General features: G+C 47.6%; 3 protein-coding genes and 1 long non-coding RNA gene across 8 annotated transcripts; 2 read left to right on the top strand and 2 right to left on the bottom strand.

The window, feature by feature from the left end:
- Positions 1 to 13,491: 13,491 nt before the first annotated feature.
- On the top strand, positions 13,492 to 20,312 carry LOC120924634. Of its 4 annotated transcripts, XR_005746390.1 has the most exons (7): positions 13,492 to 13,821; positions 13,911 to 14,018; positions 14,413 to 14,570; positions 17,353 to 17,475; positions 17,925 to 17,996; positions 18,122 to 18,228; positions 19,988 to 20,312. It is a non-coding gene; the product is annotated as an uncharacterized LOC120924634 (long non-coding RNA). The 4 variants fall into 4 exon arrangements; XR_005746388.1 differs by having other exon boundaries at positions 13,492 to 14,018; XR_005746389.1 differs by lacking the exon at positions 17,925 to 17,996 and having other exon boundaries at positions 13,492 to 14,018.
- On the bottom strand, positions 16,348 to 20,770 carry LOC120924633. Its single transcript, XM_040335633.1, has 5 exons — positions 20,384 to 20,770; positions 19,982 to 20,151; positions 19,779 to 19,847; positions 18,135 to 18,194; positions 16,348 to 17,016 (listed from the first exon to the last, which is right to left on the bottom strand). The coding sequence occupies exons 1-5, from the start codon at positions 20,623 to 20,625 to the stop codon at positions 16,640 to 16,642; spliced, it is 918 nt and encodes a 305-aa protein (XP_040191567.1). The 5' UTR covers positions 20,626 to 20,770; the 3' UTR covers positions 16,348 to 16,639.
- A 6,352-nt stretch (positions 20,771 to 27,122) lies between these two features.
- Positions 27,123 to 74,578, bottom strand: GALT (galactose-1-phosphate uridylyltransferase). 2 transcript variants are annotated; one of them, XM_040335634.1, is made up of 11 exons: positions 74,473 to 74,578; positions 63,317 to 63,486; positions 62,968 to 63,043; positions 60,668 to 60,716; positions 52,174 to 52,303; positions 49,025 to 49,081; positions 48,735 to 48,857; positions 46,339 to 46,471; positions 41,981 to 42,064; positions 39,735 to 39,889; positions 27,123 to 27,572 (listed from the first exon to the last, which is right to left on the bottom strand). In XM_040335634.1, the coding sequence occupies exons 1-11, from the start codon at positions 74,510 to 74,512 to the stop codon at positions 27,492 to 27,494; spliced, it is 1,098 nt and encodes a 365-aa protein (XP_040191568.1). In that variant the 5' UTR covers positions 74,513 to 74,578; the 3' UTR covers positions 27,123 to 27,491. The 2 variants fall into 2 exon arrangements, with proteins under 2 accessions (XP_040191568.1, XP_040191569.1); XM_040335635.1 differs by lacking the exon at positions 74,473 to 74,578 and adding an exon at positions 64,911 to 64,953.
- Positions 74,579 to 82,954: 8,376 nt separating this feature from the next.
- On the top strand, positions 82,955 to 93,928 carry SIGMAR1 (sigma non-opioid intracellular receptor 1). The gene is made up of 4 exons (XM_040335636.1): positions 82,955 to 83,186; positions 85,118 to 85,318; positions 91,476 to 91,568; positions 93,267 to 93,928. Exons 1-4 carry the CDS (start codon positions 83,036 to 83,038, stop codon positions 93,494 to 93,496), a joined length of 675 nt encoding a protein of 224 aa, XP_040191570.1. The 5' UTR covers positions 82,955 to 83,035; the 3' UTR covers positions 93,497 to 93,928.
- Positions 93,929 to 144,179: the final 50,251 nt, after the last annotated feature.

The following is a 144,179-nucleotide window of genomic DNA, read 5'->3' on the forward strand; positions in this document are numbered from 1 at the left end:
TCAGTAGGGCAGAGGTTGGTGTCAGTGGGACAGAGGTTGGTGTCAGTGGGGCAGAGGTTGGTGTCAGTGGGGCAGAGGTTGGTGTCAGTAGGGCAGAGGTTGGTGACGGTGTCAGGGCAGAGGTTGGTGTCAGTAGGACAGAGGTTGGTGTCAGTGGGGCAGAGGATGGTGTCAGTGGGGCAGAGGTTGGTGTCAGTAGGGCTGAGGTTGGTGTCAGTGGGGCAGAGGTTGGTGTCAGTAGGGCTGAGGTTGGTGTCAGTTGGGCAGAGGTTGGTGTCAGTGGGGCAGAGGTTGGTGTCAGTGGGGCAGAGGTTGGTGTCAGTAGGGCAGAGGTTGGTGTTAGTGGGGCAGAGGTTGGTGTCATTGGGGCAGAGGTTGGTGTCGGTAGGGCAGATGTTGGTGTCAGTGGGGCAGAGGTTGGTGTCAGTAGGACAGAGGTTGGTGTCAGTGGGGCAGAGGTTGGTGTCAGTAGGGCAGAGGTTGGTGTCAGTAGGGCAGAGGTTGGTGTTAGTGGGGCAGAGGTTGGTGTCATTGGGGCAGAGGTTGGTGTCGGTAGGGCAGATGTTGGTGTCAGTGGGGCAGAGGTTGGTGTCAGTAGGGCAGAGGTTGGTGTCAGTGGGGCAGAGGTTGGTGTCAGTAGGGCAGATGTTGGTGTCAGTAGGGCAGATGATGGTGTCAGTGGGACAGAGGTTGGTGTCAGTGGGGCAGAGGTTGGTGTCAGCGGGGCAGAGGTTGGTGTCAGTAGGACAGAGGTTGGTGTCAGTAGGACAGAGGTTGGTGTCAGTGGGGCAGAGGTTGGTGTCAGTGGGGCAGAGGTTGGTGTCAGTAGGGCAGAGGTTGGTGTCAGTAGGGCAGAGGTTGGTGTCAGTAGGGCAGATGTTGGTGTCAGTAGGGCAGAGGTTGGTGTCAGTGGGGCAGAGGTTGGTGTCAGTAGGACAGAGGTTGGTGTCAGTGGGGCAGAGGTTGGTGTCAGTAGGGCAGAGGTTGGTGTCCGTTGGGGCAGAGGTTGGTGTCAGTAGGGCAGAGGTTGGTGTCAGTGAGGTAGAGGTTGGTGTCAGTTGGGCAGAGGTTGGTGAAAGTAGGGCAGAGGTTGCTGTCAGTGGGGCAGAGGTTGGTGTCAGTTGGGCAGAGGTTGTTGTCAGTGGGGCAGAGGTTGGTGTCAGTGGGGCAGAGGTTGGTGTCAGTAGGACAGAGGTTGGTGTCAGTGAGGCAGAGGTTGGTGTCAGTGGGGCAGAGGTTGGTGTCAGTGGGGCAGAGGATGGTGTCAGTGGGGCAGAGGATGGTGTCAGTGAGACAGAGGTTGGTGTCAGTGGGGCAGAGCTTGGTGTCAGTGGGGCAGAGGATTGTGTCAGTAGGGCAGAGGTTGCTGTCAGTGGGGCAGAGGTTGGTGTCAGTAGGGCAGAGGTTGGTGTCAGTGAGGCAGAGGTTGGTGTCAGTTGGGCAGAGGTTGGTGAAAGTAGGGCAGAGGTTGCTGTCAGTGGGGCAGAGGTTGGTGTCAGTTGGGCAGAGGTTGTTGTCAGTGGGGCAGAGGTTGGTGTCAGTGGGGCAGAGGTTGGTGTCAGTTGGGCAGAGGTTGGTGTCAGTAGGGCAGAGGTTGGTGTCAGTGGGGCAGAGGTTGGTGTCAGTAGGGCAGAGGTTGGTGTCAGTGGGACAGAGGTTGGTCTCAGTGGGGCAGAGGTTGGTGTCAGTGGGGCAGAGGTTGGTGTCAGTAGGGCAGAGGTTGGTGACGGTGTCAGGGCAGAGGTTGGTGTCAGTAGGACAGAGGTTGGTGTCAGTGGGGCAGAGGATGGTGTCAGTGGGGCAGAGGTTGGTGTCAGTAGGACAGAGGTTGGTGTCAGTGGGGAAGAGGTTGGTATCAGTAGGGCAGAGGTTGGTATCAGTAGGGCAGAGGTTGGTATCAGTAGGGCAGAGGTTGGTGTCAGTAGGACAGAGGTTGGTGTCAGTTGGGCAGAGGTTGCTGTCAGTGGGGCAGAGGTTGGTGTCAGTGGGGCAGAGGTTGGTGTCAGTAGGACAGAGGTTGGTGTCAGTGGGGCAGAGGTTGGTGTCAGTGGGGCAGAGGTTGGTGTCAGTTGGGCAGAGGTTGGTGTCAGTGGGGCAGAGGTTGGTGTCAGTGGGGCAGAGGTTGGTGTCAGTTGGGCAGAGGTTGGTGTCAGTTGGGCAGAGGTTGGTGTCAGTTGGGCAGAGGTTGGTGTCAGTGGGGCAGAGGTTGGTGTCAGTGAGGCAGAGGTTGGTGTCAGTTGGGCAGAGGTTGGTGTCAGTGGGGCAGAGGTTGGTGTCAGTTGGGCAGAGGTTGTTGTCAGTGGGGCAGAGGTTGGTGAAAGTAGGGCAGAGGTTGCTGTCAGTGGGGCAGAGGTTGGTGTCAGTTGGGCAGAGGTTGGTGTCAGTTGGGCAGAGGTTGGTGTCAGTGTGATCAGCAACTTTCAAGTCTTGCCACAGATTCTCAATGGGATTTAGGTCTGGACTTTGACTGGGCCATTCTAACACATGAATATGCTTTGATCCAAACCATTCCATTGTAGCTCTGGCTGTATGTTTAGGGCTGTTGTCCTGCTGGAAGGTGGTTGGTGTCAGTGGGGAAGAGGTTGGTGTCAGTAGGGCAGAGGATGGTGTCAGTGGGGCAGAGGTTGGTGTCAGTAGGGCAGAGGATGGTGTCAGTGGGGCAGAGGTTGGTGTCAGTAGGGCAGAGGATGGTGTCAGTGGGGCAGAGGTTGGTGTCAGTAGGGCAGAGGTTGGTGTCAGTAGGGCAGAGGTTGGTATCAGTAGGGCAGAGGTTGGTGTCAGTTGGGGCAGAGGTTGGTGTCAGTAGGGCAGAGGTTGGTGTCAGTGAGGCAGAGGTTGGTGTCAGTTGGGCAGAGGTTGGTGTCAGTGGGGCAGAGGTTGGTGTCAGTTGGGCAGAGGTTGTTGTCAGTGGGGCAGAGGTTGGTGTCAGTAGGGCAGAGGTTGGTGTCAGTGGGGCAGAGGTTGGTGTCAGTAGGGCAGAGGTTGGTGTCAGTGGGACAGAGGTTGGTGTCAGTAGGGCAGAGGTTGGTGACGGTGTCAGGGCAGAGGTTGGTGTCAGTAGGACAGAGGTTGGTGTCAGTGGGGCAGAGGATGGTGTCAGTAGGGCAGAGGTTGGTGACGGTGTCAGGGCAGAGGTTGGTGTCAGTAGGACAGAGGTTGGTGTCAGTGGGGCAGAGGTTGGTGTCAGTGGGGCAGAGGTTGGTGTCAGTAGGGCAGAGGTTGGTGACGGTGTCAGGGCAGAGGTTGGTGTCAGTAGGACAGAGGTTGGTGTCAGTGGGGCAGAGGATGGTGTCAGTAGGGCAGAGGTTGGTGACGGTGTCAGGGCAGAGGTTGGTGTCAGTAGGACAGAGGTTGGTGTCAGTGGGGCAGAGGTTGGTGTCAGTGGGGCAGAGGTTGGTGTCAGTGGGGCAGAGGTTGGTGTCAGTAGGACAGAGGTTGGTGTCAGTGGGGAAGAGGTTGGTGTCAGTAGGGCAGAGGTTGGTATCAGTAGGGCAGAGTTTGGTGTCAGTTGGGCAGAGGTTGGTGTCAGTGGGGCAGAGGTTGGTGTCAGTAGGACAGAGGTTGGTGTCAGTGGGGCAGAGGTTGGTGTCAGTGGGGCAGAGGATGGTGTCAGTGGGGCAGAGGTTGGTGTCAGTAGGGCAGAGGTTGGTGTCAGTAGGGCAGAGGTTGGTGTCAGTAGGGCAGATGTTGGTGTCAGTGGGGCAGAGGTTGGTGTCAGTAGGACAGAGGTTGGTGTCAGTGGGGCAGAGGTTGGTGTCAGTAGGGCAGAGGTTGGTGTCAGTTGGGGCAGAGGTTGGTGTCAGTAGGGCAGAGGTTGGTGTCAGTGAGGCAGAGGTTGGTGTCAGTTGGGCAGAGGTTGGTGAAAGTAGGGCAGAGGTTGGTGTCAGTGGGGCAGAGGTTGGTGTCAGTTGGGCAGAGGTTGGTGAAAGTAGGGCAGAGGTTGTTGTCAGTGGGGCAGAGGTTGGTGTCAGTGGGACAGAGGTTGGTGTCAGTGAGGCAGAGGATTGTGTCAGTAGGGCAGAGGTTGGTGTCAGTTGGGCAGAGGTTGGTGAAAGTAGGGCAGAGGTTGCTGTCAGTGGGGCAGAGGTTGGTGTCAGTTGGGCAGAGGTTGTTGTCAGTGGGGCAGAGGTTGGTGTCAGTGGGGCAGAGGTTGGTGTCAGTTGGGCAGAAGTTGGTGTCAGTAGGGCTGAGGTTGGTGTCAGTGGGGCAGAGGTTGGTGTCAGTAGGGCAGAGGTTGGTGTCAGTGGGGCAGAGGTTGGTGTCAGTAGGGCAGAGGTTGGTGTCAGTGGGACAGAGGTTGGTGTCAGTGGGGCAGAGGTTGGTGTCAGTGGGGCAGAGGTTGGTGTCAGTAGGGCAGAGGTTGGTGACGGTGTCAGGGCAGAGGTTGGTGTCAGTAGGACAGAGGTTGGTGTCAGTGGGGCAGAGGATGGTGTCAGTGGGGCAGAGGTTGGTGTCAGTGGGGCAGAGGTTGGTGTCAGTAGGGCAGAGGTTGGTGACGGTGTCAGGGCAGAGGTTGGTGTCAGTAGGACAGAGGTTGGTGTCAGTAGGACAGAGGTTGGTGTCAGTGGGGAAGAGGTTGGTATCAGTAGGGCAGAGGTTGGTATCAGTAGGGCAGAGTTTGGTGTCAGTTGGGCAGAGGTTGGTGTCAGTGGGGCAGAGGTTGGTGTCAGTGGGGCAGAGGTTGGTGTCAGTGGGGCAGAGGTTGGTGTCAGTTGGGCAGAGGTTGGTGTCAGTTGGGCAGAGGTTGGTGTCAGTGGGGCAGAGGTTGGTGTCAGTTGGGCAGAGGTTGGTGTCAGTTGGGCAGAGGTTGGTGAAAGTAGGGCAGAGGTTGGTGTCAGTTGGGCAGAGGTTGGTGTCAGTTGGGCAGAGGTTGGTGTCAGTGTGATCAGCAACTTTCAAGTCTTGCCACAGATTCTCAATGGGATTTAGGTCTGGACTGTGACTGGGCCATTCTAACACATGAATATGCTTTGATCCAAACCATTCCATTGTAGCTCTGGCTGTATGATTAGGGCTGTTGTCCTGCTGGAAGGTGAACATTAGTACCCTCGTTCTGGAGGTCCCCAGCTCATTATTACCCCTGTTCAGCAGATCCCAAGCTAATTAGTACCCCTGTTCAGCAGATCCCCAGCTAATTAGTACCCCTGTTCAGCAGATCCCCAGCTAATTAGTACCCCTGTTCAGCAGATCCCCAGCTTATTAGTACCCCTGTTCAGCAGATCCCCAGCTAATTAGTACCCCTGTTCAGCAGATTTCCAGCTTATTAGTACCCCTGTTCAGCAGATCCCAAGCTAATTATTACCCCTGTTCAGCAGATCCCCAGCTTATTATTACCCCTGTTTCACAGATCCCAAGATAATTAGTACTCCTGTCCAGCAGATCCCCATCGTATTAGTACCCCTGTTCAGCAGATCCCCATCGTATTAGTACCCCTGTTCAGCAGATCCCCATCGTATTAGTACCCCTGTTCAGCAGATCCCATGCTAATTAGTACCCCTGTTCAGTAGATCCCCAGCTTATTAGTACCCCTGTTCAGCAGATCTCCAGCTTATTAGTACCCCTGTTCAGCAGATCCCCAGCTTATTAGTACCCCTGTTCAGCAGATCCCAAGCTAATTAGTACCCCTGTTCAGCAGATCCCAAGCTAATTAGTACCCCTGTTCAGCAGATCCCAAGCTAATTAGTACCCCTGTTCAGCAGATCCCAAGCTAATTAGTACCCCTGTTTCACAGATCCCGAGCTTATTAGTACCCCTGTTCAGCAGATCTCCAGCTTTTTAGTAACCCTATTCAGCAGATCCTGAGTTTATTAGAACCCCTGTTCAGCAGATCCCCAGCTTATTAGTACCCCTGTTCAGCAGATCCCATGCTAATTAGTGCCCATTCAGCAGATCTCCAGCTTATTAGTACCCCTGTTCAGCAGATCCACAGCTTATTAGTACCCCTGTTCAGCAGATCCCCAGCTTAATAGTACCCCTGTTCAGCAGATCCCCAGCTTATTAGTACCCCTGTTCAGCAGATCCCATGCTAATTAGTACCCGTTCAGCAGATCTCCAGCTTAATAGTACCCCTGTTCAGCAGATCCCCAGCTTAAAAGTACCCCTGTTCAGCAGATCCCCAGCTTAATAGTACCCCTGTTCAGCAGATCCCAAGCTAATTAGTACCCCTGTTCAGCAGATCCCAAGCTAATTAGTACCCCTGTTCAGCAGATCCCCAGCTTAATAGTACCCCTGTTCAGCAGAACCCCAGCTTATTAGTACTCCTGTTCAGCAGATCCCCATCGTATTAGTACCCCTGTTCAGCAGATCCCAAGCTAATTAGTACCCCTGTTTCACAGATTCCGAGCTTATTAGTACTCCTGTCCAGCAGATCCCCATCGTATTAGTACCCCTGTTCAGCAGATCCCAAGCTAATTAGTACCCCTGTTTCACAGATTCCGAGCTTATTAGTACTCCTGTCCAGCAGATCCCCAGCTTATTAGTACCCCTGTTCAGCAGATCCCATGCTAATTAGTACCCTGTTCAGCAGATCTCCAGCTTATTAGTACCCCTGTTCAGCAGATCCCCAGCTTATTAGTACCCCTGTTCAGCAGATCTCCAGCTTTTTAGTAACCCTATTCAGCAGATCCTGAGTTTATTAGAACCCCTGTTCAGCAGATCCCCAGCTTATTAGTACCCCTGTTCAGCAGATCCCATGCTAATTAGTGCCCATTCAGCAGAGCTCCAGCTTATTAGTACCCCTGTTCAGCAGATCCACAGCTTATTAGTACCCCTGTTCAGCAGATCCCCAGCTTAATAGTACCCCTGTTCAGCAGATCCCCAGCTTATTAGTACCCCTGTTCAGCAGATCCCATGCTAATTAGTACCCGTTCAGCAGATCTCCAGCTTAATAGTACCCCTGTTCAGCAGATCCCCAGCTTAAAAGTACCCCTGTTCAGCAGATCCCCAGCTTAATAGTACCCCTGTTCAGCAGATCCCAAGCTAATTAGTACCCCTGTTCAGCAGATCCCAAGCTAATTAGTACCCCTGTTCAGCAGATCCCCAGCTTAATAGTACCCCTGTTCAGCAGAACCCCAGCTTATTAGTACTCCTGTTCAGCAGATCCCAAGCTAATTAGTACCCCTGTTTCACAGATCCCGAGCTTATTAGTACTCCTGTCCAGCAGATCCCCATCGTATTAGTACCCCTGTTCAGCAGATCCCAAGCTAATTAGTACCCCTGTTTCACAGATTCCGAGCTTATTAGTACTCCTGTCCAGCAGATCCCCAGCTTATTAGTACCCCTGTTCAGCAGATCCCATGCTAATTAGTACCCTGTTCAGCAGATCTCCAGCTTATTAGTACTCCTGTTCAGCAGATCCCCAGCTAATTAGTACCCCTGTTCAGCAGATCCCCAGCTAATTAGTACCCCTGTTCAGCAGATCCCAAGCTAATTAGTACCCCTGTTTCACAGATTCCGAGCTTATTAGTACTCCTGTCCAGCAGATCCCCAGCTTATTAGTACCCCTGTTCAGCAGATCCCATGCTAATTAGTACCCTGTTCAGCAGATCTCCAGCTTATTAGTACCCCTGTTCAGCAGATCCCCAGCTTATTAGTACTCCTGTTCAGCAGATCCCCAGCTAATTAGTACCCCTGTTCAGCAGATCCCAAGCTAATTAGTACCCCTGTTCAGCAGATCCCGAGTTTACTAGTACCCTCGTTCAGCAGTACACCAGCTCATTAGTACCTTCGTTCAGCGGGTCCCCAGCTCATTATTCAGGAGTTCCCCAGCTCATTGGTACCCTCTCTCAGCAGATCCCAGTAGTACCCCCAGCTCTGCTAATCCCCCATTCAGTAGTAACCCCCCAGCTCTGCTTATCCTCTTTCTCTGGCTCCCACTTACCTCCCGTTATATTGCTTCCACACTGAGCACCACATGTGACATTGCTAGTTTCTCTGGTCCCCCAGCTCTGCTGATCCTCTGCTGCTCAGTCCTCTCTCTCTCTGATCCTCGCTCACATTCCGCTATAGCGATCCCATGTTACACACCACGTGTGCGATCTGTTCATCGATCCGCTTAAGTCCGGACGCCGCTCACCTTCCTGCTACTCCTGAAGTGACGTCTGCAGCAGACACTCCCAGAATACATGCACATGAACCGGAAGTGACTGCTGACGTGCATAGGGTTCACTTGATGGTTTCCCAGTGCATCCTGTAGGGCAGAGGTTGGTGTCTGTGGGGTATTTTCGGTCGAAATCGGGGGCCACACCAAACTAGACATGTGCAGTTTTTTAAGTTACGAATACGTTTTCCGTTATTTTTCGTTATTTTCGTTGATTCGGTAACCAACGAATGAACGAACGGCTTAGCTAAAATTATAACGAATAACGATATTTCCCTAGTTAACGAATATGGAAAACAACGAATATACGAAACTGTTAAATGTAAAAAAGCAGAAACAACGAAAGAAAAAATGAACGAAAACACAGAATTAACGAAAACACCGAACACCCCCCATAAAATCATAATTACGAAAAAATAAACGAAAATGCAAACTTACTATTACTAATAGTCGAATAACGAAATGAAAACAACTAAAATGCCGAACAAAGAATAAAATACGAAAATCGAATCTAACGAAAAATAACTTACGAATCTTCGTAAAACGTAAATGAAAACAACGAATTTTAATAAATAAGGTAATTTCAGTTTCGTTTCTCCTAAAATACTTCTGGACATTGACCAATAGCCACTAAGCCCTGTCCCTTCCCCTGAAGAGGTTTGTTCCTTCCCCCAATGAGCTTCTTTCTCATTATCTAGTGGCTCCTTGACCTTGTGTCTTTTTCTAGGCTAGACTGCATTTCATTCCATCCAGAGTCCAGATAGGGTGTCTTTGGGTAGGTTGCACCGGTTTTGTGGATCTTAGAGCTAATTTGTAGTTGTTATAGAGAACTTCTTAAGCATACTCTAGATTCTCATTCCTAGATTTGTAATTGTAAATATCTCTGACATATTTTAGTTTTCTCCTACGTCAGACTGCATTCTAGACAGGGTGTGTGTGGTGTTGGATTTGTGACTCAGTGACTCACTCATTGGTGACACTTAGAAATTATACATTTATACTTATTATGCAGTGCTCACTGATTACTATTCATTTTTTCTCATATTTTCTGCAGTTATTTTTTCCCCTTTTGTGAGACAGTGTAGGACTGTGTTTTATTATCTTGCCTATATATTTTTTTTACTTTAGCATAGCCACCAGTGCCATTATAGTCTAGTACTAGGCCAGCCCAGGCAGCAGCCAGTACTCTACTAAGATATAAATGGTGGTGGTAGAAGTTGATTAGTAGAGCTTTGTTGCATTTTAATCCTGACCAATTGTGTAAGGCCTGATAAATCAACAATCATACTCCGTCCTCAATACCTTTATTTTTCAGAATACATTATCATTTGTATTTTTTTCTGAAAAAAAACACAATAATAATATTTCTAATATAAAAAATTTTTGTACTTTTCCCACTTATTCTCACATTCTCACCATGAGGAAAGCAACAGAGGAAAAAGTTGAGTGTGACACAGCAACAACAACTTCTGAATATAGGCCAACTGTAACCCCAGATGTTTTTTACAAGACATGCCGGTCACGGGCAGTTCCTGCAAAGGTTGTTGCTAGTGTCCATAATTTTAGGCAGCCAAAACTTGAAATTTTACAGCTTGAGGAGGAGCAAATTGCTCAGCCTCCAGATGTAAAAACAGCACACAATATATTGGAAACAGATAATAGCAGCATCTTTTTTCATTCTCATAGTTCAGTATCTAATCCTAATCCAAGTAGGCACCTGGCAGAACAGGATGCTGCTAAAGTAGAATTACCTGAGAGTCTGACCCTTGAAGGCCTTGACCTTGAAGGAATTGATTTAGATTTTAATATAGAGGATAATGCACAACTTGTAAACCAAATTCATGAGGATATTATATCTATGAGTCCTTACTCCTCTGCCCCTGAGTCCCCTCTGTTATTTCCCGACTCCTCACCTTCAAAAAAAAAATTGCCTGCACCATTACAAACCTCTTCAGGCTTAGTTGTTTTGCCTAAATGTCTTTCATATCCAAGTAGTGCAACTGCCACCATTGTTAGTCCACCAAATTCCTCCAAAGACACGGAAGCTGCACATACCCATCAGCCAGAGGCAATTGTAAAACAATCCTCACCGGCCACTGGGAACCGCAGATCAAAAATATGGGAACATTTTGTTACTGTTGGTGACGGGCGCATGGTGAAATGCAAATTATGTGGCAGGGAAGTGAGCCGTGGGAGAGACATAGCCCATTTAACCAATGCCGGGATGAATTACCATTTCCGTGCACACCATACACCGGTGCTGCTGAGAGAAGAAAGTGGAGTTGCAGCTCCACCTAGTAAAAAGAGAGGAAGCAGCAACACTACTGCTGCCATTAACCCCAAAAGGCTCAACAAGGGGCAGGAAGATGAAGGGACTTCTTGTGTAGTTGACACATGTCGCCCCATTCCTTTACAGCAGCCCACGCTGCAACAATTTCCCAGTTTCCAATCAAGGGGTATGTCTCGTCAACAGTCCCTTAAAATCACCCGTCTGATAGGGGAACTTATAGCAGTTGGGGGAGCACCCTTTAATATAGTTGAAGGACATACATTTAAAAACCTCATGAAGGTGGTTGCACCTCACTATGTTCTCCCCTGCCGTACTACCTTTAGTAGGAAAATTGTACCCTCTTTATATAATTCCTGTGTTGGATTACTGAAAGAGGAGCTGGGCAGAGCAGCTGGCCAGTCTGTCCATTTTACTACAGACTTGTGGAGCGCTCCCAGTGGGCAACATGCCTTTTTGTCATTGACGGCTCACTGGTGGCAGCCCAAGGAGTCACAACCAAACAAACCAAAAGCAGGAATGAGAAGCACAGGTGCTAAGGCAGCAGAACCTCCTGAGCATGGGCAACGCACATTCTTGTTGCATGCTGAAGTCATGGACGACCAGCACACTGCTGTAAATATTTTACGTGCACTTCAGAAAATGGTGGCGCAGTGGCTTGGGGAGGAGTCAGGCACACGGGCAAAGATGGGCTTTATAGTCACTGATGCTGCAGCAAACATGCTCAAGGCAGTGCGAGATGGCAGATTTGTTGGCATTCGTTGCTCTGCACACGCCCTGCATCTCGTTGTGAAGTCTGCTTTGGACGATGAAAGTGAAACATCAAAATTGTCTGCTATCTTAGACAGTTGTAGAAAAATAGCAGCCCATTTTCATCGTAGTGTGAAAGACAGTCACATACTCAGACTTGAGCAGAGTAAGGCTTGCGTTCCACAGCACCGCTTGAAGGTAGATGTAGCCACCCGTTGGAACTCCACTTTGGAGATGCTCGAACGTATCATGGAACAGCAAAAGCCAATACACGCCATGTCAAATGAACATGTTATTGGTGTAGCAAGGCCAATAAGCAGGGAGGAGTGGAAAATAATTAGTCAGGTGGTGGCTGTGCTTAGCCACTTCCGAGATGTAACAGAAAAATTGAGCCTAGAGAATGCAAGTCTGGCTCAAGTAATCCCTCTCTACATCTATCTTATCACTAAGATGGATGGCTTTCTAAACAAAAGCGAGCCCTTGCCTGGCGGCATAGTTCAAGATGTAGCTGCAATTATAAAGAGACTGAGGGGACAATTGAATAGAAGGATGAACGAGCTCATAGAGGCATGCCCTGAGCTAATGCTTGCCTCTATGTGCGATCCACGCATTAAAGGAAAAATGGCAATAATTCAGAGTTCCCTTACCACCTATAGGGATCTATTAATTCAGAGGGTTTTTGACAGTCACCGAAAATTGTTTAGGCCGGCAGAGGGTGAAGAGGAAGAAGATCAGGAGGAGCCTGATAGTGACATTGTGCCACCATCACCTACTGTTATTAGTACAACCACTGCTGAGCATTCCACTAGAAGACCTGACGTTTGGAGTTTGGCATTACATACTTTAGTTGGACCCACAAAAATGCCCACCATGAAAAGAAGCATTGTGTCAGATCATGTTAAATTATACTTGTCTGAACCCCATTTGGCCTCCACTACAGATCCATTAGAGTATTGGGATGAGAAAAGGGGTATTTGGCCTGCTCTTTCTGTGGTGGCACAAGAGCTACTTTCTTGCCCCCCGACCTCTGTGCAAAGTGAGCGTGTATTTTCTATCACAGGAAATATTCTGTGCCCACAGAGGTCCCAGCTGGCCCCACAGCTGATGGAGCAGATGGCATTTCTGAAAGTCAATCTTCCAAAGCTGGGCTACCCAGAACTAAGCTTTACAACAGAATAATTCTAATTATACTACTTCTTAAGTTCTTATGTTTATCAAATCGATAAAGATATTGTTAATAATTTACCTGTTCCAAGTATAGATGGCGATGCCAAAAAATAAATACAACAAAACCAAATATAGTGCATGTCATGATATACTGTATGTACCAAAAGTAATGTTACATGAATACAATATACGATAAAGTATCAATCACAATGTAGATACAGCAAGCATGAGAAGCTGTGATCAGCCACAGTCTATATAATTCAAAGATTTATTTTTTGTTGGGTGGGCAACATTGATTACCTCAACATTTTATTTACTATTTTTTTTTATAATTTCCTGACCCCAGGCCCCCCCCCCAAATAATTCAGAGGTTGTAAACATGAAAAAAGAGTTTATACTGTAAGGGTGATCCTAGCTTGTTAGGCTCTCAATCTCTAACTTTGAGATTTTAGCTTTTGAAATACAAATATTTAATAATGTGGTTGCAAGCCCACTTTAAATAAAATACAAAAATAAAATACGTGCAAGACAAAGGCAAATACCTGCATACTATATCATAATGAGCTAGTATGCATAGCATACTAGCTCATTATGTAATACCACTGATCGGCGAAAACCTCGCTGCGGTGGCCGACACAACGGCTGGCGACATGTAATCCCGCTGTTAAACGTGCAGGTTTAGCGTCTCTGGGCAATCACAGCGCAAAACCCCGAAGTAACTCCGGGCCTACATGCTGCTGCCCGATGATGTGTCGGCCACTGCAGCGGGGGCTTTGATCGCAGGTGAGTATTACATAATCAGCTTCTATGCTATGCACGCAGGTCTGCCAGTCCTGGCATGACCACCTTAAGAAAATGCACGATCGTTCTAAATTATCCCCTAAACCATGAATGGAGGTATTTCAAGCACCTACATACAGGTAAGCATTAATATAGTCTTCCAGGTAGCTAAAAGTACTATATATTTATTCATTTCTGTTGATATATCTATTTTGAATCCTGACATGCACTATGTTTGTTTTTGTTGATTTTATTATTTCCCATCACATCTTACAACTTGCAAACGTTTGAATTGAAGTAGATCTATGCATAAGGGTAATAATAATAATAATAATAATAATAATAATAATAATAATAATTAATAAATAATAATAGTTTTTGTTTACATTCACAAATCCAATATCTACTACCACCGTTTGCAAGAATTTTATCAACCCAAGCTGGGGTTAGTTTGTTTATTTTTCATTCGTTTTTGGAGTAATGTTTTGACTCCTTGGCTCTGAAATTAAGCCACAAAAAAAAAAAGCTACCATTCCATAAAGAAACCTACTCCACAATTCCACGGCTCGCAATACTCCCACAAACACTGGGGCTCTCCTCCTACTGTGCTCTTGCTGCAGTGCAGACTGCTGCCACCTGCCCTCAAAGAAGAAATATTACAGTTCACGTTTGGAAGACATCTCACCACACTATGGATTTAATCCTGGTTAAGTATGTTGCCTGTGGCACCCTTAAACACGTGAGTGGCTTATCAATTTTCCCCTACTCACCTTCCATCATTCCATTAATTATTTCTTCTAATTTATATCCCTCTCTCTTTTTTTGCAGTTGCAATTTACTGACGTCATGTCTCACATGCATGCCTAACATTGGACCTGGATGTGGATGAGGAGGAAGCAAATAGAAAAACACATGAGGTTTTTTCAGCACTTCATAGTAAGTATTAAGACTAAGAGTAAACCCCACTTAGGATGTTATAATGATATACTTGTATGACTTTTTTTTTTAAATAAATCACATTTATTTGTCATTGTGTGTGAGTGAGTATGGGGTTAGTCTGTGTGTTTAAGGGTCAATGTGAGTATGTCTGTGTTTTTCTGTGATTAAGTGTCTGGGTCAGTCTGGCTTTGTTTACAAGGCACTTCATTTATTGGCCAGTGTGTCTGTCAGTTAAAGTGTGTGTCGTCTTTATGGGTCAGTGTGTGTCACTGTGTATATGTATATTTTAAGTGGGTGTGAGTAAGTATATTGGTGTGTGTCATGGAATGCATAATGTGCAAAAATGTTATTTTGATGTATATATGGAATACAGTTGTGTTACTTATTTTAGGTTTTTTGACATCGAAATAATTTCTTCTATGCCATTGTCAGTGTATCACCTCCACACTTCCCAGAGCTACAAATCTAAACTCATGCTTTATCTTGGCCCTGGTATTTTGATTCCATTCTGACCACCAGGGATCTGAATGCTGCTCAGCTCCATGCAAGGTAAGAACAGGGAGACTGGGAACTGTATTATCTTTTGGAATAGTGATTAAAATTCCATTGCAGCGAAAGCAGATATTTTCTCATTAGTTTACCGATCGGCAGGGATGGACTGGCCATTGGGACTACAGGGAGTTTCCCGGTGGACCGATGGCTCAGTGGGCCGGCTTCAGTGACAGCAGACCGCCGCCCCCCTCAGCTCCTCTGTCTCTCCCTACCCACAGCGCTCACCTGGGGGGGAACAAAGAAGCAGAGGGAGGACCAGAGGAGCAAGGGGGGACGACAGAGGAGCATGGGGGAGGGGACGGACAGCTGATTTAACAGCTATGGCCTGGGAGTTTCTCACTTCTGCCTAATCTTGTCCCATAAGGGGGGGGGCACCAAACTGATTCTTTGCCCCGGGTGAAATAATGTCTAGCTTCCCCAGTGGTACTGCCTAATAAAGTAGAACGGCTAGGGGCTAGTGAAGGGGGAGAGGGGGCTTGGGTGGCCGGGGGGGGGGGGTTGCGGGAGTTGTCCTGTCAAAGTGGGCCAGTCTGGATGAAGTCCAGGGCCAAATTTTTGTCCCAGTCCATCCCTGCCGATCGGGTACATTCTCTGCCTAACTCAGCTCTGCTGCATACCATTTGAAGATACAAAATTGCAAAATGCCTCCACGTGTCTTTACAAGATGTGATAGTGGGATACATGTTTTTCCCTAATGTCTACTTATATTGTCCTCCGCTACCTCCCTAGCCCCTCGGTCTATAATTTTTCACCCTGGCTATCTTATTCCAGTATCCACACTCCCACTGCTGTTAGTATCCCCCCCCCCCCTGCTTCCTGTGTTGTTTTACTGTCCAGTGTCCACTAACAGTGGGGAAACATTAAAATATAAATGAATAGTTTAAGGTAGACTGTGTGGGCCAGATTCACATAGAAGAGCGGCGGCGTAACGTATCATCTACGTTACACCGCCGCAATTTTTCATCGCAAGTACTTGCACTTGCGATGCAAACCTACGCCGGCGGCCTCCGGCGCAAGGCGGGACAATTTAAATGGGCGTGTGCCATTTAAATTAGGCGCGCTCCCGCGCCGGACCTACCGCGCATGCTCCGTTTCCGAACTCCCGTCGTGCATTGCGCGCCGTGACGTAATTTTTTCGAACGGCGACGCGCGTAGCGTAATTCCGTATTACTGGACGGCTTACGCAAACGACGTTATTTTTAAAATTTCAACTCGGGAACGACGGCCATACTTTTAGACAGCAATACGCTTGCTGACTAAAGTTAGGGCACCAAAAAAAAAAGACTAACTTTGCGACGTGAAACTGTGGGAATGGAGTTGGGTGTATAGGATTTTACTGTGTTTTTTATTTTTGTTTTTTTATTTTTTGTGGTTGAACTGGATGGACTTGTGTCTTTTTTCAACCTGACTAACTATGTAACTATGTAACTATGTAACGCGAAAAACCGCCGTCGATCGCCGTAACTCCTAATTTGCATACCCGGCGCTGGTTTACGACGCAAACTCCCCCCCAGCGGCGGCCGCGGTATTGCATCTTAAGATCCGACAGTGTAAAACAATTACAGCTGTCGGATCTTATGGCTATCTATAGCATAGATAGAACAACAGATACAACGGCGAATCAGCAGATACGCCGTCGTATCTACTCTGTGAATCTGGCCCTTAGAGTTTGAAGTTCGGAATAAAATACTATTGTGTGTGGGAAATGAATACATAATAATTTAGCAGATAATGTGATGATGTATATAAATAAATAATAATAATAATAATAATATTAGACCAAAAATAGTTTTATATTCACAAAAAAAAAAATATTTTCATAGAAATTACAAACACACATGCTGGGTAGGTGTAACTTGGCAGCATAAGAAAACGTTTCTACCAAAATCAAGGAACAGTAAAAAGATCGATTCTGCATAATAATTTGCGATGAGATGGGCAGAGGAAGGTCTAGCCTTCATTTTTCAAAACGTCTTTGTTGGTTATATGTTCATCGTAGCTCCCAGGCATTGGAGCAATGTGTCTGGAAATATCTTCAAGTAAACAAAATATACTCTGTCCAATGCCTAATTGTGTTGTTGGCTTGCCCGGGCCAAAATTATTTCAAAACTCTCAGTTTGCTGCCTGCTCAACTGATGGGTAAGCCGGGTAAGCCTTTTGACCTTTCGTTGTAGTTTTCGGTTGTCACACCTTAATTCTATAAGCTCCCTCAGAATGATCTCCTGCACAGTTGGGAAAGGCGGTACAGCAGTAGGTGGCATCAGGGCATGGGGTGGCTGAATGAATGAACCTTGTCCTCTGTGCTCCTCCTCTGGGCCGGGGGAGAAATCAGGAGTCTGGGGAATGATAGGGGTAATCTCTGGCTGAATCTCCAGCCTCTCCAAAAGAAGAACAGGAGAGTGCGGGCTGCACTGTACTCTCCTCTCAGGGTGGTATTGCTGATCTGAAATAGATAAGATAGGCAAAGTTTGATGAATGATGAAAGCGTTCATAGTAATGAATTTATTCAGATTAGACTTTTATGTAGTAGTAATATTGAATAATGGAGCAAATGAAAGATTGAGTTGGGGAGGGGGGATAAGTTGTATTAATGATTGAGAGAAAACAAAAAATCAATTTAAACTTATTTAGGTAAATCTACACATTGCATTTATATCCTAAAGTTAAAAAAATTTAAAAGGTTATTTAATAAAATAACCTTTATAGAAGTAAATAAATACAATATAAAAATTGCAGAAACAGAAAATGCCTTAAACAGAAAATCTTTTTTCTTTATTAGATAACATATTTATCAGCATATGACACGCACATTTAACTCCTGAAAAGCTTTCTGTTAAAGACGGAAGAAAGAGTGAAGATAATGTTGAAGATAAAGTTCTTAAAGGGTCCCAGTAGGTTGCAGGTAAAAAGGGCATATGTCTTCTAAATTTATTATCGTAGTATTTTTGATATCCTACTGCAAAAACCTTTGTAGCGCTTTTATACCCACTAAAAGATAAAAAAATACCTGTAAAGCAAAGGCATAATGAGCTAGTATGCACAGCATACTAGCTCATTATGAGCTAATAACCTTGTAAGTAATTTAGTGTGCCGTGCTAGGTTTGCAGGGCGAATATCTTCTAAACCATACAGGTTATAGAGATATTATGTATAGATATTATAGGCTTAACGGTAGTTTAAAAAAAAAGCGCAAAAGAGCTGTTGAACACCTTTCAATAAGGGCTACTAAATTCAAAATCATTAAAAGAACCAAAGGCAGAAAAAAAATTTCAACACGGTGGAGTTCAGCAAAAAATCTTTGTGATAGGAATGAATCTCTGACATCACAGCCACTCTCATTTATTTCCACAGTTTGCGCAATCCTCCTTGATATATCAATCCCCCTTCAAATCACAGTGTCCCTTTCACTTTCACGTTCTAAAGGTATGAGGTGTCATTTTTGTACGAATTTTTAAATTGAACTTTTAGGTGTATTACATGAAAATGCCTATGTGTAAATAGGGTACATGATGATAATGGAGTTAGTGCTGTGTCCTGTTTCTTCCCAGATCATGCACTTACCCTGAGGAGGAGCAATGGTCCTGCCAGAAGCCGATGCTGGAGGGTCTTGAATGCAGCTTTCTGTTAAAGACGGAAGAAAGAGTGAAGAGTCAAGGTAATGTTCATGAAAAAGTCAACAGCTGTATTTACAATTTTTGCCTGAGATATGTCGTATAACTACAATATTTTCTACTATGAAATCAAATATTCAACCAAAAATGGACTGAGGAAATGTAAAATATAATCAGAAGTTGCTGATGTGTTAAAACAGATGTTACATTTCTGGCAATTTTTAAGATTAACAAAATATATGTAAAATATGCTATCAAGTATCTACATATCATTTACTACAACCCCCATATACATAGTACCAGGGCTAAATTAGCTACTAGCCAGGCCTCAAGGGTTACTAGCCAACAGTTAGTTGCCACACCCAACCCTTAGCTTGCCCCACCCCTAATTCAACCCCTAAACACGCCCTCATAAATTATCTCATTAAATGACACAAAATTGTTTTATGCAGAATAAAATATTAAAAAAAAATATTAACACCAACTTTATCCAAAACCACCAATGAAGCCTGCCTGTGCCCACCTATGTAGCCTGTGCCCACCAATGCACCCTGTGCCCACCATGCAGCCTACATGTGCTGCAGGTAAAGAGCGATAAACGCTTTCATTTCAATTGATGTTTTCCCGCTACTAAACAGCCCTGCCCCATGGCCAGGAAACTTTAATTTACAGATCGCCCGTCCTGGGATTGGACAGGATAAAAGTCCCGGAGGAGGGGATGTATGTGGCAGCAAGCGGCGGGGAACACGGCAATGTCAAATCAAAGCTGTTATCGATGTGTTCTCCTCTCTCTTCCCCCCCTGTGATCGATGAGAGAAGGACTCCCTTTCAAACTATGCTGTTGGCGGAGCTCTCACCCCTTTCTCGGCATCCCTCAAAATCTAGTCACAAAATGAAAGCAGGCAAGTTTGAATTTGGAAGGGTGCATACATACTACTACTATACCCACCTTTTGATTTAAAAATCACATTTCTTACATCAGCTTCCTCAGAAGCTGATGTAACCTTCAGAACCTTCAGAACCTGATCAGAACCTTCACATGACAGTTTCCCCTTCACAATTATGTTCTGATCTGAACCCCCTTCACAGTGGTAAATTTCACCCACCTTCACAGCACATGTGAACAGCTGTGTTCTCTGTCCCACCCTGCAACTTGACCCACCTTCACCTAACAGCCCCACGCAGCTCTGCCCCCGTCACAATTCAGCATCCACAGCTCTGACCTTGCTACCTTGCTTGGGCACACAGAACCGTAGACACAATAAATACTATAGTGGGTGGAGCAGAAGTTGCTGAAGTTATCCAGCATAATGTTGTTTGTTAGGGCCGCATAGCAACCAACCAATCACCTGCTGGTTAATTTTAAAAAGTTCTCTTCAGCTGCTCTATTGCTGCCCACTATTTTGCATTGCTATTTTTTCGGCTCACTGTGCATAACGAGCCTTCTGCTCTCGACTGTGATAGTGAAAGCTGAGTAGCCAGGGAGACAGAAACGGCACCTAATTGTCTCAACTGTGACGGTCTGCATGGCACAGTGACTTGGTCCAAGTAGTAAATAGCAGTTCATTAGATATCCTTTGTGTTGGGTACTCACCACCAGAATGTTGTTGATAGGATGTACTTGGAGTTGGAGCTGATCCTTCCAAGGATGATGTTTCTTGATCTGGAAAACATGAATGTAAAAAAATAAAAATAAAAGTCATACATGTGTAGTCATCATAAACAATAAGATAGCTTTACAAATATATTATAACTGCAATATATATAAATTATAATGATATATTTAATTTTCCTCACCACCAGCTCTATGATTTTGACCCCTGCTGCTGAATCCAGGGACATCCTCTGCCAGAAGGACATCTCTTAGCTCCGCCTCCCACTCTCGCAACTTGATAGGCTTTCCTCGGTTTTGTCCTAGTCGAAGCCTCTGCATCTTCTTTGTAACCGTTGCCCGACAATCATAGAACCTGCAAATGTACATAAACATTACAATTACATTAATAAAAAAACAAATACTTAGATTAATGTTTTTTGAAAACCACATTTCTTTTCACATTGTGATGGTTATATGTATACTGTTCAGCATGTGGCTGTGACAAATAAATTTTTTGGTTACGTTGAACTGTTACTTTTTTGTTATTGACTACAAAACTGTGTATTTTTTACACAAGAGTGAAAGAATATTTTAATATTAATTACCTGTGTCTGACGCCATTGGTGGGCCTGTGAAACTTGGAGACCGCATTCACGGAGTCCCGGACTCGTTCCCAGGCTGCTGACTTCTCAGATGCTGGCACGGATTGGCAGAAGAGTGTCACTTTTTCTTTTGATACTGCAGCAACCAATGCAGCATTCTCCTCTTTGGTATATATGGGTCCCCTTGATTTCTGTCTCTTGGTTCGCTTGTTCTGCTGCACATCTGAGTCCGCACTATCTGACATAGGAGGGGCCACATGTCTCCTTTCTTTGCCATGCTCCCGCTCCACTACACCTCCACATTCCCTTCCATGCCTCGGCTTCACTCCACACCAATCCTCCCCTCCCCGCCTCCTCTCCCCTCCATGCCTTTCCTCCACTACCCTCCTCTCCTCCCTTTCACGCCTCTTCTCTCCTCCACGCCTTTCCTCCACTACCCTCCTCTCCTCCCTTTCACGCCTCCTCTCTCCTCCACGCCTTTCCTCCACTACGCTCCTCTCCTCCACTCCACTACTCTCCTCCACGCCACTCCTCTCTTCCCCTCCATGCCTCCTCTTCTCTCCATGCCTCCTCTTCTCTCCATGCCTCCTCTTCCCTCCATGCCTACTCTCCCCTCCATGCCTCTCCTCGACTCTACTCCTCTCCTCTCCTCCACACCTGTCCTCCACTCCACTCCTCTCTTCCCCTCCACGCCTCCTCTTCCCTCCATGCCTCTTCTCCCCTCCATGCCTCTCCTCCACCACACTCATCTCATCTGCTCCACACCTCTCCTCCACTTCACTCTCAGTCACACCAACAAGTCTCACATCAACACACTGACTAACACCAACATTCTCACTCTCAGTCTCAACACTCACATGTCCATTCTCACTCCTATACATGATTTTAATTGCCCAAAAGATAGCAAACCAGTGAAACCACCACACAAAAACAAGTCGAAATTCGACAAGCCCACCTCTGCCCTGCTCTCTGTTCCTCCCTCGCCAAACCACGCACTCATACACCGTCTCAAAATGGAGTCCAGGGGCGGAGGCTATAAGCCGCGCATCGAAAACGAAAGTAAAGTATGACATTTTCGAATGGTTAAGATTTGCTGCGATGTACTTACGAAAGTACGAATGATTTACAACACACATTAGCAGCGTTAGCGGAGCAATTCTGACACATTGCGTAAAATAACGAATTAAGGCCCGATTACAAATTTACTCAAACAATCTTACGAAAGTAATAATCAGTCAGTATCAGTAAGACCGTCAAGTAGTCTATCGCAGCCAAGTTAGATTTACAAAATTACAATGAGTAGTGTGTTGAATCAACGTAAAATGTATTTTAACTGAATTACGAATGCACTAAGATCTACTAAAGCACGTTTTTACAATCGAATGAAACAAGACACGAAAATACGAATGATGATAAAACAACGAAGATCTATTTCCTACGAAAATACGAATGCGGCACGATGGTAAATATAATGTAAATACGAATCTAAAAAAACGAAAAATATACCAACGTAAAAACGAATAAACAAATAAATTCATTCAAAAAATACGAACGAAGCAGAATACAAAACATAACGAAAATACGAATCTCGATTCAACGAAAAATAAACTAACAAAAAAAAACGGAAACGGAAAAAAGAGTGTTACGAAAATACTAAAGAGTACGAATACGATAACTAACGTCTTACGAAATTACGACTCGTTACGAATCACGATAAACGAACAGAAACGAAACAGAAATAAACGAAAATTTTTGCTGTGCACATGTCTACACCAAACCATCCACTGGCAGCAACAATTTAGTCTCTGCTTGAAAAAATGTAAATTGGAATACTGCACCATTTATCTTATGCTGAATATAGATTCTCCTATATAAATACCCCTGACGAAGGGCTTGAACCAGTGGCGGAATTATCGGGGTCGCCACAGTCGCACTTGCGACTGGGCCCTGCAGATCCGCTTCTTTAGGGGGGGCCCCGCCGCCGCCACCACCCGTGTGCCAGTGTGAGGGGCCGTCATTATAGCCGTGCTGACTACCGGGAGGCCCGTCGCAGCCGTGCCGCCTGGCCGTTCGTTCCGCCGCTGGGAGGGGGACTTTCGCCCGCTAAGGGGAGAGAACACTGGCTGAGAGAGACTCTGCACCACCCCCACACCACCGCTGCCACCCCCCCATGTACCGCCGCTGCCCCCCCACGTACTACCGCTGCCATCCCCCCACGTACCACCGCTGCTCCCCCCACGTACCACCGCTGCCATTCCCCCAAGTACCACTGCTGCCTTCCCCTCAATTACCACCGCTGCCACCACCTCAACATCACCACTGCCACCCCCCCCATGTACCACCGCTGCCATACCCCCCACGTACCACCGCTGCCCCCCCCACGTACCACTGTTCCCACCCCCCCAAGTACCACTGCTGCCTTCCCCTCAACATCACTGCTGCCATCCCCCTCAATTACCACCGCTGCCACCACCTCAACATCACCACTGCCACCCCCCCTCAAGTACCACCGCTACCACATCCCCCTCAATTACCACCGCTGCCACCACCTCAACATCACCACTGCCAACCCCCCTCAAGTACCACCGCTACCACATCCCCCTCAATTACCACCGCTGCCACCACCTCAACATCACCACTGCCACCCCCCTCAAGTACCTCCGCTACCACATCCCCCTCAATTACCACCGCTGCCACCACCTTAACATCACCACTGCCACCAACCCTCAAGTACCACCGCTACCACATCCCCCTCAATTACCACCGCTGCCACCACCTCAACATCACCACTGCCACCCCCCCTCAAGTACCACCGCTACCACATCCCCCTCAATTACCACCGCTGCCACCACCTCAACATCACCACTGCCACCCCCCCTCAAGTACCACCGCTACCACATCCCCCTCAATTACCACCGCTGCCACCACCTCAGCATCACCACTGCCACCCCCTCAACTAACGCTGTTGCCGCCCCCCTAAAAAAAAAAAAAAGTATCATAATCATGATTTTTTTTTTGGGGGGGGGGGGGTGCCTTCGTGATTTCTTGCACCGACACCCTGAACTTTCAGGTTACGCCTCTGATTTGAACCTGAAACGCGTTGGGAACCAAAGATTGTTCTCGGACATTGGAGAGTAACCACTAATATGTACAACATTTATTCATGAGTGCAAGAATTTTTTTTCTTTTGTTTTTGTTTTTTGTCATTGTTTTAACAATTATCACATGTGTGATTAAGTTTCATACAATTTTCAATAAATGCTTTTATTCAACCCTTTGTAGTAGTGTTGCCATTTAACCACTTGCCAACCAGGCCAATTCTGAAATTTTTGTGCAGGTTTGTGCAAAATTTATAGCGTTTACAAAATAGGGGATCGTTTTATTATTTTATTTTTTTTTACTACTAATGGCAGCGATCAGCGATTTTTTTCGTGACTGCGACATTATGGCGGACACTTCGGACAATTTTGACACATTTTTGGGACCATTGTCATTTTCACAGCAAAAAATGCCTTTAAATTGCATTGTTTATTGTGAAAATGACAGTTGCAGTTTGGGAGGTAACCACAGGGGGCGCTGTAGGAGTTAGGGTTCACCTAGTGTGTGTTTACAACTGTAGGGGGGTGTGGCTGTAGGTCTGACGTCATCGATCGAGTCTCCCTATAAAAGGGATCACTCGATCGATGCAACCGCCACAGTGAAGCACGGGGAAGCCGTGTTTACATACGGCTCTCCCCGTTCTTCAGCTCCGGGGAGTGATCGCGACGGAGCGGCTAGAAACGAATAGCCGCACCGTCGTCCCGGATCGCTCCTGAAGCCACGGGAACCGCCGCATGTACCGGGGGGGGGGGGTCCTGATCAGACCCCTGACCCACGTCTAGGCAGGGACGTACATGTACGCCAATGTGCCTGTCCGTGCCATTCTGCCGACGTAAATGTACATGCGGCGGTCCGGAAGTGGTTAAAAAAAATAATAAATTTGATCACTTTTATTTCTATTGCAACGAATGTAAACATCCCTTGTAATAGGAATATGACATGACAGGTCCTCTTTACAGTGAGATATTGGGATCAATAAGACCCCACATCTCACCTCTAGGCTGGGAAGCCTGAAATAAAAAAAAAAAAAAAAACGATCACCGCTTCCCAGCTGAGACGGCGCCGGTTTTTTTTAATGCAGAGGCCGGGCGTGACGTAATGACATCACGCCCGGCCTCCAACGATCATAGAGACTCCAGCGACTATCTGGTCCGCTGGAAATCTCTATGGTGAACAAACCCGGGGCCAGCGGGTCCGTTCTCCGACTCACCGATCTCAGTGGTTAGTCGGTAGAAGCACCGGAGGGCGGCGGGGGGATGTCCCCTCTCGCCGCCCGTAAGAACGATCAAGCGGCTGACCAGCCACTATGATTGTTCCTATGGTGAAGGGAATCGCCGGGTGAAAACAATATCTGAATGATGCCTGTAGCTGCACCCATCATTCAGATATCCCCCCACAAAGCCCAGGACGCCCTCCCCCACACCCCCGTGAGCTCCGTGAGTGTGACTACGGGACTCACGGATTCGATGTTCGCCGGTGTCCCGCGATCCTGTCACGGAGCTGCAGAACGGGGGGATGCCTGTGTAAACAAGGCATTTCCCTGTTCTGCCTAGTGACAGGACACTGATCTTCTGTTCCCTGTGATCGGGAGCGGCGATCACTGTCGTGTCACTGGTAGCCACGCCCCCACACAGTAATGCCCTGTACACATGATCGGATTTCTGATGGAGTAAAATCCAATGGATTTTTTTGTCGGAATTACGATGAAGCCGACTTTCATCAGTCTTGCCTACACACAATTCCGACCGTGCCAAAACGCGGTGACATAAAACACTACGACGAGCCGAAAAAAATTGAAGTTCGATTCTTCCGAGCATGTGTCGACTTGATTCTGAGCATGCGTGGATTTTTCTCCGATGGAGTTCCACACAGACGATCGGAATTTCCTATCGTTTTTTTTTTTTATCAATAGGAAAAACTTAAAACATGTTTCTATTTTTTTACACCGATGTAAAAAAGACCGATAGGGCGCACACACGATCAGTTTGCTCGATGAAAACAGTCCATCGGACAAACTGATCGTGTGTACACGGCTTTAGAATCACTCCCTAGGACACACTTAACCCCTTCATCGCCCCCTAATGGTTAAACCCTTCCCTGCCAGTGTCATTTATACAGTAATCAGCGCATTTTTCTAGCATTGATCACTGTATCAATGACAATAGTCCCAAAATAGTGTCAAAAGTGTCTGATGTGTCCGCCATAATGTCAGTCATGATAAAAAAAAAATAAAAAAAAATGATCGCCACTGTTAGTAGTAAAAAAAAATAAAAAATATTAATAAAAATGCCATAAAACTATCCCCTATTTTGTAGACACAAGGGCCCAGATTCACAGAGAGCAAGGCGCACATTACGCCGCCGTAGAGCACACACCGTATGCCACACCAACGCAGCGCGGAGAGGCAAGCATTGCCTTCAGCAAGCCAGTGCTCCCAACGCTGCGCCAGCATGGCGTGGGTTTCGAAGGCGCACGTCGGCGTAGGTGGAAGTGGGCGTGACCCCATGCAAATGATGGGCCGAGCGCCAGACAGGTACGTATCACGAACTGCGCATGCGCCGTGACATGTACGCAAGCACAGCACCCTCCTGCGCCTGCTCACAACCAAGCCAGGACATCTGCCTAAGCTACGTCGGATCACCGCGTACGCCGTAACACAACGTACGCCAAGCCAGACACACGTCCAACGCACAATATGCCGGCTTGTGTATCCTGGTGCAGACCTTTGCATGTCTGTTGCCGGGTTGCACCTCCTTTATGGGGAATAACTTTTTGCCGGACGTACAACTTACGCGCACCTCGCGTAGCATGCGCCGGGCACACGCACGTTCGTGAATCAGCGTATTTCCCTCATTTGCATGTTTGAATGGCTAATCAATGGGAGCGGCACCATGCGTCCAGCCCATATTTGCGCCCACCCTACGCCGGCGTGTGCAAGCTACGTCGGCGGGGTGTAGCCTGTTTTTAGGCGCATGTTGGTTCGTGGTTCTGCTGCACACATACGCAGGCGCACATTGGCACTTACGTCGGCGTACCTTGTTATACGTCGGCGTAAGTGCTTTGTGAATCTGGGCCTATAACTTCTGCGCAAAAATATATAGAAAAATACATATCGGCCTAAACTGAGGAAAAAGAAAAAATGTATACATTTTTTGGAGATATTTATTTATTATAGCAAAAAGTAAAAAATATTGAATTTTTTTCAAAGTTTTCGCTTTATTTTTGTTTATAGCGCAAAAAAAAAAACGCAGAGGTGATCAAATACCACCAAAAGAAAGCTCTATTTGTGGGGAAAAAAAAGGACGCCAATTTTGTTTGGGAGCCACATCGCACGACCGCGCAATTGTCAGTTAAAGCGACGCAGTGCCGAATCGCAAAAAGCGGCCCGGTCATTGGGCAGCCAAATCCTCCGTGGGTGAAGTGGTTAAAAAAAAAAAAAAGCGTCTCCAATGCCGCATTTTGAAGCAAGTGTAAAGGAGCCCATAGAGTGTTGTCCCATGAGCTGGACGATCTCTGCGCAGCATGAAGAGGAGAATACCGTCATCACAAGGGCTGTAACCAAAAGTAGATGGTGAATCCATGATCCATGATTTCAGGACACATATAACCCTCTTCCAAAAATTCGGGTCATTAAAAAATTTAAAAAACTACCACCACAGCCCCCTAGTGATCACAAAATCAGCCAAAAATCTCTTACAAACCCCCATCTGTCCATCAGAGGGACTGTCAATGATTAGGATACCTTTGAAAACTCACATTTATAAAATATAAAGTTTCTTTAAAATATAGTATTTTTCTTTAATATCCCTTGAATACAATTCCTATAGATCAGTTCAGTGTGACCCGGAGATGACTGTCCGCGCCGCTACGTCTGGTCCAGGGTGCAGACGTTGTATCCCGCTGCGTTTGGAAACGCACATCCTCAGCAGGTAGAATTCCACGTCCGGCCGGAAAATAAATTTATCTGGATATTTCCACCTCTACCATCTTCAGTTTCGAATCGGGAGTACTACTACTCTGTATCTTCACCCCTCGGCTCCGTCTGTCTCAACTTGTAATGCTCCTCTGGTAAATTCCGAAGGCGTTCAGCCGCCTGGGAGGAAATAAAAATAAAAAACAGAGGAAAATATGAAATACCTGGTAAGTTATAATTGTACAAAATGGGGGAGATTTACTGAAACTGGAGCACTCAGAATCTGGTGCAGCTGTGCATGGTAGCCAGGTGCGGCCACTCATACGGGGCGCAGGGGCACCGGACGCATGGAAGAATGACACAGGCAGGCTAAATGGTAACACTTCTCCTCACGGGCCACCAACAGTCTCCTCAGCACTCCATCTTCCACTAAACTCCCTACCAGCTTGGCTCATCCATATTTAAGGGCTGGCTTAGCCTCCATGCCAATCCCACTGCCTGGAGATTGGCCTCCGCCCCCCCCCCCCAGTTTCCAGAAGGTTCTCCAACCTTCTAGAAACCTGAGGAGGCACCAGAGTCCTGCCTGCATGAGTCATCCAGCCCTGAACTGTGGTAAACTTTTGACCCAGATTCAAAGACTCGTTTTACCATGAGCCAAAACATAAATTTGCCTGCACTCACACTAGAGGGTGCTACACTTACATTGGTGATCAGTGAGAAGAATGTTCCTTACATTGGTGATCAGTGAGAAGAATGTCCCTTACATTGGTGATCAGTGAGAAGAATGTTCCTTACATTGGTGATCAGTGAGAAGAATGTCCCTTACATTGGTGATCAGTGGGAAGAATGTCCCTTACATTGGTGATCAGTGAGAAGAATGTTCCTTACATTGGTGATCAGTGAGAAGAATGTTCCTTACATTGGTGATCAGTGAGAAGAATGCTCCTTACATTGGTGATCAGTGAGAAGAATGTTCCTTACATTGGTGATCAGTGAGAAGAATACTCCTTACATTGGTGATCAGCGGGAAGAATGTCCCTTACATTGGTGATCAGTGGGAAGAATGTCCCTTACATTGGTGATCAGTGGGAAGAATGTCCCTTACATTGGTGATCAGTGGGAAGAATGTTCCTTACATTGGTGATCAGTGGGAAGAATGTTCCTTACATTGGTGATCAGTGGGAAGAATGTCCCTTACATTGGTGATCAGTGAGAAGAATGTCCCTTACATTGGTGATCAGTGAGAAGAATGTCCCTTACATTGGTGATCAGTGAGAAGAATGTTCCTTACATTGGTGATCAGTGGGAAGAATGTCCCTTACATTGGTGATCAGTGGGAAGAAAGTTCCTTACATTGGTGATCAGTGGGAAGAATGTCCCTTACATTGGTGATCAGTGGGAAGAAAGAATGTCCCTTACATTGGTGATCAGTGAGAAGAATGTCCCTTACATTGGTGATCAGTGGGAAGAATGCTCCTTACATTGGTGATCAGTGAGAAGAATGTTCCTTACATTGGTGATCAGTAGGAAGAATGTTCCTTACATTGGTGATCAGTGAGAAGAATGTCCCTTACATTGGTGATCAGTGAGAAGAATGTCCCTTACATTGGTGATCAGTGGGAAGAATGTTCCTTACATTGGTGATCAGTGGGAAGAATGTCCCTTACATTGGTGATCAGTGAGAAGAATGTTCCTTACATTGGTGATCAGTGGGAAGAAGGAGGAGGACACACCCAAGGAGCTCTCTGAGAGAACCAACCTTTTTCAAGCCTGGGCCTTGCCTGCTAGCTTGGCCCAGGAATAATGCCTGATCCTGGGGGAGGCCCCGGGATGGATCCCCCTGATGATACGGGGCCTAGTGAGGAGGAGGTGGAGGATCTGTCTGTAGGTCCAGGCCCTGCTGTGGATGCGAATGTCTTCAGTCAGAAGAGCATTGATCGTTTTAGGGCGATTGGAAGAGCTGAAGAAAAACTTAAAATTTTGAAGGCTGAACACAAATCCTTCAAAATCAAGTATTTCCAGGCCTGGAGTAAAAATCGTTTGGCCATGAAGCCTGAGTTGCAGGAATTGGAGGAAAAGGTAAAGGAGCAATCTTTATTATTGGAAAAGCTGAAAGATAAAAGTGGAGAAAAGTTTGATAATGAGAGGAGATTTGCCAGCCAGACAGCAAGTTCCAGGGACCAGCAACAGCCTCAGATAATGGATGACGCGGGTCCATCTGCTTCTGCACCTCTCCCTCCATGTCAGGGCTTGGAATCGCCGACGGCAACCAGCCAGGGTTTTGAGAGTGAGCATGGCACCCTGAAATGTATCCAGGAGATGGAGTCACCCCTGAGAGCAAACAAGCCTGCTAATACAGAAGTCCCTGAAGCCAAGCCAGCACAGGTGGAGAAATATCAGCACACCTCACTGTCTTCCAACATGTCTGCCCAACCTGCTGTGGTGGACGGTGTCCTGACTAAGGAGCAGAAAGGGAAGGCCTTGTGCAAAGCGCTGCCTGGAGTTTCTGCTGGGACCTGTAGTTCCTCTGTACAAGGTATGCCTGTTACCAGCAATGAGATTGCCTCACCTGAGCCTCCCTGTGGTGGGGGAGGGGATCAGCATATTGCACCATGTGCAGTGGAAGAAGCAATGGAGGTTTCACCTGCTGCAGTATCAGACCAGCCTGCACTATCCTCTGATGACAACCCTGTCCTGACAGAAGAGAACCGACCAGCTGAAGCTTCTACAAGCACAGCAGTGGGAACTGACACTGCTGGGAAGACTGCAGGAACTGTGAATATTCCAGCAAGTTCTAAAAATGACAGTAATGATAAAACAATGGATGTGGTGGGTGGTGAAGGGGTTAATACTGCTGGGAAAAATAAAAATGACATTCCTCCCCCTGCTCAGCAGAGGAAAGACTCGCCGATTGTTCAGACCAAATCTGTGCAATCGATATCTGCTGCAAATGTGTCAGATGGTTCAAAACAAACAAATGTTTTATCTGCTGGGAGTTACGCGTCGGTTTTGGGGAATCGCACCAAGGAGGGTGGGGGGAATGGTGCAAATGTTGGTGGTCACAATTTGGGGGGGTTTAGTGGGGGGATGGTTGGTGGGTATAAGCGGAGAAATGTGGTCCAGCTGAAGTGGGAGGGGGAGGGGACCCCACCAGTAAGGGGGAGGGTGGCCGAGTTGATCCTGGAAATGGGGTTCAAAGTCGCAGACATTTTTGCTTTGATTTGTCCCATTGGGAGTTGGGAATTTGATTTGTCCTTTGTAAAACCTGAGGGTCTGGATTTATTTTGGGAACGTTTTAGGGGGCGCAGGGACCTTCCGCAGTGGAATGGTTGGATGCCAAAGGTGGTTTCCAGGCAGCCTCTAATAAAATCAGTGACGATCCTTGTGCGTAACGAATCCATCCCAGAGGCTGATTTGGTAGTATGGTTACGCCGCTATGGTGAAGTCCTCGCTCCACTGCGGAAGGTCCTTGATCAGCATGGGATATGGACAGGGGCCTGGACAGTGTCACTAAAATTGGGGGTGCAGGGAGATGTTGTTCAACATCTGCCCTGTTCAGCCTTTCTGGGGAGGGACAGGCTGACCATTTTTTACCAGGGTCAGCCTAAGGTGTGCAATAAATGTGGTGACAAGGGCCATTTTGCCTCCACCTGCACCCGCAAGAAATGTTCTTTGTGCCAGGAGCTTGGCCATTTGGCTAAAGACTGTACTGACATTCGGTGCAATTTGTGCCAAAAACTTGGTCACCCGTACAGTCAATGCCCGGAGGCATTACATAACCTGCCAGGGTTGGAGGCTGAGCTGCAGAGGCTGGATAAGGAGGATGAGGCCACTGAAACTCTTGTTGTCCCTCCTGTGTCTGTGACATCTGTTTCTGTTCCCCCTAGTGATGTGGTCCCTGAGTCTGTCCCTCCTGTGTCTGTGACATCTGTTTCTGTTCCCCTTAGTGATGTGGTCCCTGAGTCTGTCCCTTCTGTGTCTGTGACATCTGTTTCTGTTCCCCCTAGAGATGTGGTCCCTAAATCTGTCCCTCCTGTCCCTAATCCATCTATTCGTAGATCCTCCAGACTGGCGGAGGCTGCTGGGGGGGCAGGTTTAGCGGATCTTCCCACTCAGCCTCCAGTCCCTGCCCCTCGGCAGCGCAAGCGTGGTCAGGGGAATGTGGGGGTGCTGGATGGGGGTGGGGCTGATGGAAGGGTGTCCGTACCCCATGTTTCACATTCCATTGATGGGGATTCGGATGAGGAGGGGTGGGAGAAGATTAGGAGGAGGAAAAAAATGAAGAGAAAGACAAGAAAACCGGTCGTCTCTTCCTCAGAGTCGGATCCAGGAGGGGTTCCCCTTGGTAACACCTTTAATGTGTTGTCAGGTGAAAAGATGTCTTTGTCTTCTTCTTTTTCATCTATGGATGAGTCACGTTGTTTGAAGAGAGCGGTTTCTGGTGATGAGAGTGTGGTGAAGGTCAAGAAACGACTACCCCAATCATCCTGATGGCAGTTCCCCCTCCGATAAAGGTGGCGACCATTTATGTCGCCAGCATTAAATCTGCAAGAGCTTGTGATATGGCCTTATTTTTGCTCAGCGAGTTTGATGCCGAGATTTTATTTTTGCAAGAGACCTGGCTCCATACTTTGGCCGATGTCCACCTGGCAAAAAGGGAGTGGAGATGCGGTCCCTCCTTTTGGTCTCTTGCGGCTGAGCCCTGCAGCGGAGTTGCGGTACTTTTTGAAACCGATATGGTAACGCGCCGGCGGGTAATTGAGGTAGAAATAGGTGGATGTATGGTGTTGGACGTTTCTTAGAAGGGCTGCATGCATAATGGGTGCGGGTTTGTTTCTTGACCTTGCAGGTTTGTCTGGTGTAGTGGTGTGAGTTTGTATTAAGATTTACTTTCCTGGTGATTACATGATTTTTGCTTTGCTGTAAAGTCTTTTGTTTGAGAGCAGATTTGCTATATTTATTTTCATTTATGTAAATATGTGTATATTTATGTATATCTTATAGTGATTTTATGCTTTTTGTTTGCAAGACTTTTAATAAACAAAATTGGGAAGAATGTCCCTTACATTGGTGATCAGTGGGAAGAATGTCCCTTACATTGGTGATCAGTGAGAAGAATGTTCCTTACATTGGTGATCAGTGGGAAGAATGCTCCTTACATTGGTGATCAGTGGGAAGAATGTCCCTTACATTGCTGATGACTAGGAAGAATGTTCCTTACATTGGTGATCAGTGGGAAGAATGTTCCTTACATTGGTGATCAGTGAGAAGAATGTCCCTTACATTGGTGATCAGTGGGAAGAATGCTCCTTACATTGGTGATCAGTGGGAAGAATGTCCCTTACATTGGTGATCAGTGGGAAGAATGTCCCTTACATTGGTGATCAGTGAGAAGAATGTCCCTTACATTGGTGATCAGTGAGAAGAATGTTCCTTACATTGGTGATCAGTGGGAAGAATGTCCCTTACATTGGTGGTCAGTGGGAAGAAGGAGGAGGACACACCCAAGGAGCTCTCTGAGAGAACCAACCTTTTTCAAGCCTGGGCCTTGCCTGCTAGCTTGGCCCAGGAATAATGCCTGATCCTGGGGGAGGCCCCGGGACGGATCCCCCTGATGATACGGGGCCTAGTGAGGAGGAGGTGGAGGATCTGTCTGTAGGTCCAGGCCCTGCTGTGGATGCAAATGTCTTCAGTCAGAAGAGCATTGATCGTTTTAGAGCGATTGGAAGAGCTGAAGAAAAACTTAAAATTTTGAAGGCTGAACACAAATCCTTCAAAATCAAGTACTTCCAGGCCTGGAGTAAAAATCGTTTGGCCATGAAGCCTGAGTTGCAGGAATTGGAGGAAAAGGTAAAGGAACAATCTTTATTATTGGAAAAGCTGAAAGATAAAAGTGGAGAAAAGTTTGATAATGAGAGGAGATTTGCCAGCCAGACAGCAAGTTCCAGGGACCAGCAGGAGCCTCAGATAATGGATGACGCGGGTCCATCTGCCTCTGCACCTCTCCCTCCATGTCAGGGCTTGGAATCGCCAACGGCAACCAGCCAGGGGGTTGAGAGTGGGCATGGCACCCTGAAATGTATCCAGGAGATGGAGTCACCCCTGAGAGCAAACAAGCCTGCTAATACAGAAGTCCCTGAAGCCAAGCCAGTACAGGTGGAGAAATGTCAGCACCCCTCACTGCCTTCCAACATGTCTGCCCAACCTGCTGTGGTGGACGGTGTCCTGACTGAGGAGCAGAAAAGGAAGGCCTTGTGCAGAGCGCTGCCTGGAGTTTCTGCTGGGACCTGTAGTTCCTCTGTACAAGGTATGCCTGTTACTAGCAATGAGATTGCCTCACCTGAGCCTCCCTGTGGTGGGGGAGGGGATCAGCATATTGCACCATGTGCAGTGGAAGAAGCAATGGAGGTTTCACCTGTTGCAGTGTCAGACCAGCCTGCACTATCCCCTGATGACAACCCTGTCCTGACAGAAGAGAACCGACCAGCTGAAGCTTCTACAAGCACAGCAGTGGGAACTGACACTGCTGGGAAGACTGCAGGAACTGTGAATATTCCAGCAAGTTCTAAGAATGACAGTAATGATAAAACAATGGATGTGGTGGGTGGTGAAGGGGTTAATACTGCTGGGAAAAATCAAAATGACATTCCTCCCCCTGCTCAGCAGAGGAAAGACTCACCGATTGTTCAGACCAAATCTGTGCAATCGATATCTGCTGCAAATGTGTCAGATGGTTCAAAACAAACCAATGTTTTATCTGCTGGGAGTTACGCGTCGGTTTTGGGGAATCGCACCAAGGAGGGTGGGGGGAATGCTGCAGGTGTTAGTGGTCACAATTTGGGGGGGTTTAGTGGTGGGATGGTTGGTGGGTATAAGCGGAGAAACGTGGTCCAGTTGAAGTGGGAGGGGGAGGGGACCCCACCAGTAAGGGGGAGGGTGGCCGAGTTGATCCTGGAAATGGGGTTCAAAGTCGCAGACATTTTTGCTTTGATTTGTCCCGTCGGGAGTTGGGAATTTGATTTATCCTTTGTAAAACCTGAGGGTCTGGATTTGTTTTGGGAACGTTTTAGGGGGCGCAGGGACCTTCCGCAGTGGAATGGTTGGATGCCAAAGGTGGTTTCCAGGCAGCCTCTAATAAAATCAGTGACGATCCTTGTGCGTAACGAATCCATCCCAGAGGCTGATTTGGTAGTATGGTTACGCCGATATGGTGAGGTCCTCGCTCCACTGCGGAAGGTCCTTGATCAGCATGGGATATGGACAGGGGCCTGGACAGTGTCACTAAAATTGGGGGTGCAGGGAAATGTTGTTCAACATCTGCCCTGTTCAGCCTTTCTGGGGAGGGACAGGCTGACCATTTTTTACCAGGGTCAGCCTAAGGTGTGCAATAAATGTGGTGACAAGGGCCACTTTGCCTCCACCTGCACCCGCAAGAAATGTTTTTTGTGCCAGGAGCTTGGCCATTTGGCTAAAGACTGTACTGACATTCGGTGCAATTTGTGCCAAAAACTTGGTCACCCCTACAGTCAATGCCCGGAGGCATTACATAACCTGCCAGGGTTGGAGGCTGAGCTGCAGAGGCTGGATAAGGAGGATGAGGCCACTGAAACTGTTGTTGTCCCTCCTGTGTCTGTGACATCTGTTTCTGTTCCCCCTAGTGATGTGGTCCCTGAGATTGTCCCTTCTGTGTCTGTGACATCTGTTTCTGTTCCCCCTAGTGATGTGGTCCCTGAGTCTGTCCCTTCTGTGTCTGTGACATCTGTTTCTGTTCCCCCTAGTGATGTGGTCCCTGAGTCTGTCCCTCCTGTGTCTGTGACATCTGTTTCTGTTCCCCCTAGTGATGTGGTCCCTGAGTCTGTCCCTTCTGTGTCATCTGTTTCTGTTCCCCCTAGTGATGTGGTCCCTGAGTCTGTCCCTCCTGTGTCTGTGACATCTGTTTCTGTCCCCCCTAGTGATGTGGTCCCTGAGTCTGTCCCTTCTGTGTCTGTGACATCTGTTTCTGTTCCCCCTAGTGATGTGGTCCCTGAGTCTGTCCCTTCTGTGTCTGTGACATCTGTTTCTGTTCCCCCTAGTGATGTGGTCCCTGAGTCTGTCCCTTCTGTGTCTGTGACACCTGTTTCTGTTCCCCCTGGTGATGTGGTCCCTGAGTCTGTCCCTCCTGTGTCTGTGACATCTGTTTCTGTCCCCCCTAGTGATGTGGTCCCTGAGTCTGTCCCTTCTGTGTCTGTGACATCTGTTTCTGTTCCCCCCAGTGATGTGGTCCCTGAATCTGTCCCTTCTGTGTCTGTGACATCTGTTTCTGTTCCCCCTAGTGATGTGGTCCCTGAGTCTGTCCCTTCTGTGTCTGTGACACCTGTTTCTGTTCCCCCTGGTGATGTGGTCCCTGAGTCTGTCCCTTCTGTGTCTGTGACATCTGTTTCTGTTCCCCCTGGTGATGTGGTCCCTAAATCTGTCCCTAATCCATCTATTCGTAGATCCTCCAGACTGGCGGAGGCTGCTGGGGGGGCAGGTTTAGCGGATCTTCCCACTCAGCCTCCAGTACCTGTCCCTCGGCAGCGCAAGCGTGGTCAGGGGAATGTGGGGGTGCTGGATGGGGGTGGGGCTGATGGAAGGGTGTCCATACCCCATGTCTCACATTCCGTTGATGAGGATTCGGATGAGGAGGGGTGGGAGAAGATCAGGAGGAGGAAAAAAATGAAGAGAAAGACAAGAAAACCAGTCGTCTCTTCCTCAGAGTCGGATCCAGGAGGGGTTCCTCTTGGTAACACCTTTAATGTGTTGTCGGGTGAGGAGATGTCCTTGTCTTCCTCTTTTTCACCTATGGATGAGGGGGAGTCACGTAGTTTGAAGAGAGCGGTTTCTGGTGATGAGAGTGTGGTGAAGGTCAAGAAACGACTACCCCAATCATCCTGATGGCAGTTCCCCCTCCGATAAAGGTGGCGACCATTAATGTCGCCAGCATTAAATCTGCAAGAGCTTGTGATATGGCCTTATTTTTGCTCAGTGAGTTTGATGCTGAGATTTTATTTTTGCAAGAGACCTGGCTCCATACTTTGGCCGATGTCCACCTGGCAAAAAGGGAGTGGAGATGCCGTCCCTCCTTTTGGTCTCTTGCGGCTGAGCCCTGCAGCGGAGTTGCGGTACTTTTTGAAACCGATATGGTAACGTGCCGGCGGGTAATTGAGGTAGAAATAGGTGGATGCATGGTGTTGGACGTTTCTTAGAAGGGCTGCATGCATAATGGGTGCGGGTTTGTTTCTTGACCTTGCAGGTTTGTCTGGTGTAGTGGTGTGAGTTGTATTAAGATTTATTTTCCCGGTGATTACATAATTTTTGCTTTGCTGTAAAGTCTTTTGTTTGAGAGCAGATTTGCTATATTTATTTTCATTTATGTAAATATGTGTATATTTATGTATATCTTATAGTGATTTTATGCTTTTTGTTTGCAAGACTTTTAATAAACAAAATTGGGAAGAATGTTCCTTACATTGGTGATCAGTGGGAAGAATGTCCCTTACATTGGTGATCAGTGGGAAGACTGTTCCTTACATTGGTGATCAGTGGGAAGAATGTCCCTTACATTGGTGATCAGTGAGAAGAATGTTCCTTACATTGGTGATCAGTGGGAAGAATGTCTCTTACATTGGTGATCGGTGAGAAGAATGTCCCTTACATTGGTGATCAGTGAGAAGAATGCTCCTTACATTGGTGATCAGTGGGAAGAATGTTCCTTACATTGGTGATCAGTGGGAAGAATGTTCCTTACATTGGTGATCAGTGAGAAGAATGTCCCTTACATTGGTGATCAGTGAGAAGAATGTTCCTTACATTGGTGGTCAGTGAGAAGAATGCTCCTTACATTGGTGATCAGTGAGAAGAATGCTCCTTACATTGGTGATCAGTGGGAAGAATGTTCCTTGCATTGGTGATCAGTGAGAAGAATGCTCCTTACATTGGTGATCAGTGGGAAGAATGTTCCTTACATTGGTGATCAGTGGGAAGAATGTTCCTTACATTGGTGATCAGTGGGAAGAATGTCCCTTACATTGGTGATCAGTGAGAAGAATGTCCCTTACATTGGTGATCAGTGGGAAGAATGTCCCTTACATTGGTGGTCAGTGGGAAGAATGTCCCTTACATTGGTGATCAGTGGGAAGAATGTCCCTTACATTGGTGATCAGTGAGAAGAATGTCCCTTACATTGGTGATCAGTGAGAAGAATGTCCCTTACATTGGTGATCAGTGGGAAGAATGTCCCTTACATTGGTGATCAGTGAGAAGAATGTCCCTTACATTGGTGATCAGTGAGAAGAATGTTCCTTACATTGGTGATCAGTGGGAAGAATGCCCCTTACATTGGTGATCAGTGAGAAGAATGCCCCTTACATTGGTGATCAGTGGGAAGAATTTTCCTTACATTGGTGATCAGTGAGAAGAATGTCCCTTACATTGGTGATCAGTGGGAAGAATGTCCCTTACATTGGTGATCAGTGAGAAGAATGTTCCTTACATTGGTGATCAGTGGGAAGAATGTTCCTTACATTGGTGATCAGTGGGAAGAATGTTCCTTACATTGGTGATCAGTGAGAAGAATGTCCCTTACATTGGTGATCAGTGGGAAGAATGTCCCTTACATTGGTGATCAGTGGGAAGAATGTTCCTTACATTGGTGATCAGTGGGAAGAATGTTCCTTACATTGGTGATCAGTGAGAAGAATGTCCCTTACATTGGTGATCAGTGGGAAGAATGTTCCTTACATTGGTGATCAGTGAGAAGAATGTCCCTTACATTGGTGATCAGTGAGAAGAATGTTCCTTACATTGGTGATCAGTGGGAAGAAAGTCCCTTACATTGGTGATCAGTGAGAAGAATGTCCCTTACATTGGTGATCAGTGGGAAGAATGTTCCTTACATTGGTGATCAGTGAGAAGAATGTTCCTTACATTGGTGGTCAGTGAGAAGAATGCTCCTTACATTGGTGATCAGTGAGAAGAATGTCCCTTACATTGGTGATCAGTGGGAAGAATGTTCCTTACATTGGTGATCAGTGAGAAGAATGCTCCTTACATTGGTGATCAGTGGGAAGAATGTCCCTTACATTGGTGATCAGTGGGAAGAATGTTCCTTACATTGGTGATCAGTGAGAAGAATGCTCCTTACATTGGTGATCAGTGGGAAGAATGTTCCTTACATTGGTGATCAGTGGGAAGAATGTCCCTTACATTGGTGATCAGTGGGAAGAATGTCCCTTACATTGGTGATCAGTGAGAAGAATGTCCCTTACATTGGTGATCAGTGGGAATAATGTTCCTTACATTGGTGATCAGTGAGAAGAATGTTCCTTACATTGGTGATCAGTGAGAAGAATGTTCCTTACATTGGTGATCAGTGAGAAGAATGTTCCTTACATTGGTGATCAGTGAGAAGAATGTTCCTTACATTGGTGGTCAGTGAGAAGAATGTCCCTTACATTGGTGATCAGTGGGAAGAATGTTCCTTACATTGGTGATCAGTGGGAAGAATGTCCCTTACATTGGTGATCAGTGGGAAGAATGTTCCTTACATTGGTGATCAGTGAGAAGAATGTTCCTTACATTGGTGATCAGTGAGAAGAATGTTCCTTACATTGGTGGTCAGTGAGAAGAATGTCCCTTACATTGGTGATCAGTGGGAAGAATGTTCCTTACATTGGTGATCAGTGGGAAGAATGTCCCTTACATTGGTGATCAGTGAGAAGAATGTTCCTTACATTGGTGATCAGTGGGAAGAATGTTCCTTACATTGGTGATCAGTGGGAAGAATGTTCCTTACATTGGTGATCAGTGAGAAGAATGTCCCTTACATTGGTGATCAGTGAGAAGAATGTTCCTTACATTGGTGATCAGTGGGAAGAATGTCCCTTACATTGGTGATCAGTGGGAAGAATGTTCCTTACATTGGTGATCAGTGAGAAGAATGTCCCTTACATTGGTGATCAGTGGGAAGAATGTTCCTTACATTGGTGATCAGTGGGAAGAATGTCCCTTACATTGGTGATCAGTGAGAAGAATGTTCCTTACATTGGTGGTCAGTGGGAAGAATGTTCCTTACATTGGTGATCAGTGGGAAGAATGTCCCTTACATTGGGGGTCAGTGGGAAGAATGTCCCTTACATTGGTGATCAGTGAGAAGAATGTCCCTTACATTGGTGATCAGTGAGAAGAATGTTCCTTACATTGGTGATCAGTGGGAAGAATGTTCCTTACATTGGTGATCAGTGGGAAGAATGTTCCTTACATTGGTGATCAGTGAGAAGAATGTTCCTTACATTGGTGATCAGTGAGAAGAAAGTATAAACTCACCTGCTCTGCCGTCAGGTCCCTCTGGGCTTGAGCCAACATCTCGTACCCCACCATGAATTTGCGCACAGAGGCGGAACGCAGCAGCGGCGGGTAGTAGTGAGCATGGAGCTGCCAGTGGCTGCAGTCCTCAGCGAGATGAGAGCCGGTCGGAGCGCCTGGAAGAGAAGAAAGATCTATAGAAGGTCTCAGGACAAAGATTTTTGTTTTTTTTTCTTATCTGAAATGCGATTGGTTCCTCTTGGTTATTGTACTCCAATAAAGATATCTTTGTGGTTATACTGAGGGGCGGCCGCGCTTCGCAGGATCAGCGGGTGCCATGAACTCGATGTCCGCCGGCACCCGCTGATCATCTATGTAAACAAGGCAGATCGCCATTCTGTGTCAGTAAGGAAGCAAAGCAGGGACACGAATCCATGTCTTCCCCTAATACAAGCACCTCCCCCACAGTAAGAAAACACAGGCTAGGCACACAGTTAACCCTTTGATAACTTCCTTCCCAGCCAGTGTCATTAGTACAGTGACAGTGCATATTTTTTTTTTCACACTAATCACTGTATTGGTGTCACTGGATCCCAAAAAAGTGTCCAATTTGTCCGCCACAATATCACAGCCCCGCTATAAGCCACTGATCAACGCCATGACTAGTAAAAAATAAATAAAAATTCCAGTATATATCCCATTGTTTGTATAACTTTTGCACAAACCAATCAATCTGCGCTTATTGAGATTTTTTTTTTTTTTTTTTACCAAAAACGTGTAGCAGAATTTTTTAAAAAATGTATTTTACAGTAGAAAGTTGTTTCTTAAATTGCTGCCTTTTTTTGGGTTTATAGCGCACTAAAAACTAAAAAAACGCAGAGGCGATCAAATATCACCAAAAGAAATATTGAAAAATAGATTTTTGATGAAAAAAAAAAACATTGGGCCAAAAAAATATATATATACAAATGAATACATTTTAATTAACCACTTCCATACAGGGCACTTACGCACCTTCCTGCCCAGGGCAATTGTCAGCTTTCAGCGCTGTCGCACTTTGAATGACAATTGCGCGGTCGTGCTACACTGTACCCAAATGAAATTGTTATATTTTTTTCCCCACAAATAGAGCTTTCTTTTGGTGGTATTTGATCACCTCTGCGGTTTTTTATTTTTTGCGCAACAACTAAAAAAAATAAAAAATTTAGAGAAAATAAAGTTTTTATTTTTTTCTGTTATTTTTTTGTAAATAAGTAAGTTATCTTCTTCAATTATGGGCACTGATATGGCGGCACTGATGGGCACCGATGAGGCGGCACTGAAGGGCACTGATAGGTAGCACTGACAGGCGGTACTGATAGGCACTCACAGGCGGCACTGATGGGCACTCATAGGCGGCACTGGGCACTCGGCTTTGATTCAGTCTCCGCAATGGAAACACGGAAGCGACGTCATGACGTCACTTCTGGGTTTCTCGGCTGCCAATGGCAGTACACAGTATTCAGAATCGCCGTTTTCGGCGATCTGAATACTTTGAAGTGCAAAGGAGGGATTAGACCCCCGATCCCTCTATAAAGAGTACCTGTCATTACCTATTACTGTTACCTGAGATGTTTACATTCCTTGTGACAGCAATAAAAGTGATCAAAATGTAAAAAAAAACTATTTAATATTATAAAAAGAAAAAAGAAAAAAAAAATAATTGAAGCGCCCCCCCCCCCCCCCCCCCTGAGCTTGCGCAACAAAGAAAGCGCATACGGAAATCGCGCCCGCATATGAAAATGTGAGGTATCGCCGCGATCGTCAGAGCGAGGCAATAATTCTAGCACTAGACCTCAATATGGAGCATAGGGGTTAATACTTTGCCTCCAGGGTGGGGGGGCATTGGAGGCTGGAGACATGGAACACAGGGGGTAATACAGTGTCTCCAGGGTGCCAGGGAATGGGGCGGGGGCATTGGTGGCCAGAGACATAAACCACAGGGGCTAATACTGTGCCTACAGGGTGCCAAGGAATGGGAGGGCATTGGTGGTCAGAGACATAGAACACAGGAGGTAATACTTTGCCTCCAGGGTGGGGGGGAATGGAGGGTGGGGACATGGAACACAAGTTGTAGGAAATTCGCTTTGATATGAGAGTGCTTTGGATTACAAGCATTCTCCTGGAACTGATTATACTCGTAATCCGAGGTTCCACTGTACAATCAGATTGTAAAGTGAGTGGGCAGCTTTAGTTTTCCATTGTGTTTTCCTGCCTGGTGGACGCACCGTGCCAGCCCATGGAGTACGGGAAGGAGACCTCAAACAAGTTGTCGTATTTGCAGAGTAAACGCTTCATAATGGAGGCCAGACCTGAAAAAAAAAAAAAAAAAAAAAGATTTCAACATTCACATGGGTTTCATGGCGCTGGGAATTCTCACATAGTAACCAAAAGAGTCTTTACGAAAAAAAGTATGATGAAAACCAGATCAACATCACAGTATCCAGGGTGCCAGGGAATGGGGGGCATTGGAGGCCAGAGACATAGAACACAGGGGGTAATACTGTGCCTTCAGGGTGCCAGGGAATGGGGGGGGGCACTGGTGGTCAGAGACATGGAACATGGGGTTAATACTGTGCCTCTTGGGTGCCAGAGAAGGGGGGCATTGATGGTCAGAGACATGGAACACGGGGGGGGGGGGGTAATACTGTACCTCCAGGGTGCCAGGGAATGGGGGGCATTGGAGGCCAGAGGCATGGAACACAGGGGGTAATACTGTGCCTCCTGGGTGCCAGAGAAGGGGGGCATTGATGGTCAGAGAAATGGAACACGGGGGGGTGTAAAACTGTGCCTCCAGGGTACCAGAGAATGGGGGGGGCATTGGTGATCACAAACATAGAACTCATGGGTTAATACTGTGCCTCCAGGGTACCAGAGAATGGGGGGGTGGGTATTAGTGGTCAGAGACATAGAACATGGGGGGGGGGGGTAATACTGTGCCTTCTGGGTGCCAGGGAATGGGGGGGGGCACTGGTGGTCAGAGACATGGAACATGGGGTTAATACTGTGCCTCTTGGGTGCCAGAGAAGGGGGGGCATTGATGGTCAGAGACATGGAACACAGGGGGGTAATACTGTGCTTCCAGGTTGCCAGGGAATGGGGGGCATTGAAGGCCAGAGTCATGGAACACAGGGGTTAATACTGTGCCTCCTGGGTGCCAGAGAAGGGGGGCATTGATGGTCAGAGGCATGCAACACGGGGGGGGGGTGTAAAACTGTGCCTCCAGGGTACCAGAGAATAGGGGGGGGGGGGGGCATTGGTGATCACAAACATAGAACTCATGGGTTAATACTGTGCCTCCAGGGTACCAGGGAATTGGGGGGGGGGCATTGGAGGCCAGAGACATGGAACATGGGGGGGGGGGGTAATACTGTGCCTTCTGGGTGCTGGGGAATGGGGGGGGCATTGGTGGTCAGAGACATAGAACATAGGGGTTAATACTGTGCCTCTTGGGTGCCAGAGAAGGGGGGGCATTAATGATCAGAGACATGGAACACGGGGGGGGGGGTAATACTGTGCCTCCAGGTTGCCAGGGAATGGGGGGCATTGAAGGCCAGAGGCATGGAACACAGGGGGTAATACTGTGCCTCCTGGGTGCCAGAGAAGGGGGGCATTGATGGTCAGAGGCATGGAACACAGGGGGGGTGTAAAACTGTGCCTCCAGGGTACCAGAGAATAGGGGGGGGGCATTGGTGACCACAAACATAGAACTCATGGGTTAATACTGTGCCTCCAGGGTGCCAGGGAATGGGGGGGGCAGTGGAGGCCAGAGACATGGAACATGGGGCAATACTGTGCCTCCAGGGTGCCAGGGAATAGGGGGGCTTTGGAGGCACGATACATAGAACACAGGGGGTAATATTGTGTCTCTGGGATGCCAGGGAACAGGGGGATATTGGAGGCTGGAGACATGGAACACAAGGATTAATATTGTGCTGGGTGCTAGAAAATGTGTGCGTGTGGGGGGGACATTGGAGGCCATAAATATGGAACATAGGGGTTAATACTTTGCCTCCAGGGTGGGGGGGGCATTGGAGGCTGGAGACATGGAACACAGCGGGTTCTACTGTGTCTCCAGGGTGCTAGGGAATGGGGGCATTGGTGGCCAGAGACATAGAACACAGGGGGTAATACTGTGACTTCAGGATGCCAGGGAATGGGGGGCATTGGTGGTCAGAGACATAGAACACAGGGGGTAATACTGTGCCTCCAGGGTGCCAGGAAATGTTGCAGGGGGCATTAGGGGCCAGAGACATAGAACACAGGGGGTAATACTGTGACTTCAGGATGCCAGGGAATGGGGGCATTAGGGGCCAGAGACATAGAACACAGGGGGTAATACTGTGACTTCAGGATGCAAGGGAAAGGGGGGCATTGGTGGTCAGAGATATAGAACACAGGGGGTAATACTGTGACTTAAGAATGCCAGGGAATGGGGGGCATTGGTGGTCAGAGACATAGAACACAGGGGGCAATACTGTGCCTCCAGGGTGCCAGGGAATGGGGGGCATTGGTGGTCAGAGACATAGAACACAGGGGGTAATTATGTGCCTCCAGGGTGCCAGGGAATGGGGCGGGGGGCATTGGTGGCCAGAGACATAGAACACAGGGGGTAATACTGTGACTTCGGGATACCGGGGAATGGGGGGCATTGGTGGTCAGAGACATAGAACACAGGGGGTAATACTGTGCCTCCAGGGTGCCAGGGAATGGGGGGGGGGGCAGTGGAGGCCAGAGACATGGAACATGGGGCAATACTGTGCCTCCAGGGTGCCAGGGAATAGGGGGGCTTTGGAGGCACGATACATAGAACACAGGGGGTAATATTGTGTCTCTGGGATGCCAGGGAACAGGGGGATATTGGAGGCTGGAGACATGGAACACAAGGATTAATATTGTGCTGGGTGCTAGAAAATGTGTGCGTGTGGGGGGGACATTGGAGGCCATAAATATGGAACATAGGGGTTAATACTTTGCCTCCAGGGTGGGGGGGGCATTGGAGGCTGGAGACATGGAACACAGCGGGTTCTACTGTGTCTCCAGGGTGCTAGGGAATGGGGTGGGGGGCATTGGTGGCCAGAGACATAGAACACAGGGGGTAATACTGTGACTTCAGGATGCCAGGGAATGGGGGGCATTGGTGGTCAGAGACATAGAACACAGGGGGTAATACTGTGCCTCCAGGGTGCCAGGAAATGGGGCGGGGGGCATTAGGGGCCAGAGACATAGAACACAGGGGGTAATACTGTGACTTCAGAATGCCAGGGAATGGGGGGCATTGGTGGTCAGAGACATAGAACACAGGGGGTAATACTGTGCCTCCAGGGTGCCAGGGAATGGGGCGGGGGGAATTGGTGGCCAGAGACATAGAACACAGGGGGTAATACTGTGCCTACAGGGTGCCAGGGGATGGGGGGGGGGCACTGGAGGCCAGAGACATAGAACACAGGGGGTAATACAGTGCCTACAGGGTGCCAGGGAATAGGGGGTGGGGGGGGCATTGGTGGTCAGAGACATAGAACACAGGGGGTAATGCTGTGCCTCCAGGGTTGGGGGGAATGGAGGGTGGGGACATGGAACACAAGTTGTAGTATTGTGTCTTCAGAGGGTGAGGGAATAGGAGGAAATTGGAGGCCAGGGACATAGAACATGTGATAGATCTGATTTCATATGGTAAATAAAACTGAAGTGAGGAGGGCTTGCTCTTCCTGTTTGGGATTGAAGCTGAGAGAGGTGAGATGTGGAATTTATTTTGTCTGTAGATTGCATTGTCTCACCCATAGTAATTTGAATCAGACGGCAGAAATGGGTAACCCTGAGATTGTCAGGAAATTAATTAATGAGTCTCTATCAAACACAGGGGGTAATACTGTGCCTCCAGGCTTGGGGGGAATGGAGGGTGGGGACATGGAACACAAGTTGTAGTATTGTGTCTTCAGAGGGTGAGGGAATAGGAGGACATTGGTGGTCAGAGACATAGAACACAGGGGGTAATACTGTGCCTCCAGGGTGGGGGGGAATGGAGGGTGGGGACATGGAACACAAGTTGTAGTATTGTGTCTTCAGAGGGTGAGGGAATAGGAGGACATTGGTGGTCAGAGACATAGAACACAGGGGGTAATGCTGTGTCTCCAGGGTGCCAGGAAATGGGGGGCATTGGTGGTCAGAGACATAGAACACAGGGGGTAATGCTGTGCCTCCAGGGTGGGGGGAATGGAGGGTGGGAACACAAGTTGTAGTATTGTGTCTTCAGAGGGAATAGGAGGACATTGGAGGCCAGGGACATGGAACACATGGGTCATGTTGTGTTCTCCAGGGTGCAAGGAATCAGAAGGCCAGAGACATGGGGTTCAGGAGATAATATTTGGTCTCTGGGGTGACACGGAATAATGGGACATTGGAAGAAAAAGAGACATGGAACACAACAATAGTAAAGCTGAGGCTCCATTAGCAAAAGGCATCAGTAACACAGATGGGGGCAACAAGTAGCTGTAAAGGGGTATGGGTGAGTGGCATATTAGTGGCAGAGATGCTGGAGATGGCACAGAGGGAGGAGAGATGTGAAAAGAACATATAGAGCCCTCACTGTCTCTTTCTGCACTGCTCAGATCCTGCAGACGGGTCACATGACGGCGAGGCAGCAAAAGGGTCTGAAACGGCCAAACTGCCCAGTATGGGACAAGTACCAGCCAGTGGTCATTACTCAGAACCAGGCGCTCCTGTGGAGAGAAAACGTCAGAGAATGAATGTGAAAGAATGAAAGGGAGGGGTAGATAAAGGGGGGAGATTTATTTTCTTGATGAATCTAACCGCTACATGTACATGGGTCTAAAAATGAACCAAACAGAAGTTTCTAGCCAGCCATAGAGGCCCTGAAAGACAAGACATGCGGAACCTTCCATGCCATCAGGAGACAGCTGGAGAGAGAGTGTGAGAGCTAGAGGGGGGACGAAGGGAGAGCGAGAGAGAAAAGGAGAGAGCGAGAAAGAGAAAAGGAGAGAGCGAGAAAGAGAAAAAGGAGAGAGCGAGAAAGAGAAAGCGAGAGAGCGAGAAAGAGAAAAGGAGAGAGCGAGAAAGAGAAAAGGAGAGAGCGAGAAAGAGAAAAAGGAGAGAGTGAGAAAGAAAAAGGAGAGAGAGAAAAAAAAAAGAGAAAAAAAAGAGAGAAGAAAAAAATAGAGGGCCTGATACGACGGCGTATCTCTGAGTTCCGTCGGTCGTATCTATGCGCCTGATTCATAGAATCAGTTCCGCATAGATCTCCCTAAGATCCGACAGGTGTAAGTGACTTACAGCGTCGGATCTTAGGCTGCAATTCTAGGCCGGCCGCTAGGTGGCGATTTCATTGCGGTCGGCGTAGAATATGCAAATGACTAGTTACGCCGATTCACGAACGTCCGCTTTGCCCGTCACAGTAAATTTACGCCGTTTCCGTAAGAGATACAGTAAAGTAAAGCTGCCCTCTAGGTGGTCTAGCCAATGTAAAGTATGGCCGCCTTTCCCGCGTCGAAATTTGAAATTTAACGTCGTTTGCGGAAGTCGTCCGTGAATGGCGCTGGACGCCATTTACGTTAACGTCAAAACCAATGACGTCCTTGCGATGTCATTTTAGCGCAATACACGTCGGGAAATTTTAGAGACGGAGCATGCGCAGTACGTTCGGCGCGGGAACGCGCCTAATTTAAATTGTCCCCGCCCCATTTGAATTAGGCGGGCTCGCGCCGGGCGGATTTACGCTACGCTGCCGCAACTTCACAGGCAAGAGCTTTGTGAATCAAGCACTTGCCTGTAAAACTTGCGTAAATGGGATACGTTACGCCGCGGCTAAGTTACGCGGAAATACGTGAATCCGGCCCTCAGAGAAGAAAAAAAGAGAGGAAAGAAAGAAAGAAAGAAAGAAAGAAAGAGGATGAGAGAGAATGAGAGACAGACAGACAGACAGAGACAGACAGAGACAGACAGACATAGAGAGAGAGAGAGAGAGAGAAAGAGAGAGAGAGAGAGAGAGAAAGAGAGAGAGAGAGAGAATGAGAGAGAGAGAGAATGAGAGAGAGAGAGAGAGAATGAGAGAGAGAGAGAGAGAATGAGAGAGAGAGAGAGAGAATGAGAGAGAGAGAATGAGAGAGTGAGAGAAAGAAAAGAAAGAGAGAGAGAGAGGAGCAAGAGAGGAGCGAGAGAGAGAGAGGAGCGAGAGAGAGAGAGAGGAGCGAGAGAGGCGCGAGAGAGGAGCGAGAGAGGAGAGAGAGAGAAAGAGAGAGGAGAGAAAGAGAGAGGAGAGAAAGAGAAAGAGAAAGAGAAAGAGAAAGAGAGAGAGAGAGAGAGAGAGAGAGAGAGAGAGAGAGAGAGAGAGAGAGAGAGAGAGAGAGAGAGAGAGAGGGAGAGGGAGAGGGAGGGGGAGAGAGAGAGAGAGAGAGAGAGAGAGAGAGAGAGAGAGAGAGAGAGAGAGAGAGAGAGAGAGAGAGAGAGAGAGAGAGAGAGAGAGAGAGAGAGAGAGAAAAGAGAGAGAGAGAGAGAGAGAGAGAGAGAGAAAAGAGAGAAAGAAAATAAGACAGAAAGGAGGGGAAAAGGTGGAAAAAGAGAATCCAGGTTGCTGCCCCCATTATGCCCGCACAGCAGGGCCGTCTTAATAGCATCATGGGCCCCTGGGCAAAGTAATGCTCGGGGGCCCCCCCCTACAATGCTGACAGTGCAGGTAAACAGACATCAAGTAGGTAGGAGGTAGACTGCCTCCTCTTTGCATCCATCACTCTCAGTGCCATCATGGGGCCCCCAATTTCGGGGCAGCGTGAGCTTAAAGACCAGCTGCTTTGGGGAAAGTGCAGGGGCCCCTAATGCAGCTGGGGCCCCTGGGCAGTGCCCAGGTGTGCCCTCTCATTAAGCCAGCCCTGCCGCACAGTATCGCTCTCATCTCAGTACAGACACGTCTGATGCAGGAACTGACCTACTTCTTATACTTCTCACACATATATATATTTATGATCAGACCTTGGTCTTCTCCTCCAGTCTCCCGTACTCCAATAACATGGGGGTCCCGTGCGTCTGGAAGTATTCTCGCTGTGTCCGTTCCTCTGTCTGAGCCTCGTTTGGAAGGAAATTACTCGCCCATATCTATAGAAATTAAATGAAATTATAGAATTGATTTGATTTAATTTTTTTTAAGAAATTGTGTTGCTTTCAAAAACTTTTAAAAATGAAATAAAAAAAAAAAAACACTCAAAATGAAGAAATGTCTATAGTTAGCAAATTGTCCACTAGGTGGCAGTAGCGCAGCGTACCTGGCAGTGCGGGTGAGGATTGGAACATCCCATCATTTCTCCTTTGTTTTCAAAGATCTGGAAACAGTTAAAAAAGGTCAGATCTACAGAAAGGAAGAAGATTCCAGTTCAGGTAAGTACGGTCCATGGACCTCATCTGCAGTGTCCTCAGGAGATAGAAGAAGCCAAAGGGATCCCCAGAACATCAGACCCCCCCATGTGTGTGACCAGGGGCAGACTGACAACTCATGGGGCCCTCGGGCAGTGCCCGAGTGGTCAGTCTGCCCCTGTGTGGGACTCAAATATCAGTTTTGGGCGTTTTTACCACTTTAAAGTGGACTGCTGGATATTTGGATCTACCTCTTGCTTACCGGACACTTATACCCCCTTCCTGCCCAGGCCAATTTTCAGCTTTCAGCGCTGTCACACTTTGAATGACAATTGTGTGGGCATACAACACTGTACCTAGAAGACATTGGCCCGGATTCAGAGAGCAATTGCGCCTGTGTAACCATAGTTACGCAGCGCAATTGCTTACTTGCCCCGGCGTAACGAGTGCTCCTGATTCAGGAACCTCGTTACACCGACTGCAGCCTAAGATCTGCGTGGCATAAGGCTCTTATGCCCGCATATCTTAGGCTGCATTCTTGCGATGACCGCTAGGTGGCGTTCCCGTTGTGCTCAGCGTATAGTATGCAAATTGCATACTAACGCCGATTCACAACGTTACGCGAGCCCTGCGTACGCAGTTTACGTCGTTTGCATACAGCGGTTTTCGCGCAAGGCTGCCGCTGCTATTAGCAGGGGCAGCCAATGTTACGTATACCCGTCGTTCCCGCGTCGCGAAATTTGAACTTTACGTAGTTTGCGTAAGTAAATCGTGAATGGCGCTGGACGCCATTCACGTTCACTTTGAAGCAAATGACGTCCTTGCGACGTCATTTGCCGCAATGCACGTCGGGAAAGTTTCCCGACCGAGCATGCGCTCTACGATCGGCGCGGGAATGCGCCTAATTTAAATGATTCCCGCCCCCTACGGGATCATTTAAATTGTGCGCGCTTACGCCGGGCATTTTGCCGGAGCGCCCACGCAATTTACGGGGCTATTGCTCCGTGAATCGCGGGTAGCGCAGAAAATTTGCGGGGGCGCAGGGCAAAAACGTTGCCCTGCGCCTCCGTAAAAAATGCACAAAAGGTACCTGAATCCAGCCCAATGTTATCATTTTTTTTTTTCACGAAGGCTTTCACACTGAAGCGGTGCGCTAGCAGGAGCGCTCCAAAAGTCCTGCTAGCCGCATCTTTACCGCGGTATAGGAGCGTTCACCGCTCCTTCCCATTGAAATCAATGGGAAAGCGCGGTAATACCGCGGGAATACAGCCCGCAACGCGGGCAGTATTAACCATTTTTTGGCCGCTAGCAGGGGTTAAAACCTCACCGCTAGCGCCCGAATATCGCGGTAAATACGACGGTATAGCCGCGCTACAAATAGCGCGGCTATACCGTCATCGCGGCTCCACGCCTCAATGTGAAAGAGGTCTAAGGGCCCTTTCACACTGGTGCGTTTTTGCCGCGTTTTCGCGGTAAAAATAGCGCTATTAAAACGCTCCCCATGCCCCTCTCCATTGAAATGAATTAAAAACGCAGTAAAAACACGGTAAAATCGCGGTAAAAATGCTGTGTTTTACTGCGATTTTAACGCTCCTATTTAACCGCGTTTTTACCGCGTTTTTAATTCATTTCAATGGAGAGGGGCATGGGGAGCGTTTTATGGGCGTTTTAATAGCGCTATTTTTTACCGCGAAAACACAGCAAAAACGCACCAGTGTGAAAGGGCCCTAATGTGCGCTGATGAGGCTGCATTGATGAGCACCAATAGGCTGCACTGATAGGCACTGATAGGTGGCACTCATGGACACTGATGAAGCGGGACCAATAGGTGGCACTGATGGGCACTGGTGAGGCGGGACCAATAGGTAGCACTGATGGGGTCTGATAGGCAGCACTGATGGGCACTAATGAGGCGGGACCAATAGGTAGCACTGATGGGGTCTGCAACACTGATGGGCACTGATAGGTGGCACTGAAGGGCACTGATAGGCGGCATTAATGGGCACTGATGGTGAGGCACTGATGAGGCTCTAAGGCCTCGTACACACGACCGGATCTGTCCGATGAAAACGGTCCGCGGAGATTTTGGTCTGATGGCTGTACACACCATCAAACCAAAATCCGCGCGGACAGGATACGCGGTGACGTGACGAAGACGTGAAGGCGATGATGACGCGGCGACGTGCGCGAACCCGGAAGTTAAATGCTTCCACGCATGCGTCGAATCACTTTGACGTCATGCGCGGGTTCTCGGGCCAGCGGACGTGTCCGATCGGTCATACTGACCATCGGACATGTTCGGCGGACATCGTTCCAGCGGACAAGTTTCTTAGCATGCTAAGAAATTTTTGTCCGCCGGAAAACGGTCCGGTCGGCCGTACAGACGACCGAACATGTCCGCGGAAACCGGTCCGCCGGACCAGTTTCAGCGGACATGTTCGGTCGTGTGTACGAGGCCTAAGAGGCTGCACTGATAGGTGGCACTGATGAGGCTTTAAGAGGCTGCACTGAAGGGCACTGATAGGTGACACTGATGAGGCACTTATGGGCACTGATTGGCAGCACTAATAAGTGGCACTGTTGGGCACTTATAGGTGGCACTGGTCAGCACAGATTAGGACCTGTAACAGAAGTCGGCTTTTCTTCTATTCTCCCCTCGCTGATCATCGGCTTCCGTTTACTTCCATGATCAGCTGTCATTGGCTGGCAGCTGATGATCACGGGCAGCACCCAGCGCCTTCCCGGTACTGGTGCCCACGCTGTAGCCACCTTTCAGGTATAGCGTGGGCGGAAAGTGGTTAAAAACAGACCCCAGTCTCAGGCAAACAACCGATTGGCCAGTTATTCCCAAGTTCTCTTCCACTGAGACCACGTGGCCGACTCTGTGTCCCCCGGAGGAGATTTCTCTCACTTCCTGTCCCTCAGATCCATCAGGTTTCCCGGGATTGGAGGCAATTATTATTATTCATACATAACACTGCGTCAGCCGTTCTGAGAAAATATCGGGTTCCGTTTCCCTCCAACATCATCATAGGTAGGCTGACCAAGCGCCATCACTTACCTGAACCCAGGGGTAAGTGGCTCCCAAGTCGCCGTTTATCTCCGCCCACTTGTCAATCACAGCTCGGACTTCCTGATTGGTCATCAGAGGGAGAGTGATATCCGACCAGGGGTGGAAACACATTACCTGGCTGGGCACAAATAAAAAGGTTCATCAGTGTTGGGAGGTTCCTAGCGAGACCTCCAGCCCCTCCCCTTTTTACATTTACTTTTAGCGCTACCCCCTTAGGAGCCGCTGGATTTTTGGGTCCCCCCTTTACATGCATAGCCAGGCAATAAGGATTTCCCACCATTCACTCACTAGTCAAAAATCGGTGCTTTGTTTTGTTTTTGGTTTATTAGGGAAGGCAGGGGACCCACAGCCCCCCGGGCCGCAGACCAGTGGGGGCCGGGCCGCACAGCGGGGGGGGTTTGGGGGCGGCTCGATCTCTATTGGCGGCTGCTGGCATTGCACCCCTGGCTCCGCCTCAAGTCTGGTCTGCAGTAGGGGGACCTGTATGTTTTTTTCTGTGCCCCCGGGGCGTCAGAAGGAGGAGAGCAGCCGCTGCCACGGCCCCCTCCGCACCCCCCCACGCTACGCCACTGCAGCCGCCACTTATTGACAGGCAGGGCCGCCATCAGGAATTATGGGGCCCCTTACACAGCTTCAGGCATGGGCCCCTGGAACAGAGAAAAGGGGGGGGGGGGCCTGGATCTGAGAAGCAGGGGGGGGGGGGGGGATTTACAAAAAAAAAAAAAGAAATAAAAAAAAATATATAGAATAAAAAGAAAAGAAAGAAATAAAAAATATATTATAGAAAATATATATATTTTTTTTTTTTAAAGGGGGCGTTGCCATTCTTTAGTAAAAAAAAGAACTGAAAAGAAAAAAAAAATAATATAAAAAAAAATATTTTTTTTTATAAAAAAAGGGGGGTTGCCATTCTTTAGTAAAAAAAGAACTAAAAAGAAAAAAAAAATAATATAAAAAAATATTTTTTTTTTATAAAAAAAAGGGGGGTTGCCATCGGGGACCTCTGGGCCCTTTAATAATAATAATAAAATATATATAATAAAAAAAATAAAAAAAAATATAAAAAAAAAGATTTTTTTTTATAAAAAAAAAGGGGGTTCGGGGCCCTGGGGACCTCCGGACCCCCAAAAAAAAAAAAAAAAAAAAAGGATTTCCGTCGGCAAGGATTGCGCCTGCGCAGTCCTTACAGGAACCATCTCGATAGGGGAACCTTAACGACAAGTCACCGGCACCTATTGATAGGGGACGGAGCTTCCCTCGCCGCTCACAACTAGAGGGTGTGCGAGTGAAGCTCCGCCCCCTATCAATAGGTGCCGGTGACTTGTCGTTAAGGTTCCCCTATCGAGATGGTTCCTGTAAGGACTGCGCAGGCGGCAATCCTTGCCGACGGAAATCTCCGAACCCTCGGCCGGCATCCAGGCTCATTCCTTAACATCCACGTGGATTGGAGGATGTTAAAAAAAGAGCCAGGAGGCGGAGCGAGCCGTCCGAGCGAACCGAGGAAATTCCACGTCGCCCGGGATGCCGTTCGGAGATTTCCGTCTGCAAGGATTGCGCCTGCGCAGTCCTTACAGGAACCATCTTGATAGCCGGAACCAGATCGTCAGATCACCGGCTGCTCTCCTCCTTCTGACGCCCTAGGGCAGTGATGGCGAACCTTGGCACCCCAGATGTTTTGGAACTACATATCCCATGATACTAATGCACTCTGCAGTGTAGTTGAGCATCATGGGAAATGTAGTTCCAAAACATCTGGGGTGCCAAGGTTCGCCATCACTGCCCTAGGGCACAGCCAAAGCTTTATTTTTCAAAAATTGTCGCTCTTTTTTTTGTTTATAGCGCAAAAAACAAAAAACGCAGAGGCGATCAAATACCACCAAAAGAAAACGTCAATTTTGTTTGGGCGCCACGTCGCACGGCCGCTCAATTGTCAGTTAAAACGACGCAGTGCCGAATCGCAAAAAAGTGCGAAGGGGGTGAATTAGTTCGGGGCTGAAGTGGTTAAAGGGGTGCATGATGGTTCCGGGCGTATGAAAGAACTTGGGTCAGTAAAGTACATGTGGAATGTGAAGCAAAACCGCTACAAAAGGTCTACGCAACAACGCAAACAGGACGAGCAGTGCAGTTGCTATGGGCAAGCAAGAACTAGCGCAAGGTACACAGCAGCCGGTCATAAAGCGTGGTACCCGGAATAGGGAGGGTCCCCCCCGGTAGCGAGGGGGTCGGTGATCTGGCTCCCTTCCCCAGTAGTCGGTTTCCCAACCTGCATTAGGGACACCCACAGCCTGGCCACATGGCACGGGAAAGAAGGAGTTAACAATTGCGCGCATGAGCATGGCGGCACCCATTCTATGACTGGGAGTGAGGTGGTAGAGGTACACTATACTGGTGGAGAGGACACCGGCTGAGCTGACCAATGAGCACCTGCCATTGCAAGCATTATCATGGGTACTTACCCTGGGGCTGTGCATTGCAGTGTACAGTCTATGGACTGCTAGACCAGCAATACAGGGCATCGCCGCCGCTATATGCAGCAGGATCCGGAGGGGTGACCACAGGATATGGATTTGGAATTACCGTATTTATCGGCGTATAGCGCGCACCCCAAGCTGAGGAGGGAAGTTTAGGGGGGAAAAAAACGAAATTTTGGATGTCTTGCCCGGCGTCCATTGGTGGCCTTGTCCGGCGTTGTCCGTCTGCCGCCTTGTGCGGGGTCCGTCTGCGGCCTTGTGGGTGTCCGTCTGCGGCGGGGTCCGTCGAGGGGTTGCGGCGTCGTGTGTTAGAATTTGGCGCGCTGTGCAGAGCTGGATTTCCTGCGCACTTGGCTCCTCTCGCGCGGCTGCAGGCAGAGACGAGCGCGGCCTAGCCGAGTGCGCAGTACACTCGGCTCGGAGACAGCGGGGATCGGCGGGGTATCGGCGTATATAGAGCACCCACGATTTTCCCCTGATTTTAAGGGGAAAAAAGTGTGCGTATACGCCGATAAATAAGGTAGTTTACCTTTTATATTCTCATGAAAGAATGAACTTACCCTTTAACCACTTCCCGACCGCCGCATGTACATTTACGTCGGCAGAATGGCACGGACAGGCACATTGGCGTACCTGTACATCCCTGCCTAGACGTGGGTCCGATCGGGACCCCCCGGTACATGCGGCGGTTCCCGTGGCTTCAGGAGTGATCCGGGACGAGGGCGCGGCTATTCGTTTATAGCCGCCCCCTCGCGATCGCTCCCCGGAGCTGAAGAACGGGGAGAGCCGTATGTAAACACGGCTTCCCCGTGCTTCACTGTGGCGGCGCATCGATCGAGTGATCCCTTTTCTAGGGAGACTCGATCGATGATGTCAGACCTACAGCCACACCCCCCTACAGTTGTAAACACACACTAGGTGAACCCTAACTCCTACAGCGCCCCCTGTGGTTAACTCCCAAACTGCAACTGTCATTTTCACAATAAAGAATGCAATTTAAATGCATTTTTTGCTGTGAAAATGACAATGGTCCCAAAAATGTGTCAAAATTGTCCGAAGTGTCCGCCATAATGTCGCAGTCACGAAAAAAATCGATGATCGCCGCAATTAGTAGTAAAAAAATAAATAAATAATAAAACTATCCCCTATTTTGTAAACGCTATAAACTTTGCGCAAACCAATCGATAAACGTTTATTGCGATTTTTTTTTACCAAAAATAGGTAGAAGAATACGTATCGGCCTAAACTGAGGGAAAAAAAATGTTATATATCTTTTTGGGGGATATTTATTATAGCAAAAAGTAAAAAATATTTTTCAAAATTGTCGCTCTATTTTTGTTTATAGCGCAAAAAATAAAAACCGCAGAGGTGATCAAATACCACCAAAAGAAAGCTCTATTTCTGGGGGAAACAAGGACGCCAATTTTGTTTGGGAGCCACGTCGCACGACCGCGCAATTGTCAGTTAAAGCGACGCAGTGCCGAATTGTAAAAACCCCTTGGGTCATTTAGCAGCATATTGGTCCGGTCCTTAAGTGGTTAAGAACTGTAGGCAAGCTCCCAATAATCCCCCTATTAAAATAGAGGAGGGAGAGATTTCGGGGGGGGGGGGGGGGGAGGGCAAAGATCAGGGTGTACCAATTCCACTGAGCCACCAGGGCATCCGCCACTTCCACTAGAGCGGTGGCCTCCAAACTGCAACCCGGGGGCCGGATGCGGCTCTTTGCTATTCCATCCACTGACTCCAACAATGGGACACAATTCCTCCCACTGACACCTACTATGGGGCACAGATCCTCTCAATGGCATTAACAACAGGGCACAGTTTTTCACGCCGACACCAACAGTGAGACACAATTCCTCCCACTGACCCCAACAATGAGACACAATTCCTTCCACTGACCCCAACAATGAGACACAATTCCTTCCACTGACCCCAACAATGAGACACAATTCCTTCCACTGACCCCAACAATGAGACACAATTCCTTCCACTGACCCCAACAATGAGACACAATTCCTTCCACTGACCCCAACAATGAGACACAATTCCTTCCACTGACCCCAACAATGAGACACAATTCCTTCCACTGACACCAACAATGAGATACAATTCCTCCCACCGACACCTACTATGGGGCACAGATCCTCTCAATGGCATTAACAACAGGGCACAGTTTTTCACACCGACACCAACACTGAGACACAATTCCTTCCACTGACCCCAACAATGAAGCCTAATTACTCTGACATCAATGATTGGCCACCATTCCTCCCATTGACACCAATGATGGGGCAAAATTTCTCACTGACATCAATAATAGGGCAAAATTCCTCCCACTGACACCAATGACGAGGCACCATTCCTCGCACTGACACCAATGATAGGACACTATTCCTCCCAATGACACCAATGATTGGGGCACCATTCCTATCAATGACACCAACGATTGGGGTACCATTCCTTCCCTAATTTTAATGATGGGGTATGGTCTACACACTTTCACATTTTCTCCTCAGGTAAGCGCTTCAGCTGGGGACTGGAGCAAAATCAATTGCAGCCACTGTGCCCATCAAACTCAGCCACTGTGCCCATCAAACTCAGCCACTGTGCCAGCAAACGCAGCCACTGTGCCCATCAAACGCAGCCACTGTGCCCATCAAACGCAGCCACTGTGCCCATCAAACGCAGCCACTGTGCCATCAAACACAGCCACTGTGCCATCAATTGCTGCCACTGTGCCCATCAAACGCAGCAACTGTGCCCAAACGCAGCCACTGTGCCCATCAAACGCAGCCACTGTGCCCGTCAAACGCAGCCACTGTGCCCATCAAACTCAGCCACTGTGCCCATCAAACGTAGCCACTGTGCCATCAAAGGCAGCCACTGTGCCATCAAACGCAGCCACTGTGCCATCAAACGCAGCCACTGTGCCATCAAACGCAGCCACTGTGCCATCAAACGCAGCCACTGTGCCCATCAAACGCAGCCACTGTGCCCATGAAACGCAGCCACTGTGCCCATCAAACGCAGCCACTGTGCCCATCAAACGCAGCCACTGTGCCCATCAAACGCAGCCACTGTGCCCCATCAAACGCCGCCAGTTTGACCCATCAAACGCCGCTCCTGTGCCCACTATGGACGCACCGCCACTGGCCTTTGCAATCAACATTAGCAAGTGGCTGGGGGATTTGGGCCATCAAGTCTTCCATGACAGTAGTAAAGACCTCAACCACTAGGGAAGAGACTGCGGTCATATGCAACAGAACTAAAGAGGATGAAGTAGGCTCCAAGAGCGGAAGGCAACATGACTTCAGGGTGCAGTAGGAGGCACTGAAGACAGCCTCACAGCCATTAGTAGAAAGTGAGCGGGAGGCACCCAGTATAGCGGGACCGTGTCCCTGTGTCTAGAATCAGCAACCATGCGGCAGGAAAGAAAACATATAAGCTCATGGAAAGGGGCAAGGCCTCAGGTAGCCCAGGCAACTACCCATACATCACATAAAAAGCAGAGCTAATGGGTGCTCGATCTACAGTCGCTGGCTGAGTAGAGTAATGACCCGCACTCCGGTCGTTGCTCTTAAAAAAATCTTTGTATTTATTAACAAGCCACAGTGAACAAACGCAAATGAGAACAGTTGACGCGTTTCAGCCTATAAGGCCTTAGTCATAACCCAATTATGACTAAGGACTTATAGGCTGAAACGACCAAAGTGCGGTTCATGGTGGGGTGGTCAGTGAGGGAAGAGAATGGTGGGGTGGTCAGTGAGGGAAGAGAATGGTGGGGGTGGTCAGTGAGGGAAGAGAATGGTGGGGGTGGTCAGTGAGGGAAGAGAATGGTGGGGGTGGTCAGTGAGGGAAGAGAATGGTGGGGGTGGTCAGTGAGGGAAGAGAATGGTGGGGGTGGTCAGTGAGGGAAGAGAATGGTGGGGGTGGTCAGTGAGGGAAGAGAATGGTGGGGGTGGTCAGTGAGGGAAGAGAATGGTGGGGATGGTCAGTGAGGGAAGAGAAGGTGGGGGTGGTCAGTGAGGGAAGAGAAGGTGGGGGTGGTCAGTGAGGGAAGAGAAGGAGGGGTGGTCAGTGAGGGAAGAGAAAGAGGGGTGGTCAGTGAGGGAAGAGGAGGAGGGGTGGTCAGTGAGGGAAGAGAATGGTGGGGTGGTCAGTGAGGGAAGAGAAGATGGGGGTGGTCAGTGAGGGAAGAGAATGGTGGGGGTGGTCAGTGAGGGGGTGGGGTGGTCGGTGAGGGAAGAGAAGGTGGGGTGGTCAGTGAGGGAAGAGAAGGAGGGGTGGTCAGTGAGGGAAGAGAAGGAGGGGTGGTCAGTGAGGGAAGAGAAGGAGGGGTGGTCAGTGAGGGAAGAGAAGGAGGGGTGGTCAGTGAGGGAAGAGAAGGAGGGGTGGTCAGTGAGGGAAGAGAAGGTGGGGTGGTCAGTGAGGGAAGAGAATGGTGGGGTGGTCAGTGAGGGAAGAGAAGGAGGGGTGGTCAGTGAGGGAAGAGAATGGTGGGGTGGTCAGTGAGGGAAGAGAAGGAGGGGTGGTTAGTGAGGGAAGAGGAGGTGGGGTGGTCAGTGAGGGAAGAGAAGGAGGGGTGGTCAGTGAGGGAAGAGAAGGAGGGGTGGTCAGTGAGGGAAGAGAAGGAGGGGTGGTCAGTGAGGGAAGAGAAGGAGGGGTGGTCAGTGAGGGAAGAGAAGGAGGGGTGGTCAGTGAGGGAAGAGAAGGAGGGGTGGTCAGTGAGGGAAGAGAAGGAGGGGTGGTCAGTGAGGGAAGAGAAGGAGGGGTGGTCAGTGAGGGAAGAGAATGGTGGGGTGGTCAGTGAGGGAAGAGAAGGAGGGGTGGTCAGTGAGGGAAGAGAAGGAGGGGTGGTCAGTGAGGGAAGAGAATGAAGGGTGGTCAGTGAGGGAAGATAAGGAGGGGTGGTCAGTGAGGGAAGAGAAGGAGGGGTGGTCAGTGAGGGAAGAGAAGGAGGGGTGGTCAGCGAGGGAAGAGAAGGAGGGGGTGGTCAGTGAGGGAAGAGAAGGAGGGGTGGTCAGTGAGGAAAGAGAAGGAGGGGTGGTCAGTGAGGGAAGAGAAGGAGGGGTGGTCAGTGAGGGAAGAGAAGGAGGGGTGGTCAGTGAGGGAAGAGGAGGTGGGGTTGTATTTATTAACAAGCCACAGTGAACAAACGCAAATGAGAACAGTTGGCGCGTTTCAGCCTATAAGGCCTTAGTCATAACCCAATTATGACTAAGGCCTTATAGGCTGAAACAACCAAAGTGCGGATCATCTTTTTCTCATAGCCCAGGCAGCTAGTAGTAGGTATGGGTTTGGATTTCCGTTGGCGAACCAATGTCACAGTAGGTGGGCAGCAGAACACTTTGGATCGAAGTTCCACATGGAACTGGTAAGCAGAAGCAGCAGAATGAAGGCGATTCCTCAGCGCTGTATGTTGGAAAACAGCGTGCAGATCACGCGCATAGCATCCCACCCAACTGAGGTAAGTGCTGGTGCAATGCCAGCAGATGTGGACCTAAAAATCATTCCAACAGCCCACTTTTATCAGAACAGAGTCTGGAAAGCACCCCATCCAGAACCCAGTGACCAAAGTTCACTTTCAGGCTATCCTCACACCATCCAGTCTAGGTTTAGGACGACCATGGTGAAAAACTGAAATTAATCACTCAAAAGCTCCAGAAGCAATGTAGAGAAGAGTCTTCACTAAAGAAAAAAAAGAAAAACAATCAAACAAGAACAAAAAAAAAATGCAACCAAAATTATAGGTGAAGAAAAGACGTCCCTCCTTCTGGGACGCTAGCAATAAATTGAGAGAAGTGGGAGGGGTTTTTGTTTGCCAGTGTCCAATCCTCCTGCAGGTGACAGTATAATCTGAAAGTTTAAGACTTCTTGTGTCCCTCAGTGGATGAGAAAGAAAAACTATTTATATTATGCAAGAAGGAGCCTGTTGGAAATCTCTGGCAGGTGCGCAGAAAGGTATAGGAAGTTAATATAATGTCAGAACACCAATTTAACAATATTACCAAACACCACGGGAAGATTTTGCTTGCAGTAGGGGGTGATTGCTGGGACCTGGGGTGGAAAAAAACATCTATTAAAGTCGCACTGAGTACCATCTCTTCCCTTGCTCCCACCTCCATCTTTAATCGCTGAGTACCAAACCTTCTCTTCCCTCACTGACCACCCCTCCTCCTCTTCCCTCACTGACCACCCCACCATTCTCTTCCCTCGCTGACCACCCCTCCTTCTCTTCCCTCACTGACCACCCCTCCTTCTCTTCCCTCACTGACCAGCCCTCCTTCTCTTCCCTCACTGACCACCCCACCATTCTCTTCCCTCGCTGACCACCCCTCCTTCTCTTCCCTCACTGACCACCCCTCCTTCTCTTCCCTCACTGACCACCCCACCTCCTCTTCCCTCACTGACCACCCCTCCTCCTCTTCCCTCACTGACCACCCCTCCTCCTCTTCCCTCACTGACCACCCCTCCTTCTCTTCCCTCACTGACCACCCCTCCTTCTCTTCCCTCACTGACCACCCCTCCTTCTCTTCCCTCACTGACCAGCCCTCCTTCTCTTCCCTCACTGACCACCCCACCATTCTCTTCCCTCGCTGACCACCCCACCTTCTCTTCCCTCACTGACCACCCCTCATTCTCTTCCCTCACCGACCACCCCACCTTCTCTTCCCTCACCGACCACCCCACCTTCTCTTCCCTCACTGACCACCCCACCTTCTCTTCCCTCACTGACCACCCCTCCTTCTCTTCCCTCACTGACCACCCCTCCTTCTCTTCCCTCACTGACCACCCCTCCTTCTCTTCCCTCACTGACCACCCCTCCTTCTCTTCCCTCATTGACCACCCCACCATTCTCTTCCCTCACTGACCACCCCTCCTTCTCTTACCTCACTGACCACCCCTCCTTCTCTTCCCTCACTGACCACCCCTCCTCCTCTTCCCTCACTGACCACCCCTCCCTCTCTTCCCTCACTGACCACCCCTCCCTCTCTACCCTCACTGACCACCCCACCTCCTCTTCCCTCACTGACCACCCCTCCTTCTCTTCCCTCACTGACCACCCCACCATTCTCTTCCCTCACTGACCACCCCTCCTTCTCTTCCCTCACTGACCACCCCTCCTCCTCTTCCCTCACTGACCACCCCTCCTTCTCTTCCCTCACTGACCACCCCTCCTTCTCTTCCCTCACTGACCACCCCTCCTTCTCTTCCCTCACTGACCACCCGACCATTCTCTTCCCTCACTGACCACCCCACCATTCTCTTCCCTCACTGACATCCCCACCATTCTCTTCCCTCACCGACCACCCCACCCCCTCACTGACCACCCCACCATTCTCTTCCCTCACTGACATCCCCACCATTCTCTTCCCTCACCGACCACCCCACCCCCTCACTGACCACCCCACCATTCTCTTCCCTCACTGACCACCCCACCATTCTCTTCCCTCACTGACCACCCCACCTCCTCTTCCCTCACTGACCACCCCACCATTCTCTTCCCTCACTGACCACCCCACCTTCTCTTCCCTCACTGACCACCCCACCATTCTCACTGACCACCCCACCATTCTCTTCCCTCACTGACCACTCCACCCCCTCGTCCCTCACTGACCACCCCACTCCCTCGTCCCTCACTGACCCCCCCCCCTCGTCCCTCACTGACCACCCCACCATTCTCTTCCCTCGCTGACCACCCCACCTTCTCTTACTCACTGACCACCCTACCTTCTCTTCCCTTCTTGATAACCATGCCTCCTCTTCCCCTTTGACCATCCCAACTTCTCTTCCCTCACTGACCACCTCACAGCCTTTTCCCTGACTGACCAACCACCTCCTTCTCTCACTGAATACCCCACATCTTTTTCCCCCCCGATTGACCAACCACCCCACATCCTTCTTCATGATTGACCAACCACCTCCTTCCCTCACTGACCACCCCTCATCCTTTTCCCCAATTGACCAACCACCTCCTTCCCTCACTGACCACCCCACAGCCTTTTCCCTGACTGACCAACCACCTCCTTCTCTCACTGAATACCCCACATCTTTTTCCCCCCGATGGACCAACCACCCCACATCCTTTTTCATGATTGACCATCCACCTCCTTCCCTCACTGACCACCCCACATCCTTTTCCCCAATTGACCAACCACCTCACATCCTTTTCCCTGACTGACCAACCACCTCCTTCCCTCACTGACCACCCCACATCCTTTTCCCTGATTGACCAACCACCTCCTTCCATCGCTGATCACCCTGCCTCCCCTATTAAAAGCTGTGGCCACATCTGAGTCAGACTCACCTGGCTCTGGGGCATTTGGTTGCATGGCAGGGAAGTCATTTTCAAAAACAAATGTCCCCTTGTAATCAGGATTTACCTAAACCCAGAGGAGAAGGAAGAAAATGAATAGCTACCGACACCGAACAATGTTTTTTTACCAAATAACAACGCAGGTATGAAACGTGCCCTAGGCTATTCTGAATGGTCATCTACAGCCAACCAATCAGGTGCAGACTTTGTGCAAAGTCAGCTGGCGATGATCTGGCCAGCAATCATTTGAGTCTTAGACATTTGTTGCCTGGCATTTGTTCTGCCCCCCATACTAATCTTTCTTTGAAAACTTTGATGAATGAGGTCTGCTCTCCATTACCTGGCCTCCACCCCTGCGGGCTCCAGGGCACAGCGGGTTTTTGGGGTCATTCCTCGGGATGTTCTCCTGTGGAGGCTTCTCCAGTTGCCCCTGCCAGGGTCTCTTCATCCGGTGAGCGGAGACCAGCACCCAGTCATCACGGAGGGGGTTATAGCGGACGTGTTGATGTTCTGTGACACAGGGGGACAAAGTGAAATATTAGATCTGCCAATAATTACTCCAGATTATACAAAATTGTGACGAAAATTTGTTATTTGGAGATTCAGAATCTCGAATCACAATAGTAACGGATTACAATGAATCCGAAATAAATGATGATGAAAAACAAAAAAATGTATTTGTATTCATTTGATTCATTTGGATCTTTTGTTAAGGTTTAACTACTTCAGCTTGTGTACATAGGAAGACCGCCGTTCTGCCTGTGTCCCGAACAAATCGGCATTGTCCCGGGGGACCTGCTGATTGGCTCCCGCTGTGTCCAATCAGAGCAGGAGCGGATTGATGGCGGCAAGCGTGCGCGCCCCCAGACCTGGAGGTGCAGGTATGTGATCCTGCCCAGGGGAGCCTGTTTGTCGCCGTATATTTACTGTATATGGTCAGCAAGCAGTTAAAGCAAACCCGAAGAGAGTAATGCTCCAAATACACAAAGCAAATCCAAATCCATAAAGCAAATCATACTAACATAACAAATATGATGAAGTGAAACGTTTCCACATTTTCCAAAGCAAACCCGAAAAAGGTAATGCTCCAATCACACAAAACACAAAACAAATCCACAAAGCAAATCCACGAAAACAAATTCAAATCCACAAAGCAAAGCAAATCCACAAATCCAAATCCACAAATCCAAATCCACAAATCCAAATCCACAAAGCAAATCCACAAAGCAAATCCAAATCCACAAAAACAAATTCAAATCCACAAAAACAAATTCAAATCCACAAAAACAAATTCAAATCCACAAAACAAATCCACAAAACACAAAACAAATCCACAAAACACAAAACCAAATCCACAAATCCAAATCCACAAATCCAAATCCACAAAGCAAATCCAAATCCACAAAAACAAATTCAAATCCACAAAAACAAATTTAAATCCACAAAAACAAATTTAAATCCACAAAAACAAATCCAAATCCACAAAACAAATCCACAAAACAAATCATACTAACATAACAAATATGATGAAGTGAAACGTTTCCACGTTTTCCAAAGCAAACCCGAAAAAGGTAATGCTCCAAATCCACAAATCCAAATCCACAAAAACAAATCCAAATCCACATCCACAAAAACAAATCCAAATCCACAAAAACAAATCATTCTAACATAACAAATATGATGAAGTGAAACGTTTTCCAAAGCAAACCCGAAAAAGGTAATGCTCCAAAATTCACAAAACAAATCCAAATACACAAATCCAAAAAACACAAAATAAATCCAAATACACAAAGCAAATCCAAATACACAAAACAAATCCAAATACACAAAGCAAATCCAAATACACAAAGCAAATCCAAATACACAAAACAAATCAATCTAACATAACAAATATGATGAAGTGAAATGTTTCCACTGTGCACATCTCCACTCACTGGCATCTGGTGGTTCCTGAGTCTCCATTCTACTTCTCACAAATGTGACCTCCTGCGCTCAGTTGTGTGGTGTACGGGAATGAAAAGGATTCTTCTCTGGGCTAATTTTGTAGGTTTAGCGCACAGTTTTCTTGCCGCCCTCTCGGCGCCCTCTCGGGGGAGTGGGTAGCCTTAAGCAAACTAGAAAACAAAAAGAGAGAGCGCACCGACCTAGTGCAGCACTATAACTCAATTCTATTAGAAAGATAAATGACAAGTGAATAAGTCACAAACGCATATCTTGCACAAGCATCTGCATGACATGCATTTGTGAGTATTCATGTGTCATTTATTTTGTGAAGTGAGTTGATATCAGAAATGATAAAGCACTAGGTCGGTGTGCCCTCTCTTTTGTTGTTTTCTAGCTTGCACTCTAATTGTCTGTGTGATAATATAAGTCCAGTATGCCCTTCCAACATAAAGGAGTTTAACCACTCCCGGACCGCCGCATGTACATACCGTATACGTCGGCAGAATGGCACGGACAGGCACATTGGCGTACCTGTACGTCCCTGCCTAGACGTGGGTCGGGGGTCCGATCGGGACCCCCCCAGTACATGCGGCGGTTCCTGTGGCTGTCTGAGCAATTCGGGATGAGGGCGCGGCTATTCGTTTCTAGCCGCCCACTCGCGATCGCTTCCCGGAGCTGAAGAACGGGGAGAGCCGTATGTAAACACGGCTTCCCCGTGCTTCACTGTGGCGCTGCATCGATCGAGTGATCCCTTTTATAGGGAGACTCGATCGATGACGTCAGTCCTACAGCCACACCCCCCTACAGTTGTAAACACACACTAGGTGAACCCTAACTCCTACAGCGCCCCCCTGTGGTTAACTCCCAAACTGCAACTGTCATTTTCACAATAAACAATGCAATTTAAATGCATTTTTTGCTGTGAAAATTACAATGGTCCCAAAAATGTGTCAAAATTGTCCGAAGTGTCCGCCATAATGTCGCAGTCACGAAAAAAATCGCTGATCGCCACCATTAGTAGTAAAAAAAATAATAATAAAACTATCCCCTATTTTGTAAACACTATAAATTTTGCGCAAACCAATCGATAAACGCCTATTGCGATTTTTTTTACCAAAAATAGGTAGAAGAACACGTATCGGCCTAAACTGAGGAAAAATTTTTTTTTATATGTTTTCGGGGGATATTTATTATAGCAAAAAGTAAAAAATATTGCATTTTTTTCAAAATTGTCGCTTTATTTTTGTTTATAGCACAAAAAATAAAAACTGCAGAGGTGATCAAATACCACCAAAAGAAAGCTCTATTTGTGGGGAAAAAAGGACGCCAATTTTGTTTGGGAGCCACGTCGCACGACAGCGCAATTGTCTGTTAAAGAAACGCAGTGCCGAATTGTAAAAACCCCTTGGGTCATTTAGCAGCATATTGGTCCGGTCCTTAAGTGGTTAAAGCCCAACTCCGGGGTAAAAAAAAAAAAAAAAGTGTCCCCTATCAGGTATTAACCCCCTGTCAACCGCAGCACGACTATATACAGTCAGGTCCATAAATATTGGGACACAATTCTAATCTGAAAAAAAACAAACCCATCAGAGAGATAGCAAAAACATTAGGTGTGGCCAAATCAACTGTTTGGAACATCCTTAAAAAGAAAGAATGCACCGGTGAGCTCAGCAACAACGGAAAACCGCGGAAAAAACAACTGTGGTGGATGGCCGAAGAATTATTTTCCTGGTGAAGAAAAAAAAAATTCTGGGTCTTTTGGTGTTGCTGAGCTCAGCCGTGCGTTCTTTCTTTTTAACCACTTCCGTACCGCAAGACGTCATATGACGTCCTGGACTTCAGTGGGGGGATATCTGAATGATGGGGGCAGCTACAGGCATCAATCAGATATTCTTTTTTTCCAGGCGGCGATTCTGCGCACCATAAGAATGATCATAGCGGCGGTTCCACCGCTCGATCGTTCTTACAGGCGGCGGAAGGGGACACCCTCATGCTTTCCAGCCTGGAGGAGAGATGTGGGGTCTTATTGACCCCGCCTCTCTCCATAAAGAGGACCTGTCACACACTATTCCTATTACAAAAAAATATATATAAAAAAAAAAATTAAAACGCCCCTGTCCTCAGTAGCTCGCGCTCAGAAGCGAACATGCACGCCGATACCGAATACCGATACTTTTTTTTAAATGTGTCCCCAAATGCAGCCATGTCCCCCCACAAATGCAGCCATGTCCCCCCACAGATGCAGCCATGTCTCCCCCCATATCCAGCCATGTCTCCCCCCATATCCAGCCATGTCTCCCCCCATATCCAGCCATGTCCCCCCATATCCAGCCATGTCCCCCCCCCCCATATCCAGCCATGTCTCCCCCCCATATGCAGCCATGTCTCCCCCCCATATCCAGCCATGTCGCCCCCCATATCCAGCCATGTCTCCCCCCATATGCAGCCATGTCTCCCCCCCATATGCAGCCATGTCTCCCCCCATATCCAGCCATGTCTCCCCCCATATCCAGCCATGTCCCCCCATATCCAGCCATGTCCCCCCCCCATATCCAGCCATGTCTCCCCCCATATCCAGCCATGTCCCCCCATATCCAGCCATGTCTCCCCCCCATATGCAGCCATGTCTCCCCCCCATATCCAGCCATGTCGCCCCCCATATCCAGCCATGTCCCCCCCCCCATATCCAGCCATGTCTCCCCCCCATATGCAGCCATGTCTCCCCCCCCATATCCAGCCATGTCTCCCCCCCATATGCAGCCATGTCTCCCCCCCATATGCAGCCATGTCGCCCCCCATATCCAGCCATGTCTCCCCCCCATATGCAGCCATGTCTCCCCCCCATATGCAGCCCTGTCCCCCCCCAAGCAGCCATGTCTCCCCCCCCATATCCAGCCATGTCCCCCATATGCAGCCATGTCTCCCCCCATATCCAGCCATGTCCCCCCATATGCAGCCATGTCCCCCCCCCATATCCAGCCATGTCCCCCATATGCAGCCATGTCTCCCCCCATATCCCCCTTACCTGCAACCCGCTGCCGCCGACTGGTTAATACGCGCGGGGAACATTACAGCTTTCATTTGAATAGCTGTAATGATTCGCGCCGCGCTGCGTATAGACACTCCCCCTTGCTCGGGATTGGACAGTTCACCCGAGCAAGGGGGAGTGTCTATACGCGGCACGGCGGGAAACACTACAGCTATTCAAATGAAAGCTGTAATGTTCCCTGCGCGTATTAACCAGTCGGCTGCAGCGGGGATGCGGTGTAACGGCGGCGGGATGCGGCGTAACGGCGGCGGGGGGGGGACGGGTATTCTATTTCGGTATCGGGGGTATTTGCGGGAGTACGAGTACTCCCGCAAATACTCGGAATCGGTTCCGATACCGATACTAGTATCGGTATCGGGACAACCCTAGTAACCTGTATAAAAAAATATATTATTTTTTTTTAAATTTCTTTATTTTTCACTTTTTCATTTATACAGGAAACCAAATCTCATTAACATATACAAAAAATAGAGTCGATAGATCACCCTCGTACAAACTAAATATATATCATCCTGTTCTTTATTCAAATTACAAAAAATAAATTGATACATTCAGTTTCCACCCTTCACACCAATTCCCTCCCCCTAGAGTAATATCCCCTCATGTAAAAAAAATAATAATAATTAAAGCGTCGCCTATGGAGATTTTTAAGTACCAACGTTTTTGGCGCCATTCCATGAGTGTGCGCAATTTTAAACACTTAAGACCCGGACCTTTAGGCAGCTAAAGGACCCGGCTAGGTTTTGCAATTCGGCACTGCGTCGCTTTAACAGAAAATTGCGCGGTCGTGCGACGTGGCTCCCAAACAAAAATTGGTGTCCTTTTTTCCCCCAAAAATAGAGCTTTCTTTTGGTGGTATTTGATCACCTTTGCGGTTTTTATTTTTTGCGCTATAAACAAAAATGGATCGACAATTTTGAAAAAAATTCAATATTTTTTACTTGTTGCTATAATAAATAATATATAAAAAAACATTTTATTTCCTCAGTTTAGGCCGATACGTATCCTTCTACCTATTTTTGGTAAAAAAAAAAATAATAAAATCGCAATAAGCGTTAATCGGTTGGTTTGCGCAAAATTTATAGCGTTAACAAAAGAGGGGATAGTTTTATTGCATTTTTATAATTTTTTTTTTTTTACTACTAATGGCGGCGATCAGCGATTTTTTTTCGTGACTGCGACATTATGGCGGACACTTCGGACAATTGTGACACATTTTTGGGACCATTGTCATTTTCACAGCAAAAAATGCATTTAAAATGCACTGATTACTGTGAAAATGACAATTGCAGTTTGAGAGTTAACCACAAGCGGGCGCTGATGGGGTTATGTGTGACCTCATGTGTGTTTACAACTGTAGGGGGGTGTGGCTGTAGGTGTGACGTCATCGATTGTGTCCCCCTATAAAAAGAGATCACACGATCGATGACGCCGCCACAGTGAAGAACGGGGAAGCCATGTTTACACACAGCTCTCCCCGTTCTTCAGCTCGGGGGACTGATCGCGGGACTCCAGCGGCGATCGGGTCCACGGGTCCCGCGGTCCCGGTCACGGAGCTTCGGACCGTGCCCGCGACCCACGGCTGGGTACTAGCACAGGACGTACCTATACGTGCTTATGCCCAGCCGTGCCATTCTGCCGACGTAAATGTGCAGGAGGCGGTCCTTAAGTGGTTAAAGCGTGACAAGTTAGGTATCTATTTACTCGGCGTAACATCTTTCACATTATACAAAAAAATTGGGCTAACTTTACTGTTTTGTTATTTTTTAATTCATGTTTCTTTGTTTTTTTTTAAAGGCGTTTGAAACATTATTGCGCAAATACCGTGCGAGATAAAATGTTGCAATGACCGCCACTTTATTCCCTAGGGTGTCTGCTAAAAGAATATATATAATGTTTGGGGGTTCTAAATAATTTTCTAGCAGAATAGGCGTGGGAGAGAAGTGGTTAAGGATGTTCCAAACAGTTGATTTGGCCACACCTAATGTTTTTGCTATCTCTTTGATGTTTTTTTTTTTTTTTTTTCAGCCTAATGATGGCTTGCTTCACTGATAGTGACAGTTTTTTGGATCTCATATTGAGAGTTGTCCCATTGCTTTTGGTCCCTTAAAAAGTGGGAGGCACATATACAAACTGTTGTAATTCCTACACCGTTCACCTGATTTGGATGTAAATTCCCTCAAATCAAAAGTCTGCAGTTAAAGCTCATCTTGTTCCTTTCATTTCAAATTGTGGTGGTGTATAGCGCCAAAAAGATTAGAATTGTGTAGATGTCCCAACATTTATGGACCCGACTCTACGTCGGCAGAATGGCACGGCTGGGCAGAGCGACGTATGTACACACACGCCGCCTTTAAGAGGCCGGTATTGTTGGCGCGTGCCACGACCCCTGCGAGTCTGACCGCGAGTCCCGCGATCATGTCATGGAGAGGAAGAATGAGGGGATGCCTGTGTAAACAAAAAATTCCCCGTTCTGCCTAGTGACAGGACAGTGATCTACTACTCCCTGTGATCGGAAGCGGTGATCAGTGACGTGTCACTCGTAGGCCCCGCCCCCACACAGTTAGAATCACTCCCTAGGACACACTTAACCCCTTCCTAGCCCCCTAGTGGTTAACCCCTTCACTGCCAGTGTCATTTACACAGTAATCAGTGCATTTTTATAGCACTGACCGCTGTGTAAAATGACAATGGTCCCAAAATAGTGTCAAAAGTGTCCGCCATAATGTCGCAGTCACGATAAAAATCGCTGATCGCCGCCATTACTAGTAAAAAAAAAAATTACTAATAAAAATGCCATAAAACTATCCCCTATTTTGTAGATGCTATAGCTTTTGCGCAAATCAATCAATAAACGCTTACTGCGATATTTTGTTTTTTTTACCAAAAATATGTAGAAGGAAACGTATCGGCCTAAACTGAGGAAAACAAAATTGTCGCTCTATTTTTGTTTATAGCGCAAAAAGTAAAAATCGCAGAGGTGATCAAATATTATCAAAAGAAAGCTCTATTTGTGTGAAAAAAAAGATGGCCAATTTTGTTTGGGAGCCACGCCGCACGACCGCGCAATTGTCAGTTAAAGCGACGCAGTGCCGAATCGCCAAAAAGTGCTCTGGTCTTTGGCCAGCCAAATGGTCCGGGGCTGAAGTGGTTAAAAAATATGGCTCTAGTAGTGAAACTTACCTCTACTGCAGTGCTGTCCCTCACAGCAATTCTTGTTTTGCACACTAGATGTCCTCAGTCTTCCGAGTTAAATAATGCCCAGCATCTAAAACCCAGAAGACTGAGGACATCCTGTGAGTGCAGGACGTCATGGCTCCGCCCTCTGAGTGGAGTGACCCCCCCCCCCCCATGACACCTTGCACTTAAAGGGCCGGATTCAGATACCTGAGCGTATCTGTCCGGCCGGCGTAACGTATCCTAGATAGTTTACGCCGCTGTAACTTTGGGCGCAAGTTCCGTATTCAGAAAGAACTTGCGCCTTAAGTTACGGCGGCGTAACGTATGTGGGCCGGCGTAAGCCCGCCTAATTCAAATGAGGATGTTGGGGGCGTGTTTTATTCAAATTTGGCTTGACCCCGCGTATTTTACTTTTTTTTTTTAACGGCGCATGCGCCGTTCGTGAAAACATCCCAGTGCGCATGCTCGAAAAATCCGCCGCAAAACGTCATTGCTTTCGACGTGAACGTAAATTACGTCCAACCCTATTCGCGAACGACTTGCGCAAACGACGTAAAATTTCAAAACTCGGTGCGGGAACGACGGCCATACTTAACATTAGCTACGCCTCATATAGCAGGGGTAACTATACGCCGGAAAAAGCCGAACGCAAACGACGTAAAAAAAAAAGCGCCGGGCGGTGGTTCGTTTCTGAATCGGCGTAAATACTAATTTGCATATTCCTCGCGTAAAGATACGGAAGCGCCACCTAGCGGCCGGCCTGGAATTGCAGCCTAAGATACGACGGTGTAAGACACTTACATAGATGCAGAGAGGATCTTCAGGGTGACGGGGCGGCAGGTAATCCCAGAGCTAGGCTTTAAAATTAGCCTAAATAAAAGGGTTCAGAGACTTTAAATCAGGCAATGGCCTCCATTCCTATCTATATGAGATAAAGGTGACAAGTAAACGTGACGGCGCCCTGCGCAGGGCGAACACTGAAGCACACTCATAGCAAAGGCCATGAACATAGTGTACTCACTATGCACCGCATACTAGCTCATTATGAAATACTTACCTTGGAACGAGGTTAGGGGAACTTACCTGGTCCACGCCGAGCGAGATGTCATCTTGCCTCGGCGTATCTGTCGGCGCTGTGATTGGCTGGAGCGGCGATGACGTCACTCCCACACATGCGCAGTTCCACCCGGGCACTTCTCGACAGAACACCGGCAGCCCCAGACCATGACACTCCCACCACCATGCCTGACTGTAGAGAAGACACACTTGTCTTTGTTCTCCTCACCTGGTTGCCGCCACACACGCCTGACACCATCTGACACCAAATACCTTTATCTTGGTCTCATTAGACCACAGGACACGGTTCCAGTAATCCATGTCCTTAGTCTGCTTGTCCTCAGCAAACTGTTTGCGGTCTTTCTTGTGCATCATCTTTAGAAGAGGCTCCCTTCTGGGACGACACCCATGCAGACCAATTTGATGCAGTGTGCTGCGTATGGTCTGAGCACTGACAGGCTGACCCCTCCCCCACCCCTTCACCCTCTGCAGCAATGCTGGTAGCACTCATACGTCTATTTCCCAAAGACAACTTCTGGATATGACGCTGAGCACGTGACCTCAACTTCTTTGGTGGACCATGGTGAGGCCTGTTCTGAGGGGAACCCGTCCTGTTATACCGCTGGATGGTCTTGGCCCCCCATGCTGCAGCTCAGTTTTAGGGTCTTGGCAATCTTCTTATAGCCTAGGCCATCTTTATGTGGAGCAACAATTATTTTTTTCAGATCCTCAGAGAGTTCTTTGCCATGAGGGGCCATGTTGTACTTCCAGTGACCAGTATGAGAGAGTGAGAGCGATAACACCAAATTTAACACACCTGCCCCCCATTCACACCTGAGACCTTGTAACACTAACGAGTCACAAGACACCGGGGAGGGGAAATGGCTAATTGGGCCCAATTTGGAGATTTTCCCTTAGGGGGTGTACTGACTTTTATTGCCAGCAGTTTAGACATTAACCACTTAAGACCCGGACCTTTAGGCAGGTAAAGGACCCGGACAGTTTTTGCGATTCGGCACTGCGTCGCTTTAACTGACAATTGGGCGGTCGTGCGACGTGGCTCCCAAACAAAATTGGCGTCCTTTTTTCCCCACAAATAGAGCTTTCTTTTGGTGGTATTTGATCACCTCTGCGGTTTTTATTTTTTGCGCTATAAACAAAAATAGAGCGACAATTTTGAAAATAAATGCAATATTTTTTACTTTTTGCTATAATAAATATCCCCCAAAAATATATATATATAAAAAAATCCTCAGTTTAGGCCAATACGTATTCTTCAAATATTATTGGTAAAGAAAAAAAAATCGCAATAAGCGTTTATCGGTTGGTTTGCGCAAAATTTATAGCGTTTACAAAATAAGGGGATAGTTTTATTGCATTTTTATTATTTATTTATTTTTTTACTAGTAATGGCGGTGATCAGCGATTTTTTTTGTGACTGCGACATTATGGCGGACACTTCGGACAATTTCGACACATTTTTGGGACCATTGTCATTTTCACAGCAAAAGATGCATTAAAAATCCACTGATTACTGTGAAAATGACAATTGCCGTTTGGGAGTTAACCACAAGGGGGCGCTGTAGGAGTTAGGGTTCACCTAGTGTGTGTTTACAACTGTAGGGGGGCGGGGCTGTAGGACTGACGTCATCGATCGAGTCTCCCTATAAAAGGGATCACTCGATCGATGCAGCCGCCACAGTGAAGCACGGGGAAGCCGTGTTTACATACGGCTCTCCCCGTTCTTCAGCTCCGGGGAGCGATCGCGACGGAGCGGCTATAAACGAATAGCCGCGCCGTCGTCCCGGATCGCTCCGCGAGGTAAGCCGCCCGCCGCACGCAGCGGAGGGGGTCCCGATCGGACCCCCCACCCGCTAGAAGGCAAGGACGTACATGTACGCCCATCTGCCTGTACGTGCCATTCTGTGGACGTAAATAGGCGCGTGGCGGGCGTTAAGTGGTTAAAGAGGACGTACCTGTACGGGCTTGTGCCCAGCCGTGCCATTCTGCCGACGTATATGTGCAGAAGGAGGTCCTTAAGCGGTTAATGGCTGTGCGTTGAGTTATTTTGAGGGGGCAGCAAATTTACACTGTTATACAAGCTGTACACTCACTACACAACATTGTAGATACAAAGTGTCATTTCTTCAGTGTTGTCACGTGAAAAGATAGAAGGAAATATTTACAGAAATGTGAGGGGTGTACTTACTTATGGGATATACTGTGTGTATACATTTATAATGTAGTATACAGAATATATACTGTACCGTTGGGCTGGAAGGTGATGTGCGGCTCCATGACTCTCATACACTGTCACCTAACATCCAGGCGTGGAAGTAGTGAAGGGGGGTCATGTGATCAGACAGTCATGTGATCAGGAAGTCACGTGACAGATATCACTTTGCCTGGGAGCAGAGAGTGTTAACTGTTTGTTACCCGCAAGGCAGCGCTATGGAAGCTGGGAGGAAATGCGAAATGATACAATGGGCTAGATTCAGCTAGGGGCACGCATAGTTACGGCGGCGCAGCGTATCGTATTTACGCTACGCCGCCGTAAGTTAGAGAGGCAAGTGCTGTATTCACAAAGCACTTGCCTTCTAGGTTACGGCGGCGTAGGGCCGGCGTAAGCACGCGTAATTCAAATGAGGATGTGGGGGGTGTGTTTTATGTAAATTCTTGGTGACCCGACGTGATTGACGTTTTTTTACGAACGCATGCGCTGTCCATGGAATATCCCAGTGTGCATTGCTCCAAAGTACGCCGCAAGGACGTATTGGTTTCGGCGTGAACGTAAATTACGTCCGGCCCTATTCGCGAACGACTTACGCAAACGACGTAAAAAAATTCAAAATTTGATGCGGGAGCGGCGTCCATACTTAACATTGTGTGCGCCTCATAGAAGCATTATCAACCTTACGCCGGGAAAGCCTTACGCAAACGACGTAAAAAAATAGCGCCGGGCGTAAGTCAATTTGTGAATCGGCGTATCTAGGTCATTTGCATATTCTACGCCGAAAACGGCGGAAGCGCCACCTAGTGGCTAGCGTAAAATTGCAACACAATTATATGCCGGCGTATTCAAGTTACGTCGGCGGAGGAAGCCTATTTTTTAAACGTATCTGCCTTTGAGAATCGGCGTAAAGATACGACGGCGCAGATTTGAAATTACGGCGGCGTATCTGGAGATACGCCGCCGTATGTTGTTGCTGAATCTAGCCCAATGTGTTTATTTGCATTTTTCTCTCTCTCTGCTGATCTCTTCTTGCAGAGTATGAGGAAAACGCAACTCACTAATAAAGTCTGCACAGGTATCCCCGGAGATGTCAAATCTGTTCTTTGTACTTTTACATGGAGTAGGGAAGAGTTAGACCCTCTGTCTGGTTATCTGATTGCTGTTTGTGTCCCAACTGGGAGGATTCCAAGGTAAACTAATCCATTAACCACTTCCGCCCCGGAGGATTTGGCTGCCCAATGACCGGCGCCACTTTTTGCGATTCGGCACTGCGTCACTTTAACTGACAATTGCGCGGTCGTGCGACGTGGCTCCCAAACAAAATGGACCATCTTCTGTACTATTTTCTGCAGTCTCTGACCATCTCCTGTACTATGTCTGCAGTCTCTGACCATCTCCTATATCATGTCTGCAGTCTCTGACCATCTCCTGTACTATGTCTGCAGTCTCTGACCATCTCCTGTACTATGTCTGCAGTCTCTGACTGTCTCCTGTACTATGTCTGCAGTCTCTGACTGTCTCCTGTACTATGTCTGCAGTCTCTAATCATCTCCTGTATCATGTCTGCAGTCTCTGACTGTCTCCTGTACTATGTCTGCAGTCTCTAATCATCTCCTATATCATGTCTGCAGTCTCTGACCATCTCCTGTATCATGTCTGCAGTCTCTGACCATCTCCTATATCATGTCTGCAGTCTCTGACCATCTCCTTTACTATGTCTGCAGTCTCTGACCATCTCCTATATCATGTCTGCAGTCTCTGATCATCTCCTGTAGCATGTCTGCAGTCTCTGATCATCTCCTGTCGCATGTCTGCAGTCTCTGATCATCTCCTGTAGTATGTCTGCAGTCTCTGATCATCTCCTGTATCATGTCTGCAGTCTCTGACCATCTCCTTTACTATGTCTGCAGTCTCTGACCATCTCCTATATCATGTCTGCAGTCTCTGATCATCTCCTGTAGCATGTCTGCAGTCTCTGATCATCTCCTGTCGCATGTCTGCAGTCTCTAACCGCCTTCTGTATCATGTCTGCAGTCTCTGATCATCTCCTGTATCATGTCTGCAGTCTCTGACCATCTCCTATATCATGTCTGCAGTCTCTGATCATCTCCTGTAGCATGTCTGCAGTCTCTGATCATCTCCTGTCGCATGTCTGCAGTCTCTAACCGCCTTCTGTATCATGTCTGCAGTCTCTGATCATCTCCTGTATCATGTCTGCAGTCTCTGACCATCTCCTGTATCATGTCTGTAGTATGTCTGGGGGTCTTTCTAACAGACTCTCTAACAAATGCCCTCTCTGTGTCCATCAGAGAGGCCCCCCCTCCAGCTCCCAATAAAGTACTCTGCTTCTCTTCCTGTATTTTGTTTATTGATAAGAGATCATGTAAGGATCCCAGGGTAATGAAGACTTTGTGGGGGAGCATCTCTGTGGTTGAGTCATTGCCATAGAAACATTAGTAAAGGGGAGGAGTTAGTAAAATGACCACGCCCATGTGGGGGGGCGCCAGAAATATTTCTGCACCCATGCGCCTGTGACCCTGATCGCAATAAGCGTATATTGATCGGTTTGCGCAAAAGTTATAGCGTCTACAAAAATAGGGGATAGAATTATGGCATTTTTTTATCATTTGTTTTTTATTAGTAATCGCGGCGATCTGCGATTTTTATCGTGACTGCGACATTATGGCAGACACTACGGACACTTTTGATGCTATTTTGGGACCATTGTCATTTATACAGCGAGCAGTGCTAGAAAAATGCACTGTTTACTGTGTAAATGACACTGGCAGGGAAGGGGTTAAACACTAGGGGGGCGACCAAGGGGTTAAGTGTATCCTAGGGAGTGATTCTAACTGCGTGGGGGATGGGCTACCACTGACATGACAGCGATCCCTGCTCTTTACATGCATAACAAGCTGTGAATAGCTGGTTGTTAACCACTTAACCCCCGTACCCTATTGCTGGTCAAAGACCAGAGCACTTTTTGCGATTCGGCACTGCGTCGCTTTAACTGACAATTGTGCGGTCGTGCGACGTGGCTCCCAAACAAAATTGGCGTCCTTTTTTCCCCACAAATAGAGCTTTCTTTTGGTGGTATTTGATCACCTCTGCGGTTTTTAGTTTTTGCGCTATAAACAAAAATAGAGCGAAAATTTTTTAAAAAAAAGCAATATTTTTTACTTTTTGCTTTAATAAATATCCCCCAAAAATATATAAAAACAATGGGCCAGATTCTCAAAGGCGTTACGACGGCGCAACACCATTAGCGCCGTCGTAACACCTCATCTGGCCCCGGGTATCTATGCGACTGATTCTCAGAATCAGTTTCGCATAGATACCCATTAGATCTGACAAGCGTAAGGCTGTTACGCTGTCAGATCTTAAAAGTAATTTTTTTTCCCGCCGCTAGGTGTCGCATCGTCGCTTTTCCCCGTCGTCTATGCAAATGAGGTAAGTACGGCGATTCCCGAACATACGCGAGGTCGTCGCAGCGAATTAACGTCGTTTGCGTAGCGTACCCGTCGCGTAAGGTTGCCCCTGCTAATTAGCAGGCGCAACCAATGTTAACTATGGCCGTCGTTCCCGTGTCGAATTGAATAAAAATTACGTCGTTTGCGTAAGACGTCCGTGAATGGCGCTGGACGCCATTTACGTATACATCTAGGCAAATGACGTCGGGGCGACGTCATTTAGCGCAATGCACGTCGGGTAATTTACCCGACGGAGCATGCGCAGTACGCTCGGCGCGGGAGCGCGCCTAATTTAAATGGTGCCCGCCCCATTTGAATTGGGCGGGCTTGCGCCGAGCAATCTAACGCTACACCGCCGCAAGTTTACAGGTAAGTGTTCTGAGAATCAGGATTTAAACCTGTAGACCTGCGGCAGTGTAACGTAGAGCTCATACATTGCGCTGCCCAGGAGCAGCGCTAATGTATGAGAATCTGGGCCAATGTTTTTCCTCAGTTTAGGCCGATACGTATTCTTCTTCATATTTTTCGTTAAAAAAAATCGCAATAAACGTTTATTGATTGGTTTGCGCAAAAGTTATAGCGTTTACAAAATAGGGGATCGTTTTATGGCATTTTTATTAATATTTTTTTTTACTTGTAATGGCGGCGATCAGCGATTTTTTGTTTCGGTACTGCACACGCCCCTAGTGACCGCTTCGAGAGCCGACGTATAGCTACGGGCTCTCGCGCAGGGGAGCCAACCTGCCGCCGGCGGCTGGTCGGCAAGTAGTTAAAGGGGTTGTAAAGGTAAAAGTTTTTTCACCTTAATGCATCCTATGCATTAAGGTGAAAAAACATCTGACGGTACCCCCCCACCCCGAACCCCCGTTTTACTTACTTGACCCCTTGAAAGTCCCGCGTGCGTCCACGTGATCCTCTTCGGTTCCCAGCATGGCCGTTGATTGGCTAGGCTGAACGGATTGATAGAAGCGCAGCCATTGGCTGGCGCTGCTGTCAATCACAGCGGATGACGCGGCGCGCCGGGGGGCGGGGTCGAGTGATTCAGTCGGCGGCTAAGCCCCGCTGCTGTATCACGGGAGCGCGCTCACAAAAGCTTTCCACATTGCTCGCTCGCTCGCATGAAGGTGGAAAGATTTTGCGAGGAGGAGCAGAGACAGCCGCCGAGGGACCCCAGAAGACGTGGATCAGGGCCACTCTGTGCAAAACGAACTGCACAGTGGAGGTAAGTATAACATGTTTGTTATTTTTATTTTTTTTAAGTTTGCCTTTAGTGTTCCTTTAAGGAGCAGGCAGCCGCCGCCGCGTCCTTAAAGCGGAGCTCCACCCTAAAGTGTAACTTTAGCTCATCGGAACCCTCCCCCCTCCGATGTCACATTTGACACCTTTCAGGTGGGAGGGAGTGCAGATACCTTGCCTGTCTAAGTTGCGGCGGCGTAGCGTAAATAGAATACGCTACGCCCAACTAAAGATACGCTCTTCTACGTGAATCTGGCCCATAGTATTTTACTACACCCAATTCCAGACAGATTGGGCCAGATTCACGAAGGAGAGCGTATCTTTGTGCGGGCGTAGTGTAACCTATTTACGCTACACCGCCGCAACTTAGACAAGCAAGTGCAGTATTCACAAAGCACTTGCTCCGTAAGTTGCGGCGGCGTAGCGCAAATCGGCCGGCGTAAGCCCGCGTAATTCAAATGTGGAAGAGGTGGGCGTGTTTTATTAAAATGAGCCGTGACCCCGCGTAAATGACGCGCCAATCGTACGGCGCATGCGCGCGCATTGCTCAGTATCACGTCGAATTTATGCCCTAAGATACGCCAGGCCAAATGCCTGTGACGTGAACGTAACCTACGCACAGCCCCATTCACGTACGACTTACGTAAACAACGTAAAAAGATACGCTTGCCGACGTCCATACCTTGCATTGGCTGCGCCTCATATAGCAGGGGTAACTTTACGCCGGACATAAGCCTAATGTAAACGAAGTAGCGGGCGCAAGTACGTTCGTGAATCGGCGTATCTACCTAAGTGACATATTCGACACGTAAATCTACGGAAGCGCCCCTTGCGGCCAGCGTAAATATGCACCCAAGATACGACGGCGTAGGAGACTTACGCCGCTCGTATCTTGGCCAAATCTATGCGTAACTGATTCTAAGAATCAGGCGCATAGATACGACGGCTCGGATTCGGACTTACGACGGCGTACGTGGAGATACGCCGTCGTAAGTCCTTTGAGAATCTGGCCCGTTCTTTTCTGGCACAGTATAAAAGATGATGTTACGCCGAGTAAATAGATACCTAACATGTCACATTTTAAAATTGTGCACAATCGCGCAACAGCGCCAAATTACGTAAATTTTAATATCCATAGGCAATGCTTTAAAAAGCCCTTACCGGGGTCCCCAGAGAGCCCCCCCTACATCAGGTGCCCCAAAGAGCCCCCCTTACATCAGGGCCCCCAGAGAGCCTCCCCTTACATCAGGGTCCCCAGAGAGCCTCCCCTTACATCAGAGTCCCCAGAGAGCCTCATCTTACATCAGTGTCTCCAGAGAGCCTCCCCTTACATCAGTGTCCCCAGAGAGCCTCCTCTTACATCAGTGTCCCCAGAGAGCCCCCCCTTACATCAGGGTCCCCAGAAAGCCTCCCTTTACATCAGAGTCCCCAGAGAGCACCCCCTTACATCAGGGTCCCCAGAGAGCCTCCCCAGAGAGCCTCCCCCTTACATCAGTGTCTCCAGAGAGCCTCCTCTTACATCAGTGTCCCCAGAGAGCCTCCCCTTACATCAGGGTCACCAGAGAGCCTCCCCTTACATCAGGGTCCCCAGAGAACCCCCCCCCTTACATCAGGGTCCCCAGAAAGCCTCCCTTTACATCAGAGTCCCCAGAGAGCACCCCCTTACATCAGGGTCCCCAGAGAGCCTCCCCAGAGAGCCCCCCCTTACATCAGGGTCCCCATAGAGCCTCCCCCTTACATCAGGGTCCCCAGAGAGCCTCCCCTTACATCAGGGTCCCCAGAAAGCCTCCCCTTACATCAGGGTCCCCAGAGAGCCCCTCTTACATCAGGGTCCCCAGAGAGCCTCCCCCTTACATCAGGGTCCCCAGAGAGCCCCTCTTACATCAGGGTCCCCAGAGAGCCTCCCCCTTACATCAGGGTCCCCAGAGAGCCTCCCCCTTACATCAGGGTCCCCAGAGAGCCTCCTCCTTACATCAGGGTCCCCAGAGAACCCCCCTCCCCTTACATCAGGGTCCCCAGAGAGCCTCTCCCTTACATCATGGTCCCCAGAGAGCCCCTCCTTACATCAGGGTCCCCAGAGAACCCCCCCTTACATCATGGTCCCCAGAGAGCCCCCTCCTTACATCAGGGTCCCCAGAGAACCCCCCCTTACATCAGGGTCCCCAGAGAGCCCCCCTTACATCAGGGTCCCCAGAGAGCCCCCCTTACATCAGGGTCCCCAGAGAGCCCCTCTTACATCAGGGTCCCCAGAGAGCCTCCTCTTACATCAGGGTCCCTAGAGAGCCTCCCCCTTACATCAGGGTCCCCAGAGAACCCCCCCCCCCTTACATCAGGGTCCCCAGAGAGCCTCCCCCCTTACATCAGGGTCCCCAGAGAACCTCCCCTTAATTCAGGATCCCCAGAGAGCCTCCCTTACATCAGGGTCCCCACAGAGCCCCCCTTACATCAGGGTCCCCAGAGAGCCCCTCCTTCAGGGTCCCCAGAGAGCCCCCCCTTACATCAGGGTCCCCAGAGAGCCTCCTCTTACATCAGGGTCCCCAGAGAGCCTCCCCCTTACATCAGGGTCCCCAGAGAGCCCCCCTTACATCAGGGTCCCCAGAGAACCTCCCCTTAATTCAGGATCCCCAGAGAGCCCACCCCCTTACATCAGTGTCCCCGGAGAGCCCTTCCTTTACATCAGAGTCCCCAGAGAGCCCCCCCCCCTTACATCAGAGTCCCCAGAGAGCCCCCCCTCCTTACATCAGAGTGCCCAGAGAGCCTCCCTTACATCAGGGTCCCCAGAGAACCCCCCCTTACATCATGGTCCCCAGAGAACCCCCCCTTACATCAGGGTCCCCAAAGCCCCCCTTACATCAGGGTCCCCAAAGCCCCCCCCTTACATCAGGGTCCCCAAAGAGCCTTCCTCCTACATCAGGGTCCCCAGAGAGCCTCCCCCCTTACATCAGGGTCCCCAGAGAGCACCCCCTTAGTCCAGGCTCCCCGGTGAGCCTCCCCCCCACACTTTCAGGCTCCCCCCTGTGCTCTCCAAACCCCCCTCATACTCTCCAGCCCCCCAGTGCTTTTACGATTGCTCCAGTGCTCTCCTGCCCCCTAGTGTTATTCAGTCCAGCCCCCCCCCCCCAGTGCTCTCCTGCCCCCAGTGCTCTCCTGCCCCCTAGTGTTATTCAGTCCAGCCCCCCCCCCCCCCCCAGTGCTCTCCTGCCCCCAGTGCTCTCCTGCCCCCAGTGCTCTCAGACCCCCCCCCCCCTGCTCTCTCCATCCCCCTAGTGATCTCTGAACCACCCCCTTGTGCCCTCCAGCCCCCCCCATTCTCCAGCCCTCCCCTGTGCTCTTTCCCGGCCCCCCTCGCCCCCCATTAGGATGCCTCCCCTCGTCTCCTTAGTGCCCAGGCCTATTTTCTTGTCCCAGTTCGGGCCTGGATACTATTATAGGTTTTGTATTGGATGGAGAGGGGGAAAGGCTTGTATTGCTATCTACTGCATGTCCCCGCTGGGCAGATTCACCCCTCTATTTAACTTGCTGACTAATGTCATCAGCACTTGAAAGTGATAGCAAAATAAAAACATTTGGAATGGGAATCCTCCAATAAGTGTCTGACTTTGGAAGATATTTCACTTCCGGTTTCGTCTCCAGGACAGGAAGTGAAGGTAAATCTCCCCAGCGGGGTAGAAGATCGCTTTACGAGCCTAGGATGTGATCGTGTGAGCAGTGCGCTGCAGTTCCACCGCTGCGGCCGCCGGGTGTCGCTGTTGTGCAATGACAGTCAGCCCCGCCTCTTCTCAGTCGTCGGACCGTCCGATGTCCTCCTATTGGAGGAGCGGGGTGGTGGGCGTGTCTCTGCGGCAGTAGGAAGCGGGTCTGTCTCCGGTGTGTCCGCTCACTCTCCCCGCCATGTACGGATGTTGCGGGTCCCGGGCGGCGAGGATCGCCATGCTGGTGGCGGTGGTCGGGGTCCTGCTGACTCTGGTCCACCAATGGCTGATGAGTAAACCGTACACCTTCTCCCGGGAGGAGATCTCCGCCCTGGCCCGGGAACATGCCGGTAACCACGCCCTCCCCAGCGGGTCACGTATTTGGGGGTGTCTGCTGAGGAGAGGGGGGCTCCCTAGTTGGTTGGCAGAGGTAGGGACCCCTGGGGGTTTCAGAGGGCCCCTGGGTGGCTGGCATAGGAGGAAAGGGGGGGCCATGGGTGGTTGGCATAAGAGGAGGGGGGCCCATGGGTGGTTGGCAAACAAGAGGGCCCTAGGAGGTTGGAAGGGGGCCCTTAGTTGGTTGGCAGAGGAGGAGGGGGTCCCCTGTGTAGTTGCAGACTATAGGGCCCCTGGGTGGCTGGCAGAGTAGAGGGCTTCTGGGTGGTTGGAAGGGGGTCCCTGAGTGGTTAGCAGAGGAGAGGGCCCCTAGGTGGTTGGCAGAGGAGGTGAGGACCCCTGAGTGGTTGGAAGGGGGTCCCTAGTTGGTTGGCAGAGTTAGGGACCCCTGGGGGCTGCAGAGGGCCCCTGGGTGGTTGGAAGGGGGTCCCTGAGGAGGAGAGGGCCCCTGGGTGGTTGGCAGAGGAGAGGGGCCTCTGGGTGGTTGGAAGGGGGCCCCTGGGTGGTTGGCAGAGGCGAGGACCCCTGAGTGGTTGTAAGGGCGTCCCTAGTTGGTTGGCAGAGGTAGGGACCCCTGGGGGCTGCAGAGGGCCCCTGGGTGATTGGCATAGGAGAGGGCCCCTGGGTGGTTGGCATAGAAGGAGAGGGCCCCTGGGTGGTTGGTGGAGGAGGAGGCGGCCCCTGAGTGGTTGGAAGGTGACCCCTGGGTGGTTGGCAGAGGAGAGGGCCCCTAGGAGGTTGGATGGGGACCCCTGGGTGGTTGGGAGAGAAGAGGGCCCCAAGGAGGTCGGAAGGGGGCCCCTAGTTGGTTGGCAGAGGGGGAGGGGTCCCCTGTGGGGTTGCAGAGTATAGGGCCCCTGGGTGGTTGGCAGAGCAGAAGAGCGACCCTAGGTGGTTGGAAGGGGGCCCCTAAGTGGTTGGCAGAGAAGGATAGAGCTTCTAGGTGGTTGGAAGGGGGCCCCTGAGTGGTTGGCAGAGGAGGAGAGAGCTTTTAGGTGGTTGGCAGAGAAGGAGAGAGCCCCTGGGAGGTTGGCAGAGGAGAGGGTCCCTAGGTGGTTGGCAGAAAAGGAGAGGTTCCCTAGGTGGTTGGTGGAGGAGGAGAGGGTCCCTTGGTGGTTGGAAGGTGACCCCGGGGTGGTTGGTGGAGGAGGAGAGGGTCCCTTGGTGGTTGGAAGGTGACCCCGGGGTGGTTGGTGGAGGAGGAGAGGGTCCCTTGGTGGTTGGAAGGTGACCCCGGGGTGGTTGGTGGAGGAGGAGAGGGTCCCTTGGTGGTTGGAAGGTGACCCCGGGGTGGTTGGTGGAGGAGGAGAGGGTCCCTTGGTGGTTGGAAGGTGACCCCGGGGTGGTTGGTGGAGGAGGAGAGGGTCCCTTGGTGGTTGGAAGGTGGCCCCTGGGTGGTTGGTGGAGGAGGAGAGGGTCCCTTGGTGGTTGGAAGGTGGCCCCTGGGGGGTTGGTTGAGGAGGAGAGGGTCTCTGAGGGAATTTTTGGAACAGGAAAAGGTCCCCTAGGTGGTTGTTAGAGGTTAGGGCCCCTCGGTAGTCCTGGGTTAGGAAGAGATGGCTCCTGGGTGGTTGTTGGAAGATGAGGGTCTCTGGGTAGTCCTGGGTTAGGAGGAGATGGCCCCATTGGTGGTGGTTCTGGAAGATGAGGGCCCCCATGGCAGTTGGAGGAGAAGGTCACACAGTGGTTGGGAGAGAAGGTCCTGGGTAGTTGGCAGAGGAGGAAGGGACCTCCTGGAAGGAGAAGAGGGGTGTTGGGGTAGACTGTAGTGAGGGGGGGGGGCGTGGTTTGCAGCGATGGGGTGGTTGGCATGGCAGAGGGCGCTGGAGGGACTCCCCACCCCCGCTCTGACCCCCTTCTCTCTCTCCCCCCCCCCCCCCCCCAGGTCTGGACTATGAAGTCGCCTTCTCCAAGATCATCATTGAGTTGAGGAAGAAGCACCCGGGTCACATCTTACCGGATGAGGACATGCAGTGGGTGTTTGTGAACGCCGGAGGGTGGATGGGCTCCATGTGCCTCCTACATGCCTCCCTCACCGAGTATGTGCTGCTCTTCGGCACCGCCATGGACACCAGCGGGCACTCAGGTCAGTGATTACAGGGGGGGGGGGGGGGGCCTGTGCTTCCTACATCACCTTATATACACATTACTGATCCAGCACTGCTTCCTCCTCCATTGTCTGTCACCTTATATACAAATTGTAGCTAATGCAGGAATTTGTTACCTGTAAACCAATAGATGGGGGGGGGGGGGAATCGGGCCCATGTGGGACAACAGGGTTCATGGAATAATACACAGCGCAGGCCTCGACAAAATCCGGGCGCCAGGTCGCAATTGCGACCTGGCGCCTGGGGAAGCTTGGGGCTGCAGAAAGCCTTGGCCTCAATTACCGTCGCGATCGCGGCAGGCCCGCGCCCGCCGGTAATTGAGGCCGCGGCTTTGCGGCCTTCACAGAAGGAATCTTGTGGTGGCCGTTGGCATTACAGGTTACGTTGCATTACAAGTAGCAAAAAACAGCAGTTCTAATGTGTTTTTTCACTGCCATCTCCTTCCCTCTAATTAGAAACCCCAAACATTATATATATTTTTTATTCCAACACCCTAAAGAATAAAATGGCGGTCGTTGCAATACTTTCTGTCACACTGTATTTGCGCAGCGGTCTTGCAAGCGCACTTTTTTTTTTAGGAAAAAAATATACTTTTTTTTTAATAAAAAAATAAGACAACAGTAAAGTTGGCCCAATTTTTATTTTTATATTGTGAAAGATAATGTTACGCCGAGTAAATTGATACCCGACACGTCACGCTTCAAAATTGCGTCCGCTCGTGGAATAGGCGACGTTAAAAAAATTCTACAGGTTGCATGTTTTGAGTTAGAGGAGGTCTAGGGCTAGAATTATTGCTCTCGCTCTAACGATGGCGGCGATACCTCACTTGTGTGGTTTGAATACCGTTTACATATGCGGGCGCTGCTCACGTATGCATTCGCTTCTGCGCGTGAGCTCGGGGGGAAAGGGTGTGTTTTTTGGCTCCTAACTTTTTTAGCTGTCTCCTGGATTCCAAGCAAATTTGTCAAACCCGGACACGGTGCTTTGGAGGCACACGGGTCACAGGCAGGGCCGATCCACCCTATAGGCTCACTATGCAAGCCGCTTAGGGCCCCGCAAAGCTGCAGGGGGCCCCCGAAATTACTAGAGGCCCGCCTGGTAAAAAGTCATTTTTGGCCCCTCACCCCGCTTCTCAACTCGCTGGCTGCATGGGAAGAGGTAAGAAGTCGGCACCCCCCGCTTCTCACTTTAATGTAAGATGTCAGTTCCGATAGAAGAACACCCCCAACCCCCCCCCCCCCCCCCGCTTATCAACTTTAATATAACATGTTATTTTGCTTAGGGCCCCAGGGAGGTCAGGATCGGCACTGTGCACAGGGGTCATTGGATGGCACATGAGCACTGGAGTCATGGGATGACACTGGGTGCTCTGGAGACACTGGCATCATAGGAGTCATGGGGTGACACTGGGTCCTCTGGAGACACTGGCATCATAGGAGTCATGGGATGACACTGGGTGCTCTGGAGACACTGGCATCATAGGAGTCATGGGGTGACACTGGGTCCTCTGGAGACACTGGCATCATAGGAGTCATGGGATGACACTGGGTCCTCTGGAGACACTGGCATCATAGGAGTCATGGGATGACACTGGGTGCTCTGGAGACACTGGCATCATAGGAGTCATGGGGTGACACTGGGTCCTCTGGAGACACTGGCATCATAGGAGTCATGGGATGACACTGGGTGCTCTGGAGACACTGGCATCATAGGAGTCATGGGATGACACTGGGTCCTCTGGAGACACTGGCATCATAGGAGTCATGGGGTGACACTGGGTCCTCTGGAGACACTGGCATCATAGGAGTCATGGGATGACACTGGGTCCTCTGGAGACACTGGCATCATAGGAGTCATGGGATGACACTGGGTCCTCTGGAGACACTGGCATCATAGGAGTCATGGGATGACACTGGGTACTCTGGGGTCACAGGAGTGCTCTGGGGTCAGAGTCTCTAGAGACACAAGGGTTCAGGGGTTGCTGGCGGCACAGCAAAGTGTTGCTCTTAAGTCGATGTCTGAGCGATTAATGTCGGCATTCCCCCCCCCCCCCCCCCCTTTTTTTTTTCTCCTTCCAGAGTTTCCCTTTAATATGTCGGCAGCAATAAAGACTTTCCCCCTTGCCCTCTCTCCTTCCTTCATTCCGCACATGTTGTTGATTATTGATCTGGGAAAGCCTCTGACATGCCCCCCCTCCCCCGGACCTTCCTGCACCTTGCGCTCGCAGTGTGCGGCGGCGTCCTCGCACTTTCGCTCTTTGTACGGAGAGTTCATGGCCGGGCTCCCTGCTGACTCCACACTTCCAGGAGAGATTAGGATATCGCACCAGATGAGGAGGGGGCGGGGCCTGTGAGAGTGCGTTATCAGAGTGTGCGGGGGAGGGATCCTCTCAGAGTGTTTCGGGAAGATCAATACATGTATACAAAGGTTATCACATCGGGGGAGGGGGGTCAGACTTTTCTGTATGGTGAAAGGTGAAGCTTAATCTGCTTCTGTTTTGCCTTCACTGGTAACTGACAGATCGCTCCCTCCAGTACAGAGCTCTGTGTTGTTATACAGCACAGAGCTCTGGGCTGTGATTGGACACAGGCAGCAGGTCCTGGCCTTGAATCATTGGCTGGGACTTGCGGACAGGCTCCCGCTGGGCACACAGGGAAGTAAGCGGTGACATACGGGTACGCCGCTTTGCCTGCAGCGCCCGCCCCTCTGTCCGCAGTACAGGGCCTGGTGGATAGACAACTTTGCGATGCTTTGAGGGACAGTTCACAATCTCTGTGCAGTCACATTTACATGAGTTCTTTTCTTTCTTTCTTTCTTTCTTTCTTTCTTTCTTTCTTTCTTTCTTTCTTTCTTTCTTTCTTTCTTTCTTCCTTCCTTCCTTCCTTCCTTCCTTCCTTCCTTCCTTCCTTCCTTCCTTCCTTCTTCCCTCTCCTTCTTTCTTCCTTCTTCTTCTCCTTCTTCTTCCTTCTCCTTCCTTCTCCTTCTTCTTTCTTCTCCTTCTTTCTTCTTCTCCTTCTTTCTTCTTCTCCTTCCCTCTCCTTTCTTTCTTTCTTTCTTTCTTTCTCTCTTTCTCTCTTTCTCTCTTTCTCTCTTTCTCTCTTTCTTTCTCTTTCTCTCTTTCTTTCTCTTTCTCTCTTTCTTTCTCTTTCTCTCTTTCTTTCTCTTTCTCTCTTTCTTTCTCTTTCTCTCTTTCTTTCTCTTTCTCTCTTTCTTTCTCTTTCTCCTTCTTCCTTTTTCTCTTTCTCTCTTTCTTTCTCTTTCTCCTTCTTCCTCTCTTTCTCTCTTTCTTTCTCTTTCTCCTTCTTCCTCTCTTTCTCTCTTTCTTTCTCTTTCTCCTTCTTCTTCCTCTCTTTCTCTCTTTCTTTCTCTTTCTCCTTCTTCTTCCTCTCTTTCTCTCTTTCTTTCTCTTTCTCCTTCTTCTTCCTCTCTTTCTCCTTCTTCCTTCTTCTTTCTTTCATTTTCCGCATGTGTTAGGTGTGTTCCATACAGAATTTTTTTTTCTACTTCTGTTGACTGCACTGGTGTGACATGGGGACACTATAGGGCTTGTTGTTGTTTTATTTTTTTATTTACCGCTTGCCTAACGTACGTGTACTGCGGCAGGTCGGCTCTAGATCGCGAAATCACGTACCTGTGCGTCATTTCATGCAATAGCTACTAGGGGGAGCGTGCGCGCCGCCGGAGCCACGATTGCGCGCTGATTGGCTCCCCCCCCCCTCTGTCCAATCGACGGGTCCGGCGGCCACCAGCGATCATTCCCGGGAGAGGCAGAACGGCGATCTGCCTATGTAAACAAGACAGATTACCGTTCTGACTTCGGAGAAGATGGAGAACACGGAGCTCTGTGTCCCACCCCCTCAGTAGGTCTATGCCCCACCCAGTAGGCACCCACCTAGGGACACATTTAACCCTTTGGTCGCCCCTGATTTTAACCCCTTCCCTGCCAGTGTCATTAGTACAGTGACGGTGCATATTTTTAGCACTGATCGCTGTATAAGGCTGCTGCTGGTAAACAGACGTTTAGGAGCAGTTGGGCGTTTTGTTGATGTTATCTTATCAGTCCATGTACAGAGGGAGTACTGGGCAGTTGAGTTGAGAAGCTTTTTTTTTTTTTTTTTAGAAAGCAAAAAATTTGTTCAGACGTTGAATTTAGAGGCATTTCAAGCGCCAAGCGCGGTAACCCGCATTTCGTTTACAGGTGTTTTTGGCTATAACATTTTTTAAATAGACAATTGACGTCCGGGAAGTGGTTCTGTACTGGCGCGCTCCCGTGTGGGGGGCATCTCCGATCTTGGTAAAGAGCCTCTAGCGGAGACTCTTTACCACGTGATCAGCCGTGTCCAATCACGGCTGATCACGATGTAAACAGGAAGAACCGTTGATCGCTCTTCCTCACTTGCGTCTGACAGATGCGAGTAGAGAAGAGCCGATCGGCGGCTCTCCTGACAGGGCGGTATACGCTGATTGTTTATCAGCATAGCCCCCCCCCCCCCTGTGGATGCCCACACTGGACCACCAGGGAAGGGGGCAACGTGGATGGCCAGGTATGTACCACATGGCCATCCACATGTTAAAAAAATATTTGCAATAGATGCCAATGGGCACTGACTGACAACATGGGCACAACATAGGAAACATTTAAAAAAGTGATGCCCAGCAATGTGTCCATCAGTGCCACCCCTCATTGCCCATCAGTGCCGCCTTATCAGTTCCACCTCATTGGTGCCACCTTATCAGTGCCTGTAATTGAAGAAGAAAATTTACTTATTTACAAAAATAATTAACAGAAAAAAATAAACTTTTTTTTTTTATTTTTTTTTTTATTTCGGTCTTTTTTTTAGTTGTTGCACAAAAAATAAAATTCACAGAGGTGATCAAATACCAACAAAAGAAAGCTCTATTTGTGGGAAAAAAATGATAAAAAAATTGTTTGGGTACAGTGTAGCATGTTATTCAAATTGCGACAGCGCTGAAAATTTGCCTTTAGCAGGAAGCACCTGGTATGGAAGTGGTTAATATAAAAAATAACTTAAATATTATTATTTATTTTTTTAAACCACTTCTAAACGCAAACGCGGAAAAAAAACGTGCGTCTGCAAGGCAGGCTTTTATTGGATATGTTTTATGGCAGGAAGTAAATATAAAAAAGATTTTTTTTTGTAATAAAAAATATATATATATTTTATTTTTTTTTATTACAAAAAAATCTTTTTTATATTTACTTCCTGCCATAAAACATATCCAATACATTTTATATATAATGTACATTTTTTTTTTTTTTTTTTTATAAAACCGCAGAGGTGATCAAATACCACCAAAAAAAAGCTCCATTTGTGGGGGGAAAAAAGGAAATCAATTTTATTTGGGTACAACATCCCACGACAGCGCAATTGTCAGTTAAAATAGCGCAGTGCCGTACCGCAAAAAAATGTCCTGGTCATTAAGTGGTCTGTGAAGCCCCATGGCTCTCTCGGTGGTCACATGATCAGGAGCCTGTTTTGCTGTGACTGTTTGGTCCGTCTTCTGTCAGCACACAACCTCGGCCTGCTGCGCATGCGTTGTGTGCACCCTTTCCTTACCACCTGATGTACATGACTTGGTCAGCAAGAGGTTAAAGTAGAACTAAAGGCAAACTTTGATTTTTTTTTTTTATAATTTTCATTTTGCCTGGCTGTTTGTTTTTGTGTTTTCTGTGTCCCATTGGGGAGATTTCCCTTCACTTCCTGTCCCCATAGCAAACAGTCAGTGTAAATCTCTCTAAAGTGAGGGAATCTCCCCGGCTGTCACCAGAACTTGTGTCTCCCATTGGAAGATTTTCCCCCTCCTATTCCTGTTCTGAAGACCACCCAGAATGTGGGATTTTCTTTCACTTTTGATGGGGAAACGGGACAAGTAGAGAGGGGGAAATTGGGACACAGAGAGCAATAAAAACTGCCAGGGGTTCTTATCCGCCTCTACTGTATCCAGGACCAAAGGAAAGACTTTGCCTTCAGTTATACTTCAAGTAATAAAGCGGGTATATGGCAGTAAAGATTGCTCTGGTCCGTGAAGGGGGGGGGGGGGGACAGACCTCAGAGGGTGCAAATCATTTTATTGGGGGTTCCATACACTTTATCTCTGTGGCTTCCCTTGCAGGTCGTTATTGGGCGGAGATCACGGACACCGTCTTGTCTGGAACGTTCCGGCAGTGGAAAGAAGGAACGACAAAAAGTGAAATATTTTATCCCGGTAAGAGGGGGGTCCTTCTGTGGGGGGGGGGGTTTAACACACAACTGTGGGGGGTGCGCATAGAATCCCAGAGGGGGGGGGGTGCCTGGAATCTCGGGGTGAAAAGGAGGCGCTCATGGAATCCCAGGGAGAAGAGGGGGAGTGCCCTGCAGAATCCCAGGGGGACGAGGGGGTGCTCATGGACATGTCCCCTTGGGGCTGTCATCATGGCTCCCCTGCATTTGCATATAATACAGATTAGAGGTAAACCGATATATCGGGCCGATTATTATCAAAATTAGGCCGATATTTTCCTCCTCCCTTCTCCACACTCAGCGGCTCTGGCAGCATCAAGTGCTGCGCTGAGAGGAGAGAGAGAGAGAGGAGCTGTCGGCTCGATGTCAGGGGTGGGCGGGACCCAGCAGCTATATTACACCAGCCAATGGCATGGTATCTGGGTGGGCCGCTATGTGTAGGGTGGCCTCTGTAATTTAATTGCAGAGAAAAAAAGACGCGAGGGCGACAGAGAAAAAAAGACGCGAGGGCGACAGAGAGAAAAAAAAAGGGCGCGAGGGAGACGGAGAGAAAAAAAGGGCGCGAGGGAGACGGAGAGAAAAAAAGGGCGCGAGGGAGACGGAGAGAGAAAAAGGACGCGAGGGCGACAGAGAAGGGGGGTGGGCGGTTAACCCCCCTTCTCTTTCTCCCTCTCCTCTTTCTCCCTTGCGTCTTTTTCCCCTCTGTCGCCCTCGCGTCTTTTTCCCCTCTGTCGCCCTCGCGTCTTTTTCCCCTCTGTCGCCCTCGCGTCTTTTTCCCCTCTGTCGCCCTCGCGTCTTTTTCCCCTCTGTCGCCCTCGCGTCTTTTTCCCCTCGGTCGCCCTCGCGTCTTTTTCCCCTCGGTCGCCCTCGCGTCTTTTTCCCCTCGGTCGCCCTCGCGTCTTTTTCCCCTCGGTCGCCCTCGCGTCTTTTTCCCCTCGGTCGCCCTCGCGTCTTTTTCCCCTCGGTCGCCCTCGCGTCTTTTTCCCCTCGGTCGCCCTCGCGTCGTCTCTTTCTCTGTCGCCCTCGCGTCTTTCACACAGTTACATTCGGCTTGGTGTGCCATCTGTACTGAGGACATCAAGTGTGTGCAAGAGTGACAGGAGTAAGCACAAAGGAGTGGAGTGGGTGAGGTTGTGTGTTTGTTTTCTTATTTTTTTTTTTTTAAATCTGCCTAAAATATCGGCCACAAAATCGGCATCGGCCAGAGAAAAACCCATATCGGTCTACCTCTAATACAGATAAGGGATGACATCCGTGACTCTACATGTCATTGTGGCTTGCAAGAGGACATAAGACGCCTCAAACCATCCATGTTCATTCCAGGTTGTGAGGCAAAAAAACATGAAAAATACCAAGGGGGGTGAATACTTTTGCAAGGCGCTGTATGTACGGTACATGCAATTTTTTTTTTTAGGGTTTTTATTTATTTATTTTTTAAATAAAGTTGCAAAGATTTCAAATGCGGTTCTTTCAATTTTGTCATTATGGGGTAGTGTTTGTAGAATTTTGAAGAAAATAATTTAATCTATTTTAGAATAACAAAATGTGGAAAAAGTGAAGCTCTGTGACTACTTGCCGCATGCACTGTAGCCAATCAAGCTTACAAAAGGTCGGCCTCTTATTGCTGTTGATGATGAATGTACGCCACTCACCCCCCCCCCCCCCATCTTTTCTCGCTCTGCAGGAGATACCATCATACACGAGGCGGGGGATGCCACAGCCGTCCAGTGGAGCGCCGGGACGTGGATGGTGGAGTACGGCCGGGGGTTCATCCCCTCCACGTTGGGATTCGCTCTGGCGGACACCTTCTTCAGCACCCAGGACTTCCTCACCTTCTACTACACCGTCCGGGTTTACTACAAGGCGCTGCTACTGGAGACCAACACCTACCTGTCCGAGGTGGGGTTCTTCTGACCCAGCCCGTCCAATCATCATCCTCTCCCCCCTCTGTCAACGGGCCCCGCCCACTCTGGCGGATAACCGGCGGACCTCCATCTAGTTTTCTTTAATCTGCTAGAAGATATTTTTCATCACACAAGCTATCATGGCTGCAGGGCCAGGTCCTACGGAGATGCGTCTTTTGTTAAAACCAAACGGGAAGAATCGGGTGCCTTCTATAGAAACAATATGGCTGCCCCCCCCCCCCCCGGGGGAGGGGAGAATTCAGGCCGCACACTGGAATGAGAACACATTACAGGGGGGGGTCTGGTCACAAAGCCATTTTCTGAGCTCACCTCCCATAGGGGCCGTAGTATGTGGTGAAATTCCTTCACCTGCAGCCTTAACGGGTCAGCTGGCCACACACTATGCAACCACATTGTACAGATTAATACACAATTAAATCTAGACGTTTGTAGTGTGACGTAACTTCTGTTAGGAAATTCGGTTGTAGCTTCATGTCCTAGGGCAGTGATGGTGAACCTTGACACCCCATATGCTTTGGAACTACATTTCCCATGATGCTTCACTACACTGCAGAGTGCATGAGCATCATGGGAAATGTAGTTCCAGAACATCTGGGGTGTCAAGGTTCACCATCATTACCCCCCTTTGTCATGTGAGGCTTTTCCGACTGAGTGACTGGCCACAAGACCCAAGTACTTACTGCCTCCAAGGATGAGGTCATATTAGAGCTGCACGATTCTGGTCAAAATGAGAATCGCGATTCTTTTGCTTAGACTAAAGATCACGATTCTCAAGAACTGAATGCCAGAAACCCCCCCCCCCCCCCCCAAATAAATAAATAAACCTGTGATTTTATCTGAAAATATAAAAAACAGACCAGTAATATGTCTATGAGCTGGATTCAGGTAGAATTGCGCATTTTTTACGAAGGCGCAGGGCAACGTTTTTGCCCTGCGCCCCCGCAAATTTGCTGCGCTGCCCTTGATTCACGGAGCAGCAGCTCCGTAAATTGCGTGGGCGCGCCGGCAAAATGCCCGGCGCAAGCGCGCGCAATTTAAATGATCCCGTAGGGGGCGGGAATCATTTAAATTAGGCGCGTTCCCGCGCCGATCGTAGAGCGCATGCTCCGTCGGGAAACTTTCCCGACGTGCATTGCGGCAAATGACGTCGCAAGGACGTCATTTGCTTCAAAGTGAACGTGAATGGCGTCCAGCTCCATTCACGATTCACTTACGCACACTACGTAAATTTCAAATTTCGCGACGCAGGAACGACGGGTATACGTAACATTGGCTGCCCCTGCTAATAGCAGGGGCAGCCTTACGCAAAAACCGCCGTACGGAAACAACGTAAATTGCGTACGCAGGGCTCGCGCAACGTTGTGAATCGGTGTTAGTATGCAATTTGCATACTATATGCTGAGCACAACGGGAACGCCACCTAGCGGCCATCGCAAGAATGCAGCCTAAGATATGCGGGCATAAGAGCCTTATGCTGCGCATATCTTAGGCTGCAGTCGGCGTAACGAGGTTCCTGAATCGGGAGCATTCGTTACGCCGGGGAAAGTAAGCAATTGCGCTGTGTAACTATGGTTACACAGGCGCAATTGCTTCTTGAATCCAGGCCTATAATGTTAATGACCATATAACTCCTATGAAAAAAGCAGAATCAAACTTTTGATTCTGCTTTTTTTCATAGGAGTTATATGGTCTTTAACATTATAGACATATCACTGCTCTTTTTTTTTTTTTTTATACATCAGAAGCAGTACCGCCAGCAACCATTGGGTGGCGCAAGGATACACACAGTTGTACAGAACTGTGAGAAAGATTAATACATCGGGAGCAGTCCCGCCGGCAACCACTGGGCGGCGCATGGATACACCCTACAGTTGTACAGATCTGCAAGAGAAGCCCAGGCATCCATCCAGCGGCGCAGGCTGCTGAGGTCGGTTCCGATATCGGCGCCATTTGCGTTCCACGCTGGTTACGTGGAACCGGCCATGAAACAGAAGAATCGCGGGCGGGGAGAATCGAGATCGCGATTAATCGTGCAGCTCTAGGTCATATGTGCATCCATTCTCCGGGTATTGTGCGATGGGAGTGCTGGGACGGTGAGGTCACATGTTCCATGAGATCGTCCCCTTGGTCATGGCATAGCATTCCCACCAGTTGACTGACCATTGTACCCGAGCACTGCATCATAGGAGGTCATCACATGCTCAATGGCATCGACTTCTTGGTCATGTGCCCTCAAAAGATTAGGTCCTATCCTCCTCCATACTCTGGGGAGTACTGCAAAGCAAGTATAAATCAGTCAAGGGGTGACTGGTTCTCTTTTTAAAATTGTGTGGGCAACATTGTTCCACAACATCACCCCCTTGGTCATGGCACAGCATTCCCACCCATTGAGTGACCATTGGACCCGAGCATTGCATCATGGCAGGTCACATGCTTCATGACATCACACACACTTGGTCACGTGGCAATGTTTCAACTGAGCAACTGGCCACAAGACGCAAGCACTGCCTTGAAGGATGAGGTTCTATCCTCCTCCATTATCGGGGTATTGTGCGTTGAAAGTGCTGTGAAGGGGAGGCCACATGTTCCATGACATCATCCCCTTGGTCATGGCACAGCATACCAACCAGTTGACTGAACATTGGGCCTAAGCACTGCTTTATAGAAGGGGGTCTCATGTTCCATGACATCATCCTCTTGGTCATGGGACAACTTTCTAACCAGTTGACAGACCATTGGACCCGAGCACTGCATCATAGGAGGAGGTCACATGTTCCATGACATTACCCCCTTGGTCATGGCACAGCATACCAAACAGTTGACTGACCATCGAGCCCAAAAGCTGCATTATGGGAGGAGGTCACATGTTCAATGGCATCATCCCTTTGGTCACGACACAATATTCCCACCCGATTGACTGACCGTTGGACCTGAGCACTGCATCATAGGAGGAGATCACATGTTCCATGACATTACCCCCTTGGTCATGGCACAGCATACCAACCAGTTGACTGAACATTGGGCCTAAGCCCTGCCTTATAGAAGGGGGGTCTCATGTTCCATGACATCATACCCTTGGTCATGGGACAGCATACCAACCAGTTGACTGAACATTGGGCCTAAGCACTGCTTTATAGGAGGGGGTCTCATGTTCCATGACATCATACCCTTGGTCATGGTACAGCATACCAACCAGTTGACTGACCTTCGGGCCTGAGCGCTGCATTATGGGAGGAGGTCACATACTCAATGACATCATCCCCTTGGTCACGGCACAGCATTTCCCCCCAATTGACTGAGCGGAAGAGGTCACATGCTTCATATAATCACCCCCTTGGTCATGTGGCAATGTTTAGGCTGATGACGGGCCACTAGACCCAAACACTGCCTTAAAGGCTGGGGTCATATCCTCCTCCATCCTTGGAGTATTGAGAAGGTGAGGTCACATGTTCTATGACATCATCCTCTTGGTCATGGGACAACTTTCTAACCAGTTGACTGACCATTGGACCCGAGCACTGCATCATAGGAGGAGGTCACATGTTCCATGACATTACCCCCTTGGTCATCATGGCACAGCATACCAAACAGTTGACTGACCATCGGGCCCGAGAGCTGCATTATGGGAGGAGGTCACATGTTCAATGACATTACCCCCTTGGTCATAGCACAGCATTCCAACTAATTGATTGACTATTGGGCCTAAGCACTGCATTATAGGAGGAGGTCACATGCTCAATGATCTCATCCCCTTGTCATGGCACAGCATTCCCACCCAATTGTCTGCTCCATGACCACACCCCTTTTGGTCATGTCACAGTGTTTCGGTTGAGTGACCACTAGACCTGAGCACTGCCTCGAAGGACGAGGTCATGTGTTCCTCTGTACTCGGGGTATTGTGCAGTGGGGAGTGTGGCGAAGGCGAGTTTGTAAGGCAAGGGGTGACTGGGTCTCTCATTGTCCAAAAAATATCTTCCAGACATAAAGAAAAATCAGGGGTTGCAAGAAGAGATTGCAACTTGTATGGTCCGCGACAGAAGGTTTGTGGTTTCTTACATACATACAAGCGTCTTGAGGCATTTTGAGAATCTCTGTCCCACCTGGAAATATTTCTAGCCCTTTGAAGAATACCGAATGTTTCGGGAGGAGGCCGGCTGAGTTGCGCCCTGTCTATGTCCAGTATATGAGTTCCCAGCTCCGCCCCCGCTAAAAAAGCAAAGCAGGAAATGTGATATCTCCGTCAGCGCCGGGGGTTAAATACATCGCCATCCTCCAGGGTCTAAAATGATTATCATTCTGAAAGTATTGGCTAATTATGCTGCGGTTGTGATTGGTCGTTGGTCTCAGCCGGCCCCGCCCACTGACGTTGGCTCCGGTGCGTCTTTTGACAGGGATCATGAGAAAGCAATAGAAATATCCTCTATCTGACAATTTAGAATAATTATGTTGATTTTTGTTTTTAAACATGAATATTTTTTAATAAAAAAAAGTCTAAAGTTTTAAAGAATGCGTTTCTATTTATAGAAGGAAATTGGCTCTGATCCCTCAAGCTTAACCCCCGGACCATATTGGTCAAAGACCAGAGCACTTTTTGCGATTCGTCGTCAATTTAACTGACAATTGCGCAGTCGTGCGACGTGGCTCCCAAACAAAATTGGCGTCCTTTTTTCCCCACAAATAGAGCTTTCTTTTGGTGGTATTTGATCACCTCTGTGATTTTTATTTTTTTGCGCTATAAACAAAAATAGAGCGTCAATTTTGAAAAAAAAACAGTATTTTTTACTTTTTGCTATAATAAATATCCCCCAAAAATATATAAAAAATAATGTTTTCCTCAGTTTAGGCCGATACGTATTCTTCTACCTATTTTTCGTAAAAAAAATCGCAATAAGCGTTTGTTGATTGGTTTGCGCGAAAGTTATAGCGTTTACACAATAGGGGATATTTTTATGTCATTGTAAAATGACGGTGGCTGGTCGGCAAGTAGTTAAAGGGGGGTTGTAAAGGTTAGTTTTTTGTTTTCTAAATGGGTTCCTTTAAGCTAGTGCATTGTTGGTTCACTTACCTTTTCCTTCCGTTTCCCTTCTAAAAAAAAAAAATATTTCTTGGTTTTCTTTGTCTGAATTTCCCACTTCCTGTTCCTCCTCAGTAAGCTGTTTTGGCTGACTAACCACGGCTCGGATGATGGTGGCAAGTAAGGTTGTCCCGATACCACTTTTTTAAGACCGAGTACAGGTACTGATACTTTTTTTCCCAAGTATTTGCCGATACCGATTATGGATACTTTTTTTTTAAAGGTCATGTGACAGTTTCTCAAAAGCACAATACAGATTAGGTGGCACTGATATGCAGCACTGATAGATGGCTGACTGGCACTGACAGATGGCACTGCTGGCTGGCACTGATGGCTGGGGGGCACTGGCAGGTGGCACTGAAGGCTGGGGGGCACTGATAGGCAGGGGCGGACTGACCATTTGGGCACTCGGGCACTGCCCGAGTGCCCAATGCCACTAGGGGGCCCCATCAGCCTCAGTAAAACCAGGGACAGTATGTAAAAATCTGTGTTTTTGTTTTGTTTTTTACATCTGTCCCTAAAATAATATGTATGTGTATACTTTGTGTGTACTGTGTTTCTGTATGTGTATTGTGTGTCTGTGTATGTATACTGTGTGTGTGTGTGTGTGTGTATATATATATATATATATATATATATATATATATATATATATATATAATGTACTGTGTGGCCCCATAATCTCCTATTGCCCGGGGGCCCCACGATCTCCTATTGCCCGGGGGCCCCACGATCTCCTATTGCCCGGGGGCCCCATGAGTTGTCAGTCTGCCCCTGCTGATAGGTGACATTTATGGGCACTGATGGGCAGGCACTATGGTTGTCCCGATACCACTTTTTTAGGACCGAGTACAAGTACCGATACTTTTTTTCAAGTACTCGCCGATACCGAATACCGATACTTTTTTTTAAATGTGTCGTCCCCCCCCCCACATATGCAGCCATGTCGCCCCACATATGCAGCCATGTCGCCCCACATATGCAGCCATGTCCCCCCATATGCAGCCATGTCCCCCCCCATATGCAGCCATGTCCCCCCCCCATATGCAGCCATGTCCCCCCCCCATATGCAGCCATGTCCCCCCCATATATGCAGCCATGTCCCCCCCATATATGCAGCCATGTCCCCCCCATATATGCAGCCATGTCCCCCCCATATATGCAGCCATGTCCCCCCCATATATGCAGCCATGTCCCCCCCATATATGCAGCCATGTCCCCCCCATATATGCAGCCATGTCCTCCCATATGCAGCCATGTCCCCCCCCCCATATGCAGCCATGTCCCCCCCCCCCCATATGCAGCCATGTCCCCCCCCCATATGCAGCCATGTCCCCCCCCATATATGCAGCCATGTCCCCCCCATATATGCAGCCATGTCCCCCTTACCTACATGCTGCCGTGCCACGCCGCTTGGTTAATATGGGCGGGGAACATTACAGCTTTCATTTGAATAGCTGTAGTCTTTTGCGCTGCGTATAGACACTCCCCCTTGCTCAGGATTGGACAGTTCACCCGAGCAAGGGGGAGTGTCTATACGCGGCGCAGCGGGAAACACTACAGCTATTCAAATGAAAGCTGTAATGTTCCCTGCACGTATTACCCAAGCGGCGGCAGCAGCGGGGATGCCTGGGCGGGGGGGGGGGGAGTATTCTATTTAGGTATCGGTGGTATTTGCGGAAGTACAAGTACTCCCGCAAATACTCGGAATTGGTACCGATACTAGTATCGGGACAACCCTAGCAGGCACTAAAATGCCATTAGGGAAGGCTGCCTGCAACGCCCATCCTGGTACTTGGCTGCATAAAAGCAGCAGCGGCCATCTTGTTACACCCAGCCCAAACTATATGGGTGAGGTGTAACAAGACGTCCGCTGCTGCCATACTGTGGCCGAGTGCAGGGTGTACCAAGATGGGTGTCTCTGACGTCCAACACAGAGCTACACTTCCGCGACCAAATGTGACGGCTTCGGTCGCCCTGAACGCTGCACTCCCTGCCAGCTCAACGCGCCGCCCGCCGCTCTACCCGCTGACTCCGCTCGCAGGTATCGGTCGAAGGCGTCGGAAGCATTTGTGAGAGTACAAGTACTCACGCAAATGCTCGGTATCTGTCCCGATACTAGTATCGGTACCGGGACAACCCTAGTGGCAAGTTTACTGAGGAGGAAGTGAGAGATTCAGACAAAAGAAAAAAAACATTTAGAAGGGAAATGGAAGGAAAGGGTAAGTGAACCAACAATGCACGAGCTTAAAGGAACCTATTTAGAAAATAAAAAACAAACCTTTACAACCCCTTTAAGGCAGCACTTAAGGCATGCATGTTGAATTGGACTCGCTCGATGTCATAGCATGCCTTTAACCACTTGCGGACCGCCGCATGTACATATCTGTCGGCAGAATGTCACGGACAGGCACATTGGCGTACCTGTACGTCCCTGCCTAGACGTGGGTCGGGGGTCCGATCAGGACCCCCCCCCCCCGATACATGCGGCGGTTCCCGTGGCTTCAGGAGCGATCCGGGACGAGGGCGCGGCTATTCGTTTCTAGCCGCCCCCTCGCGATCACTCCCCGGAGCTGAAGAACGGAGCTTCACTGTGGCGGTGTCATCGATCGGGTGATCCCTTTTATAGGGAGACTCGATCGATGACGTCACACCTACAGCCACACCCCCCTACAGTTGTAAACACACACTAAGTGTACACTAAATCCTACAGCGCCCCCTGTGGTTAACTCCCAAACTGCAACTGTCATTTTCACAATAAAGAATGCAATTTAAATGCATTTTTTGCTGTGAAAATGACAATGCTCCCAAAAATGTGTCAAAATTGTCCGAAGTGTCCGCCATAATGTCGCAGTCATGGACAAAATCGCTGATTGCCACCATAAGTAGTAAAAAAAAATAATAATAATAAAACTATCCCCTATTTTGTAAACGCTATAAATTTTGCGCAAACCAATCGATAAACGCTTATTGCGATTTTTTTTTTTTTTACCAAAAATAGGTAGAAGAATACGTATCGGCCTAAACTGAGGAAAAAAAAATATATATGTTTTTGGGGGATATTTATTATAGCAAAAAGTAAAAAATATATCATTTTTTTCAAAATTGTCGCTCTATTTTTGTTTATAGCGCAAAAAATAAAAACCGCAGAGGTGATCAAATGCCACCAAAAGAAAGCTCTATTTGTGGGGAAAAAAGGACGCCAATTTTGTTTGGGAGCCACGTCGCACGACCGCGCAATTGTCTGTTAAAGCGACGCAGTGCCGAATTGTAAAAACCCCTTGGGTCATTTAGCAGCATATTGGTCCGGTCCTTAAGTGGTTAAGGGGGACCCAGTCGCCAGACCATTGGGTACAACAATCATTACCCTGTAATATTATATGTCCATTTAATGTATTTTCTGCATGAGCTTTACCTGTAAAAGCCTTCCACGTGTAGACATCCAAAAGCCCTGAGACTGCTGCCCCAGGTACCGCCATCTTGGATGTGATATCAGCACTTAAAGTTGTCACACACATTGAAAGTAAATAAATATATACTCGAGTATAAGCCGACCCGAATTTAAGCCGAGGCCCCTAATTTTACCGCAAAAAAATGGGAAAATGTATTGACTCGAGTATAAGCCTAGGGTGTCCATCTGCATGCCTCACTGTGCCCATGCCTCACTTTGTCTCATTGGGGTAGATTCAGGAAGCAATTACGCCTGCGTATCCATAGATACGCAGCGTAATTGCTAAGTAGGGCCGGCGTATCGACTTTCTGTATTCAGGAACCTCGATACGCCGACTGCAGCCTAAGATATGACTGGCATAAGGCTCTTATGCCGTCGTATCTTAGGCTGCATTCTGACGCTGGCCGCTAGGTGGCGTTCCGGTAGTTGTCAGCGTAGAGTATGCAAATTGCATACTCACGCCGATTCACAAACGTACGCGCGCCCGGCGGTCGTGTTTTACGCCGTTTGCGTTCGTCGCTTTCGTCGTAAGGCTGCTCCTGCTATTAGGAGGCACAGCCAATGGTAAGTATAGACGTCGATCCCGCGTTGCGATTTTCGAAATTTACGTTGTTTGCGTAAGTGGATCGTGAATGGCGCTGGACGCCATTTACGTTCACGTCGAAGCAAATGACGTCCTTGCGACGTCATTTACCGCAATGCACGTCGGGAAATTTTCCCGACGGAGCATGCGCAGTGCGCCTAATTTAAATGATCCACGGCCACTACGGGATCATTTAAATTACGCGCGCTTACGCCGGCCCCTTTTACGAAACGCCGCCGCAAATTACGGAGCAAATGCTTCGTGAATGAAGCGTAGCTACAGTAATTTACGGAGGCGTAGCGTAAAAACGGTACACTGCGCCGCCGTAGCAGTGCGCGCCCATACCTGAATCTACCCCATTGTGTCCATGACTAGACTTAAGTTTAACATGGGAGTATATAGAAGGAGTGCCGGTTTTGAAAAATCGGCGCTCCCCGGCTGTAGGTCCCCCAGATAGCAAACTTTGCACACTTGTAGATGAAGAGTGCGGCTACATGTGTGCCAAGGTGCAGGTCCAGGAGACCTACGGCCGGCCGGTACCGGGTCCCCAAAGTTACCAGAGAAATTACCATTTATCATGGGAGTCTATGGAAGGGGTGCCCGGCTTTGAAAAATCGGTGCTCCCTGGCCGTAGGTCCCTCGGACAACAAACTTTGCACACATGTAGAGGAAGAGTGGGGCTACATGTGGGCCAAGTTCGGGGTCCAGGGGACCTACGGTCGGCCAGTACCGGGTCCCCAAATTCTGGGAGATCAAGTGCAAAAAGGTGACTCGAGTATAAGCCCGAGGGGGGCATTTTCAGCACAAAAAAATGTTCTGAAAAACTCGGCTTATACTCGAGTATATACGGTAATTAAAAAAAAGACACAATCTACAAGTAAGCGTTAAAAAAAAAACTTGATTTCTTAATTGTAGACACACAGGGCCAGATCCACAGTGAGAGTACGCCGGCGTACTTTCAAATTACCCGCGTCGTATCTTTGTTTTGAATCCTCAAAACAAGATACGACGGCATCTGGGTTAGATCCGACAGGCGTACATCTTCATACGCCTTCGGATCTTAGATGCAATACTTCGGTGTCCGCTGGGTGGAGTTTGCGTTGTTTTCCGCGTCGGGTATGCAAATTAGGTATTTCCGACGATCCACGAACATACGCGCGGCCGTCCCATTCTCTTACGTCGTCTCTAGTCGGCTTTTTCCGGCGTATAGTTAAAGCTGCTATTTTGCGGCCTATAGATAGACTTGCCATGTTAAAGTATGGCCGTTGTTCCCGCGTCGAATTTTGAATTTTATTTTTTTTGCGTAAGTCGTCCGTGAATAGGAAAGGACGTAACTCACATCTACGTTCAAAAAAATGACGTCGGTGCGACGTCATTTCGCGCAAAGCACGGCGGGAAATTTCAAAACGGAGCATGCGCAGTAGGTTCGGCGCGGGAACGCGCCTAATTTAAATGATCCACGCCCCCTACCCGGATCATTTGAATTAGGCGGGCTTGCGCCGGAGGGATTTACGCTACGCCGCCGCAACTTTACAGGCAAGTGCTTTGTGAATCAAGCACTTGCCCGTAAAACTTGCGGCGGCGTAACGTAAATGCGATGTGTTACGCCGCCGCATATGTACCTGAATCTGGCCCTTAGGATCAGTCTTAAACCAAGCAACTGCCTCCAGGTAACTGGACATTGGCCAGCAAAGCTTTGGACAGCCTTGTGATGGAACGTCCCACATTCCGCTTGAGTGCTTCCGCCAGGACATCTCTTCCTAAGCTCTGGGACACGAGACCGATGGATCCGGCTATAGAAACCCCAAGAACCAGGCAACACCGCTCAGAGTACACCAGAAATAGAACTGTTTATTAGAACAAGAATACGGTCTTATATACACTTGAGCAGGAGGTTCCCCCCCTCCTGATCATATTATCCTGACAATACAAACTGTAACCAGAAACATAAATTAACATGAGATAATTAAAGCGGAGCGCCGCCAAATTTTGTATTTCTTTTTTCAAAGTCAGCGCCTACAAATACAGCAACTGCTGACTTTTAAACTAAGGACACTTACCTGTCCAGGGCGCCCGCGATATCGACACTCGTAGCCAATCTATCGCTCGGCTCTCGGGGTGCTGCCGCTGCCATCTTCAGTAAGGGAATCAGGAGGTTTCCTGGTTCTCTACTGCGCATGCGCGACGCCACTGGTCCCTGCTGTGTTCTGGGACCTGTGTGTCTCCCAGAAGACAGCAAGGGGGGGGGGGAGTTGGTGTCGGAAGTGGTGTAGATACCCACGGGTTGCTCGGGTATCTATGCCCTTAAGTGGGAGCAAAAGTGTGTGATTGAGTCCAAGCACCCGCTTCAGTGTAGAGGATGGACAGCGGACAACGGATGCCCCATAGTAAGTCTATGGGTGACGTCATCTCCCAGGCATTTGCAGCCGCTGTCGGCTATCTCTCCTGAAGCCAGCTTCTGGGGAGATCATGTGAATGGACCTTCAGAATAGGTAAGTATACACATCTTTCCTTTACAGCAGGGGTGCTCAGTGACCCGTGACCCCCACGCTCTAGGATGGTAGGGTTGGCAAGCCCAGATCGAGGGGTTTCTGACCTGCCATCCCAGAGCATCAGAGTGCATGGAGCCCTGCGCTGGAGGAAGCAAGCAGCTGCAGAGGGAGCAGCAGCCGCATAAGCCGATGCTTCCCCTATAGTGCCGGCTCCTGCCCATGGCAAAGTGTATTCGGTATCACTCCGCCTGGGACCTGATTCCTATACTGACCACTACACTACACTGACCACTACACTACACTGACCACTACACTACACTGACCACTATACTACACTGACCACTATACTGTACACTACACTGACCACTACACTACACTGAGAACTACACTGACCACTATACTACACTGACCACTATACTACACTGAGAACTACACTGACCACTATACTACACTGACAACTATACTATACTGTCCACTACACTGACCACTACACTACACTGACCACTACACTGCACTGACCACTACACTACACTGACCACTATACTACACTGACCACTATACTGTACACTACACTGACCACTACACTACACTGACCACTACACTGCACTGACCACTACACTACACTGACCACTATACTACACTGACCACTATACTGTACACTACACTGACCACTACACTACACTGACCACTATACTACACTGACCACTACACTACACTGACCACTATACTATACTGTCCACTACACTGACCACTATACTACACTGACCACTACACTACACTGACCACTACACTACACTGACCACTATACTACACTGAGAACTACACTGACCACTATACTACACTGACCACTATACTACACTGAGAACTACACTGACCACTATACTACACTGACCACTATACTACACTGAGAACTACACTGACCACTATACTACACTGACCACTATACTACACTGACCACTACACTGCACTGACCACTACACTACACTGACCACTATACTACACTGACCACTATACTACACTGACCACTATACTATACTGTCCACTACACTGACCACTACACTACACTGACCACTACACTGCACTGACCACTACACTACACTGACCACTACACTACACTGACCACTACACTACACTGACCACTACACTACACTGACCACTATACTACACTGACCACTATACTACACTGACCACTATACTACACTGACCACTACACTACACTGACCACTACACTATACTGACCACTACACTACACTGACCACTATACTACACTGACCACTATACTACACTGACCACTACACTACACTGACCACTACACTACACTGACCACTATACTACACTGACCACTATACTATACTGTCCACTACACTGACCACTACACTACACTGACCACTACACTACACTGACCACTACACTACACTGACCACTATACTACACTGACCACTATACTATACTGTCCACTACACTGACCACTACACTACACTGACCACTACACTGCACTGACCACTACACTACACTGACCACTACACTACACTGACCACTACACTACACTGACCACTACACTACACTGACCACTATACTACACTGACCACTATACTACACTGACCACTATACTACACTGACCACTACACTATACTGACCACTACACTACACTGACCACTATACTACACTGACCACTACACTATACTGACCACTACACTACACTGACCACTACACTGACCACTACACTATACTGACCACTACACTACTCTACACTGACCACTATACTACACTGACCACTATACTGACACTGACCATTACACTACACTGACCACTACACTACACTGACCCCTGAACGACACTGACCACTATACTGCACTGACCACTACACTACACTGACCACCACTATACTACACTGACCACTACACTACACTGAGAACTACACTACACTGACCACTATACTACACTGACCACTATGCTACACTGACCACTATTCTGTCCACTATACTGTACACTACACTAGCCACTATACTATACTGTCCACTATACTACACTGACCACTACACTACACTGACCACTATTCTGTCCACTATACTGTACACTACACTACACTGACCACTATACTATACTGACCACTATACTATACTGACCACTATACTATACTGACCACTATGCTACACTGACCACTATGCTACACTGACCACTATGCTACACTGACCACTATGCTACACTGACCACTACACTACACTGACCACTATACTACACTGACCACTACACTACACTGACCACTACACTACACTGACCACTATACTATACTGACCACTATACTATACTGACCACTATACTATACTGACCACTATACTACACTGACCACTATACTGTACACTACACTTGCCACTACACTACACTGACCACTATACTGACCACTACACTACACTGACCACTATACTATACTGTCCACTATACTATACTGTCCATGACACTGACCACTATACTACACTGACCACTATACTTTACTGTCCACGACACTGACCACTATACTACACTGACCACTATACTTTACTGTCCACGACACTGACCACTATACTATACTATCCACTACACTGACACTGACCACTATACTATACTGACTACTACACTACACTGACCACTATACTGTCCACTATACACTACACTGACCACTATACTGTCCACTAAACTACACTGACCACTATACTGTCCACTATACTACACTCACCACTATACTATACTGTCCACTACACTGTCCACGACACTGACCACTATACTATACTGACTACTACACTACACTGAGAATGACACTGACCACTACACTACACTCAGCACTATACTATATTGTCCACTACACTGAACACTATACTGTCCACTATACTATACTGTATACTACACTGACCACTACACTACACTGACCACTATACTGTACACTACACTGACCACTATACTACACTGTCCACTATACTGTCCACCACACTACACTGACCACTATACAATTCTGTACACTACACTGACCACTATACTGTACACTACACTGACCACTACACTACACTGACCACTATACCAAACTGACCACTATACTGTCCTGCCTACAGTATTTCTATACTGACACTACATACATGTTCTCTCTCTCTCTCTCGCTCTCAGGAGCGATCGCGGACAGGCTAGCCGCACATGACCCCAATACGCCCAATCACAGGGCGCCGGACACTGAACATGGCGGCCGGAGAGCGGGGGACACAGGAAATTAAAATTAGCAGGAGTCAGCCAGTAGTGACACACACTGGCGCAAAAAATTTTGCCCCCCTAAATGTCGCGCCCGGGGCCACGGCCCCCTCCGCACCCCTCACGCTACGCCACTGCTTATAGGGGGCTCGGGACAGTAAGGACTCAGTTATTTTTGGCCTGTGACCGGTTACCAGATCACTTAAGTGGCCCTCACTCTTCAAAAGTTTGAGCACCCCTGATTTACAGGGTGGTTAGTATAGATCTTAGAATCAGAGTTTGGGGGGGGGGGAGGTTTAAGTATAGTTAGGATCTGTTTGGACTTCTGCTTTAGCTGCAGGTTTTGGACGGTGCTGAGCATTTTTGTTTTGTTAAAATAAACTTGCGTCTTCGCCCGGACATTTCAAATCAGAAAAAAAATGCGTTAAAAACTCTCTCCTGCAACATATGTCTGCATCGAATGGCCAATAAAAGAAAAACCCCACCCCGATATTGGCTCAGCAAAATCTATTGATCCGAAATCTGGCACTCTCAGTAAACAGACGGTGAATGTCATAATGTCCCGATGAAAGAAAAATTAAAAACGAAAAAAAAAAATGGCAAATTTTGCAAAATCTGAATAGATTCTATATTGAGAATAAGGCTTAATTTCCATGGACGTTTTTGGAAGCTCCAGCATTAGAGCTATAAAAACGCCAGATGCCAAAAAACGCACAAAAACGCTACCGCAGCGTTTTTGAGCTAAAAAAAAAAAAAAAAAACATGGACAGGTGTTTTTTAAGCTGTAAAAAAGGCTGTAAAACGTCCATGGAAATGAAGCCTCACCGTGCAAGAAATAATTATCCTCAGCAGTTTCTTCTGTAATTGCAATTCTCCATCAGTCCACTAGATGGCAAGCTAAACTTTTTTTTTTTCTTTCACCAACTTTTCCTAAAGTACTGTATATTTGGCCAAAAGTATATGGACATCAGACTATCACACGTTATACGGGAAAAGGAATATGGACACCTGAGAATCACACCTTATATGGGAAAAAAGTATTTAGTCCCCACCAATTGTGCAAGTTCTCCCACTTAAAAAGTTGAGAGGGGCTGCTATCAGTGCTGGGGGGTATTATTGTAGCCACTGACATCAATGTTGGGGGTTATTATTGCGTAAATTGACTCCAACACTGGAGGCTATTATTGTGCTCTCTGACTCCGATGCTGGGGGTTTTATTATTGCCGTTGACATTAGGAGCACTCACTAACACCAACAGGTACATTTGCGCATTTATTACGGAGGCGCAGCGCACCGTTTTGCCGCTGCGCTCCGTAAATTGCGTGTGCGCACCGGAAAACTGCCCGGCGTAAGTTTAAATGATCACATAGGGGGCGTGGATCATTTAAATTAGGCGCTTTCCCGCGCCGAGCGTAGTGCGCATGCTCCGTCGGGAAACTTTCCCGACGTGCATTGCGGTAAATGACGTCGCAAGGACGTCATTTGCTTCAAAGTGAACGTGAATGGCGTCCAGCGTCATTCACGATTCACTTACGTAAACGACGTAAATTTCAAATTTCGCGACGCGGGAACGACGGGTATACGTAGCATTGGCTGCCCCTGCTAATAGCAGGGGCAGCCTTACGCAAAAACCGACGTACGCAAACGACGTAAACTGCGTACGCAGGGCGCGCGTACGGTTGTGAATCGGCGTTAGTATGCAATTTGCATACTCTACGCTGACCACTACCGGAACGCCACCTAGCGGCCTGCGTAAGAATGCAGCCTACGATATGACGGCATAAGGAGGCTTATGCCAGTCATATCTTAGGCTGCAGTCGGCGTATCGAGGTTCCTGAATCAGGAGCAGTCGATACGCCGGGGCAAGTAAGCAATGGTTACTATGGTTACGCAGACGCAATTGCTTATTGAATCTACCCCAATGTTGGGGGTTATAATTGCACTTACTGACACCAATGGATGGACAGTTGGATAAATGGTTCTATATTTAGGATGTATCCGGTCTATAAACCAGAGGCTCTGAATGGACGGTTGGATAAATGGTTCTATATTAACCACTTAAGCCCCGGACCATTTTGTAGCTAAAGGACCAGGCCCCTTTTTTTGCGATTCGGCACTGTGCCGCTTTAACTGACAATTGCGCAGTCATGCGACGTGGCTCCCAAACAAAATTGGCGTCCTTTTCCCCCCCCACAAATAGAGCTTTCTTTCGGTGGTATTTGATCACCTCTGCGGTTTTTATTTTTTGCGCTATAAACAAAAATAGAGCGACGATTTTGAAAAAAATTCTATATTTATCACTTTTTGCTATAATAAATATCCCCCTAAAATATATAAAAAATTATTTTTTTTCCTCAAATTAGGCCGATACGTATTCTTCTACATATTTTTGGTAAAAATAAAATCGCAATAAAAGTTTATTGATTGGTTTGCGCAAAAGATATAGGGCCAGATTCAGAAAGAATGGCGTAACTTTCGGTGGGCGTAGCGCATCTCGTATACGCTACACCGCCGTAACTTAGAGAGGCGAGTACCATATTCAGAAAGAACTTGCGCCCTAAGTTACGGCGGCGTAGCGTAAATGGGCCGACGTAAGCCCGCCTAATTCAAATTATCAAGGCAGTGGGCGTGTTGTATTACAATGAGCCGTGACCCCATGTAAATGAGGGGCCGAAGGAACGGCGCATGCGCCGTCCGTGGACGTATCCCAGTGCGCTTGCTCAAAATCACGTCGGCTAGAATGCCCAAGATACGTCGAACACTGCCTACGACGTAAACGTAACTTACGCACAGCCCTATTCACGTACGACTTACGTAAACAACGTACATTTCGACAGTCGTTCCGACGTCCATACCCTAACATGACTTACCCCTGCTTTATGATGGGTAAAGTTATGCCGGTCGTACGCCTTACGTAAACAGCGTACATTAATACACCGGGCACAAGTACGTTCGTGAATCGGCGTATCTAGGTCATTTGCATATTTATAATGGGAACGCCGAATGCGTCCAGCGTAACTATGCGCCCACGATACGCCGGCGTAGGCAAGTTACGTCGGCTGGCTGAAGCCATGTTTTTGGACGTATCTCGCTTTGTGAATCGGCGCAAAGATGCGACGGCGCACATTTGAAATTATGGCGGTGTATCTGGAGATACGCCGAAGTAAATGCTCTCTGAATCTGGCCCATAGCCTCTACAAATTTAGGGGATAGTTTTATGGCATTTTTATTAATATTTTTTTTTTTTTTACTAGTAATGGTGGCGATCAGCGATTTTTAACGTGACTGAGACATTATGGCGGACACATTGCACACTTTTGACGCTATTTTGGGGCCATTGTCATTTATACAGTGAAAAGTGCTATAAAAATGCACTGATACTGTGAAAATGACACTGGCAGTGAAGGGGTTAACCAGGAGGGGCCGCTGAAAGGGTTAAGTGCTTTCTAGGGAGTGATTACTACTGTGTGGGGGCGTGGCTCGGCGTGTGTGACGTCACTGATCGTCGTTCCCTATGACAGGGAACAGACGATCAGTGGCAGTCACACTAGGAAGAACGGAGAAAAGGTTTGTTTACACTTTTCTCTCCCCGTTCTTCAGCTCTGTGACCCGATTGCAGGACACCGGCGGCTCCCACGGTCATGGAGCACAGGACCAGTTCGTGAGCGTGCCACCAGCGGTGTGCTCGCGACCCACGACTGGGCTCTTAAAGGCGACGTACATGTATGTGCTTGTGCCCAGCCCTGCCCTTCTGCCCACGTATATCGGCGTGAAGGGGTCCTTAAGTGGTTAAGGATGTATCCGGTCTATAAACCAGAGGCTCTGGATGGACAGTTAGATATACTTAGGGGCCCAGATAGGAGATACGACGGCGTATCTCCTGATACGCCGTCGTAACTCCAAGGCCGGCTGGTCGTATCTATGCGGCTGATTCATAGAATCAGGTTACGCATAGATATGCCTAAGATCCGACAGGTGTAATTGTTTTACACTGTCGGATCTTAGGCTGCAATTCCAGGCCGGCCGCTAGGTGGCGCTTCCGTGTCTTTTACGCGTCGAATATGCTAATGAGCATTTATGCCAATTCAGAAACGAACGCCCGCCTGTCGCTTTTTTTTTACGTCGCTTGCGTTCGGCTTTTTCCGGCGTATAGTTACCCCTGCTATGTGAGGCGTATCCTATGTTAAGTACGGCCGTCGTTCCTGCGCCGAATTTTGAATTTTTACGTTGTTTGCGTAAGTCGATTCAGAATACGGCCGGACGCAAGTAACGCTCACGCCGAAACCAATGACGTTCTAGCGATGTCATTTGGAGCAATGCACGCTGGGAAATTTAGCCGGCGGCACATGCGCAGTTAAATCGGCGCGGGGACGCGCCTGATTTAAATAGTACACTCCCCCTAGCCGGACAGTTGGATAAATGGTTCTATACTTAGAATGTATCCGGTCTATAAACCAGAGGCTCTGGACATGGGCGTCCGCTGAAATTTTTCAGGGGGGGGGGGGGGGGGGGGCGCTTCCGCAGCGGCAATATGCATTTAACCCTTTCTTCAAACGCTAGCAGGGGTTAAAAGCATTGTGCTATCGGCCAAATAGCGCAGCTAAAATGATGGTAAAGCGACGCTTTACCGATAACGCAGCCAGCTGGCAGTGTGAAATAGCTCTTGAGATAATTCAGCTTCACTCCATGCCCATTTAAATATAGCTTAAAGAATGTACAGACTCCCCTTCAGCACAGACCCCTCCATTCAGCACAGACCCCTCCATTCAGCACAGACCCCTCCATTCAGCACAGACCCCTCCATTCAGCACAGACCCCTCCATTCAGCACAGACCCCCCATTCTGCACAGACCCCCATTATGCACAGGTGGACTCCCAATCAGCACAAACCCCCCCTTCAGCACAGACGGACCCCCCCCCATCCCATTCAGTACCTCAGATCAGCCATCAGCACGGCATGGGCACAGCAGGTTCCCTGTGTACACATAAACACTGGAGGGGGAGGAGGCTTCACTCTGCTCGCTGTGTCTGTGTGACATCCGGCCCGGGACTGCTCAGACAGCCCACAGCCACGAGACTCTTCAACACCTTCTAGATTTTCCAGGGGGGTCAATTGCCCCCCCTTGCCCTATGGATTGGACGCCCATGGCTCTGGATGGACAGTTGGATTAATTGTTCTATATTTAGGATGTATCCGGTCTATAAACCGTTGGATAAATGGTTCTATACATATATTATGTACATGGGGGGGGGGGGGTGTTTGGTCCTCCTTTGGCTTCTGTTGGCCACTTTCAGCCATTGGAGTCGCAGTGATTGGTCGCTCCATCCTCCCCTCTCTCAGTAAAAATACGTCCAGCTTGGCTCGGCGCTCTCCGTATCGCTGACTTCCAGATCTCAGGGGAGTGGCAGAATCCTACTTTTGATGGAAGTCCCCCTCCCCCGTCATAAATATACATTGCTTTAACGTCTAATGCACAGGCCTGAAAATGATCGGGGGGGATTTATAGCTCCTTGTGAGTGTTATTCCTGACACCGCAGCGGCCAATGTGAAACCCGCGGCCCCGGCTCCAGTCATTTAACACGGGAGCCGGGACGCAATCTGAGTAATTTGTGTCTACACAAACAAAGCTGATGTCAGCAGCGGAGCGCGTCGATAGCTCCACTTACAGCGAGACTCGGGTAATGAAAATCCAATGAACAAACCGCTGGAAGTAAATAAGTATTCCATTAAAATTAGAAAATCCGATCCGGGACGGCTTATTTTCTCGGCCTTATTGATTTCTTTTATTACGGAAATATTACTGCTAAATAACATTAGCGCCAGCGATCTTTACATGTTTTCCTGGGCAGGGTGTCAATAGTTTAGTGTCAGCGTCGCGCCCCGCGGAGATAGAAAAACTCTCGGCGGAATTATCGGCTCTTTATCCTGTTTTTTTTTTTTCTAAATACATAACGAGCGTCTCTACCAGCCTCTCCGCCCGCCTCCCGAAGCTGGGGGCGCGCTCCGATCAAAGTCATCATTTCCCAGAAAATTCGGCAAAAACTGGAAGATTTGGGCTAGAATTACATCACGTAGGCCAATCGATTAACCGCTTAAGGACCGCCTAACGCCGATATACGTCGCCAGCCGTAGGTTGCGTGCGCACGCGTCCCGGTCCGAAGCTCCGCGCCCGCGGAACCCGCGGACCCGTTCGCCCGCCGGTGTCCCGCGATCGAGCTGAAGAACGGGGAGAGGTGTGTGTAAACACAGCTTCCCCGTTCTTCACTGTCAGTGATCCAGGGGCAGACTGACAACTCATGGGGCCCCCGGGCAATAGAAGACTATGGGGTCCCCGGGCTTACAGATGGTCACCATCATGCCAGGAGGCAGTGCAGAGGCGGGGCAGCTAAAATCTCTGGATTTTCACATCAAAGGCATGTCAGGTTCAGACATATCAGGGACAGATGTAAAAAAAACACAGATTTTTACATACTGTCCCTGGTTTTACTGAGCCTGGCAACCCTGATGGGGCCCCCTAGTGGCATGGGGCCCTCGGGCAGTGCCTGATAGTCCCAATGGTCAGTCCGCCCCTGCAGTGATCGTCTGTTCCCTGATATAGGGAACGACGATCACTGACGTCACACGTCCAGCCCCGACCCCCTACAGTTAGACAACACAAATGAGGTCACAATTAACCCCTTCAGCGCCCCCTTGTGGTTAACTCCGAAATGGCAATTGTCATTTTCACAGTAATCAGTGCATTTTCATAGCACTTTTCGCTGTGAAAATGACAATGGTCCCAAAAATGTGTCAAATTTGTCCGAAGTGTCCGCCGTAATGTCGCAGTCATGAAAAAAATCGCTGATCGCCACAATTAGTAGTAAAAAAATATATATATTAATAAAAATGCCACAAAACTATCCCCTATTTTGTAAACGCTGTCAAGGGGCGGCTCTAGGCTTTGTGAGGCCTCAGGCAAAACTTGACATGGGGCCCCACTCACACCCATGATGGGAAAAATAATTCAAGGGCAAGAGCCTGATCCCCACAACCCTGGCTGGTGGTTGTGGGGTTCTGCAGGCAGGGGGCTTATCGGAATATGGAAGCCCCCCAAATCCTGCTCTTTAGTAACTAAGGGGCAGGGGCTACCCGGTGATGTCTCCTGGTGAACCCACACCCTTGTGACATCATTGACTGAGGGCATGGTGGGTCATTGACGTCACAAGGGGTGGTGTCACCGATATTCACTGGTTGTTAGGGATGCTGGCGGCCCCGCTCCTGAGTCAGGGCTCTTCACGCTGCCTGAGCACAGCAGCATTAAGGTCCCCTGTCCCTTTAAAACTGGGGTAATGCATTGGGTAAGTTAGGCAGACGCGAGGCCCCTGTGAGTGCGAGGCCTTAGGCGACCGCCTGATTAAAGAGCCGCCTCTGTCCCTATGTACAAGGGACACAGCATCTCTCTCCTCCCTCCCTTAAAGGACGTGGAGCTCTGTGTTTACCTACAGAGCTCCACGTCCCTGGCTCTGTCACTGCCGATTGCGGGTACCTGGCGGACATTGCGGAGCCAGGCACGCGCATTGGCATCACGTGACACGCCGGGCACAGTTTTTCCCCGCTTGCGCAAACCAATCGATAAACGCTTATTGTGTTTTTTTTACCAAAAATAGGTAGAAGAATACGTATCGGCCTAAACTGAGGGAAAAAAAGTTTTTTTATATCTTTTTTTGGGATATTTATTAAAGAAAAAAGTAAAAAATATTGTTTTTTTTTCAAAATTGTCGCTCTATTTTTGTTTATAGCGCAAAAAATAAAAACCGCCGAGGTGATCAAATACCACCAAAAGAAAGCTCTATTTGTGGGAAAAAAAAGGACGACAATTTTGTTTGGGAGCCACGTCGCACGACCGCGCAATTGTCAGTTAAAGCGACGCAAGTGCTGAATCGCAAAAACTGGCCAGGTCCCTTACCTGCATAATGGTCCGGGGCTTAAGTGGTTAAAGTTGATGGGGGGGAAGGTGAAATTAGGAGGGCTTTTGGCAGTTTTTCCAAGCAGGAGGTTTACTAAAGGGACCATGTGAGTTGCATCAAAGTAGGGTTTCTCAACCAGGGTTCCAAGACACCCCAGGGCAGTGATGGTGAACCTGGGCACCCCAGATGTTTTGGAACTACATTTCCCATGATGCTCATGCACTCCACAGTGTACTGGAGCATCATGGGAAATGCAGTTCCAGAACATCTGGGGTGCCAAGGTTCGCCATCACTGCCCTAGGGTATCTCCAGAGGTTGCTAGAGGTCCTCTGAGGATTCAGTCTCGGAAGACCCTTTTTTAGCCAAGGACTGTTGGTTCAGTCCCTTACGGAGTTGGTCCGTTCCGGGTATAAGCTGCTGGAGCACATAGTTGCTAAAAACGCACAGCTGCTGAAACACACAGTTGCGGGAGAACACAGTTTCTGAAACGCACGGTTTGCGGAAGATAACTACCAGTTCACATCTTTGCATAAAAATACACGATTGTGGGGCAGATCCACATACATACACTGCGCCCGGCGCAGATGTAAGATACGCTACGCCGCTGTAACTTACCTGGCTTTGGTTTGAATCCCCAACGAATTCCCCAACGAATTTGCCCCGTAAGTTACGGCGGCGTGGTGTATCTCTCGCGGCGGAATTCAAATTTGGCGGGTAGGGGGCGTGTTTCATTTAAATGAAGCGCGTCCCCGCGCCGAACGAGCTGCGCATGCGCCGTCCGTAAAAAACTCCCAGGGTGCATTGCTCCAAATGACGTCGCAAGGACGTCATTGTTTTCAACGTGAACGTAAATGGCGTCCAGCCCCATTCACGGACGGCTTACGTAACATTTTTAAAATTAGACGCGGGAACGACGGTCATACTTAACATTGAGTACGCCGACATATAGCAGCTTTAATTATACGCCGGAAAAAGCCGAACGTAAACGACGTAAAAAAAATGCGAGGGCCGGTTGTACGTTCAGGGATCGTCGGAAATAGCTAATTTGCATACTCGACGCAGATTACGACGTGAACGCCACCCAGCGGACGCCGAAAAATTGCATCTAAGATCCGACGGCGTACGAAGACATACGCCTGTCGGATCTAACCAAGATGCCGTTGTATCTTGGTTTGTGGATACCAAAACAAATATACAATGCGCAAAATTCGAAATTTCTTTGAGGATCTGCCCCTATGGGTGCAAAAATGCATGTTGGGACATGTTTGTGTAAAAACAAGAAACAGAACGTTGATCGCATAAAGACGCGTGAATCGCATAAGGTGACAGGATCACTTAAAGCGGGGGTTCGCCCTGTTAAAAAAAAAAAAAAAGTTTTTTTTATTAGACAATTAAATTCGGCATCGTAGCGCGAGCTACGGTATGCCGGTCTTACATTTTTTATGCCCGTACTCACTGTGCTATGGCTCATTGAAGATTCCGGGGAATGGGCGTTCCTATGGTGAGAGAAGGTGATTGACGGCCGGCCCTGGCACGTCACGCTTCTCCGGAAATAGCCGAAATAGGCTTGGCTATTCACGGCGCCTGCGCATAGCCTGTGCGCAGGCGCCGTGAAGAGCCGAGACCTACTCCGGCTGTCTTCGGGGAGCGTGACGTGCCAGAGCCGGCCGTCAATCATCCTCCCTCTCCATAGGCACGCCCATTCCCCGCGGGAGTCGGAATCTTCAATCAACGATACCACAGTGAGTACGGGGATTAAAAATTTAAGACCGGCATACCGTAGCTCGCGCTACGATGCCGAATTTAATGGTCTAATGATGGAAAGGAGGGTGAACTACCGCTTTAACCACTTCCTTACCGGGCACTTTAACCCCCTTCCCGCCCAGACCAATTTTCAGCTTTCAGCGCTGACGCATTTTGAATGATACAGTCATACAACACTGTACCCAAATTATATTTTTGTAATTTTTTTCCCACAAATAGAGCTTTCGTTTGGTGGTATTTGATCACCTCTGCGGTTTTTATTTTTTGCGTTTTAAACAAAAAAAGACCGAAAATTTTGAAAAAAAACACAATATTTTTTTACTTTTTGTTATAATAATATCTCAATTTTTTAAAAAAAATTAACTATTTATTTTTTCTCAGTGTAGGCCGATACGTATTCTTCGACATATTTTTGGTAAAAAAAAAAAAAAATCGCCAATAAGCGTTTATTGATTGGTTTGTGCAGAAGTTATAGCGCCTACAAAATTGGGGATAGATTTATGATTTTTTTTTTACTAGTAATGGCGGCGATCTGCGATTTTTGTCAGGCCTGCGATATTGCGGCGGACACATCGGACACTTTTGACACTATTTTGGGACCATTCACATTTATACAGCGAACAGTGCTATAAATATGCACTAATTACTGTGTAAATGTGACTGGCAGGGAAGGGGTTAACACTAGGGGGCGAGGAAGGGGTTAACTGTGTTCCCTGGGAGTGATTCTTACTGTGGGGGGAGGGGAATGACTGGGGGAGGTGACCGATCTGTGTCCCTATGCAGAGGCGGCTCTAGGCTTTGTGAGGCCTCAGGCAAAACTTGACATGGGGCCCCACTCACACCCATGATGGGAAAAATAATTCAAGGGCAAGAGCCTCTTCCCGACAACCCTGGCTGGTGGTTGTGGGGTTCTGCAGGCAGGGGGCTTATCGGAATATGGAAGCCCCCCAAATCCTGCTCTTTAGTAACTAAGGGGCAGGGGCTACCCGGTGATGTCTCCTGGTGAAAACGCCCCCTTGTGACGTCATTGACTGAGGGCATGGTGGGTCATTGACGTCACAAGGGGTGGTGTCACTGATATTCACTGGTTGTTAGGGATGCTGGCGGCCCCGCTCCTGAGTCAGGGCTCTTCACGCTGCCTGAGCACAGCAGCATTAAGGTCCCCTGTCCCTTTAAAACTGGGGTAATGCATTGGGTAAGTTAGGCAGACGCGAGGCCCCTGTGAGTGCGAGGCCTTAGGCGACCGCCTGATTAAAGAGCCGCCTCTGTCCCTATGTACAAGGGACACAGCATCTCTCTCCTCCCTCCCTTAAAGGACGTGGAGCTCTGTGTTTACCTACAGAGCTCCACGTCCCTGGCTCTGTCACTGCCGATCGCGGGTACCTGGCGGACATCGCGGAGCCAGGCACACGCATTGGCATCACGTGACACGCCGGGCACAGTTTTTCCCCGCTGCGCGCCTGCCCTCGGCGTCGCGCACGGGGAATGTAAATGGTAGGGACGTCCACCCGGCACTTGAGAGCCATGCTGTAGACATCTTTCATCTACAGCGCGGGTCTCAAGTGGTTAACCACTTAACGCCCGCCGCACGCCTATTTACGTCCACAGAATGGCACGTACAGGCAGATGGGCGTATATATACACGTCCTTGCCTTCTAGCGGGTCGGGTGTCCGATCGGGACCCCCCCCCCCCACTGCGTGCGGCGGTCGGATTCCCTCGGGGAGCGATCCGGGACGACGGCGCGGCTATTCGTTTATAGCCGCCCCCTCGCGATCGCTCCCCGGAGCTGAAGAACGGGGAGAGCCGTATGTAAACATGGCTTCCCCGTGTTTCACTATGGCAGCGCATCGATCGCGTCATTCCCTTTATAGGGAAGACACGATCGATGACGTCATTCCTACAGCCACACCCCCCTACAGTTGTAAACACACACTAGGTGAACCCTAACTCCTACAGCGCCCCCTGTGGTTAACTCCCAAACTGCAACTGTCATTTTCACAATAAACAATGCAATTTAAATGCATTTTTTGCTGTGAAAATGACAATGGTCCCAAAAATGTGTCAAAATTGTCCGATGTGTCCGCCATAATGTCGCAGCCACGAAAAAAATTGTTGATCGCCGCCATTAGTAGTAAAAAAAATAATAATTAATAAAAATGCAACAAAACGATCCCCTATTTTGTAAACGCTATAAATTTTGCGCAAACCAATCGATAAACGCCTATTGCGATTTTTTTTACCAAAAATAGGAAGAAGAATACGTATCGGCCTAAACTGAGGAGAAAAAAAAATTATATATGTTTTTGGGGGATATTTATTATAGAAAAAAGTAAAAAATATTGCATTTTTTTAAAAATTGTCGCTCTATTTTTGTTTATAGCGCAAGAAATAAAAACCGCAGAGGTGATCAAATACCACCAAAAGAAAGCTCTATTTGTGGGAAAAAAAGGACACCAATTTTGTTTGGGAGCCACGTCACACGACCGCGCAATTGTCTGTTAAAGCGACGCAGTGCCGAATCGCAAAACCTGGCCTGGGCATTTAGCTGCCTAAAGGTCCGGGTCTTAAGTGGTTAGGGATACATGGTCACATAAAGATGCATTTTTATGTTTGTATAGATATACATGGTTTTTACATAGTTGCATAAAAAATGCTTAATCACATAAAAATGCATAATGGGGCATGTTGATACAGGTTTCACCAAATATACATGATTCCTCATGATCGTATCGGAATATATGTCTGCATAGATACGCGTTAGGGTTGTCCCGATACCACTTTTTTAGGACCGAGTACAAGTACCGATACTTTTTTTCATGTAGTCGCCGATACCGAATACCGATACTTTTTTTAAATGTCATGTGACAGTTTTCAAACCACAATACAGACTAAGGATATTTTCTTTAGAATTATGAAGAACTCTAACTCAAGACTTTATAAAAGAATAAAAATGAGTAAAAATGAATAAAAATGTTTTATTTGCTTGTCACGCAGTAGTAAAAAACTCAAAGAATTTTCATAGAACATGTTGATAAATACAAAAAAAGTATTCTATTTAGGTATCGGGAGCATTTGCGCGAGTACGAGTACTCCCGCAAATACTCGGTATCGGTCCCGATACCGATACTAGTATCGGTATCTGGACAACCCTAATACGCGTTGCATAATGTTGCGTAACGCATTTTCATAAACGCATGCTTGCTTTGTAAGATGCTCGTTCCATGGCACACGTGCTACATAGATGCGTGTGTACAACGCACACGTTTCGTATTTCGCGTAAAAAAGCATATGTGTGTGAAGTCACGCTTCCATAGAGGCATATTGCTTTAGGGTACGCGCTGCATACAATAAAACTCTATACATATGTACTGTTTTTTTTTTGTGGATCTCTTTACCTACAGTATGTGTTTGTTTGTTTGCATAGGACTGCAGAAGTGCCTGAGGGCAGAAGTCTAATATTCCTGCTGGGGGGAGTATGGGTGTAATATTCCTGCTGGGGGGAGTATGGGTGTAATATTCCTGCTGGGGGGCAGTATGGGTGTAATATTCCTGCTGGGGGGCAGTATGGGTGTAATATTCCTGCTGGGGGGCAGGATTAGTGTTATATTCCTGCTGGGGGGCAGTATGGGTATAATATTTCTGCTGGGGGGGGGAGTATGGGTGTAATTTTCCTGCTGGGGGTAAAATGGGTGTAATATTCCTGCTGAGGGGGAGTAATATTCCTGATGGGGGGAGTATGGGTGTAATATTCCTGTTGGGGGGGGCAGTATTAGTGTAATATTCCTGCTGGGGGGAGTATGGGTGTAATATTCCTGCTGGGGGTAAAATGGGTGTAATATTCCTGCTGAGGGGGAGTAATATTCCTGATGGGGGGAGTATGGGTGTAATATTCCTGCTGGGGGTAAAATGGGTGTAATATTCCTGCTGAGGGGGAGTAATATTCCTGATGGGGGGAGTATGGGTGTAATTTTCCTGCTGGGGGTAAAATGGGTGTAATATTCCTGCTGAGGGGGAGTAATATTCCTGATGGGGGGAGTATGGGTGTAATATTCCTGTTGGGGGGGGCAGTATTAGTGTAATATTCCTGCTGGGGGGAGTATGGGTGTAATATTCCTGCTGGGGGGCAGGATTAGTGTAATATTCCTGCTGGGGGGCAGTATGGGTATAATATTTCTGCTGGGGGGGGGGGGAGTATGGGTGTAATTTTCCTGCTGGGGGGAGTATGGGTATATTATTCCTGCTGAGGGTAAAATGGGTGTAATATTCCTGCTGAGGGGGAGTAATATTCCTGATGGGGGGAGTATGGGTGTAATATTCCTGTTGGGGGGGGGCAGTATGAGGCCCCGTACACACGAGGAGACATGTCCGATGAAAATGATCCGCGGACCGTTTTCATCGGACATGTCTCCTGGGAGCTTTTGGTCTGATGTGTGTACACACCATCAGACCAAAATCCCCGCGGACAGAGAACGCGGTGACGTAGAAGACACCGACGTTCTCAAACACGCAAGTTCAATGCTTCCACTCATGCGTCGAATCAATTCGACGCATGCACGGGATTTCGGGACGCTGGTTACACGTCATAACCAGCGGACATGTTTCCAGCGGCCAAGTTTCTTAGCTTGCTAAGAAACTTTTGTCCACTGGAAACCTGTCCGCGCTAGGCCGTACACACGGTCGGACATGTCCGCGGACCAGTTTCAGCGGACATGTTCGACCGTGTGTTCGGGGCTGGGGGGAGTATGGGTGTAATATTCCTGCTGGGGGGGAGTATGGGTGTAATATTCCTGCTGGGGGGGAGTATGGGTGTAATGTTCCTGCTGGGGGGGAGTATGGGTGTAATGTTCCTGCTGGGGGGAGTATAGGTATAATATTTCTGCTGGGGGCAGTATTAGTGTAATATTCCTGCTGGGGGGGGGGGGAGTATGGGTGTAATATTCCTGTTGGGGGGAGTATGGGTGTAATATTCCTGATGGGGGGGAGTATCAGTGTAATATTCCTGCTGGGGGGGTATGGGTGTAATATCCCTGCAGGGGGGGAGTATGGGTGTAATATTTCTGCTGGGGGGAGTATGGGTATAATATTCCTGCTGGGGGGATTATGGGTGTAATATTCCTGCTGGGGGGACTATGGGTGTAATATTTCTGCTGGGGGGAGTATGGGTGTAATATTCCTGCTGGGGGCAGTATAGGTGTAATATTCCTGCTGGGGGGAGTATGGGTATAGTATTCCTGCTGGGGGGAGTATGGGAGTAATATTCCTGCTGGGGGGATTATGGGTGTAATATTCCTGCTGGGGGGACTATGGGTGTAATATTTCTGCTGGGGGGAGTATGGGTGTAATATTCCTGGTAGGGGGAGTATGGGTGTAATATTCCTGCTGGGGGGACTATGGGTGTAATATTCCTGGTAGAGGGAGTATGGGTGTAATGTTCCTGCTGGGGGACTATGGGTGTAATGTTCCTGCTGGGGGCAGTATGGGTGTAATGTTCCTGCTGGGGGGGAGTATGGGTGTAATATTCCTGCTGGGGGGAGTATGGGTGTAATATTCCTGCTGGGGGGAGTATGGGTGTAATATTCCTGCTGGGGGCAGTATGGGTGTAATATCCCTGCTGGGGGGACTATGGGTGTAATATCCCTGCTGGGGGGACTATGGGTGTAATATTCCTGGTAGAGGGAGTATGGGTGTAATATTCCTGCTGGGGGACTATGGGTGTAATGTTCCTGCTGGGGGGAGTATGGGTGTAATGTTCCTGCTGGGGGCAGTATGGGTGTAATGTTCCTGCTGGGGGGGAGTATAGGTATAATATTCCTGCTGGGGGGAGTATGGGTGTAATATTCCTGCAGGGGGGAGTATGGGTGTAATATCCCTGCTGTATATACACCTATCAGTGCCCATCAGTGCCGCCTATCAGTGACCATCATCAGTGCCACCTCATCGGTGCCGCCTTATCAGTGCCCATCAGTGCAGCCTTATCAGTGCCCATCAGTGCAGCCATATCAGTACCCGTCATTGAAGAAGAAAACTTACTTTGTTACAAAAATAATTTACAGAAACAAAGAAAAACTTTATTTTTTTCTAAATTTTCAGTCTTTTTTTTATTTGGTGCGCAAAAAATAAAAATCGCAAAGGTGATCAAATACCACCAAAAGAAAGCTCTATTTGTGGGGACAAAATTATAAAAAGAGTCAACATATGTCAAAATAATTACAGTACAAGAAATTTGCATATGAAGAAAATCAGAAGAAATGATGTATCAAGGTGGATATGCTTTGTGTTATGTGTTTTATTGTAAAACTAGAACTGCTCTCCTGACAAATCCTGCAGTCTTCTATTTGACCACTAGATGTCACTGGAACCCATTATAAATGTTGCAGATCCCCCACCATCCTAATCCATCTCACTATTGGATTGATTAATCTTCGCTGATTTTGTTTCTGACATTATCCCCTTGCTCAGCAATACTCTCTCCCAATAACCAGGGGAAAGGTTTAAAGGATAACCAAGTTCATGAATTGCTCTAATTGTGGCTGCTTCCTTCTGGGCAGGGAGAGCCCGGCGCTTTTGGGGCCCAATCACATCTACTTTGTATTATCACAGCAGGTAAACCTCAGAGTATTAACCACTTCCATACCGGGCACTTTACGCACCTTCCTGCCCAGGCCAATTTTCAGCGCTGTCGCACTTTGAATGACAATTGCGCGGTCGTGCTACACTGTACCCAAACAATTTTTTTATCATTTTGTTGCCACAGATAGAGATTTCTTTTGGTGGTGTTTTATCACCTCTGCGATTTTTATTTTTTGTGCAACAACTAAAAAAAAATTAAGTTTTTCTTTGTTTCTGTAAATTTTTTTTGCAACTAAGTAAGTTTTCTTCTTCAATGACGGGCACTGATATGGCTGCACTGATGGGTACTGATAAGGCGGCACCGATGGGCACCGATGAGGTGGCACCAAGGAGGTGGCACTGATGATGGTCACTGATAGGCGGCACTGATAGGTGGCACTGGTATGCGGCACTGATGGGCACTCATAGGCGTCACTGATGGGTACTAATGGGTGGCACTGATAGGTGGAACAGATGGGCACTGATAGGTTTGCACTGATGGATGGGCACTGAGAGGTGGCACTGATGGACAATTATGGACACTGATGGGTGGCACTGATGATACTGATGGGTGGACTGGACGCCATTTACGTTAACGTCGAAACCAATGACGTCCTTGCGACGTCATTTAGCGCAATGCACGTCGGGTAATTTTCCCGACGGAGCATGCGCAGTACGTTCGGCGCAGGAATGCGCCTAATTTAAATGGTGCCCCAGCCCCATTTGAATTAGGCAGGCTTGCCCCGGGCGGATTTACATTACACCGCCGCAAGTTTACAGGTAAGAGCTTTGTGAATCAGGCACTTACGCTGTAAACTTGCGGCGGTGTAACGTAAATGATACGTTACGCCGCTAGCAGCGTAACGTAGTTCTTTGAGAATCTGGCCCTTTATTCTCAATCAAGGGACTGAAGGGACTGTGAATATAAATTCTATTGTCTCTCAGCTGAAAATAATTGTCATAACTGAAGATAATAAGAACAGTGGTGCCCAAGGTAATAGCTGTAGGCAATGTTTTTTCAGTAAATCTCCCTCACCACACAAAAAGCTCCATGCACTCTAAGAAAAGGATAGGGATCTGTATTTTAGCCATGTGGCTGGAATGTTTAATCTCATTGGCCGAAAATAATTGTCACTTTTTTGCAAAAAAAAAAAAAAAAAACAATCCTCATCTTGGTGAATTGTGAGCCAAATGCATGAAATATTTTTATATTATAATTATATATTTAAAATGATATTGCGAATTAGAAATGAATAAATTAATTATAAATATAAATGTATTGATACTGTCACATAGGAATAACATTGGACTACATTTGATATCACATAAACTTGTTGATAAAAATCAAAGGCACATAGGAATAAAAATAAATAAATAAAATGCTATACTTAAATGTTTAAAAATATTAAAAAAAATATTATATATTTATAATTATATATTTAAAATGATATTGTGAATTAGAAATTAATAAATTAATTATACATTATAAATATAAATGTATTGAGATACTGTCACATAGGAATAACATAGGACTACATTTGAAATCACATAAACCTGTTGATAAAATCAAAAGCACATAGGAATAAAAATAAATAAATAAAATGCTATACTGAAATGTTTAAAAATATTTTTTTTAAATATTATATATTTATAATTATATATTTAAAATGATATTGTGAATTAGAAATGAATAAATTAATTATAAATATAAATGTATTGATACTGTCACACAGGAATAACATTGGACTACATTTGATATCACATAAACCTGTTGATAAAATCAAAGTCACATAGGAATAAAATAGGAATACATTTGATATCACATAAACTTGATCAAAATCAAAGTTACATAGCAATAAAAAGAAATAAATAAAATGCTATACTGAAATGTTTAAAAATATTTTAAAAAAATATTATATATTTATAATTATATATTTAAAATGATATTGTAAATTAGAAATGAATAAATTAATTATACATTATAAATATAAATGTATATGTATAAATCACATAGGAGTAACATTGGACTACATTTGATATCACATAAACCTGTTGATAAAAATAAAAATTACATAGCAATAAAAATAAATAAATAAAATGCTGAAATGTTTAAAAATATATTTTTTTAAATATTATATATTTATAATTATATATTTAAAATGATATTGTGAATTAGAAATTAATAAATTAATTATACATTATAAATATAAATGTATTGCTACTGTCACACAGGAATAACATTGGACTACATTTGATATCACATAAACCTGTTGATAAAATCAAAGTTACATAGTAATAACAATAAATAAATAAAATGCTATACTGAAATGTTTAAAAAAAAAAATTAAAAATATTATATATTTATAATTATATATTTAAAATGATAATGTGAATTAGAAATTAATAAATCAATTATACATTATAAATATAAATATAAACAATAAAAAAATGAATTAATTGCTATGCTGAAATGTTGTGTGTTGTCGGATTATCCGATCGTGCGTACAGAAGTCCATTGCACAAAACTCCAAAGTACAAACACGCATGCTCAGAAGCAATGCTCACCAAAACACAACATTAGCAGAAGTTGCCCACAGGGTGGCACTAAAGAGCTGAAAAAAAAACACGTAGTTTCGCGTTTGTTGGCCGACAGTTCTTTGCCGTTTGTATGCGAGACAAGTTCCTGGCCAACGCCCTCTCGGGCAAAAGTCCTACGCTTTGTCTACGGAAAATCCGATTGTGTGTATGAGGCTTAAGACTGGGATGCCATTAAAGTTCATGTGCATGTAAAGGCAGGCGTCCCAATACTTTTGGTATTATAATGTATCATATATGGCCGGCCTTTGTGCAATGCTCTGACCCACATAAGAAGTATGGCCAAACAAGCTTTGGCCATACTTCTCTTTTAGGCTCCATGCACACTGGACGCTAAAAAAAAGTTATGAAAACACCAGTAGCTTGGCAGGGAGTTTTTTTTAAGTTTTTTACGTTTTTGCAGTAGCGTTTTTTTTTTTTTCTCAATGGATCAAAAAACGCGAACGAGCTGCGTTTTTGAGCGTTTTTTTTTGCGTTTTTCAGCGTTTTGCGTTTTTTTGCGTTCCCCCGCAGAGAAAAACTGCAATTTGAACGCAAATTTCTTGCGTTCAGAAAAAAAAGCTCATAATCTCCACTGATCATTAACGCTAAAAAACGTCCATGTGTGCGTGGACACATAGGCTAACATAGGGCCAGATTCACGAATATCTGCGGCGGCGTAACGTATCCCCTTTACATTACACCGCCGCAAGTTTTCAGCGCAAGTGCCTGATTCACCAAGCACTTGCGTATAAACTTGCGGCGGTGTAACGTAAAGCCGTCCGGCGCAAGCCCGCCTAATTCAAATGGGGCGTGTACCATTTAAATTAGGCGCGTTCCCGCGCCGAACGTTCTGCGCATGCTCCGTGTGAAAATTTCCCGACGTGCTTTGCGCAAAATTACGGCGCCCCAATGTATTTTTTGAACGGCGACGTGCGTTACGTCGTTTCGTATTCCCGGACGTCTTACGCAAAAAAAAAAAAAATTTGAAATTCGACGCGGGAACAACGGCCATACTTTAACATGGCTGTTCTAAAGATAAGCCATGAAAAAGCAGGCCTAAGTTTGGGACGGGAAAAACCGACTAGCAACGACGTAAGAGATTGCGACGAATGCGCGTATCTTCGTGGATTGCCGTAATCAGCTCATTTGCATACCCGACGCTGGAAAACGACGCGAACTCCACCCAGCGGCCGCCGGAAAATTACACCTAGGATCCGAAGGCGTAAGTCTGTCGGATCTTAGCCAAAAGCCGTCGTATCTTTTTTGTGAATTACAAATAAAGATACGACGCGGCAAATTCCTCTGTGAATCTGGCCCACAGAGTGCAGTTTATGGGCTTTAAAAAATTACTGCAACTGCTGGCGGGAGAGGAGAGGAGGGAAGCTGGAAGCGCTGTGACAGGGGGGAAAGGGAGGAGCTAGGGCAGTAGGGGGGATTTGTGCACACCCTGTGCGCACGCCTATGGCCGTAAAGAACAGAGATGCTTTTGCAGCGCTTTTCATTTGCTAGTGGCGTGCTTTTAACCCCCCCCCCCCCCCTGCTAGCGGCCAAAAAAGGGGTTAAGGGGGCTTTGGAAGTGCTGCCCATTCATTACAATGGGGCGGGGCGTTTTTGGGAATTGGTGTTTACGGTGTTCCCAAACCGCTCCCAAAGATGGCGCTTCCAGGACTTTTCGGGAAGCGCATCGCCCCCGGTGTGAAAAACCACATTGAAATGAATAGGATGGTGGGTTTTCAGGCGTTATTTAGAGGCTATTTCTAGCGCTAAAACGCCTGAAAAGCGTGAAACTGGCCTCTAACATGATATAAATATATGTAAATATACTGGGGCAGATCCACAAACAAATTACGCCGGCGTATCTCTTAATACGCCGCATTATTTCAAATTTTGCGCGTCGTATCTTTGTTTGGTATCCACAAAACAAGATACGACGGCATCTCGGGTCGATCCGACAGGCGTATGTCTTAGTACGCCGTCGGATCTAAGCTGCAATTTTTCGGCGGCCGCCAGGTGGCGTTTCCTTCGAATTCCACGTCGAGTATGCAAATTAGCTAGTTACGGTGATCCACGAATGTACGTCCGCCCGGCGCATTGTTTTTACGCCGTTTGCGTTCGGCTTTTTCCGGCATATAGTTAAAGCTGCTATTCTGAGGCGTACTCAATGTTAAGTATGGCCGTCGTTCCCGCGTCCAATTTTGAATTTTTTACGTCGTTTGCGTAAGTCGTTCGCGAATAGGAATTTGCGTAGAATGACGTCACCGTCGTAAGCATTGGCTGCTTCCGGTTTAATTTCAAGCATGTGCACTGGGATACCCCCACGGACGGCGCATGCGCCGTTAAAAAAAAACGTTGTTTACGTCGGGTCACGGCGTATTTACATAAAACACGCCCCCATTGCATCCATTTGAATTCCACGCCCTTACGCCGCCAGAGATACACTACGCCGCCGTAACTTACTGCGCAAATTCTTTGAGGATTCGAAATAAAATAAATAGGTTACGGCGGCGTAGTGTATCTTAGATACGCTGCGCCCGGCGCAAAGGTACGTGGATCTGCCCCTCTGTATATAAATCTAGAAGACAATGGATATTACATAAGAAGAAAAGAGAAATATCATGTATGAAGTGAAGCCTCGCCGGTGACCCTGGTGTCCTCCATCGGAGCTCAGACCCAATAAATATATTGATAAGTACATACGTATCTATTGATGATCTGTCGGGGGGAGATAATTATACAGTTAATATGAGAGCGGATCCTGCGATTCGCAGCTGGGAACTTTATTATCCTGAGACACGTTGTAAAATGCTGACCGTCACCAGAACACATATTAATTAGATGTAATGACCGAGCGCTCCTCCATTCTTAATTGGAACTCATACACTCCCCCCCCCCCCCCCCCCCCACCCCCACACACTGAGATTATTAACTCCCCACGCTTATTGCCAACCAGATAATTGGATCCTTTTATATGTAAAATACGTTGTATATACACTGCAGAGAGAGTCTCAAGACGTATATACAGGGCCGCCATCAGGGGGGTACAGGCAGTACACCTGTAAGGGGCCTGGAGGCCCCCAGGGCCCCTGATGGCAACCCCCCTTTTTTTACTTATTTTTATTTAAAAAAATATATATATTTTTTTAATATATTTTTATTTTATTTATAAAGGGCCCAGAGGCATATACATATGTATTTTTTTATTATTATTAAAGGGCCCAGGATGGCAACCCCCCTGTTTTTATATAACAAAATTACATTTTTTTTATATATTATTTTATTTTTATTTTTTTGATTTTTTTATATATATATATATATATATTTTATTAAAGGGCTCAGAGGTCCCCAGGGCCCCATGTGGCAGCCCCCCTTTTTTTTGTTTGTTTATTATTAAAGGGCCCAGAGGTCCGGGATGGCAACCCCCCTTTTTTTATATAAAAAAATTTACATTTTTTTTATATATTATTTTATTTCTTTTTTTTTTCTTTTTATTTCTTTTTATATATATATATATATATATATATATATATATATATATATATATATATATATATATTTCCTGACTGACTCCATGGCAGCCTACGTGTGGGTTAATCCCGCCTCCTCTCCATTGATAGGACCCCATACCCATAAAGGTTTACTCACCGCCCAGTACTGGTGTTCCTTTTTTGTCCTCCTCCATGGACCAACTTTAGGAAATTCTGATTTGTGCAAGACAAGGACTTACTTGAAATAGGATGGCACACTTTAAGCGGTGCAGCTCGGATCCCAGCCATGGGCGGGTGGAGAGCTTTGCAGAAACTTCCCCTCCGCTGTGCGGTAGTAGCTGCGTGTGCTGAAGATCCGGACTTCCTGGCTGGCAAGGTCTTATATATATTTTTCCATGGCAGTCACCTATATGTTGTATGTCCCCATGTGTGTTTTTCCTGCCTGTATGGCGGCTGGAGCGCTTCTGCGTTCCAGCGCCGTTTGCTCTCTTCCTGGTGTAAGCACCAGAGCCCTTCGCGCATGCGCAGTACCCAATCCCAGAGCGAGGCTTGGTTCGCGCATGCGCAGTCGGACGGGACTCGCGGCGGCCGCGCAGGCGCCGTTGAGCCATCCACCACTGCGCAGGCGCGTACGTGGGCAGCGTCTGACGTCATCGGCGGGGGATTCAAAAATCAGCTGCTCGCCGATGTACACTGGGGTTCTTCCTGTCAGGCGAGCAGCTGATCCTCTGACATTCTACCAGGTTAGTGAGGGATCTGCCTACGCTATAGGCATAGATCCCCCCTGTTATTAAACTTGCTTACATGCTTATTGTCTTTGCTCCCCGTCCTCTATAAAGGACTTTTCAGCTAAAGTGGCATTCTTGGTCGCTATCACCTCGGCCAAAAGAGTGTCGGAGATTGGGTCTCTTGGTCACAAAGAGCCATTCCTGACCTTCTTCCCGGATCGGGTGGTTTTGATACCCATGCTGGGTTCAAATCCGAAAGTTTCTTCTGTCTTTCATGAGAATCAAGAAGTTGTCCTTCCTACCTTCAGGTCTTCGGATTCCAATGAGACTCACCCTCTAGACATGGGCAAGATCCTTTCTGAATACATCCAGATGACGTCTCCCTTTAGACGTTCGGATCATCTGTTTATCCTGCACTCAGGCAGTAACAAGGGGAAAAAGGCTTCTACCAGAACAATCGCGGCCTGGATCGTTCAGACAATTCAGCAGGCTTACAGGGCGAAGGGCTTGGCTCCTCCGCAAGCGGTGACAGCTCACTCTACCAGAGGGATGGCAGCTTCCTGGGCGGCAGCTCGTCACGTGGCGCCAGATGTCATCTGCAGAGCGGCCTCTTGGTCTTCTATACATACTTTTATGTCTCATTACTGTGTTGAGCCTGCATCTCTTTCCTCTGTGAATTTTGGTTTATCAGTTTTGTCAGTTGACGGGACAAATTAAAATTTATTTTTTGTTCAGCATACCCACCCGTGTGGTCTGGCTAGTTATTTCCCACACGTAGGCTGCCATGGAGTCAGTCAGGAAAAAGGAAAATTTATTATCATACTTACCGTAATTTTCCTTTCCTGATGGACTCCATGGCAGACGGAGTTCCCACCCTGAAATTATGGAGTCGGGATAGTTACGGAACACCAGTACTGGGCGGTGAGTAAACCTTTATGGGTATGGGGTCCTATCAATGGAGAGGAGGCGGGATTAACCCACACGTAGGCTGCCATGGAGTCCATCAGGAAAGGAAAATTACGGTAAGTATGATAATAAATTTTCCTTTTTATTAAAGGGCTCAGAGGTCCCCATGTGGCAACCCCCCCTTTTTTAATTTTTTTTTATAAATGTTTATTTTTTTTAGATATATTTTTAATTTATTTTTTATTAAAGGGCCCAGAGCTTTCTTTTTTTTTATTTCTTTTTTTATTAAAGGGCCCAGAGGTCCCGGGTGGCAGCCCCCCTTTTTTAAAAAAAATTTTTATATGTTTATTTTTTTTGTATATATATATTTTATTTATTTTTTATTAAAGGGCCCAGAGATTTCTTTTTTTTGTTTGTTTATTATTAAAGGGCCCAGAGGTCCGGGATGGCAACCCCCCTTTTTTTATATAAAAAAAAATACATTTTTTTTATATATTATTTTATTTCTTTTTTTTTTCTTTTTTCTTTTTATTTCTTTATATATATATATATATATATATATATATATATATATATATATATATATATATATATTTATTTATTAAAGGGCTCAGAGGTCCCCAGGGCCCCATGTGGCAACCCCCCCTTTTTTTTTTAATTTTTTATAAATGTTTATTTTTTTTTATATATATTTTTTATTTATTTTTTATTAAAGGGCCCAGAGATTTCTTTTTTTATTTGTTTATTATTAAAGGGCCCAGAGGTCCGGGATGGCAACCCCCCTTTTTTGTAATTTATATATATATATATATATATATATATATATATATATATATTTTTTTTTTTTTTTTTTTATTAAAGGGCCCAGAGTTTCCCAGGGCCCCGGGTGGCTACCCCCCTTATCTTTTATATATATTTTTCTTTATTTTTTTCTATTCTTTGTAAAGGCCCCCCCCCCCCGCTTCTCAATTTCAGACGGCACCCCCCCCCCCCCCCACGGTTCTCTGTTCCAGGGGGCCCATGCCTGAAGCTGTGTAAGGGGCCCCATAATTCCTGATGGCGGCCCTGCGTATATATATAATTTTTGTTTCCAACAGTGCTTTAATCACTTCAGCCCCAGGAGAATTTACCCCTCCCCCCCCCCCCCCCCTTCCTGACCAGAGCATTTTTTGTGATTCGGTGCTGCGTCGCTTTACAGTAACCAATGTTTTAGACTCCTTTCACATTGACGCGGTTTTCAGGCGTTTTAGCGCTAGAAATAGCGCCTGAAAACCGCCTCCCGTTCATTTTCACACGGGGGGCGGTGCGCTGGCGAGACGTTAGGAAAAGTCCTGCAGGCGGCATCTTCCGGCGGCGGTTTGGGATCGCTGTGTTTAGCGCTCGCAAAACGCTCTGCCCATTGAAATGAATGGGAAGCGCTTCGAAAAGCGCTGCAACACGAGTGGTTACAAGTGCCCCGCTAGCGGCTGAAAAGCAGCGCATAACCACTTACAGACTGGAAGATTTACCCCCTTAATGACCAGGCCGTTTTTTTTTTCCGCTACTGCACTGCGTCACCGACAATTGCGCGGTCGTGCAAAACCAAACAAAATTGACGTCCTTCTGAGACTGAATCCCTCAGAGGACCTCTAACAACCTCTGGAGAAACCCTAGGGCAGGGATCCTCAAACTACGACCCTCCAGCCAGGGCCGCCATCAGGAATTATGGGGCCCCTTACACAGCTTCAGGCATGGGCCCCCTGGAGCAGAGAACCCGGGGGGGGGGGGGGTGCTGCCGCCTGAAATTGAGAAGCGGGGGGGCTGCCGCGAATTGAGAAGCGGGGGGGGGGGGCCCTTTCCAAAATAAATAAGAAATAAAAAATATATATTTCTTTTTTTTTTTAAAAGGGGGGGTTGTCATCTGGGGCCCTTTAATAAAAAAATATATATATACAAATTATTATATTTTTTTTTTATAAAAAGAAATTACAAAAAAAAGGGGGGTTGCCATCGGCCCTTTAATAAAAAAAGAAACCTCTGGGCCCTTTAATAAAAAAATAAATAAAAAAATATAGAAAAAATAAATAAAATAAACATTTATAAAAAATAAGGGGGTTGCCATGCAGGGCCCTGGGGACCTCTGGGTCCTTTAATAAAAAATAAAAATAAATAAAAAATATATAAACAAATAAACATATAAGTATATAAACAAAAATAAAAAAATAAACATTTATAAAAAAAAAGGGGGGGTTTGTCACATGGGGCCCTGGGGACCTCTCCTCTGAGCCCTTTAATAAAAAATATATATATATATACATATAAAAAAAAGAAATAAAAATAAATAAAATAATATAAAAAAATATATATTTTTTTAATAAAAAAAAGGGGGGTCTGTCACATAGGGCCCTGGGGACCTCTGAGCCCTTTAATAATATATATATATATATATATATATATATATATATATATATATATATATATATAAAAATAAATAAAAATAAATAAAATAATATAAAAATAAAAAAAAATTTTTATAAAAAAAAAAAGGTGGGTTGCCATACGGTGCCCTTGGGACCTCTGGGCCCTATAATAATAATAATAATAATAATAATAATAATAATACACACATATAAATATATATATATATATATATATATATATATATATATATATATATATATATATATATATATATATATATATATATATATATATATATATATAAATAAAACAAGGGGGTTGCCATCTGGGGCCCTGTGGGCCTCTGGGCCCCTGTGAACCTCCGGACCCCTTACAGGTCTACTGCCTGTACCCCCCTGATGGCGGCCCTGCCTCCAGCTGTTGTAGAACTACACATCCCATGAGGCATTGTAACACACTGACATTCACAGACATGACTAGGCATGATGGGATCTGTAGTTCCTGAACAACTGGAGGGCCGTAGTTTGAAGACCCATGCTCTAGGGCAGTGATGGTGAACCTTGGCACCCCAGATGTTTTGGAACTACATTACCCATGATGCTCAACTGCACTGCAGTGTAGCTGAGCATCATGGGAAATGTAGTTCCAAAACATCTGGGGTGCCAAGGTTCGCCATCACTGCCCTAGGGTATCTTGGAAGCCTGGTTGAGAAACCCTACTTTGATGCCACTCACATGGTTCCTTTCATAGGTGTGCGCAGTCTATTGCATTAGGGTGTGCACCCCCAAAGCTCAAACACACAGTACTGATCACTCACAGTGTTCATTCAGAAGGTGAAGGGGATGGCCAATTACATATTTACCGGCACCTTCCTCCACACATCCTAAAACATCCTTGCAACAACAGCTGGCGGGAGAGGAGGGAAGCTGGTAGCACTGCCGGGGGAAGGAGGGAGCCAGGGAAGTAGGGGGAATCTGTGCTGTAAAGGGTGATTAGGGTGTGCCTGGGCACACCTGCCACACCCAGTGCGCCCGCCTATGATCCCTTTAGTAAACCTCCTGCTTGGAAAAACTGCCAAAAACCCTCCTAATTTCACCTCCCCCCCATCAACTTTAACCACTTAAGACCCGGACCATTATGCAGGTAAAGGACCCGGCCAGTTTTTGCGATTCGGCACTGCGTTGCTTTAACTGACAATTGCGATCGCGTGTGCCCGGCGGGGATCGCGCCAGCCGGGCACGCGCACGGGAGCCGGGGGCGAGCGGGGAGGGGGTGCGCACACGCGTCCCTAGTGGCCTGCGCGAGAGCCGACGTCATATGACGTGCTCTCGCGCAGGGGAGCCGACCTGCTGCCGGCAGCTGGTCGGCAAGCGGTTAAGCAACGCAGTGCCGAATGGCAAAAAGGTGCCCGGTCCTTAACCTGCATAATGGTTCCGGGGCTAAAGTGGTTATAAATTTCAGCATGTTGGATGAGAGGCACTTTAGATTACGACACAAAAATCGCACGTCGCGAACGGCCGCAACGATCGACCAGAACTTTCATTCGATTTTATTATTGAACGGCGTTAAAATAGACAAGCGGTGAAACTTTCCGATGGAAAGCGGCCAGAGGAAATTTCCAGTGAATTTTATTGGGCCAATCGTTGTATCAAAAAAAATTTCAGCAACCGTTAAATTTTTTTTCCGATCGTTTTAACCTTAAAAACATTTTTTTTTCTTCCAATCTTTTTCTATTACTACCTCTTCTTAACATTTTTTTTTTTGACCTACAAACAATTAGAATATCCGCCAAAAAAATGCAAATTTAAAAAAATCCCTCAAAAAATGCAAATTTTAAAAAATTCTGAAAAAATCTTAAATTTTGAAAAAATACGTAAATTCGAAAAAAAAATTTAAATTCGTAAATTCGAAAAAAAACTGAAATTCGTTTTTTTTTTAAATAATTGGAAATTAAAAAATAAACGGAAAAATTAAAAAAAATTCGATAAAAAATGGAGATTCAGATTTTGAAAAATCCCCCAAAAAATGCAAATTTTAAAAAATTCTGAAAAAATCTTAAATTTAGAAAAAATACGTAAAATGGAAAAAAAACTTGTAAATTCACAAATTCTAAAAAAAACGGAAATTCGATTTTTTTTTTTTTAATAATTGGAAATTAAAAAATAAACGGAGAAATTAAAAAAAAATTTAAAAAAATATGGAGATTCAGAATTTGAAAAATCCCCCAAAAAATGCAAATTTTAAAAGATCCCTCAAAAAATGCAAATTTAAAAAAAATTATGAAAAAATCTTAAATTTTGAAAAAATACGCAAATTCGAAAAAAAAACTCGTAAATTTGCAAATTCGAAAAAAAAAAAGGAAATTCTTTTTTTTTTTTTATAATTGGAGATTAAAAAATAAACGGAAATTAAAAAAAAAAAAAGATCAGCTCAAAAGAAGTTTGTTAATTTTCGATCTTGAAACACTGGGCTAGATTCAGTAATCAGTAATTCAGTATCCATAGATACGCAGCGCAATTGCTTAGTTGCGCCGGCGTATCGACTTCTCCTGATTCAGGAACCTCGATACGCCGACTGCAGCCTAAGATATGACTGGCATAAGGCTCTTATGCCGTCATATCTTAGGCTGCATTCTTACGCTGGCCGCTAGGTGGCGTTCCCGTAGTGGTCAGCGTAGAGTATGCAAATTGCATACTAACGCCGATTCACAACCGTACGCGCGCCCTGCGTTCGCATTTTACGTCGTTTGCATTCGTCGGTTTCTGCGTAAGGCTGCCCATGCTATTAGCAGGGGCAGCCAATGCTAAGTATACCCGTCGTTCCCGCGTCGCGATTTTTGAAAATTACGTCGTTTGCGTAAGTGAATCGTGAATGGCGCTGGACGCCATTTACGTTCACGTTGAAGCAAATGACGTCCTTGCGACGTCATTTACCGCAATGCACGTCGGAAAAAGTTTCCCGACGGAGCATGCGCACTACGTTCGGCGTGGGAACGCGCCTAATTAAAATGATCCACGCCCCCTACGGGATCATTTAAATTACGCGCGCTTACGCCGGCCAGTTTTTCGGAGCGCCCGCGCAAATTACGGAGCTACTGCTTCGTGAATGATGTGTAGCGCAAGTAATTTATGGAGGCGTAGCGTTAAAACGGTACGCTGCGCCTCCGTAAGAATGCGCAAATCTACCTTGAATCCACCCCAGAAACCGTAGGAAGATCGAAGGAGTCTGGATTTTTTTATTCGATTTTCTCTCCAATGATGGGCGGCTTAACTCTTTCCTCCCCGGGAGGGGGGAGGGGGGGGGCTGCGATGATTACTGGTGGGATAATGAAAGGTCTGATGATGAATGGGGCACTCCTGGGCCTGCAGGGTCCTGTCTGCCCGGGGGCCCCCTGGCTGTCTGCGCCGGCCCCTGAGATAAAGAGATGAAATGGTTGAGAAGCCATAAAAAGGCAGATGTTCCTGTGGGGGGGGGAGGGGGGGCTCCGGACAGGAGCGATCCCAGCCCCCGACCTGGGGCTGCTTGTTTGGGTTATGGCTTTATAGACCACCACAAACAAAAAGACATGTGGGAATGCGCGTCCTCGCTACGTGCGTTGGTGAGAAATCCAGACATGCGACGCAACGCCAGCAAGAGCGCTTCAACGCGTTTCATCACAAAGCACCGATCATAGTACAAAAATAAAGGATGTTAGCATTTGAGCCCTGGATGTGGCCCGCACAGTAAAAAAATAAACGTAACCGCTTGCCGACCGCCTAACTGTATATATATATATATACAGTATCTCACAAAAGTAAGTACACCCCTCACATTTTTTGTAAATATTTTATTCTATCTTTTCATGGGACAACACTGAAGAAATGACACTTTGCTAGATTGTAAGCTCTAACGAGCCGGGCCCTCTGATCCCTCCTGTATTGAATTGTACAAACTGTTGGCACCATATAAATCCTGAATATGGCGCCAACAGTTTGCGCAGCGCTTTGCAGCATCAGGGCAGACAGTACAGTTACAATACAATTCAATACAGGAGGGATCAGAGGGCCCGCCATCAGGAATTATGGGGCCCCTTACACAGCTTGGGCAGAGAACCGAGGGGGGGGGTTGTTCCCGCCTGAAATTAAAAAGCGGGGGGGGGGGGGGGGGGGGAGGCTGCCGCGAATTGAGAAGCGGGGGGCCCTTTACAAAAAAGAAAGAAGAAATATATATATAAAAAAAGGGGTGTAGCCATCCGGGGGCCCTGGGGACCTCTGGGCCCTTTAATAAAAAAAAAAAACAAAAAAAAATATATATATATATATATATATGTATATTTTTTAAGAAATTACAAAAAAAGCGGGGTTGTCATCCGGGACCTCTGGGCCCTTTAATAAAAATTTTAAAAAAGAAACCTCTGGGCCCTTTAATAATAAAAAAAAATATATATATATATAAAAAATAAACATTTATATAAAAAAAAGGGGTGTTGCCATCCAGGGCCCTGGGGACCTTTGGGCCCTTTAATAAAAAAAAATAAAAAAAAATACATAAAACAAAAATAAACATTTATAAAAATAAAAAAAAGGGGGGGTTTGCCACATGGGACCCTGGGGACCTCTTAGCCCTTTAATAATAAAAAATATATATAAAAGGAATAAAATATAAAAAAATAATATATTTTTTTATAAAAAAAAAGGTGGGTTGCCATCCGGGGCCCTGGGGACCTCTGGGCCCTATAATAATATTATATATATATAAAATAAAAGAAATAAAAAAATATATAAAAAAAAAGATTTTCTTTTTATAAAAAAGGGAAGGTTGTCATCCAGGGCCCTGGGGACCTCTAAAAAAAAAATTGGCCATTTAATAAAAAAAAATATATACATTTTTTTTTTTTTTATATATATATTTTTTTTAAAGGGGGATGCCATCCGGGGCCCTGGGGACCTCCGGGCCCCTTACAGGTGTACTGCCTGTACCCCCCTGATGGCGGCCCTGCCGGTATTATAATAATAATATCTACAATGTTGTGTAGTGAGTGTACAGCTTGTATATCGGTGTAAATTTGCCACCCCCTCAAAAATAACTCAACACACAGCCATTAATGTCTTAACCGTTTTTTTTTTCGAATTTACGATTTTTTCGAAAATTTACAATTTTTTCCGAATTTACGATTTTTTCTGAATTTTTTCACATTTGCATTTTTTGAGGGATTTTTTAAAATTTGCATTTTTTGGGGGATTTTTCAAAATCTCCCATTTTTTTCTCATTTTTTCATATTTATATATTTTTTCGAATTTCAGATTTTTTTTCGAATTTTTACTCACTCAGTTGCACCTGTGTGGTGTGAACTGCCCCCTTAGTCCTGTGGGCAGGGCCGCCATCAGGAATTATGGGGCCCCTTACACAGCTTCAGACATGGGCCCCCTGGAGCAGAGAACCGGGGGGGGGTGCTGCCGCCTGAAATTGAGAAGCGGGGGGGTTGCCGCAAATTGAGAAACGGGGGGCCCTTTACAAAAAAAAGAAGAAATAAAGACAAATATATATAAAAAAAGGAAAAAGGGGGGTAGCCGTCCGGGGTCTTGGGGACCTCTGGGCCCTTTAATAAAAATAAAAAAAAGAAATAAAATATATATATAAAAAATATAATATATATATATATATTTTTAAAAAAAGGGGGGTTGCCATCTGGGGCCCTGGGGACTTCTGGGCCCTATATATATATATATATATATATGAACAAATTATTATTATTTTTTTATAAAAAGAAATTACAGAAAAAGGGGGGTTGCCATCTGGGACCTCTGGGCCCTTTAATAATAATAATAATAATAATAATAAAAAAAAAGGAAACCTCTGGGCCCTTTAATAAAAAATAAATAAAAACAAATATATACAAAATAAATAAATAAACATTTATATACAAAAAGGGGAGTTTCCATCCAGGGCCCTGGGGACCCCTGGGCCCTTTAATTAAAAAAAAAAATATATATATATATATAAATATATATATATATATATATATATATATATATATATATATATATATATATATATATATATATATATAAAAGAACTAAAAAGAAAATATAAAACAAAATTACATTTTTTTATAAAGAAAAGGGGGGTTGCCACCCGGGGCCCTGGGGACCTCTGGGCCCTTTATTAATAATAATAATAATAATAATATTATATATATATATATATATATATATATATATATATATATATATATATATATATATATATATATATATATATATATATATATATATAAAAATAAAGGATAAAAGAAATAAAAAAATATCTAGAAAAAAAAAAAAATTTATAAAAAAAAGGGGGGTTGTCATCCGGGGCCCTAGGGATCTCCGGGCCCCTGGGGACCTCCGGACCCCTAAAAAAAAAAAAAAAAAAAATGGCCCTTTAATAAAAAAAATAAATATATATATATATATATATATATATATTTTTTTTTATAAAAAATAAATAAAAAAGGGGGGGTTGCATGGTGACCAGCCTTTGCCCTTTAAGTAACGACAGTTCGTCTAACAAATGGAGCTTAGTAAATAGGGTGAAGCTGCATTTACTTCAATCGTCCAATCGTGTGCATGATGAAAAAAATAAATAGAAAATTCCATTGCATGTGATTGGGTATTAAAAGTGAGCACAACGGTCACCCTTCACCTTATTTACTTATTGAACATTCACTCGGATCGGTAAACAACGCTTGTTGGTTTAGCAAATAAACCCCCCCCCCCCATTGTGTCAATACAAAATACAGATAAGAAGAGTCGGTGGATCTCGGAGCTTACAATCAAATACGTCTATAGAAAGAAAGCATTAAAGCTCAAGACCAATCTACTTATATTTTTCCTTGCATGGTTCCCCCCTCCCCCCATCTCATCAACACGCTAATAAAACTTTTCTGTTTTCAGTACTTATTTCTGACCAGTGATGTCATCACTGGGTCTCTGTCCTTCTCTATGCCATGCAGAAGATCACAGCTGGTGGGAGGGGCTGGCAGGGTGTGAAGGGCCAGCAGGGTTCTGTACAGTGGCAGCCTGTAATGCCGGGCACCCCTCCTATCCATGTGTCCGGCCCCCTAATCTACATGCGGGGCGCCGGACACATGGGTTTCAATGGGGTTAATTGTTTTTTAAAGCACGTGATTAGAATCAGATGCTCTAATTGGTTTATAAAAAGGGTGGGCTCGGGGCGCTGAGCACTGTGCCCCAAACCCACCTAGTTGTGTGACAATAGAAAATTGATTTTTGCTACTGTCTTCCCGATTCTCCTCCCAGCCAATCAGGAAGTGGGTCTTGAGACCCATCACCCAATTGGCCGAGAGGAAAAGTGATCCTATTGGCCGCCGAAGAGAAGGAAGGAGGCTCTATGTAGGCGGCTCTAGTACCTCCCTATGTAGGCGGCTCTAGTACCTCCCTATGTAGGCAGCTCTAGTACCTCCATATGTAGGTGCCTCTAGTACCTCCCTGTGTAGTTGACTCTAGTACCTCCCTATGTAGGCAACTCTAGTACCTCCCTATGTAGGTGCCTCTAGTACCTCCCTGAGTAGGCGGCTCTAGTACCTCCCTATGTAGGCAGCTCTAGTACCTCCCTATGTAGGCAGCTCTAGTACCTCCCTCTGTAGGCGGCTCTAGTACCTTTCTATGTAGGCGGCTCTAGTACCTCGCTCTGTAGGCGGCTCTAGTACCTCCCTCTGTAGGCAGCTCTAGTAACTCCCTATGCAGGTGGCTCTAGTACCTCCCTCTGTAGGCAGCTCTAGTACCTCCCTCTGTAGGCAGCTCTAGTACCTCCCTATGTAGGCAGCTCTAGTACCTCCCTCTGTAGGCGACTCTAGTACCTCCCTCTGTAGGCGGCTCTAGTACCTCCCTCTGTAGGCGGCTCTAGTACCTCCCTATGTAGGCAGCTCTAGTACCTCCCTCTGTAGGCGGCTCTAGTACCTCCCTCTGTAGGCGGCTCTAGTACCTCCCTCTGTAGGCGGCTCTAGTAGTAAGAGGAGGAGACGCCACCTGCCCCCCGGAGGAAGCTCTGCCTGAGACCTATATACCTATATTGGGTGAGTGCAGGACCTGTGACCGACCGGGGGGAGGGGTGAGACCCATAAGCAGTGGGCGGAGTTATGCAAATATCAAATTGCCCTAATGGGCAGGTCTAGAGGAGTGGGCGTTTCTAAGGCAGGCTGTATTTGCATGTAGACCGCCCACATGTGATAATGAGCCTCCATGATTGATGAAGAACTGTGATCCAATGAATGAAAGGGGCGGGGCCAGGGACAGTCAGGCTGGGGAGGGAGGAGCTAGTTGATGCTGGATGTCCTCCAGCCTGGGCTCTGACTTGCTGCAGCTTCCAACGCACATTGTGAGAAGCTCACAGTGTGCAGTGAAATCAGAGTAAGCCATTTCAGTCCAGGAAAAGAGAAAAAAAAATCCTCCCCCCCCCCCCGTGTGTCTCACACTCCATCACTTCCATAGATCGCGGCGTTGGCCGCTGCGCGTGTCCGCCCCCCAGCTGTCAGACTCTGTACGCTGCTCCCCCCCCTTCCACCTCCTGATGCGTTTCACCATTATTGGCCGCCTGTCTCTCTTCACATCTTTATCTGTCCGTCAAACGCGAGATCGCCGCCCGCCGCCCGTCACTCGCCATCCCCGTCTGAGGAAGATTGGCGGGGACCATTGATTAGATGAGCGATCGTTAGTGGGATATAGCTGTCCTTCCTTTGTGCGCTGGGACGGACGCTCGCCGTTCGCACGCTGTTCATGTGCGCTAAACGGGAAGAGCGCTGCCTCTCGTCCGCCACGGGGATTACCCTCGGGATAAGCGCCTTTCCAAGAAAAAAAAAACCCCGGACCGGACACACTCTGAGCGCACCTTGAACGCGTGCGAAAATCGATCGCTTTCCCAACAGCACAGGAACGCGCTGCCTTTTACCAGACGCGTGGCGTGGGCCGGTTCGGCGCGGCGCCATCTTGAAGAAGGGTCAGGGACTTCTTTAATGTCATTGAAATTAAAAGGAAGCACAGCAAGGAAGTGTCACACCTGCGTGGCGTGTCACGTGAGCGGAAACTTCCACTGTCAGAGGTCACATTTCTATCCCGGGGGACGTTCATTTCTCATACATTTCTCCATATAGATGGAAACGCCGCCTGCCCAAGCTGGCCGTACACTATGCAGATCAGGGGTGTCAAATGCAACTTCATTATGGGCCGCATCAGAAGTAAGGCTGCCCACAGGGCTGGTTGTATCTGGGGTGCGCTATGTACAGAGTGCAGGGTTCAGGAAGGCATTATGTACAGAGTGCAGGGTTCAGGAGTGCGTTATGTACAGAGTGCAGGGTTCAGGAGTGCGTTATGTACAGAGTGCAGGGTTCAGGAGTGCGTTATGTACAGAGTGCAGGGTTCAGGAGTGAGTTACGTACAGAGTGCAGGGTTCAGGAGTGCGTTAT

Source organism: Rana temporaria, chromosome 1 (genome assembly GCF_905171775.1).
Source record: "Rana temporaria chromosome 1, aRanTem1.1, whole genome shotgun sequence".
NCBI classification, from domain to species: Eukaryota; Metazoa; Chordata; class Amphibia; order Anura; family Ranidae; genus Rana; species Rana temporaria.

Bases quoted from the DNA above. Each gene is read 5' to 3' on its own strand.
- LOC120924633 (XM_040335633.1), bottom strand. From the start codon at position 20,625: ATGTCAGATAGTGCGGACTCAGATGTGCAGCAGAACAAGCGAACCAAG. The intron at 20,152-20,383 runs GTAATTAATATT...GTACATTTGCAG, and splicing joins ACCAATGGCGTCAGACACAG to GTTCTATGATTGTCGGGCAA. The intron at 17,017-18,134 runs GTAAGTGCATGA...TATCTATTTCAG, and splicing joins GACCATTGCTCCTCCTCAGG to ATCAGCAATACCACCCTGAG.
- GALT (XM_040335634.1), bottom strand. From the start codon at position 74,512: ATGAGAGTCATGGAGCCGCACATCACCTTCCAGCCCAACG. The intron at 52,304-60,667 runs GTAATATTGTTA...ATTTGTGCCCAG, and splicing joins AAATCTTCCCGTGGTGTTTG to CCAGGTAATGTGTTTCCACC. The intron at 27,573-39,734 runs GTGAGTTTATAC...ATTTCCTCCCAG, and splicing joins GGGACCTGACGGCAGAGCAG to GCGGCTGAACGCCTTCGGAA.
- SIGMAR1 (XM_040335636.1), top strand. From the start codon at position 83,036: ATGTACGGATGTTGCGGGTCCCGGGCGGCGAGGATCGCCATGCTGGTG. The intron at 83,187-85,117 runs GTAACCACGCCC...CCCCCCCCCCAG, and splicing joins CCTGGCCCGGGAACATGCCG to GTCTGGACTATGAAGTCGCC. The intron at 91,569-93,266 runs GTAAGAGGGGGG...CTCGCTCTGCAG, and splicing joins AAGTGAAATATTTTATCCCG to GAGATACCATCATACACGAG.